Source organism: Anopheles moucheti, chromosome 3, assembly GCF_943734755.1.
Source record: "Anopheles moucheti chromosome 3, idAnoMoucSN_F20_07, whole genome shotgun sequence".
Lineage (NCBI taxonomy): Eukaryota > Metazoa > Arthropoda > Insecta > Diptera > Culicidae > Anopheles > Anopheles moucheti.
The window spans coordinates 3880929-4017199 of NC_069141.1; the positions used below are offsets into that span (position 1 = coordinate 3880929).

The following is a 136271-nucleotide window of genomic DNA, read 5'->3' on the forward strand; positions in this document are numbered from 1 at the left end:
ATAGCTGATTACTTAGAAATCGTTGCAAACTAACATTACACAGGCCACATCCTCCTGCAGCGCATATCTACCGAGTATTTTGGAGGTGTGTGTTTATGGTTGCAGTCATTGTTGATACTATTTGTTCATGTTAATTATTTTGGTTTCGTAAATCAGACTCTTGAGAGGCGGGAAATATGCTATCCTATAACAGGAGCAGTGTGAAATCAAGTGAACTGAAATCAACATTTTCCGTTTTGATGTAAAGATAATCGGCTTATCGACTACGATGACTACATAATGTTCCTCAGCCAGCGCTCATTCACTGGTTTGTAATGGAATCTGTAAATTACATCTCCATTGCAAGGAAGCTTACCATGAGTAATCCCAGAAAGAGCGTCTTTCTCGCGAGACGCTCTTTAACTAAAGTAAAACTATTCACTATTCCTCTCGCACAAAACTGGGAACTATGTACAGGATACAATAAATCCTACCCAATCATTTGCCCCATCACCAAATCGTCCATTTGCTCTGATCGTGCCTTGCGTGTCTCTACCCTCTATTTCTCTCTCTCTCTCTCTCTCTCTTTAAAGATTTTTGCTTGTTTCACACCGATTAGACACTCTCTAAAAACTTTCATTATCATCTTCTCCCGTATCGATGGGTTTAAGGACAAGCATGTCGAACTCCTTCGGATCGCCGCTCGCACTGTTTCTGCGCGACGAACGCAATCGTGGTTTGCGATGGCGCTGATCCCGCGCTCGACTGGGTCCGGCCATCGAACGGCTTCCGGACGGTTCACGCTGCTGTTGAGTGGTACGGAATTCCTGATTGCTTTCGGATTCGCTTTCGCGATGGTAGAAATTGCCCGCCTCAAAGTCGGCCGCCGTACAGGTGACGGCGGATTCGATCGAGTGGTACGAATCGTTCCGGACGTTCGTGCGCCCACTGCCGGAAGGGCCAGCGCTAGCGTTGCTCGTGCTCGCTCCACCACCACCTGCTTTGAGCAGCAGGAAGCTAAAATCGTTCCACTTATCGTTAAGATTGGCCAGCTTCTGATTGAAATTTTGCGCCAAAGACGCACTCAGTGCCATCTTGAGCCGACCGGTGGAACCACCGCCCGATCCCGCTGCTCGGTGGCCACCCCCGGCTGATGGCCGCTTCGGTGTCGTAGGTGGTGTAATGATCGATAGCGAGGAAGATGTGGAGAGACGATTCAGTTTCTTAGTCGTATCGTTGCCACTGCTGTTTGTGCTGTTCAGAAGCTGGTTCGTGTGCGTACGCGAACTGCTGGCCAAGGGGGAAGCGGATCGCGGAACGAGCGTAGCCGGATTTGCCGCGGATGAGCCAGAGTAAGAGCTACCAGCGCCCGATGAAGAAGGATAGTGAGGGTAGCAGAGTGTGTAGTTGTGCTGACTAGTACCGTAAGGGACGGCATGGCCAAAGTTGCTGTTGCTGTTGCCTGAAGGGTGAAGTATACCACCATCGCCACCAGCCGCGGCATCACTGTCGAGCATGACGAGTGCCGGAAAGGACTTGCTCGTCGTCGCTGCAGGATGTACTTGCTGCTGTTGCTGCTGCTGCTGGGGCACGTTTCTTAATCAATCCCGGTAGATGTAGCTGCAGTTCTTGGGGCTTTCCTGTGGGCTGGGACTGCTGGATGGAGGCGCAGGACTAGAGCTACTGTTGGACATGACTGGGGAAGATCCGGAGCTGGAATGGTGTGGACTGTCGGAACGATGTTGTGTTACTGAGAACACGAAAAGAAAGCAAAAAAGTTTTAGTTTTAAAATGACCACATATCACATTCAACACTTACCCATACCATGCCGGGGCGGCTGCCTTTTCATACGGCCGAGACTTCTGTTACGAGTGTTTGAATTAAGGACCTATATAGAAATGCTATTTTTTAATTATACTTTCACTACCCTTCAGCGGATCGATGGTGGTACGATATAAATACCGACCAAACCCATCGGTCAACCATTGCGAGATAGATATTTACCATATTTTGATTGATCAGTCCCTGGCTGGTCTCAGCCGCCCCGTTTCCGTCTCAAAGATATACCTGTAAAACAAACGACGAGAAAACACATTAGCAGCCGTACCACACAGCATTAAATATCGCTTAAGGGTAACCGTTCCCTGGCCACTGTATTATAGTCCAGCAGCGAATGAGTGATAGGATCGGTAGAAAAACAAATTTCATTTATGGGAATAGATGAAAAAGCGTTCTCAATTTAACGATTGGCGAGCAGAGTAATTGTGTAACGGACGGATAGTATACAAGCATAAAACACATAGAAGAAAAGCGAACATAGAAAACTATAACGATAGCGCTTACTGCAATGGGCTTTGTACAACGAAAACGCAATGACGATGACGTTGGGCGACTGATGCAGATGAATTGGTCGCAAAAGAACTCGACGAACCCAAAACGACAACCGGATGTAGTTCGAATTTCCCTTTATGATCTAGTAAATCGAGCTCGAATAATCTTTTTACAGATTAATGTGTGTAAAAAGATAATTATCAGTATAGAAATATCATTCAAAAACTGTTTTCTATCTTTTTTAAAATATTAAAATGAACAATCTATAGTACAATATTATATTAAACAGTGACATGTAAAACATTGAAGTGCATTAGCAAAATGAAGTGAGATATGTTGTTTTGTATTGCAGATCATGCAAAAAATTAATAAAAGAAATTAATTAAAAAAACATATTTTCCACAAACGAACGAGCGTTATTTCCATTCGTGAGAAGCGAAGCGAACGATCCGCAAGCTGAAAGGGATCATTTTTATTATCATTTTTTCACCCTCTCAACATGACACAAACAAACATGAAAAGGGCCACCTTTTTCGGCAAAGAAAATTAACGTCAGCCAACATTTCAAGCCCCTGCTCCAAATAGGCCAATACCAAACGAAAAATAGAACAGAGCACAAACACATTGGGCACGATGAAAGAAACAATCCAAGAAGGACGACGAATGAAACGAAATACTTCATATAATCAACGGCACAACACAATTAAAACCATACAATTTTTGCAAGAGATGAAAATTCGATTACGGACACTCTCCAATACGGTGCAATCAATGCTTGTTATGACGATTGGGTATAATCAAAAAAACAATTGGGGCTGTATTTTTGCGGTACTATACAAATGCAATACAAGAAAATGAAAAGTGAGCAAAAATCGGTGTGGGAACTAGTGAATGAAAATGTGATCAGTGAAAGCGCTTGATGATTTAATTTTGAAACGGCTTAATTCGGCATTGGTGTGGGAAAAGGAAATGTTGCGGCATGGATGGATTACAACAAAAAAAAAAACAACGGACAATGGAGGCGCCCAGTAGCGCCTTCCAACGAAGGTTCAGAGAGGAAAAAAACTTTTTGCCGAACATAACGTGTAGAAACCACTTATATGTGTGTATATTCCATCTTAAAGTTCCGCGTGGACGAACGGACAGTGGGTGGTTATGTGAGGTTGATTTAATTTAGGTTGATATTATTACAAAAGAAAAGGGCCGAGAACACTGCTTTTTTTATTCGGGACCTACTTTTTTGACACTTCTTGTCGTTGAAAATCCGTCACCGCGACGATAATTATCACCCTGTTGGAAATATGGTTCGCGAATGGGAAAGCGGAAAACCCAGGGAAAGAGAAAAAGAAAGAAGAGAGAGAGAGATTCAGTGAGTGAGATATAGAAAGACAGAGCGAGAAAATGAGAGATAACATAAATAATGAAAAGTTTAGGATAAGTTTAGCATCTACCAAAACGAGCAGATTTGTATGGTCTGGTTTGTCATGTGTGTTCGCTGTGAAATGGGTTGTTGTAAAGTGTTTTATCTATTACCATCTCGTTACTATTCTTCATATATATTGAACTTCTGTTTGAGAAATGGAAATTTATGTTCTTCTCGAACTTGGGTAGAAAGTGCAATAACAACCGGATTGTTAACAATAATAGCGCACACTAGCCGAATGTGAGAACTCGCGGTGCGCACAAGCTGCACGTGGCGCTGTTGCTAGCAAAAGCTGGCGAGGAGGCAATAAGCTTTACGGTTATTGCTTAGCTGCATTCAATCAGTCGCTTGCTGCTTGCATTATTCGTATGTAACACTTTTTGCAAATTTCAATCCCGTATGAGGAGAGTTAGGAATCATGACCGGTGGTTCTAAAATGAAACTCATCTCGACGCGCATAACGCACCCTCACCCTCGAGATGAGTCGACGTGTCGGGTAGAATTTACAGGCTTGGTTCTGAGATTACAAGCTAAATGTGCAACCTGTCAAGGTCTCTCCTTAACGTACCTGATGGGATCGTAGGGTGCCGAAGTTGTCTCGGCCTCGGTAATTGTCTCGAGCATTATTATAGTTGTCCGGTTGGAACTGCGAATGGTACACACAAAAGGGCAATCAAATATTGAACTATCAATCAGTAGTCCCAAGACACGAGCGACTTACCTGGAACAACGTTTCCGAGTTGACGCCATGGTGGTGACCCATCGGTTTCCTTAACGTATTTTTTGGCGAATGCTGCATCTTATTCTGACTAGACGGTTGAGGTAATAGTACAGGCTCGGCGTAGGTCACTTCTTCGACCTGCGGTAGTAGCTTCGGCTCGGCTTGTATCCTAACAATGAAAAAAACAAAAAGCAATGCATAATTATTATAGTGCCGTCCAAGGGTGTATAGCTTTCCCCCGTTAAACCCATAACTAACCGATTAACATTCTGACGCTGTTCGAAGTATTCATACTCGGTATCCGGATATGGTAGGTTGTCGTCCTCGTCCTTGTGACATCGACGACCGCAGAAGTAGCCGGTAATGAAACCGACCAGCAGAGCAAAGATTGCCCCTGCCAATACGGCCATGACTAGCGTCTCTACCGTGTATTGAGCGTTAATAAGATCGGGTGTAATCTGCGGTCCCTTGTCGTTGTAGTTCTCTGAGTTGAACTGAATCTTATCCGCCGGTTGATCTCGGAATGGCCGCTGTGGATCGTACTCAAGATCTGAAAGCAAAAGCAAACACCGAGATGTTATTTAGCCTTCTGTCTGTACCTTTTGTTCATTACAATATTGTAAATCGTTGTGGTGATTGTGATTACAAGGATTACTACTGACAATTACTAACACCGAAATCAATTATCGGAATAACCATTTCGTCGCCGAGGCTTGTGGCGCAGGTCTATCGCATACGGTAGTACTGTCGGACGTGGTGTTATTTTTACAACTGCTTGGCAGATTTCAAGTTAAACAATAAACAAACCGTTAAAATTTTTTTGATGATGATAACAGTGCTGCAAAATTGCAGGGCTTTTGATATTTTCAGGCACAGAAGAAACTGTTTTTGATTTTTTCCAACAAGAACTGGACTTGGCAGTGAAAGATCGCAAATTCTTCAAGATTTCTAGAATGAAAGCATTCCATTCACACATTTGCAATTGATCATTGCGTTTTTTTGCTAAAGTTTATTTATTTCATTGCACAAGAATTTCCGATTTTGCTCCAAAATTATTGCAAAAAAAATGCTGGTAATCAGGACAGTTTTGCTCTATTGGCACGTATGATTCCGTGAATACATGACATAATTTTTTCTCTCGCATCCAACTGTTCCTCTTCTGACATGGCATTGAGTGCTGGCACAAAACTTGCCATAAACAAGGTATTTGTTTTATGCTTCCCCAGCTTCTCTTTTTCTAAAGTCACAAGCTTTTGTAGCACAGGATCCACCATCTTCCCTTCTGAACTACTTGGTTGTTGTGTCACTGACTCGTTCCGGTATTTTATCGAATTTTCTACCACCGTTCCAGGTGTTGGACTATGGTCTTCCACGAACTCCTCGTTCAAAAATGTATCTGTGGATGTACATATTCGAATCATTTGCCGTTAATAATTGTTTGTCACTATTTTTGTCACCTGCCTCTTCGTTGAAGAAATTGGCAGAGATGTATCAAAATAGAATTCCGAACAGGCGCCCTGTGCAATGAGTACCAATTAGTTTCCTGGATGGCGTTCAACACTATGAAGAGTCACTAAGTTCAGCTTTGTTGCATATTGTCTAATGAGTGGTGTCGTTGATTGAATGTTTGGAACCGGCGGCGACCTTCAAAGTTTAGATACTTCACTGCTTAACATGCCGGCCATTACTATCCTACTCTGCAGTTCTTAACTTTTTAAACCACATTATTTGACCAATGAGATGGACATAAAAATGTTTGATGAAATATGATTATTATCGAGAACATTCAGTTATTTTCCAATATTTTCCCACTAACCTTTCTTACTTCGATAGTCCTTATACATAATGAGGTTGATTGAGATCCACTCAAACAAGTTTTTCATGCACGGACATTATTTAATTTTCTTCGTTAATTCGTGTAATGCGCATGAGCAAGCGATGGAACATTCGATTTAAAATTAAGGTAGAAAAATATTCTGAAATATCGAGCTTTGCAACTCTACTTGGTTACTTTTCAACTTTCATTTTGTCTGACAATCAGTGATACCTTTAGCGATTTACAGCCTTTTATATCATATTGATTTTATTACATTAGTGGAAAATGCAGCAAACACATATGACATGGAATGTCATGTCCAGATTTGTTAAAAAAACGGATGAACTAAATATAACTAGTGAAAATAATATTGAAGATGAAATATAAGCATTGTTGCATTCAGAATCCACACGACAAACAGTGTGACAAAAAAAATGATAAAAATATACACACTATACGAATTGTACTAATGTACAATCATAAACTCAATACGAAATTATTTCTTTTCGTTCTAGATTAATAGTGTGAATGAAACAATATGGATGGATTTAAATGAAATGTGGCTGCTATGCCCTATGTAAAACGGCTGTTAAACCCTAACAAGCATATGAGTTAGCATCAATCAGCCTTTCATGTTTCGTGGTCTCCATTAACTGGTTTACCCGTGTGCTACAACCACTAATCCAATTAAAGACACCGATGACAAGTTGCTCCCGATTCACGTTCACCTTGCTTCTATCGACCATACGTACCTCGGTATCCCTGTCGTTCGACGACGTTTGCATCCTTTGCCATCTTGCCAGATGGACATGCCGCGTGATCACCGGTGGCCACGCTCTGGTAAAATACATTCTCTTCAGACCACCGGGGGGCACCATGTGACCGACACTTGCCCACTATTTTATCCCAGGCACAGTACGGATCCTGCAGCGCTACACACTCACTATGGGGAGAGAACAAGAGCAATGATGAAAAAGAAAACATTTAGCCGAGGGAATGTTCAACGTTATGAGCAAATGGAAATTAAAATTGATCACAATGAAAGGGTTCGTTAGGAATGAGAAACTTTAAATTTATGACGGTAATGTTCCATGTGTACACGAGAGCTGTGATTGTAAGGATTTTGTTTTGCAAACGGAATTAAATCCGATTCTTTTCTTACTACAGCAAACAATGTCCTAAACCTCAACCGAATGGCGCAGCGTTACTAGCATTTAACTCCTATATACCAACGCAGCATAAACAAGACGATATATGCATGCGCTCGGATGCATTAATTACCTGCAGCTTGTTATCTTCTCACTGCTGCAGCGGTGCAATTTGATCGCCAGCACGGTCGTATCGGTGACTATAATTAATTTTCCATCATCGTAACTGCCATCCTTTGGTGTGTCTGCGGGTGTGAAGCGGGTTCGCAGCAAAGGCAGCCGTCCGTTTGTTTGGATTTGGTTCGTAACAGCATTGTTTTGCCAATGGTTTTGTTCGCCCGGGGGTGGGAAGTTGATTACAATCGAGCATTTGTTCGTTTGATCGCCGCGCGTTGTACGTTGCCGCAGGACATTGCACATTAATATGCGAACGTTGGTCGATGCACACAAGCGAGAATGGTTGGACGGCACGGATTGTATGTAAAGAAATTAAAACGAAACATAGATTAGTAGACAGCTATTATCAATGGCAAACGAGTGGGGGAAAAGATTGCTGTAAGGAAGGGAAGTAGGAAGAAAAGTGGTGTAATTGAATTTGATGCGTTTTAATGAACTGTTTGTTCAATTCACAAGGGTCCTATGTGTTTGCTCTAATTCAATTTGTTAACCGATGACAATCTCCTTATCGTTTTCTGCATGTTTTCTCCATTTTCAAACGAAATCACAGTTTGCACATTTCCTATTCAATTTTACCACGAAGTTTTTTCCGTATATATATTCGCGAAAAAAGCGACGATGCTTCCTTTTTAATACAACTCACAACACACGGAAGATTCTCATGCACAAAACTTTTATAATGAGCACTAGTCGTAATCTTGTGCTTCGCTGACTAAACACATACACACACCCATAAGAACTTTCACCAGTAGACCAACAGCGAAAGAAACAGGCAACATCGCATAACATGTTCGTACCTATCTGACGGTGTTTCGCTTCACAACTTTACTCCAATTACTGCCTAATTATGAGTTCGCTTCGCACAGGTCGACATGCTTCTCCCATCGACCCGGGAGATACACACCTATCCCAGGATATCGAATGACGCTAAAGAGAAGGATGTGTCTTTTAGAAGCTGAAAAGTCGCTTCTTTTTGTCGGCGATACTTCCCTTTTCAGCAATGGAGAACAAACTGTCAGAACTGAAAATGGAGAGGGGAACCAACAGTGACTCTTTCTTTACCGATGCAGCACTTTGTCTTTCGGCAACATGATCGTTTGCGAGCGTGGCAGACGTCCTTGGGGAGGCATTCTTCCGAACCGGTTCCTTTTTCCGCGTTTTCTTCAGTAAACATCAATTAAATTATAAACTGAAGTTTTGTTTGACCAGCCGGGTAATTGGAAGGCTGTGTGCATGATGTGCGCCAAGGATACTGAACAGATCTTGCAGTTGAAAAGTAGTGCTGCAAGAGTTTATATGTCACTATAGTCAGGATTTTGTTGATACAATCAAGGTATCTCATACGTGGGAATGATTAATTTATGCTAATGAGTTAACGAAATGAGAAAAATTATATGCTAATGGTAACATTAAACGAATAACTCCCGACTAACGACCTACTCGTTCATACTTATTAAGGATAAGCTTCGAATAGACTTGAGACTTGATGTACCAGGGCGCAATTACATTTGAGGCCTCTAATTTTAAAAAAACTATGAAGGAGGGGGACAATGGGGGCTTTTAGCATTTGAAAACTAAAATGCTAGGTCAAGTTGTGGTGTTGAAAGAGTTCTGTTGCGTAGCCCTGTTACCGTTTGTATGCGCTAAGGAGAACCATAACGCCACTACTTGGATCACATTTTCTACGATTTACGTACATTTCTTCTTCGATAACAATCAACGAAATTTCTTAGAAACCTGTTTCGCTCATGTTGATGTTTTAGGCGATGAACAGAAAAAACGGTTGATTTCTGTGGTGAGCTTTTACTTACTGAACTTTTTTTTAAGTTTTAAAGTTTTAAGTTTTGTTCTACCATTTACGAAACGATTGCACTATTACCAAGAGCAGCAAATCATTGTCAAACACGATAACAATAACTCAATTTTGCTAATCCTGGTTTTCTCCTGATCCGCTGAACGGAACCATAATTATGGGCTATAACGCGGAAAATCGATAAAGCCCTAAAAACCTAGCAGGACATCAAGCCAACGCTTAGCGAACGAGCTGGCCAGTTGCCATGTTATGTACGTATTTTTTCTCCACAGAGCAATCAGTGGCACCAATCTATGCGGATGCTACCGGACGACACTGCGTCACTGTCAATCGGTGGTCATCAAGCGTGACGTCCGGGGAACAGACACACCCCGGTGCCGATCATTAGTCCGTGCATCGAGCACACTAAGGCAGGCACGAGGCCTGGATGAGCATTAGAAAAAGGCTTGCTTTATCGTCCTGATCTGGATCTAAAATGCCGACCGGGGCTGTCATCGTATCTTTTCTACCTATCGATTTCCTCAATTTGCTTTAGCTCACGTTAGCTCGGGCTTATCTATACACCGTTTGCCACCAAACCCCGGGACCGATCGATTGTTTCTCGATTTAATAAAACCTTTTGCTGGCAGGAAAATGTACACGCGGGATGGGTGCAGGCGGAGTAGAGAATGGCAAATTCTTATCCTCGGTTGTTACTTTTTGAGGCGGATTGAAATTCCCACCGGACCCCGTTGAGCCTTTTTCTTTTTTTTTTTGAAGAGGTTTGAACGACAACGATAATCATACCCTGCCCGCTTAGTAGCACCAACCGTTATAGAGGGACTTGCACATTGCTACTCTCCACGTCACTCCACTTAATGTATCGGAGGGATACAAAGAATAACGATGATGATCATGTCGATGATGACGATGATGAGGACGGAAACCGGACGATGTGTCTGAATTTTACCGGAAACAATTTTCCAATGTGTAGACTCGGGCACGCTTTCCTTCCCGATTACCTCACCAACTGATTTTCTTTTATTTTCTGGGACAAACGTGCAAACGAAACAAAACCGAATTGTGCCACGATTCGGGAGCGCTCTGTGTGGCCTTTTGCGGCCGACGAGCACACATTTCACCAAAACTGTATGAGTACGAGGGTGTGTAAATAAGGTGGCTGTGTGTGCATGGCGCGGTGGGTGGGTAATGTGGCCACACCGTGGCTGTTGTGTGCAAAACGATCGGAACGTCCAGTTTTATTTTTACCGCCCACTTCGTTTGGAACTGCGGAATTTGCTTTGTGCCCTCATCATACCAGCTCTGTCCACCATTTTGCTTTTGTTTGCGAAACTCTGCCACAGTTTTTCGTAGGACGCGATTCCCTAGCATCGATTGAAATTGAATTAACAACCGGCAGAGTAAAAGCGAGAGAGAGAGAGAGAAAGAGAAATAAAATTCGCTTTGAGAAAACAGTCGGAGCAGCACTAGGACACACCGTAGCGCTTTTCCACCAAAAGCTTCGATTCCAAAAACTGACCCACTTCGGCGGGAGCCTGGGATGTATTTATCCTGCCTTTCTTCCGGCCGATCGGGCTCAAAACTCAGTCGCCACGTTCGGTCGTTTGAACAGTCCCGTGCGAACGTGTAAAAGGTTAGCACAGCGTGAAAATTTCAATTCAACATAACACACCCAAATATACGGCTGAACAGTGTGCGCCTCACGTGGAAAAACAATCCGGCCGGCACTGGATGAAGAAAGCCCTAGAAATCGCCCACCATTTCTCTTCGCTTCGACGAAACGAAGGGGAAAATAAATTGGAAAAATGCAAATAGGCTTCACCGTTGGGGCCGTTTTGTGAGCGATGAGTTTATCCAGCTGCTGCGAGAAGAACTGTGTTGTCCACCCGGTGGTCCGTGTATCTACCATTCGATTTGGACGATGTTTTTCTTCTGACCAAAAACTGGCACGCTCTCCGTTCCATAGCATTCCGAACATCAAACGTGGAAGCGTTAAAGCAAGGACGCAAGCTTCTTTTTTTCCCCGGTGGTACCACCACGGGGAAAAGCTTTTCTCACGGATAAACACAAAGGGAACGAAGGTACTATAGGGTGGAAGTGGGTTTTTACTATTTCTACACTTCTTTCCTTTTTGCTTACCGTACTGTGTTGTGCGAACGATTTCCAGCGTCCGAATAGGTTCGTTCGTTTGAAGTGCATCGATTTCCTCGATCACCACCGAGGTTACCTTCTTGTTTGAGTCGGCCGATTCGGCGTTAACCGTTTTGAGGATTTTACCGTGATCTGCAAAAGAATGCAAGCAACGAATGATTAAAGTGTTTTTGATTGAACGCAACTGTGGTAACGGGATAAGGAAAGCGATTTATTTCTTGGGATGCAATAACAAATTTAAACGAAAACAACAATATTTTGTTCTGTAAATTGACAATTTAACAATATATAACAGCACTGTTTACATGAATAACCAAAATTTAAGGATATCATTGCTGTAAATTGACAATAACATCATAACATTCTTCAGATGATATCGTAACTTACCTGTACCAACAAAGATAACATCGTATGTCTTTCCACCGGGCGTTTTTATTTGTGGATCTACGGCAATTGCAGTGAACCGATACCTGTAAATATTCAAATAAATCATTATTGAAGCCATATGCTTTAATCATATCAAACTTAAAAAACCATTCTTAGTTTGAAGTTCTTCGAAGTACTTATAAATGTTACAGAGTAACAAACAAAATTGCCAAAACCATCCTTGTCGAATAAACAAAATATTACCTAAAGTAGCTATCAGTTATTTAGAAAATTCTGATAAATAGTTCAATAACTCCTAAGTTCTATGGTTCATAACCTTGATAGAAAATGTAAAACATACCACAAAAGGTGATCATGGTGCAAGTTTAGCGTAACTTCCAATTAAAAGGAATGACAGGAATTTAAGTCTTGTTGTTTTGTTTTGCTCCAACCATTGTGCATTGCATTTAAAATAACATAATTACCAACATCATGTACAATTATTTGCTGCACCACATTTCTCGTGATGTAAAATGTACACAAATATGCTGCATGCAAAGCGCCCTATAAAATCTAAACATCGCATCCACAAAACATTGCCTCCGACAGCAAAAAGGTTTTATGCGGTTAATCCTTCCACATCCTGGCCACCTGTCTGCATGTCTATCTTTGCCCCGTAGAAGCATTAATGCAAAACTGTTTCAAACTGTTTTTCTGTCCACTGATATGGTATCAACACTTTCCGCAGACACACATACACACATACACACTTACATCGTGCTGACGCGCGTTAGGATGGGAGAGCCGAAAAATGCGGGCACGGTTTCGTCCATCAGCGAATGAGTCTTTTTGAAGTTGAGCGTCAGATCGGGCAGGGTGCGAGAATCGTTATGGCACGAACCGGGCCGTGGATCAGGAACCTAAACCAGCAACGCGAAGATGAAACCGGAAACGAGAGAAATGGATGAAATTCAGTAAAGCGAAATAAAATGGCACACTGCACACTGCGCGGCAACACATCTCGACTGAAGGTATGCAGCAGACATCCGTGTCTCGACGTGGTCGCACGCCAACAAAATTGACAGGATAAACAAGCGACACATAGTCCAGCATTAGCCAGTACCAGCAGTAGCAACAGCACCAACAGCAACACGGTTCACGTTTGGTTTTATTTTAATTAGCGGGCATAAGCACACGTTTGCACTAATTAGTTTGCAGTTCTCGGCGCTTGATCCGCCATCCGTTCTGCTGTCCTGCTGTCCTGCTGTATCTATCCATCTGGGAGGGGGCGAAATGGACCGTACTTTGATGGTGGTGAAACATTTACATCGCGCTGCTTTGATCCAATTAGCGGTAAATTTTGCTTCTTATCTAAGGGATGCGGGATATGTGGTAAATGAGCAATCCCGTCGCTGTACTGCTTCGCTTGCAGGGGAGTAGTTCTACCCCGGCGGTTGATTGCACTCTTGTCGCACACACTAATCAGATTACTATTGAAAGCAATTATCGCTAGATCGGGAACCAGTTACTAACGCAAAGCCATATTTAGTGGTTAAAAGAAGTGAACTTTTTCTCTCTCTGCCTTGCATAAAGTGCATCGGATTATGTTTTCGAGCTGGATAAGGAAATATGCACACGTGTTTATCCATGCTTAAAAGGATCCACTTACGTTCATCGGGTTTACTGGCAACCAGTTCGAGTTAAGTCCACTTTGCTCCTTGAAGTTACCCTCGAACGTGTCCGAAATTTCCTAAAACGAAAGAAGTGGCGAAGAAATGTGTTACTATCGTTTATCAAGTAAATTACATTTTAATGCGATTTATCTTCAATATGCTCGCTCTTCTAGGCTGCCGTATGCTGAAAAATGAAAATTATCTCCAAAAGCTCCTCTATATATATTGTGCACGTGATGGTGATGATGATTATATTACAAAACACCCTCGTAAAATAGGAGGGCAAGCGACCAACCACAACCCGCGTTCGCTGGACACGTTTCTGTTGCCACGCAAAATAGGTCAACGGGAAACGGGCAAAACGATAGAGAAAAACCCTCATTTTGAGTGCGGTTTGGCAATTTCGCGAAGTAATGTCAATGGGATTGGGATGAAATGTGGGAACTGCGAGTGGTTTGGGTGGCTTAATGGTATTAATTTCGGTCTGCAATGAGTTTGAGGAAAATTCCTTCACAACTCGCGCAACTCTCAAATGCGAACGCTGAAAATTGAAAAGGTGGAGCGATGAAAAATGATTCATGGTCGCAAAATATCAAATGGAAACAACTGCGTTGGCGTACGAATCTTTAGCTACACGTGAAACAGTAGCACAAAAAAAGCTAGCTAAATCGCTACAGTCACCTGTTTCAACATATTTATACAATTCAAGCGATTGATGGCACCAGGACGAGATTAACCATTATTATAGCAATCGGATCAATTAGTGGCTTCTTATTGACACAACCACTGACCAACTGCGGAGTCTCTTTTCATCTGTTCATGTTATCAAAAAAGGAAGATTCAAAAGATCACTCAATTCTGTGGGAGATTGTTCAATAGCAAAGCATAATTAATAGCCATCGCGCGGTAGTAAAGCGGTTAACTTTTACTTTACGCTGTCAGTTGAATGGAAATGGCTTCCAAACTGAAACCCAATCCTACTGCCGGAAGTGCAAACAACCTTCAAGAAGACCCACAGTTCTGCACATACCGCCAAGTACGTTGGATTGAATATTCTATGAAATGAAATTTTAAATCCCGTCCATCAATCGTCTAACGAGCGACAGGTCATTAGCGAGCGAGATGGTTACCTTCACTTTGGGCTTTCACTGCCGGTTTTGAGCAAGAGTCCTTTCGCCGGGGAAATGAGAACCCCGCGCGAACTGCAATGAAAAGACATTGCTGGGGCTTTTTTCGTTCCTTTATGTGGTGTCCCCTGATCGAAACCGGCGATCAAAATCAATCATCTTTGATAATGTTCAAAAGTGATGCGAGAACTACGGAATAGCACCCGGTAAGCACCTTTAATAAGATGCTTTTCGAGTTTTTTTTTCTATTTTGTTTGTTTTGCAAAAGGTTAATGGTGTGCGTGGACAGTTTCGGTGAACGGAGAGTAATAATAATTATGATTGAAATGGCGTGGTTGAAAAGCAACAGGATTATATTTTTGTAGCTGCAGTCAGTACGTATATTGAGATATTACACGAAAAAACACAGCTAATAACATTCAAACATAGAGCAAAAATCTTAATACCGGTAATTTAGTACGCATCTACGCAATTAGGCCATTTAAAATGAATATCGATCAGTTGTTCCCGGAACTGGCCCCGGCACTGTATCGTTTAAGCAACGCATCCGTTTTAATTAGTGAACATTTCATCCGTTGCCCAATTTGGCTAATGGAATAAAATTTCATCAAATGCACAGCACCGTTCGCAAAAGGTACAGCAGATGCAAATGTTTACTCCGAATTCTTTACAGCCCCTACGAACGGTATACTCCATCAATGCGGTGCGATTGATCGATGATGGCTAAAAACGTCTGGCTGCAGCATGAGAGCGTATGATGTAGCACGATGAATATGCTTTTTTGTTTATTCTGCTTATTGTTGCATACATCAAAATTGTGCACCTTTGGGTTAGTTGTTCGATGCCCCTTTGCTGATGCGTTGCATGTACCGAAACCTGGCCGGCATGGAAAACATTTTATGAATGAAACGAAATCAGCAGCCTTTCGTAAATTGTATTATTCACCATGAACCACCATCAACGTTTTGCTGGAATTTTGAACTGATTTTACTATGGATTGTTGGATACGATCGTTTGAATATTGGTTCATGCACTATACTTTTCAATTATACATTTCCTCAAAACAAAGCACAGGATCGCATGTCTAGAACTTTGCATGTGTGTTTTTATAATATGCAACATTTAACACGCTACAGTTCATTGTTTCCAGTTTAAATATTCTTAAAAGGAATGTATATCAGCATCAACTTACCTGTAGCGAAAATGCACATATTGCTGATCCTGCAATTGCGTTTGGTGCCGTAGAGAATACACCGTAGATGAGCTTCGAATTAGCATGACCATATCGGCCTTCGACGAGATTACTGGTAGATTCTGTAAACAAAGGGAAGATCAGATTAGTTATAATGGAACATGATTCTATTCATAAACTACAAAAATCTAAGTAAAAATAGATAGATGCCCAAACGTTCAATAAAACCATTTACCCCCACAATGTATATCAAATCACAAATCACACATGACAAGAAAATCTTTTAAACTATCAATACATCCGGTAATTCATAATTTGTATTTGTTTCAAATGAAAACAAACAAATATACTTGATTTAATCTTCAATGCGTTTACGGGCAACCGTTTTGCCAAGCTGCTGCCGGTAGAAAAAGGTCAATCCAATGAAAAAGCACATCCGCAAGGTGCTCGTGCCAAACGCACGAGAAGCAAACACAACTTCACAACTCCATTGCAGAACTAACAGCAGCAGCAACAGCAGCAAGAGCAAACAACATAAATGAGTTTCGATAGAAACAAGACATCGAATGGAAGAAGGATTTGAAAACTTTTTTCACCTTTTCTTCCTCGCCAGCACAAGTGTTCGTTTAGAACACTGCAATTTCGCCTTCCCCCCTTTGATGCAGTATCTCCCGGTGGACCGTTTTGCTCTAGCAGCGGTGCAAGAAGTTGCACCGAAGTTGCGAATTGATGACGCTGCTGTCCGACACACACCCACACATCCCCTCTTCGTCCTGCCACAAACAACGCGAACCCTGACGATGCGGTGATGGTGTTCAATTTTTCCTACCACAACGCTCCTGCCGCACACCACCAGCAGCGCAGGGATGATGCGGCAAGATCTTTCTCTACACACCCGCACACTGTACGGTCGTTCCTGCTTTGGCACCATGAGCTGACTTTTCAATATTTTCCTAGCTAACTATTTTTCAACTGCTGTTGATTCAATTTCATTTCCTGTCCGCCAGCAAACCGGAACCCACACACTTCTCGCCCGGTTTTGCACCATTGTTTAGATGCAATCATCAGCTCCCCGGAATCGGTTCTTTTTGCAGTGAAGTTTGAAGTGTGCAAGCTCTACTCGTTCACCGGTTGCACATATTGCTGCTCGCAGGGTTACGCGAAGGTACGGAACCGTAGATACGTCTTATTCTACGTCCGCTTTTGGTGGATGCTAAACTTTTCCCTCGCACGTTTCGGAGACGTGTCCCGCGGATACGGTAGATGCGAAACAGCGCAAAAAATAGACCAAAAGCCCAAATTAAAGAATATAAAATTACCTTACGGTGTCTAGTGTCTAGGTTGAAGGTGGCGCACAGAAACGTGAATAAGCTTTCTTTTTCACTTCTCAAATAGAGGAACTTTAAAAGAAGGAGTGATACTCGCAATAGATAAACCACATTAAAGTTCTGCTTAAAATAAATATCATTGTGTAACGGTGTATGAGACGAATGCCAAATGGATATCATAGCATTTTCCACCATTTTCAACACTGAATTACGTTAGTTGTTCACACATAATACTCGTTAAACCCATTCAGTCAACTACCGATTTCAAACAGGACAAAAAGATAATAGAGGTGCTCTATACTTTCAACTCATTTTAACATCCACAGAGAAGCAATTAATTATTCCGATTCGAGCGAAAACTAACGATGCTATCATTGAACCATCGAGCCTCGCCTTCGGTATTTTCTGCCGATTTTTCATATCCCTCAGCCACGAATGGAATTGTTCCTGTATCGTGACATTCCTTAGGATTTGTAAAGACTCACCCAAAAAAAAAAAAATAGCGCTAATATTTGATAATTTACCAATTTCCCTTTAAATGCCTTCCAGATACTTACGTATTTCGTCGAAATAGAATGGAAAATCGCCCGGCATGGAGCAGTTTAGGCGAGATTTCAAGTAAGACGTCCAGCGGTTCTTTAGTCGATTCGGACCACCCTTATCCCATTTGCACACACGCGCAACACGGCTGAAGATAGCCTAAAAAGAAAGAGATGACAACAAATTAGTGTTGGTTAGAAAATAGAATTAAAATAATGCAACAGATATAACATAAAAAGAGCAACCCTTCCTTAGTATCAAGGATATGGAACAGCACACCCGATGTGCAATGAAGCTTTGACAACGCGGAAATGTCGGTAATGAAATTATTTTCCTCAACCTAGTTAAGACGTGAGGACACACAAAAGCAGAGCAGACTACCCTTTTTTGCAGCTTTTCATCTTCTTCGCGGCATAAAACGTTCAAGGAGGAAAAACTTTAGTAATATGAATGCGGCATGGGTGAAAAACTATGTCCAAAGGGTGTACACAATACGGGGGAAGAAAGAAAGAGATGTGATAATCAACGCAACGGAAGCAGGGAAAGAGAAGTGACAAGAACATCATAACGATTTCTTACCAGAAGGTAAAGAAAATAAAGGCAAAAAATCGGCCTCGTACACGTATCTTTCAAACAAGGGGAAGTAGTTGAAGTGGACAAGCAAAACAAAAAACAAACTAGGACGTGAGAAAACAAGTAGTGAAAACAAGCGAAGAAAAGCACTTTAATTAAAGTTATTTCATTATCGTTCGACATGCCCAGTCTCGACAGGCTAATGGCGACGACAACGACGACAGGGTCGACTTCTAGTGAATGGGAGAAATTGTCTGTGAAATGAAACACAAGCAACTACTACCATGCTGGAGACCCTAGCCGACGACCATTTATGACGTTCGCCAGCACGTTCACTGCCGCAACTAAGAAGGCACAAACCAAACTCCCTCGGCTTACCTTGCCACAGTTGATGAATTCGACGGCCGTCTCGCGGAAGAAGAAGTACACGAAGTCACCCTGCGTGAAGGATCCGACAAAGTTGGGCGCTGAAATATTTATGAAAGCGATAATGATCAATTTACACCTTTGACCGGTTAAGGAGCGCTGAAATGGAGGGGTTTTGTGGAGGAGGATAGAAAAGGTGCGATTAATTATTCATTTTAATGCACGACAACTATTTGCCTACCAGATGGCATACGATATCTCGCGAGCTTTGGAATCCATTCGGGAACCAATACACCGAAAGCGATCGTATAACGATGCTTCAACAGCGCACCGAAGGTATGCTATTATTGGAATAATTATTTAGATAGTTTAGCTGCCGGCGTTGGTTGGTAGGAGCAGAAGCTTGTGAGCACGGGTAAATAATTCAGCTACAAACGAACCGAGGATTATCGAAGCATAATGTGAGTGGGTTTTGGGCACGCTCAGTTGTCCTTTGCAATTAGCGTTGATCGAATTGCAGTATGTGTTATACATTTCCGACGGATGAAAGTAATTTTCCATGCGCAACACAGCATGGCAGATTACGTGGAACTAATGTGTCACCGGGCTAAATCTAGTTGGGGCTCGAAACACAAAGAGCACTTCGCATCCGTTTTGTCCAGTGTGCGCGTTGAGTGATAGAACTTAATTTAAACAGCTCATTCTTTTTCTGGCTAAACAATGCCCAGTGGTGTTTTCCTTTGTTCTCGTGCAATATCGCTGCTCTGTTGTGGTAGGCAAATTGCGTTACTATTCATTTTGGGACGGGAAAGTTATGGTTGGTGTTGAAATGGAATGTTGTTCTGTTTAATCCTGCTTTACCGTTCAAGCTGAGGCTGTCGTATTGTTCGGTTTGTAGATGCTCGCGATAGATAATGGGATCCAGTCCGCTGAAATCAGCCACAGTGCCCGAATAAAGTTCGTTATCTAAAAAAAAACAAACAAGAGAAAAAATATCATATAAATACACGAATTTTAGGGAAACAAATTAAATATCTGAGGTAGCACTAAAAATTTAAAGAATATCACTTGATAAATAAATGAAAGAAAACAACAAAAGTAAGGAAAACTTCAGAGTTAACAATGTCTTTAAATTTGCCCGCAATTTCTCACGAAACAAAATCGCATAAAATTACCCCAATGCACCACACAATCTCACCTGAATTGCGTACGGTTTCAGCACAACTTGAGTGTATTTTATTTATGACGTTTCATCGAACAGTTTGATCCTTGGTTCGTTCTTCGTCATCGTTCTATTGCGATTTGTAATGAAATATACTTTGCGCTACACGCACAATCAGCAACTTGAATCTAATCTGAAACGTTATGAGTGTGTTCACGTTCGTTTATTGCTTGCCCTGGACCGCTCCACAGCAACTCCATGCAACCAGCCAAAATTGCTGGGCGGTTCCCGCCGGTAGACAGAGAGAATTACTTTTTTCCGCTGCGCCACACAACACCACACAACATCAAACGAAAATGATGCGATAAAGATGGAGGCAGCCTGTAAGGTTTTATGAAAATCCATCGCTCCTCTTCCCACCCTCGTTGATTGCATCTTCTTCTGGCAAACCGTCGACGGGACTTTGGAACCGGTTCGAAGCATCAAGATCCATCGCTCGGATGGATAATGATCGGCAACCGATTGAACGGGTGGGGAAGGAAAAAAAAACCCTTCGCCGGAAGGATATCTAATACGGGGAGAACTCAACCTTGAACGAGATTATAGCAACCCGTAAGCGCGGTTTAAGCGCGGATGGATGTAATGCACTCTCTTTTTTCTCTCTCCCTCTCTACGTGTTTTCCCATTTTTCTTTTCCAACCGATCCTTCCAACCATCTCTCGCAAACGAAGAGTTCAAGTGTCGTAATTTCCAGCGTCATGGCGCTGATACGCTTGAGTTACCGATACTTCTCCCCTTATTTTATTTCATTTTGTGTTTTGATAGGTTGGAGTATGTGCATTTTTTTTTCTTCGTCCGTGCTTTCTCGAACACGGCTGCAATCAAAGGAAGAGGAAAATCAAACCGGTCGCCCCGCGTGTTGGCTGCGTATAATGAGATTCCTGCGGGAAACCGGCTAAACCACCCAAAACCCACCACCATCATCAGTGGCAGCAGCAGCAGCAGCATCGTCACCCCTGTGCCTTATCACAAAACCGTGCGACCGGGTTTGGCTGGAGAGGAGGGCGTTTGGCAAAGGGATTTGGTCGATACATTTGCAGACACGCCACCCGAATGGTTGGTTGCAAAATGGATGTTGGAAAACGATAACAAATTAAATTCATTCCGCTTTCAGCTTACGAGGAAGCTTTTCCCTTCCTATACTGGGGTGCTTTATTTTTTATTTTTGCAAAATAAATGGAAAAAAAACCAGCTTTACAAGTATGGAAGACTTTATGGTTTTTAAAGGCTACCCTCAACATTCCACTTCCATATGGCAAATTGAGCACGTAAATAAGTAATAAATCCTTGTACAGTTTTGGACTGAGAAATGTTTTACGCGGAAGGTGGGATGGCAAGAGGCGAATGGGTCCCGGAAGGACACAAACAAGCATCCCTTTTTGCATTTTGTATTCATTGTTTCGGGTATGACCTGCTTTACAAGCTTTCGCTGCAGTATTTCGCCGACATAAAATTGACTCCATCCCGGGGTACGGAAATCCTTTTCAGTTTTTGGTCATGTCGCTCTTTTTTTCTGTTGGTGTTGTAGTAGATTTTTAGTAACTGCGCGGGTAAATAAACTGGCCGCACTGTCCTAAGCTAACAAGCTAACGGAAGAACGATAGAGATTCTCATCATATTGCTTCTTCGTGAGGAGGAGGGAAACACAGGATACAAACACTGGCGAGCACTAACGCGAGACTGCATTTCGGGTGCAATTTCAATGTAGACAAGAAATTCGCTGAGAATATATGATGAGGAATGTTGCCGCATGCTTCCAAACATAGCCAACCTGCTTTCGTCGTAGTTGGCCGTAAACCCAGCCTTTATCCTTTCGTTGCGCTTCCCAGCGATCTGAAGCGTCTGGTCAATTTTTCAGTGTCTATCTTGTGAAATATAAAACGCGTGATATTACTAACAACAAAAAGCTTACAGCAAAATCAGCTCAGTTAGAAAATAAAATGCACCACTACCATGTGCGATGTTGAGGGAACATTTTGCTGTGCCAAGAAAGGGACAATACTGGTTCTTCGCAACTGCTGATTATCTACTTACACTAAGCGCAGAAAGCATTTGTTTCGTTAGGGATAACATCCATTACGTTCGGGCAATAAACATGAGGTGAAGACAGCAACAGCGCGCTTCTTATTCATGTGCATGTTTATTTTACCGCACATGTCTTCGTCCATTTTCCTTGCCCGAAAAAAAAATCTACCCACATCCGGTCAGGTCATTACTCGTAAGCCAATTTATGTAGCCATGTTTCCGCTTCACGAAAAGAAACGGTTTACATTTTTTATTTTCCAGATACTCCCATGGTGCCCATGGGCCATAAGCCATAAACGCTCCCGGGATGTGTTGCACCGCGCGCCAAGCCAGGGCTTCTTCCGGGGCCCTAACCTGTTTTTCCACCATCGTTACGTAAACGGTTACGTGATTTCCGGTCTGTGACTAATGAAGGAGCAGTTCCACGAACAGCTGTGCTCTAACTGTGCCAGCATTGCGGGGAAAGGGGAGATGTGTTTTTTTTCCCACTCCTGTCCATATGGTATCACAACACCCTCACAAAGTCCTCGGAAGAACCGAAAAGCAAAATATGTTTCCTTTTCGGTAGATTTTTCGAAAGCCAAAATGGGTGGGGCGGAGAAGGACTTTTTTCTGTTACTGTCCTTTTCCGTGGTCATTTCGCAATTGTCGTTACCAGAAAGAATTCCGAAATTAAGGGAAAGAAAGTCACCACGACAACGACAGCAGTGGGAAAAAAAGGCTCTGGACGGTCCTATACCACCCCCGTCCGACGGTCCAGCGATTCGGAACCACCATCGGAATGTGGTGTCAGATGAGAGACGAATATTTGCAGGTAGGAAATACCCGCGGCGCGGCAAAGAATCCCTAGTCTTAGGTTTAAAACCGTGAACTTTGCGTGATTTACAGCAAGAAAAGCGGGAAAATGAGGACGAATGCAGGAAAAAAAAGACAAAACACATACACCAAACCCAGCCCAAACGCCAAACCCCGCGAAGAAAAGTTGTTCTGCCGTAGCGACCTGGCGGGCAGGAGGTACAGAACCAACCAAGACAAGACCGTCGGAGCATACCATAAACTTACTTCCCGCGTTTTCCATCCCTCGTTCGCAACTCCACGCTGCACCGTACACACATACACACGGGAAAGGCAAACATAAAAGCGCCCGTCAAGAAAGCGGCAGTTCAAGTGGAAAACTTGTCCTCTCCACGGTGGAAGGCAGGTGGCCGCTTACTCCGAAAGAAAAATAAGATGCATGAGAAAAAGTTTTGCCTTGTTTCGTTTTGCTGGCTTCGCACGGGTGCCTGGTTTGACGGTCCGGACCGCCAAGCAGAAACTTCAACGATGGTTGTGCAGAAATTGTATGCATATTTTTACTCCAACTTTATGAATTATCCTGTGAAAACACAGGCCCTTCTTCGAGCAGCACAATGTGTGTGTGTGTGTTGCCGCCTGATGGATGTGTTAGGATGTGGTGAAAGGAAAAGCTGCTGTGCTAGTAACCGATGTGGAGCCATTCATCTTTTTTGAGAAAGGGACACAGGCTGTTGACGTACTTGTTCAGCGAAACGGCTGGAATGCAGTTGCCACTTTGATTTTTATGTCGTGTCTCCACATGGACTACACCTATTTATGTTTTATGAAGAATTCGGCATGGTGGGGGAAAGGTGTTCTTGGGTTGAGAATTATGGGAAAAAATGAGATACATTTATAGCGTCCCGTCGCATATTTGTACATTGGATAAACTTTTATAGGTAAGAATTGAAAGCAAATCAAAATTGTGCATTGTTCTAAAGATCTGTCACCAAATTTTCCTTCAAATAAAAGACTCGTTCGCTCAGTAATTGCATTGATGGACGATCGTGTCGTTACTAAAACAAAGTGTTCAGTGAGTTTTATTTAGAACACTCTTCTCACGAACTCCGAAATTCCCCGCGAATGAAAGCAAGATGTGGAACAGCATTGAAAAGTTGATATATGAAACATAATTAACCCGAGCATGCCCGGAATAAGGCAAAAAGACAAGGAGGAAATGCCTTGAGAAATTTATACTCTTCTCAACCCTTATGCAGCCGACAATACAGCGAAGAGTCGTCATAATTATAATAAATAAATAGCCAACATAATGCTTCAAATAACCTAATTATTACAACTCAATTACCATTCATCTTCTTGTTTTGAGACACAGCAACCTCAAGAGATCTAGGTCTGCCATTTTATTAACCTGTAGCTAAATAGTCGGTCTTGCGTACGAGGAGCTTTGCCCCGACGGGGTTTTGGTCCGGTCCAGTCATGTGAGGACCGTGAATATATCAACGGAACGGGAAATTTAATTACCATTACCAGGGCCATATCAGTTATGATAAATATACATATAAAAAACATACATTTACAAGCTAAAAATATATACTTGCTCACAGAGAAATAAAAATAAAACAATTTTTACATTTTGCTTTCACTCCAACTAAAATTTGTATAGCGATCTTACTAATTCAACACTTACCTACGAACACAGCGGTGGAGTTGTGGGTTGGATCGTACGGGCACATTGCTTGACCAGGTTTCTCCGTCTCCATCGAGTAGTTGTTACCGTTGATGGAGTACGTTCGGCAAATCGGCCGAAATGCGTTCGTCCCGCAGCTCAGCAGCGATCCCTGCGCAGGGATTGCCATCACCCGGATATAGTTTTGGCAGAGATCCTGCGAAACCAAGCAAGTGAAATAACAAAGAAAAACGAGAAACAAGGGAATGATTAATTTTATCTCAATTCTCACCGGCTTTTTACACTCCCACCCCGGTATTATCGGAATCGAAATGAAAGACTAACAAACGGAGCATTCGACCATGTTCATGTTATTCCGTTTTGTGTGACACAAACGCGAAACTGAGTACGAAACATTGTAGAATATAGCAGCGCATAAGCGCAAACTCAATGAAATTATATGTTGTTTTTTTTTGTTTTTCCAGCTACAAACACTGCCCTGGACACCTTGGGGCATAAAAATCCATAAAATCACATTTTGAAACATTTGTTTCTATTTCTAGCTCAAACGTGCCTAACAAACAAGAATTTAATTGGTGTTGGTTCAAAGAAATGGAAATCAAACATATCACACTGGGCCTAACCCGCGGTTCTCTGAGAGAAAGGACACAGTTTCATCGTTTAGTTCCATGATTCCTAAAATTATGCTTACAATGCTTTGAATTCTCGGCTATTTACAGACCATAGTTGAATATGTATATGATTTATACAACAAAGAACAGTAGCGAAACCTCGATGAAAACCCTGAAATTGTTTGCATTTATCTCACCGAAGTGTTTAAGAATTAACACTGAAATGTACACACTAGCTGTTGTGCTCGGCTCCGGAATCATTGGCAGCCGTTTTACATTTAATTTTACTGAAAGCTATTCCACAATTAACGCTTTCATGTGTTTATTATACGAAAATTACACATTCTACATCCTTTGAAATAGCTAATGCACACCCTATTTGCTACCGTTCCCCTCAGAAATTGGTCAAAAGAAAACGGTCTTTGTCCGCGGGACAGATAGGATTTGTTTGCTTCTTCACGGAAAATCTCCGAGAATAAAAACACACACAGATGGTGTTACACACCCTTCTCGCTACAGCTTTCCATTGCTTTCGCTTGTAGTGCAGCTGGAATAATTTTAATTAAGTTGAATGGTGAGATAGAATATTTGGACAGTCATATCTTTTCTTCCCTCCGGACACCGATTGCCACTGTTCACCCCTCACCGTTATGGATTATTATTTTCGCAACTAGTATCATAAGCAAACAGAACGCGCCGAAATTGCTTTCGGTCACACAACACAGTACCGCCGTGTACCACGGGGCACACAAAGCCCGATGAGAGCATCGCGTGCAGAGGATGACGGGGAAACTGCTCCAATGGATGGTTGGAAAATCCCACACCAACACACCTTTCCCTTCGTACCCTTCGATTCGGTGGAGTTGGTGATCATTGTGAGCCGTACATGTTATCACAGGTCATTTGCATAACCAAATCGTTAGCAACAACTTTGGCGGCTGGTCTGCCCAAAACTTTGTTTATCCTTTGCATTTTCGTTTGGTAAAAAAAACCGAAACCGTCCTTCAACATGACAACCCGGTGGTACCGAAAACGTATACAGTGGCTGACCGAAAAATGAAAATGCCAGGAGGTCTGTTCGCTGAGCGATATTTTTTTCTATTCATAATGAACAAGAAAAAAAATAGATACACTAACTAACATGCTGGTATTCATAAAAGTGTGTAAAAATTTGTTGAAGCTAGTCAGAATTTTTATCTGTATATCCAATATAACAATCATGTGTCGAGAGACAAATAACCTAAACAGGACCGTTCAATTAACTTTTATCACAATTTTAATTATTATGAACGTTTGTGATACTTCAAGATATGATAAACCCCACAAATATTATCAGCCACATACGTTAAGTAGCCACTACCAGCATTGCGACTGGGCCACCCTATCATCTACCCTGTGTATATGTTTATGAGCGATTAGAGCGCACTGAAAAGGCTGATTATCGCCAAAACGAACCGAATCCGAAGGGAAAGAAGGAGGTAGGAAGCTACATTATGAAAATCGGCCACCCCACAGATAAGCCGGCCCTAATGAAAGTAAACCTTTCCAACCCAGACGCTACTGGCTGGAAGTTTTTCGCTCGGGTAAATGGAAATGGCCACACGAACGTACCTCATCCTTGCCCTTCACAATGCACATCTTGATGTCGTCGTCGGATGAATACCACGAGAGACGCGTCGTTTCTGCCAGATCGTAGATGCTGAGATTGTAGACGATGTTCCTGCATTGGAAAAAAAGAGAGAGAGAGACGGAGAGAGAAAAAAAGATAATATAAGATCATTAAATTACGCAAAAATGGGCACGACGATTAGGTGTGTAAGATATACCGCACATCACAGTTAGTTTACACAAGAACGACGCCGAACGGTTGGATAATGAAGCTTTATGGTACAATTTGTGGAAATTTTATCACGCAACGAAGGTGCCATTTCCCGCAACATTATGCAATTACTTTGGAACAAAATCTTAAACGTTTTTGGTTCTTTTTTTTTGCACTCCGAGTCGCTCGGTGTGCTTCACTGTGCTGTCTTTCATTAACATAACAAGAGCTTTAGAACTTTCTCTCGTTCAAATAAGCAAATGGAAAGCAAATGTCCTTTTGAACAAGAACTTGCCGTGGAACATAACTAGCTTTCCAAACAATCAACGACTCTCCAGCGTTTGAAAAAGCATCCTTACGGTGGTCGAAGTGAAAAGAAATGTGTCCCTCTGCATACTTCCAGCCGTAATGCATTCCGAATCCTTCGGAAAGCAGGCCAGTTTACAACACAAAAGCGACGGCACATATGGCAAAACCGTTCCACGTGCCAAGAGCTTCCGAGTGTCCGAGTGGCGGAAAATGTCTCTTCAAAGCGGTAATACCATCACTTATGCCTGGGGTGGTGGCAGCAGTTGTGTGTGTGTGGTAGTAGTGGACGATTTTATGCTTTAGTGTGTGATTTTCAACACCTGAAGGCGCGCTTGCAGTTTGAGACAGGCCATTTACCTTGCGGTGGAACAAACGGGGAAAACGGCTTGAATCACTTCTCATGCAGGCATATTAGTTACTTCAACGCATTGCGCACAGCAAGCTTGAAAATTAACCCGCACATTGTTTGTTGAATACAGCAAAAGGAGAAAGCAAAATATTTTTATTTAATTGAAAACTCATTTGTTATGTATCTGTTTTTTTATATTCGCGCAATATTTTAATTATTTTTTAATTAAGAATATTCCAGCAATTACAGATAAAACTGAAAATACGGCATTGCCGTCATAATGGAATTTAAATAAATACAGATAAAACTGTTCTAATATTAATAATCCGACAAAGTTATAGTCAAACACAATCCTAAAGACAACATCATTAACCGGGGAAGCGTAGCCTGTTACACATATTGCATCAATAAATTACACAGTAAATGTCTTGCTCATTAGACTTTGTACGATAGCATTTAAATAATGGTAGAAGCATCTATCCCAGTCCTGCTGATCCTTTTACACTGTGGGTTCGCCTTATCAACACTCATTTGACAGTGCGTCCTCGGAAGCGTCTTGAGCGATAAAAATACAAAGATACCTCTTTTCGTACATTACCATTATCTGAGCAGCAAAGAAACCGGGCAAAGCAGGCAACCATCCAGCAGTCCATTAAATGTTGCAAAAACCATCATCATAATGTCAAAAACCCACCCCGCACCTACACCACCACGTGAGCCTGTCAAACGCATCCCAGTGAACCACACCGTCGTGTCAACCACACAATCATCCCGAAGCTAAATATTTCGGGTAAAGCACGGGTAATATTCTACACAGCAGACAGCAATTAGGTGTCGTCATAAATTACGTTTATATTCATTACATCAATTTGTAACTGCCAGCCCAGGCCGGCAGCAGCATCAGCTGCCATCGGAGAAACGGGGCTCAAGTGTCGTCACACATATGCCCACCAGCACACGATACAATGCCGGGGGATGCTGCTGATGATCGTGATGGAATCTCAAATTTTCAACAAAAAAACACACGCGAAACTACCACGCACGTAGCAATGGGTGCCGAAGGTGAGGTATGTTCTGGGGAGGGTTTCCTCCATAAACCATACAGCAAAATTCCATTTAGATGCTCGAAAGAACTGTTCGGCCCATCCGGGCCCGTCGAATCGCACATCATTTTGACATGACGCCCTTGCGCTCTGTCAAAATCGTTCCCAGTGATGGGACATGCGTCGCTCAATTTAAATTAGTCAACCGTCGAAAAGAATGCGCCGTGGAGATGTCGAGCAATACATTCTTAGAACGATGCGTACGAAGCATCGAATTAATACCATTCCATACGCGTCCTCTATGGGATAAGCTAGACAAAACACCCACCGTATTCTACTATCGTTAACTCTGCCAGCAGATTCAGAAGATGCCTTGAAAACCCCCAACAGCCAATCAACACGCTCATGACACTAAGCGCAATAGTTTTGAAGACTTTAAACTTTCACAATTAATGCTAATTTATGAAGGCACCCGTGCCACATGTTTGCTACTGTATATGGCAGACTACTGGCGCACGCTGTTGACTTTGCATATAAATGTACACACAGAGTCGCGCGATGGGTGTTGGGTGTTGAACCGAAGCCCCTCATCGGCAGACATGAGAACGGAAGGTCACCATAAATCAATAAACAAACATCGTTCCCCAGCACATGTTTGCGCAGGCATTCGCGGACAACGGCTGAATAGAGAAAAAGGAGATTTTTGGGATGGTCAAGTGCATGTGTGTTTTATTGCATTCTTCATCCCAGCCCGAGCCCAGCAAGCCAGAGGTTAATTAAGAAACCGTGCATATTTGTCGGCCGCTGCTGTGAAATGCGCATCATCTGGATGAGTATACAGCGTACTTAAACGAAGTAATTAAATTAAAACCTATAAAACGTATTCTTAACCTAGATACAGGCAACGTATTTTAAGAACCAAGAGGACATCAAATAAAAAGTAAGGTCATAGAACATGTTGGACGATCTAATCAGTTTATTGAGAACACAAACAATTACATATGAGAATGAATTCTAGCTCTAAACTCGCCCACGACACTGACACTGAACGCAAACAGAATCTTTGTCCAATGCTTACCAGAACAACGGGCAACAGCAACGAATACAAACAACGCTTTGACACAGTGCTCCATCACTTGGGCGACATTATTCTCGATCGTACGAACCGGCTCGCATGTGCCGAAAACTAGCACCACATCTTGGCCCCGGCGGATGGACAAATGCCATGGCACTGTTGTTGAGGGGGGAAATGTCATAAAGCGTTTCAACCAGCAACCGTATTGCCAGCCACCATTGTGACAGTTCCACATTTTTTCCTCCCCCCCCCCCCCCCCCCCCCCACTGTGCGGGCGAAACCGTCTCGGTAATCATTTTTCATTCTGCTTCCACTGGCACATTTCACGAGTAAAAGCAAACTAATTTATCACACTGAATTACCACCGTAGGGCGCCTATCAACCGTCACCAGCTTCAGACTTCGTTGCGTTGGCTGCTTTTATGAGTCCATTACAACCCGTTACAACACGGCAACGCGGAGGAAGAAATTTCATTCTTCGTGAGCATGATTTTGCGAAGGTGCTGGGTACCATCACCGTCACTACAGCGAAGCGACAGCGTTGTGCTGTGTGCCTGTGTGGCTGCAGTTGGCTTTTCTTCCGGCCATTCTCAAGCATGCGTTTTGCTAGAGCTTCTCCAAACCGCCAAGTACTTGGGGGTACACTCAAACTTGGAACCCAACCCGAAAGCACCCATGCTCTTATGCAACCGATCTGGGCCGTGTCCTTGCTACCAACGGTCAATGGGTTGTTGGGATGACGATGGCAACGTTTACTTCTTCCTGTGCATGACTTTCGTCGCCTGTTTGTCCACTGCCCAGGAAATGTGCCCGGGTGCACATCCGGACCTGCACCACGCTCGGTACACACGTCGGTAAATAATCAATCACTTCACTTCAGTAAACCTCATGAAGCATCCAGAACCGACAGCGTTACACCACCACCCCCAAACACTGACGGGGCAACAAGTTTTTCCAAGCGTAGCTCGAACGGTTCGAGTTGTTCCGCTCCAGCAGAGGTGATCGCACACAATCGGGTATGCACGTGTACTTACGGTGCATTGAATTGTGCGGACGATGGTACTAGCCCTAGCCTTCACTTTGGGGGAGAACGAGGTTTTGGAGGTGCCCATGCTTCCGTCAACATTAAAGAGCATTGCTTGTTGGCAACGGTGGATTTAAAACTATTCAATTTGAATAAAAAGCATAAGGGCTTTTATGCAATCATTATTCAGGAAATTAAAAACAACATCCTATATTTGTAGTGTTATTTAGCATATCAGTGTAATAACGCAAGCCTTCCCGGGGTAAACTAAGCAGTGCAACTAACCATCTCCACTGTACTGTACAAGTGTCAAAAGTTGCCAGCAAAAGTTTAATTAAATTCGTACTCAAACAACCGGAACTCTGCATGCAGAGCTAACTCTGCGTAGCAGTGGCTGCAAGTAGCGTTACCGAGTTCAACGAGCATCGGAATAACATTCCCACATTCATACCACCGCTTGTTGAGGGACGAGAACTATCATCAACCGTGTATACAATAACTTTTAAACTTTTCCCACTTGATTTTCAGTTGGATATTACCACACCGTGCACACATCCAACGTTGCCCCGCTTGCAGTTGGGTTCGAGAATGATGCAATAAAAGTGCATCATAAGCATTTTTATTAATCCTTCTGCCGTCCACCGGTTGCAGATGCGTTGCATCCGGTGGTGAGCGCGATATCATCTCGCTGCATCGAACACACGTAAGCTTTTTTTTATGGTACATTATGTTTAATGTCACTTTACGGTATCTTCTCACCGTACCATCATAGCATGATGATGGAAGCGATGTAGTTTATCGTATCATCTCACTTCCCGACGGTGGGTTTCTTTAAGGAGAAGCACTGCTTCCGGCAGTACTTTACGAAGATCACGCTGAGGATCGTATTTTTATTGGGTTTTTTTCCCCCACTGTTGAGCTTCCGATGGGTCTCATCGTTCACAGACATATGCTTGCACGAAACGACTTTTTTTTCGTATTCCACACATTACACAAGCCATTTCTCAACAAGAAATTATCTTGTGTGCCATGCGAGGAAAATGGAGGCGCCCAGTCAACTGTGAAATGACACAAGTGAGTTATACCTGCTGACGATGCCAGTTTGAGCAAATATTTTCACAGCGATCGCAATATTTGATTGGCAATAAAATAAAAGAAAGCCGTGGAGTTTGAACACAATTTTGGGGTTTTAGTACACAAGTAATCGGAAACATTCCCTTTCTTAAACTTTACGATAGCTTATCGCTTGCTCTGGTACAGGTCGAAGAAAAACGTCCTCTGATCCAATGCAGAATTGGCTTAATGAGCACCCGCGTGGATAGTTCCTTTTCAGGACTTTTTGGATTTTTCCCTTTCCTCCCAATCAGCTCCCACGATATATTTTTTGACTTTGCTTCAATAAACTCATCATCACACCTACACCACTTCCAAGAGAAGCAAGATCCCGCTAGGAGCTTTTCGGTAACTAAAGCGTTAAAGCGGCAACTCCATGAAAGACCGATCCGGTGTGACTTCTGTCGCGCTCGGTTAGTAATTTATAGCAGCGTTCATTTAATTAACATAAGATGAAAGAGCATAAATCACGGGACGATAAATTACGCTTTCCTGAGAGAAATTCTTGCGCTGGTTGGTGCTTTGCTTTTCTCTAGCATGACTATAATTTAAGGGCAGCCTGTCTAGGGGGAAATGATTCGAGCAACTGCTCCGTGGCTAACGCACCCACCTAGGCCAAGGTTAATGGGTGGTAAACGTTCATCGCGGGGAAAGCATTGCGCTTTGGACCCAAAAAAAAGGATCCAACGTTACTTTGCATGAACCTGTCTTAGGCCGCTAGTTTCACCCCCTTCATTTAAACACTCGTCAATAGGATGTTTTACCCGCTAGCTTGTACCGAGGGCTCTTTTCGTTTCTTGTTCAACTTTTGAACCACGCCCGTCATCTTTGGCACACTCAGGAGCATGTTTTTGGCACGGCGGGGGTTTCAGCGCGTGGATGAGCAATTTTTACGTGCAAGTTAGTTTTGCCCGTTTCGAGCAGCACTAATGGTTTTCGTGTAATCGTGTCAAAAGTCAACCAGCTGGAAGCAGTTGAAATGTTCCTCGTAATGAGCAGTTCGCTACATTCGTGAAAAAGAAGCTATCTCTCACTATAGTTAATGAAGCACGGAACGCCACAGGATTCTTCGAACCCCCATTACCCAGGCCGCTGGATAACTAGAAATCATTTAGCAATCTACTGCATGAACACAGTTCCAGTGCTAAGCGGAATAATTTAGAAACCTTGAGCAATTACACGAAAGCTTCGCTTTAAGAATTCATTAAGATGACATATAATTCAGAGAAATCAACATTTCATAGATATAACGAAGAGCTATAAGCGATAATTAACGTTTTATTCATGTGCTGCCTAATAGCCCGTACCGACCAACGACATTAAATAGTTGAAGAGATAGGATTTTAAAGTATTCTTACAATAATTTTCGAAAATCATAGCTTAGAGATAAATGCATTTAAAACATAATTATTTGATTATTTGACCACACCAAAAATGCTTCAAAGCCAAGGTACAATAAACCTTCAACTAATTCAATAGAATTTGACCAAAATTCGCCACCAAGAGCAGAACGGACCAATTTCAAAAGGCACGCTCCTGGAACAGAACTTCCAGGCATAGCTTTACGTCTAATTAAATCTTCATCAAGCAATGCATAATCTCGTGGAAAGCAACAATTCTAACGCCTTCCAATTCGGGCTTAACAACCTACCTTCACAAAACAAATGCGGCCACACGGACAAATGAAAGGTTTAGCGCGCTCTTGCGTCATGCCCAACAACCGTGTTTCTTTCCCTAGGTTTTTTTTGTTAATCCCTTCACTTCAATCAAGATCCCGCCCGGTACCGACACCGAAGTTATTAAGGAGTTATTAAATTTATCGCAAAACTTTGCCCCCACCGTGACGTACCCTCCCTTGCCGGACGGTGCTCTATTTCATTCTCCCGCTGGAGCTCATACTAGGAATTTTTAGAAAATCCCTTGTTTTACTCGCTTTTGACGTCCCTTTTCCTTCGGCGAGGGTTTTCCGCTGCTTCCCAAATACGATTGCAAAGGGTAGGGTGGTTTCGTTTTTCATTCAGTCACGTTTTTTAATAGAGATATAAACAGCAGAAATTAATTAGTAACCGAACAAAGTTAAAACCATCGGAACGAACGGGCGTGGCTGACCGGAAGCAGCATCCGCGAAAGGAGACGGCGGCAAGAAGCGGCGCAGAAAGGTTGTTCTTTTCATATTCCACGATAATTAAGATCTTCGCAATTTGTTTCTATTTTCCTTCGACGCTGTGTTTTTTTTCGCCTTCTTGAGATGTTTGCTAACAAGCAGCGTAAGGCAATTGAGCAGGTTTTACTTTTAAAGCTGTTTTGAAGATGCCGTGAAAGTAAAAATCGAATTTATATGGGAATATTAAACTGTTCGTGAGTGAAAAGAAAATAATTCTTTAAATACAAATTTATTAAACATTTGCAATCAGTACGTCAGTTATGAGTTTCGAATTTATTTCGCTGAACTAATAGTCTCCAACAGGCATGTTGTTACCATGCAAAGGGTATTTCACAAAAAGGAACAGCCCGACAACGACGCATTTTTAAACACGGCCCACACTCGGTCCGAGTAACACCTCCGGAACACACTCATACGTTCATTAAGTGATTAATATTCCGTAAGCAAATTAAAGCCTGATTCAAATGTGTCAAAGCCCCCTCGAGAGTGGGTGTGGGCTATTTGATCAATAATTTAGTTGCATTATGTATGGACGTCTGGGCTGTCGGGCGTACCACCGAGCATTGAACGAAACGCAAAACCCACACATACGCGTAGCGTGAATCCTTTTGCAACGCAGCCTCTAGTGTGCGTTCCTGCACACGGCGTTGGCCCATGCCACACTCTCGCACGTCCGGCTGAATGGAGAATTTTGTTCATATTGATTTTCTACGGAACCGTCCCCGTAACAGTCACGTGTGGCCGAGACGAGCATATGCGTCGAACATCGTTGATTATGATGATCGACGGGAGCCTGATGGTTCGATGTTTCGCTGACTTGCATGTTCCGTGTCCAAGCACACAAGTTCGTGTACCGTATCACACGTTGCAAATGCAAATGGATTCCAAACGCCCCGATCCCCCAGCACGCCAGCAGCATTAAAATCTAATGATATGGAATTCTACAACGGTCGCGTGCGGAGGAACAGTGCAAGGAGGTGGCACACTGCCGTGTTGGAACATGAGATCCTTGCTAAAATTATCGATGACATCAGTGTATCAGGTACGGCACGGTGTTTCTGGTAGCAGTGAAGGAAAACTACCTACTGATGAGCGTGAACCTTGACAATAATAATTATTGATGTTCGTAATTACTTATTGATGTTTGCGTTCGCCATTCGGGTTTCATTGCATGATGATTATTTGCATTGAAATGCTTGTTTCGAAGAAATTTTTGGAAATGTAAACCAATCAGCTCATTATTTTTATTTTTTATGAAAAACGTGCCACATTTTTTTTCTGATAGTGTGCAGTTTTATTATGCTTATACTGCGTACACCAAAGCACAGAAATTATTTGTTCAATAAATGGAGTCATTTTCTGTTTCTGATTAAAAGGGTATTTTCACACTTTCCACGCAGATTAAATATCGGCTGATGATTGGACATCAATATTATCAGACGAATGTTTAAACAGATGTATTTTATTTCAAATGTAGATAATTTTCACTTCATACTGTATTCCAAGAAAACATACGCAATGTAATAGCATTCACATTTTCATGGATTTCGCTGGAACTCCCTACAAGTAATTAACAAATTTCCTTCCAGCAGCTATGAAATGTATCCAACAAACAAAATTTGAACGAGTCTTCAAACATGCACAAATTAAATTGTTTACATTTGGAACATAAAAATAATCATCTTCCGTTCGTTACCAGTTTGGCATTAGCTCGTGAGTTTATATTTCACTCGTTCAGTACCCAGCGCGAATCTACGAAGTTTCCTGGGGGCGCACAATAGATGTCAGAAAATCATATCGCACTAAATTGTTTGCATTGATTTACAACAAATAGTGAAAAACATGTAAAAAACAACAGGAAAAAAAGTTTATCAAACGATTATGTATGTTATTCATAAACTTTTTTAAATATGTTAAACCAATAACTCACAATCATTTCATGAAAAATACCATTTTTATTATAGCCCTTCCAACTCTTTTCGTTTGTGAGTTTCGTTGTTCAAATATACAACAAAAAACAACGTCAAATTCATAAAAAATACTCCAAAAACTGCCATGTTTACGGTCAACAACGGTAGGTGTTCAGTTATTCCTGTGCAAAGTGTTTGGAAAATCGATTATCCATATCGCACTCACGATTCTCAGTACGCACACCACAATATAAACAAACAGACAAACCATGCGTTAGTAATTTAATACACTTCAATACTAAACTGGAATCCATTATTCCTCCATGGTTGCAAACTAACATACCTTACGGCAAGGACGGAAATGGGTATTTGATTACGTATAGAATAATGGGAAATTAATTTCTTTGCAACGGCCGCTTATTATTATACATTTAGCCTACGGTTAACGCTGGTGTAGGTTTTCTGTTGAGGTTTTTTTTGCAATTTAATTTAACGTGCAATCGAATTAAGTTCAACCGAAGCGACCAACATGCAGAAGTATAACAAAGAGACCGCAACAAAAATGGCTGGAACAATTGCCGCTCGATTGACAATGATTTATCGAAATAGAAAGTTAGCCAACGGACCATTTGCGACGGAGTAAATGAGCTATAAATCAAGGGAGAATTTGAAACAACAAAAATAATCAATACCAACGCAAAACTGGATAAAATTTCCGATAATAAAGATAACAAATCATGTGTAAACTTATAACTTGTTATTAACGATACCCTCACAGCTGTTCCATTATTTTCCGATAAGACAATCTTTACGCAGAAAACCGTACACATCTGCTTGCAGAACGCGATTTGCTTACATATGGTGAACGATGCTATCGGGAGGGCATCCACATACCTAAAAATAAAATTGTCTCACGCGTTACTTCAAACCTTATATTACCCGCCAAATGGTAGCAGCTTCCCGGGTCGACAAAGCAGAAACACGAAATCGAATTATTGCCAACCATATCGAATCGAAGAACCGACATTACCCGATGGTATTTCATCAATGCTGTAGCTACCATCACCCCCTACGCTCGAGCTCGATGGTTTATCGATTTTTCACCACCATCTCAAAACATCCTAGTCACGCAAAAATCGATGTACTTTACCTTCCTGCTCTCGCACAAACATGCATGCTTTCCAACAAAAAAAACACCACTTGGTCTTATGTCACCCAACGGAAGCGGTACACGCACGGGACTGCTTAAAAATTCATCCCCAAGCTTTATGCTACCCTGGAGCAGGCAGAAAAAGGTAGACAAGGACAACGACCGATCGTACGTTATTTGTATGTTGTTGGTGTTTAAGTCCAAGAATTCAAGAGCTCAACTACACCAAATCCTCACCAGCTGCTTACGTAATCATTTCTGTTTTTTTGACACTTCCAGCAAATACAACAAAACGTGTTATACCTTATCTGGGTAGAAATTGTATTCCCAAACATACACACTCACACACATACAAAATGGGAGCAATTTTCAGACGCTATTCCTTCTTTAAATCCCTAAAGGTTGCAGATGGAACTGTTTGCCGTGGAAAATGGGCCGTAAGTGCTGTCGACTGCGCCAAGCGAATTTATCCAACATCACAAATAATGCAAAAAACCTCAGGCGGTGGCTTTGGATCCGAGTTTACGGGGAAGAGAGGGAAAGAGAGAAAAAGAGAAATACCAATCCAGCGGCTAACGAAGTACTTGGTTTATCTAACGACAACACACATGATTTAACTTTTGGCAGTATTTATACAGTGCACAAGTGCGATAAGGGATAAAAGATGTAGGACGATACCTCAAGAGCAAATGATACAATGAAGAAAGCAACGATGACAATAATATCCAAGTTTAATATTGCTCCAATCGATTTGTACGATGAATCGTTTATAGAGTTTTACACTATTTTTTAGAAAATTTTTGAGAAGTTTTATAACTCTCCAATGTTTTAGCGCAAACAAACAACCAAAAAAACTCACAAAAGGTAAACAAATGGAAAAATTTCCAATCAACGACAGTGAATTGAACTTCACACCGAGCAGCATACTTTTGCAATGTTGCCAATTAAACTAGGATTAAACTTCAATCAAACTATGAAGCGGGACGGAACATGCTCGCCTAACATGGCTCCCTCCTATATTACACCGAAGGCACATATTCACCGCCGTGAATTTGAATAACAGCAGCGATCCGCATGGGCCGCACAGGAATAAGCCACGATCGGAAGCGCATTAGCCGAAAGTTTGGTTATTAAAATCGACAGCTGCGTTGGCTGATTTCAATTCATACATTCTCTGGCCCATTTTCTCGCGTTCGTCCGTCTTCCCTTAAGGCAGCCGGTAAAGATGGGGTATGGTTGGGAAAAAGTCTCCATAAACCTGCCGTGCCGAGAGGAAAAGCATGTCGATAATTACAAATAATTCAATAGCATTTAACGAGAAAAGTTTCCCGCTTTTCCATCCAAACGGATGCTGGATCATGTTTACCGAACCGATGTTCACCGCATCCGGAACGTATGCAGAGGTTGTGACTTTTCCTTGTACTTTTCACGCACACACGTGCGTTTCCTTCCCGCCCGACTGCTGTACACACGAAGACTGTACTCCATAAACACGCGGCATGTTGATGACTCACTTACGGTGGTGCAACTTTTCCTTCAATAGTTCGGAGAAGAAGGAGGATAGAGAAGATAAGTCGACTCCCAGTGCTTTCTGCAAACTATCAGCGAATCATTCATTTCACCCTCGGTTTTTTGGTTTACTGTACACCACTACAGCGAGGGAAACACTTTCTATTACACTTACTCCTGCTGTGCGTATGTTAGTAGCAGTTCGTTAACTTTTCCATCAGAAAATTAAATACTCCTTATCAACAGCGCAAGAGCCTGATTTAAATTGATAAGCACTATCTTGATTATCGCTTCCAACCGATACTAAAAACAACCATCACATTCTTCCAACAAAGCGATCTAGGAGACAAAGACACAAGCTCCAGGGAATACTCCAACATTAGCAAGCAACATGGCAGTATAAGATGATCATCGAAGGGAACAAGAAAAAGCAAAACGAACGCGTAAACAAAAAAAAAGGAAACTCCATCAACACCATTCAGATAAACGCGAGACTAGCTGACAGCCTCATCAATCATGACGAGTGCTTGTTTTTCCTTCAGTTCATCGAAAAAAGCTTCTTTCTACGTGTATTTTTTCCTGTGCGCTCACCAAGCCCTGTGGCTTTGAAGTAAACGGTGCAATATTCTGGCCGAAAGGGGTCTCCGCACGCTGCAAAAGGAGCCGAAGAAGCTGGGTCAAAATCTTCTACGCCAAGAAGAGAATACAAAAACAAGCTTGCCTTGCCTTGCTAGCACTACTGCTAGCAGAGAACAAGGAAATCTGTTTCGTCGGCCAAATTCCCAAGTATATCGGGTGGAGCATCCCCCGGGGAAAGGCGTACCGGTGTTCGTCATTAGTCTTGCGCGATGATAGACAGTGAAGATAACGGGTAAGGACATTTGCCGCTTTTTTGTTGTGAAGCACAGCATAAAGATGCAGAAAAAGAGCAAACCCAACTTGAAAAGAAAACAGTCTACCAATATTGCAGAGCGTCTTCCGTTATCAAATGTAAAGTGCCATTGCTCAGCAAAGTTCGTGATAAATGTTGCAAATGATCTCTCGCTCGTTTGCTAACTGCGCCCGTGCTGAAATTGAAATTCACTGCAAATTGATGGCACGTTTAAACTAATTTGTCACCATCGATCATGACGATCTAGGGCGAGGGCGAAAAACCGTTAACAACTACGAGGGTTAATGGAGGTCGGAAAATGTTTGAAATCGTGATTCATTAACAGCCGACAGGCGATAGAATAAAATCAATCTTTTCATTGAAGATTTTCCTGCCTTCACAATCCTTCACGCTGCTGTATCCACTGTCTGTTGTCTGCACTAAGTGACACCAATAAGCGCGTTCCGGCCGGAAAGTTTCACACGCATGTGAGGTTCAAATTTGAATAGCTTTGCATTACTGACGTAACGTGGAAGAAAAACCATTTCGAACTAACGGATCACTACATCTGGTGCACCTTCATCATTTCAAGAAGCAATAATATTATCACCAGAAGCGGGGATCATCATCTGTTACGAGTGCTAAACGTAAGAAAGCATTATCCATCATCACACAAATACTGAGAAAAAAGTATTTTTCCTCCCAACAGCTCATGATGGCGTCACATTTCCCGAAACAAAATGGAAACCCTATTTGGAAAGAAAGGACCCAAAAACTAAACAAAAAAAAAAACGTTAGTCCGAAACACAGAACAACCCGAAATGCAAAAGAAAGGAATCGAAGAAGAACTGTTTGCCATTCGGTTGAACTAAAGTCGCTATTGGTCCTATACTGATCACACGTGATGCGTGATGCGAGACGACGCTGGGTTGTATTTATTTATTGGCAAAATTGATAGCATCTCCTGATGTTGCTACTTCTTGTCACGAGAACTATTCCACCCTATTTGATGGTTTTACTACCTTCCTTCCATCTTGTGACTTTTTCTGTTTATAAAACTGCATTTTGTGCCATATCGTCGCGTCAAAGCAAAATCTACTGCACAATCACCGTGTAGAAGATCCACATCCAGTCTCTGGTCCGTAAACCCTAGAGGCGATTGATGATGGTTTGCGATTAAATGTAGACGTAAACATATTTCATCCGAAACAGACAAATCATTAAAACGGGGAACAGTTCCATCTTTTATGGGAGAGATTTTAATTGCAATGCTTTTTAAGATGGACTCGAAATGTATAGTATCATTGAATTGAAATGGAAGGTATTTTATAACAGGTATTTTCCGTATTATTATCTCTTCGTGTCATGTCTCAACTACAACTACTCAATATTTACCAATATTATCGTAATGCTCCAAAGGTAACAGGTAACACCCAATTTATCTTACCTGGTACTCAAAAATTGCATTTGAACTTTGAAAATACTTTACTTAAAATCCCATTTCTTACCCCATTTCTCTCAGAAATAGTCAGCACCTGTGTCTATTAATTGCAAATTAATAGTCTGAACTCTACAGCATGATCCCGAACCATGCGAACATTCCCCAATGGGGGTCACCTCAGCGCTGCGAACAAATCTCTGCACGGTAAGCACATTCCACTTTCGGTGCTGCACACTTATCCACATTTCACTCTTCAAAATGGCTACTCCTGTGTCGTCGTCAACGGGTCAGCGGAGATTGGACAGCATCACCTGTCAAGTGCGACCGACCAATCCGATCCGAAACGCCTTTCCCTAGACGTTTGCTGCTCCACCGCATCAAAAGGCCCGAAGGAATTCCATTTTAATGTCGGCATGTTAGTGGCAACGACAGGACAAAGCGCCACCATCTCTCCCACCCCATCTCATGGCGGACGCTGATTTCAATTCAACTTTCCTTTGAGTGCGTGTCAGAAGCGAGTGCCTGATTGGGGATATCCGTACGTCCCGTTGCTTCCCCCATCTGCATGACGGGCCACACGGTCTGAAGAGTGGTTGGTTTTGGATTTTGATGAGTCTACCCTTCGATCCTGATGCGGACGGGCGAGAATCCCCCTGATACTGTGGCATTCCGATTGCACATTCCTTGTCCTGGCTCAGCACATGATGCAGATGCACGGACGCCGAAAAGTGCACCGGAATGCTACCTTTAACCACATTGCCCCGTCCTTTTACGGTCTTTAAAAGGATGCAATACCGCCCCGCAAACGAGTTTGCTCTCCGGGTGCGCTGGGAACGTACAAAAGCTCCCATAGCTACCGCCGTTCAAATGTGAAATAGTTAATGGTGCGAATCGAAACTACTGCTGCCGACTGCTTCGCTGCTGGCAGCCATCATATGCAAACATTAGTTATGCATAGTGCGTTTTGCATTGTGCAGTGTGTTGGACGGATTGTGGGTTTCATCATGGCGGTACCTCAGCAACGATATGATGAGCTTTCTTACCGCTGTACGACGGCTTTTGGACAAACTTGGGGAGATCTCACCGACTGAAGTAGACGTTTCATTCGTACTCATTTTATCGTCTTGCTTTCTTCTTCAATCATACATTTTTCACGACCTAATGCCACCAAACAATGGATACGCGCTATGAAATGAAGGTTCAAATGGGAAATTCATTTCAAATTTTTGATACAGCCTGACGTCGATTCCACATATTCTGCAAAAAGTTAAACTCAAACTGTGGCCCAAAGCAAATCTTATGCTAGTTTAACCCGGTTAAAGTGTGTTCGCAATCTCCTCTTCTTCGTTTTACTAAAACGTACGTCATGAAGTAAAAACACCAAACAATAAAAACTTGGCCCAACTTCCACGTAACAATCGCTAAACCACCAAACAAAGAACCAACTCCAACCAGTTAGTGTGAGAATGTATAACTTTTCCGCTTTCATCGATTGTTCTTAAGCTTTTCCGAAACTAGAAGCCAATCGAGTATGCAAACAATGTGAAACTGGAAGCAAATTGCATTATACTGGTGATCTGTCTTGGGAATGCAGGAACAGAAGATCCGCACTGGTAGCATTAGAACGTTTTTCCTCATCGCAAGTGTGTGCGTGCGTGTTGCAATCAGCAGCACGATGTCGCCCGTCTCGTGGCCGGAAACGTTCGCAAAGTAGCGGATGCACATCATCCTTGCAATCCAATCCAATCAGTCAGTTTCACCCTGCTGCACAAAAACATATGAAGCACGGTTTCCATATACGTTTGTGCTTATAATCAATAATGGGCCTGCTTGGGGGCGACTTGAAAGGTGAAAGAAGGGACGGGATAAACGAACTTTCAAAATCAATTTGCTTTATTAAATAGCCCAGAAATGTGTGGGCCTTTCACAATTCCTACTGCCGTAGCTATGGACATTCTCGGTACAGTTTGGATTATCAACCAGCAAACCATAATTAGATATGTTTATTTTATTAATATTTATTCCATATTTATCACTGGATTGCCTTAATTAACAAAAACAGACGAATCTTACAAAGAATGCTTAGCAAAAGTCATTCAATGAAAACCATCCTACCAACATTAAAGCCTAGAACTCAGGTGATTTAACTAAACGGTACTTCTTTTCCAGGAGGTTAAAGAACCTCTTCAAACGAGCTGAGCATCAAAACGGTTTGGGATCATCTTACGGGCATAACATTAAATTAAAACCGTTCTCAACTCATAAATCGAATCTCACTCGTTCGTTTCGATCGGCGAAAGCCGATAGCGCCCACACGCTGGCCTTACATCGTTAGAATCCAGCATCCTCCAATGGTATAACCCTTCTCGCTATCGCATTCTTCTTTTCCGTCCTGACATTCGAATGCAACGGGTGAAAGTGGAATACATAATGTGATCGTAAAACTGGCCCGCTACTTACCGTGCTCCCACTAGCAGATTGTTGCTGTTCGGATCACGCAGCACCAGCTTGAAATAATCGTTCGTCGATTCGTTGCCCTGGAACCTAAGGTACTCTTTGTCGGCTGGAAAAGAGACAGAAAAGACCCAAAAATGAATTAATTAACATTCACTGTTGCTTAATCGATAAAAAAAGGTTGAGTTAGAAACAGGGAAAAAAAGATCAAACTTCAAAATTTTGCTTCAGTCAGCGCCAGATTTTATTAAACCTGTTCGTTAAATGTGATTAATAGTTCTATTGTTCCGATATTATTCCCTATAATAATAACTATAAATGAATCCCAAATTTGCATCCTCTATAAAAGTTCTTTTCTTTTCTCGGAAGGAACAACATTTGAAAAGCACAACATCAATCAGCTTCCCGACAGTGGCATTGGCAAAAAATAAACTGTTTATAACCAAAACTGAACCAAGAAGCTAGCTACAGCAAAAAACAAGACGAAGCCAAAAAAACAATCACGACACACATGGTCAAGCGTGGCGAAAAACATCAAACCATTTTTCATCCCACATCGCAAAGCGAGCGTTCAATAGTTACGAAACATCGCACCGGATGCCATTTTCATCCTTTCGACGTTGTTCTGGTTTAATGGGAATGGCAGTCCTTCTGGTGGGACGGAACAAGACAACGGATAATACCGTCCTCTTTGCGCCAATTTTCCGCTTGCCCGACAGCCATGCACACATATACAGCTGCTTTTAAACTGGGACATCAAAGGCGAAAGGAAAGCTGGAAGCGAAAACTTTCCGAGCAGCATTCCTGCACCAAACGGAACCGAGACGTCGTACTGCCGGTGACCCTGTCTAGTCGGAGTTCCGTTCTGCAGCACGGGACGAAGTGTGTTTGTGTACAGCCGATAAATCTTTGACATCGATTCTACTCTTAGTTTCTACTGTGTCCTCTACACGCGACCTCCGCTCCAATCCATCGCATCCTGTTGGCAACTGTACCCCGAACCCAACAGAACTAACCGATTACAGAATGCAAACAGCGTTCAAAGTGGTAAACGATCGGTAATTTATCAGTCAAATCCGGACGAACGAAAATCGACATGTTTGTTTTATTAACTCCGGGGTCCTTCCACCGGTAAAGGTTTACACGCGCGGGAGGCAAATTTGGAGCGAAAATGCAAACAACCGCAAATAACAACATGGGCACAGCCCAGAATGGCAACCATTCACACACAGTAACAGCACGTAAGGAGTTGCTTGTGGAGTATTTTTTTCCACTTGCAATCAGGATGATAGATTTTGGCTTGTGGCGCACAGTTTAACATCAATATCGTACCGGTTCCGGACGGGATGTTGTGACGCAGTTAAAGCGATCCTTACACCGCCAGGCTGAAGTTTTCCTTTGACGCGTCGGAACATTTGGCAGGAATGCTATGACTCGTAGACGACAGAACAAACATCAACAACTTAATCTAATGCATGCCATAACCACTGCAGACGGGTGATTTATTATAGTTTCCAAAAAATAGAAGCTTGGTAGGCAAAGCTCAAACAGCTCGCCCAAAGCTTCAACACACGTTAAACATTTTACTGAACTAAATTTACAAAGCATATGCCGAAACACGATAGCATAATAATATAATAGCGGAAGCGTAGCGGTTCTGAACACAAATTTCAATACACGACAACAAAAGTTTTCTTCGCACAGATATCATTAAGGTTGATGAGGATTCTTTATCTTCCAGCTTCTAACCCTTTCTAACTTGGCGGCAACTTCACCAATTAACGGCGTGCAATTTAGTCAAATTCACGAACAAATTAATGATCCATGAAATCGAATCGATTGTGCTACGATTTCAACAGCACACCGGATTCCACCTGATCAAACCCAAAACATTATTCAACAATTCTTCGGTCTAGCAATCACAACCATCGAACCATTACAATGCAATATACATTTTTTGTAAACCATCGGTATCATAATTAATCGAATGAGGTATTCCTATTCCGCAATATCGATCGATTTCATCTCATGATTAGTGTATTGAAACGAAGCAAATTAAGAAGCAAATTGATATATGTTTTGTTCAATGTTCAATGTGAAATATTTCATCACACCTAGGTAACGCAAACGCAAATATAAAACGCCTAAATGACTCAACTTTCTAAAATTAAATGCCTTCCAGTTCACCTGGAATCAGGTGAGTTTAAGTCAAATACAACCCTTGTTCACACTATTGGAAACTACAGTACCATCTTCTAAGTGTAATTCTTGCTAACACGTTATGCAAACCCAAACGAACGCTGTTTCAACACGAACAACCGGATATGAAGATCGATCGCACATACACAGTGCCCATTACGCATGCATAACGACAACGCGATAAACTTCGGTCGGCACTCGACCGATGCTCGGCTATGATTCGACACCATCTTGCGGACAACTGCGCCGGTAGAGCTAATTGCAAGACACCGGAGCATATAATGTGTCAAAACCATTATTAATCCCCTTTACATCACTATCGTAGCGGAAGGAGTCGAACAGCAAAATCGATCCGTAAAATCGAGCGCATAGCCCGAGTGGGCTGGGCTTATCTGGTGGATTGTTGCGGGAACAGCATAATTTGTGATTTATGATGAACAGAATGAGTAATTGAATACGTTACTCAAATTAATGGTACCGGTAACCACACGGATGTGCGAGTATAGTAAAACACGATTAGTGGTTAGAATTTATGATCTCAAGCGAATAAAAACGCTATATTAGAGCAACCATTTTTGTGACCGTAACGTTGATTGCACCCTGCATCATTATTACGCATTTAAACTTTCAAATGTATAGAATAGGATACGAAAAAGTGAGCACCTTATAAACACGGAAGTCTTTAAGAAAATGAGGTCAACGACCGACGCTCAAGGTCGTTAAGGAAAAGCATTGCGCATAACAAAAATCCCACATGAATCATCGAAGTCACTGACCTAAATTCTCCCGACAAATGCACCACCACACAACAACCACAGAGGAGGAAACCATCTTGGGAAAAGAAACCAACACATTCACCTGAAACCATGTGCGTTTCTTTGCGCTTCGCGTTTGGTATATTTTTTTACAGTAAATTACCTCACCGAAAGGCACGTCCAGATAAGATAACCGACACACGCAACTTTTCTATGGAGACCATTGGTGGATACAGACCCTTCATAGAAACAGGCCCTTAAGAAACCGCTAAGGGGGTGTTAATGTATAGGTAACACCAGGCAAGTTCACGGACATGCGTATCGTCGAGCAGACAAGTGTAAGTGGCTTTGTGATCGCGTCGACGGTACGTCGCGATTCCACGTTTCGCGATTCCTCTTTGTCTGCAGAACATTCACACGGGCGCACACCTATGTAAGCCTAGTGCGTGAAACAGTCAAGACGTTTTATTATCACAATTTCTTGAAACGGTGTATAAGATTATTGAAACTTAAATATAATAGCAAATAGCAACATTCTAAGCTTAATAATGAGTTTTTTTGTTGTTTCTGATCAAAACATAAGCTTGTGGCTATTACATTCGTAAAGAAAAGACTACGAAAATTGATCTCAGGTTATAAAATAACTTAATTTTTATTTTCGAAATACTTCCCGATCATGATCATGATCATGGTATATGTTAAGAACGAAGGACCTAGCTTGCATTTAACATTTCTATCGAGGACTGTTTACTTCAAATATATGATACCGATGACAACATTCGATAATCAATAAAGAACATACAAAATACAATACATTACTTAACAATATGTTAAAAAAAACTTCAATGTATTCGGAATGCGTTAGTATATAACATATAAATAAATGACGAGAAACTGTAGACTGCAGACTTATCCATACGCCCACCACTGTAGCTAAGCCGGTTTGCACAATTCAGCATAAAACCTGCCTCAGTGTGTGTGTGTGTGTGTCTTTGGCTCACCTTAGCCTACGAAGCAACCCGCGAACATCTCGTCCGGCATTACATTGGAAGTCGTTGTTGGACATGGACCAGAAGGTAAGAATCGTGCACCGTAAGCTTTGAATCACGTTTAACCCTGTTCCGTTTCATCAATGTTTGTGCGTGGAACAAAGCGATATTCCGCAAACGGGAAGATATTTCGCGATCGTACCGTGCCACCCATGCTCATTGAGTACACGATTAAGTGCGGCTGAGTAGACTAGTGAATGCCTCGGAGGCAATGAGTGCAACAATACAAAAGTTTGAAAGAAACTACTGAACTACTGCAAGTGCATGACGACGGTGACTAATGTTGTTTCTTGTGTCGTTTGCTTTGTGTCGTTCATTTCAAACTCCCCCAGAACTGCGACTGCGAGCCTGTGGACGTGAATGACCAGTCAAATTTGCTGACTGCGCCAACCGCCCGATGCAGAAGGTGCTGTGGCCCTAGCGACGAAATTGCCAGCACGCCCGGCTGAGAACGGGAGAAAACAAAAGTATCACGCCATCTTCATCACACCGTCACCAATACCATCAAAAGCGGAAATACGAAATTTGACACACTCAACATGGCTCTCCCGGTTGTCGTAATAAACCTGATGCGAAGGATGTGCTGCGATCTTGGAGGGTTGCTGGAGATCATACGATATATATGGAGTTGCATTTGGCAAGAGCTCCTTCTGCAGTTTCGAACCGACATTGGTCACGGAACAAACGGAGGAGAGGGATCCAACATAGCCGGATTGTGCCTTCTGTGAATGCAGTTACCATCCCTGCCAGCGTCAACTATCTCCCATGCTAAATAGCATCTAATACACAAATTCGATGTATATTCATTGTAAAACAAACAACATAAGTGCGCTTGGTTCGCTACGTGCGAAAGTGAAACACATAATCGGACGTTTAATACAAAGGATGATGCAATAGTTTAGTTGAGTATTATGAAATAAACATACATTGATATCAGAGCGATAAAATTAAGTAATACGCAATAATTTGATCCAAAGTCGTAAGACAAACGATGACAAGGTGATAATCCTGGTGCGATAAAGCCATGGACGCATTTTATCTATCATACATTTGCTTATCCAGAACAATCAGCTCCTTTGGTAGGCGTAGGAAATTCACAACTTACAACTGATAATGGTTTGTTCAAGAAATTTGATACGAAATATTGTTACACGTGTTACAGGCTTCTATAACAGAAAAAATGAGAAATGCCTCGAGGAAAAAATGAGAAATGCCTCGAGGAAAAAAAATCTCTGCCAACGTATGACGTGGGACACGTCACGAACAGGTTTTCAAAACTATCAATGTAGATGCCATGAGAGGGGATAAGACAGAAGCTAACCGGGTGAAACATATTAACATAAGCGGAATGACGTCTAGACTCCATCTTTTCCTTCTTTCTCTCTGATTTCTTTTACACTTCTGGCTTCTTCCTCCAAAAAGTACATGACAGAAAGTTTTTTTTATTTCCTTTTCCGATTTTTTGCTTGAATTATCGTTGTTACCTTGGCATGTCTATTGGTTGGGTTAACTGACGTATATTAAATAATCATGTGAAGGGGTAAAGTTTTGCATATAGAAGGCTTGGTCTAATTAAAATTTTATATCAGGCCTCTAGAAGAACTGTAACCATAAATTCATTTCCTAGAAATGTTACCCCCGAATAGTTTTGGATTGCCATTATGCAATTAAATTTAGTTAGATCATTATCGTAGAAGTAAGCTCAAAATAAAAAACACACACAATTTCTTCTGGCAAATTCTCAAGTAACATGTACATGATGGTATAATTGCTTTCATAACACGTACGAAGGGTTAATATGGTGAATCTTACGCCGACGAACTTCAAACGTAGCGACAGCCACAGGGAAAGGACAAATTCGTTTTAAGCTTCTTAGTCGGTTAATCCTCGCAACGCATCTTTCCTAGAACATGATTGCAGAAGCACTGGAAGCAGTGACACTTGAGGCGCTAGATCCCAAACCCGAGTCCACACGCCTAGAGCTCGCGTTCTGCTCACTACTTTCTGCTGTACCGAACGCGCCACAACGAATGATTCTAATCGAATAAATTTGAATAAAATTAATTAAACCCCGAACATAATCATTGCGAAACAATGGTCCTAAAAATTACCACCATTTCTCATGGACCCGTTCGTCCACCTTTCCATCCCTTCCATGCTCTTCGTTCACTTCCGCGTGCCCCCAGTTGTGGCGAAACGCGAGTGAAAGTGACGATGATGGTGATGATGACGATGATAGGAAAATACGCGTTCACATTCGTATACGTTCGCGAATGAATTTCACTGTCGGTTCTAACGGAAGTAAATACGGTCGATTGCAACGGGGAACCCAACACATAAAAGGAACGAACCCGGAACACGCCAGCAACGGTCGATGCCTCGCAGACAAAGCGTTTGAGAACGGATGATGATTATGATTATGGGATGCCGGGGTCGTCGTCCCCGGTGGACCCAGGGGTTCAGCGGTACAGGCGCACGTCGCGAATTTCCCTTACCAGCTCCGACTCCACTCCCGAAAAGGAAGTCCCTCGGGCGGGTTGAATAAGAGATAAAACTGATGATTATGTCCTGACAGTGCCGTGACAGGGCTCACGGGCACACCGGAGCCCTGATCATCCTCGCTCGTCTCGTTTGCTCGTTACTAATGGTTGGATGATCAACGCGTCCCGTCCCGTCCGGTGCGCGTTCCACCCTCGCTTTCCACCCGGGACACAAAACTTCAGTTGCAATCGGCGGCTTTGCGCTGACGTTGACCGCCGCGTGGGATTAACGGGTTTAAAATATTCATCACCGACTGCATTCATCGTATCGCGATACGGTAAAAGGATGCACGAGAAGGCAAGGGTTTGCCTGCACTTTAAGCTAAAGCGAAGGCCATTAGAATTTTCCCCCGTGGGAGAAAATATTAATGTTCGAAAAAAACAAATCAAAAGATAACAATGCGAAGCACCTCGTGAAAACAAATGTTTGCAACACAATTCAAATGATGTGTAGTAGAAACAAAGGAAGCACTATCATTAATTGCCACTATTTTATATCTTCTACATCAATTCTTAGTCAATTTATTTGTCTTCTAAATGATGGACTCTTCCGGATATTGGGATTGGACTTGAAGAAGCTCGGACAACATCAGAATCTTATTTTAACCAGAGTGATTACATTTCATTACTATAAAAGATGCCTTATTCTGAATCATGATTGTAGAATAGATTAAATAGTATCAAATACTGTGAGATCGCAGCAAATTATGGTTACAGACACACAAAATCTGCATGCGATGATGTTCCAACACATGACATTTAACAAACAGTTCATCTGCACGAACGCTAACCATAAAGAAACGCCACCAACTGGAAGTCGGGGATTTCCAACATCTCAAACCAAATGACTCACACTCATGCTCGGTTGTATGATGCTGGGCATGTAAATTGCTCGCTTAAGCCGTTCAAAGAACATAGGGGAATATCCGTTCATTTTCTCTCCCCCTCTCTCTCTTTCTCTTTATGCCCTTCGGTGTGGTGCAGGGTGAATGGCCTCTGTTTTGGAAAATGCACAATAAAAGTGATAGGGGAATATGTTTACCCGGAGGGAAAATTAAACCCCCTACCCCGAAAACCTTTCCGCCTGAATGTAACGCCCGCAGGACAACAGCAAACAGAAATGTCCTCCGAAAGAAGAATAATATTCCACTTTCCAATTCCAGCCTAATTGATTAGAACGCGCTGCACCCGGGTGGACCAATTTGAGCGAGTAACTTGCTAAGGGAGCGCAAAAGGTGTTACTTCGTACATTTATCGGTTTGTCATGTAGTGCCTGGCCACTTAATACAACGCAATTTCGACAGCTCGTACTGCTGCCATTTTTGCTCCCTTTTACCCTTCAATGCTGTTTACCATGCTGCTGCCATTCCATTACCGTGAAATGGAGTGTTGAAAGCTAGCCTCGGGATAGAGGATTGGAGATGCCTGGAAACATGGTCAGCAAAACACGACAAACTAGTTTGGCGCACTGTCGAAACTTTTTCTCCGCTAACAAGTCGTCAGTTGGATGATGGCTGAAGCGAGGGATACAAACAGAAGTAACTTCTCTAGTTTCACACCAGCACGTAAAAAAACCGAACTGCAGCTGGCAATTCTTTGGCATTTGATTTTGCCTCTGCCGGAGAACAAACTACACTCACCTTCAAGCTCTCTCGGTGGTGTGCTAACCATAACGGGATTAGTCTGGCAAACTTGCTACACCACAAGGACTTTTATGAAGAGTTTTCAAACCTCTGTGCGCCAGAGTGTTCGCAGAACGCCCGAACGAGGGGGAAAAATCTGTCACAGCAAAACGCGCGCGTTGCATCGATTCGCGGTGGGCAACAAACCGAACAAGGATTATCCGTAAGCCATGGTGAGAAGAATAGTAGAATGTTTTCAAATAGTGAAAACGCTTGGGCAAAATTAGAACCCGTGAATCAAGCAGATTGTGAAAAACAAAAACGTCATAAAATAAATAAAATACACAAATTCTGCCTAAGGTTTGGCAATGGAATGATGAAACGAGGGAAATGTCGAATTGATGGCGCTTGCCTAAAGGCTGAGAAAATCGTCCTCCGAGTACCATCTGTTCCAATATGTGTTACGGTCTGGAAACGGTTGCAGCAGCGCGAGAGTTAACCAATGTTCGCATTCTTCGGTTGGAAAGCACCACAAAGCGAGGTGTTCTAGTAGTTCTGTGTTGGTTTTTTACACAAAAAAACGTCAACCCCTATGTCAAACGCACAAACGAAACAAGAAACATGGGGAGGTGTAGATATTTTACGAAATTACATTAATTACCCCTATATTTTTGGCGGTACAGTAACCGGAATTATAGAAAGTCTAACAAGAGTATTGTATTGTTTATGTTCTGCTATACAGAATTATAAGACAGAACAGGTGCGCTAGACCTGATACACGTGCAACTGACTTGGCTCAAGTTCGCAACAGGAGACGATAGGCAATTGAATGTTCGGTAAAGAATCGTTGAGTGTTTTATATGGGGGACTCTGTCCTACATTGACATAACGCACGGTTCTATTTCGCCCGCAGATAATTAGGGTATATCCTAATAAAAGCGTAGCATTGGTAGTAGAGCTGGGAAAATCGCACATCACACGTTGCAAGTACGTTAAAATACGGTTTATATAACCATACCATTAAGAAGAATAAACAAACAGTTTACCTCACATGTTGTGAATTTTCAAAATTATAAAAAGAATCTTAAATTATCCTTCAGTGTTCCAGCTTTCGTGGTGTGTTTGGGTTAACTTCATTTAAAATATACTTTTCGCTTAAGTTTTCGTATGCAACAGATTAATCCATGTTTCGAAAGCAATTCTCCTTTATGTCGAATGCATACGCTTTTCTCATGACAGGCCATTTCGAGGTGAACTCTTCCACAATACCACACACACACACACGCGGCTGGCCAAGGAGCGAAAAGCTACCGGGATGTGTAGTAGTGTAGGATGGTTTGATTGCCGGTTTGATTGATATCTCCGGCTGCACGTGTATGCTGAATGCAAAAGATGTTTTGTATCTCCCTTTGCAAAGCGCGGCCATAATGGAACGCCCATTGAGGGACCGGGAATCAATCGAACGATACATGAAAGGATTCGATATGGCTCACCGGTGCCTCTCCTTCCTGCGTGTCCATCCTACCCCTGGCACATGGGTGTGCTCCCATTGACCTCTGACCTATTTTCTCGTATTCTAAACGGACACCAGACACAAACTAGCCCTGCATTAAGCGTGTGCATCGAGCTGTGTGCAGATTGTTCTGCCTGCACACACAACGGCACATCCTGCGAAATACCTACACACATACATACGGTGCGCAATTGAATTGTTGCATAATTTCATTTCCAACTCGAAACCTCCGTACGGTGAAATGCAATTTGAGTGCTTTATTGGTTTCAGCCATGTGATTATCGGGACCCGGGATTGCGTTTCGCATTGACAAGAAGGATTCAAACCGCATCGAGCTGCTTCCTTACAGCGCACTCCCCCAACTGCCGGTCCGTCGCGCACAGTTGTCTTCCAGCCAGACTATGCAGTTGGCAATGCAATTAGAGCAAACCGGCCCCGTTCAAAGAACAACAGGCATTCGGGGTGATGATGAAATGAAATCGAGAACCAGGTCCGGTGCATCGTTATTTATGTGTCCTCCGTACGGTGGTGCTAGATGCACGGGAAAGCAGAATCGATGCATGCTGCACGGCCGTGAGTGCACGGCCACAAATTAATGATCGAATCGAGGATGCACTGGCTGGAGATGATTCAGCCCAGACAGGGGATATTACTCGTTTTGTTCGATAAATGGATGGTGCAAAGAACAATTCGCTATTTATGCGAGACAAAACCTTATCTAAAATAGCTGGTTTTAAAAAACAAATGGTTTTAAAAATTTAACGACATAAAAAAACCTTTAAACAATTATGCAAGTAATGAATTTTAAAGAAAAACACGTTTTTATTAGACATTATAGTTTTTAATTTACACATTTGTACATTTAAATATTACACTGTTCAATTAAACACCTGTAAAACATATGTTAATTTCTTGCCAGTAATTGCTTTTTAGTTTCTCTATTCTTTCTTTTCGAACATCAGTAGACAGGCCCAAAATACTAGTTTTAATTAGTAAGCCGCTAACATGATTCCGAGATCTCTATTTAGAAGGTAATTGGGTCATCATGTGCGATAAGCCTTCGCCTCATCCCAACGTCCCAACCACCGTTTGTTACGCAAGCAATGAAAGGTACACCTTAGCACGGTCTCAACAACACGGCAAGTCTTAACTATGGTTAGAAATTATTTATTCTCGGCAGGTTCATACATTTCACGCATGAACGCTGTCTCCTTTTGCCGCGCACCGTTCACGACCGATTGCTCCCGTAGCGCCATAGTTCCTCGCGAGCGGGATACCAAAAACGTGGCCAAAATCGGTGGGACCGCCTTAGCACAGACTGCTTGATTAGCTCTTGCAGGCAGCTAATTTAATCAGATCACTCCATCACGAGCTAGTTCAACTATCCTACGGCAAGGGAAACCGTTCGCCCCTTTTCTTATAAAACTCACATACACACACACACGCACACATACAGCGAGAAAATGATGGAAGAGAAGCTTTTCGAACAGGCGGATATTTGAGCCCTATTTTCCCTTCCCTAGAGAAGTGAACCTTTGTTCCGAGCGAAATGATACATCGCACTACCAGCCACATCCGGCCGGTTTCCTGAGGTGGGGCAGCTTCCGATATCCGATGCCTTCGGGCGTGCCCGAAACCCGATTCCCAAGGACCCAACAGGCAGGCAGGCAGCGTGTCAACATTGACTAGTTGGAGCAAAATTGATGCCTGTAATTACGGAAAATTACCACAAGTAATTAACATCGCCGTGGAAAAAGGGATGAAACTGGCACACTACTCCCGGGGCACACGAGAGCAAGAACATGCCAGTGACAATGTTCGAAGAAAGAAGAAGGGCAACAGCAAACGGCAAAAAATCGCCACCTCCCCGGACAAATGTAACGCACCCACTGCCAAAGTCGTGCACCCAAGCCTTAGGCATCTCATTATCTCCACCGAGTAGACGAGATACCGGCGCGGTACCCATTTGCTGCGGTAATATTGATTGAGCTTTCACCATTAGAATGAACACGCGGGGGTTAGATACGCGCCGCCTATGGTTTCCCGCGGTTTGATCGACACGTACTGATATGCGATCTGCTGTCTAGGGTAGATGCGGTAGCCGTGCAGAATGTATCGGAAATGTAATTATTGACTTCCTGAAAGCACTAGCACCAGCGCTTTCTGGGGCAGCGGCCCGTACATCTAATTGGGCATGAGAAGTTTCGCTGATAACATTTTAATTTGTAGCTAAATTGCGCGCTATAAGAAAGAAAACCCATAAAGAAACATGAAACAAAGCTGTTCTTGAATGACATTCAATGAAACACTGACTGACTCAAGGGTTTCATGATTTAATAGCAGATAAAACATTAATTTATAATAATATTAGATCATTTACATGAACATTCGCAATAATAACTTCAGGGCAAATCAGACTACGACTTGACAGTAAGTTATTGATTGAATAGGAAAAAAAATCTCACATGTATTCTACAATCTATTTTGCCACCAAAAACATGTGTGACTTATAAGAATAAGCACATAAATCAATTCCGTTAAGGCGTTAAGGCGGAATGAGATAACCATGTCAATCAGTCAAAACAACAGCTATCAGAAAAAAAACCATGCGATCGAAATGGGTTTAATTTTTGGCGAATTTAGATTGCACAATTTGAGTTAAGCCACAGACAGGCGAAATCGTTTAATCTTTCATATATCTGTGCAATCACGCCACTCCAACCTGACCAATGCTGGGAGATTACACAATTGCGGCTATCAATTTGATAAGAAACGTAAAGTATATTTCTTCATATGCTGAAAGAGCAATGGAACATTGTTTACCCCTATAAAATCTTCACCTTCGCTTCTTCCATGGACAAAATCAAATATAATTAATCCAATTCCACGTAATAAACTATATTCACATAATTAATAACCACCAATGTGTGAAACTTATTCGAATGCCATTTTGTTTAGAGTCGAATGTTGCGCAAATGAATACATCTTAGAGCAAAGTGAATGTTTTCTGCAATTTAAAATAAAAACCATAACTTTAGAGAGTATTGTTCTTTTGCACCAAAGAGTAAGGGAAATAAACAAACCCTGGTTACAAGCATACGCAAAACCTGCAAATAACCAGAACCTCGAACTTATTTCCACTCATGCGACGTTGCTAATCGTATGAATAATTTGCGACAAAGTTTTGTGCTATGTACAGCATTCGTGCTTTCGCCTCTTATCAAATCCCTACAGAATTATCTTTTCAAAAGTCTTCAAGACAGAGATATGAAAAATATAAATGAGTATCATTGTGCTATCCTGTACTTCTCTGCACTTTAACGAGTCATTGTATAGTGACTTCTTGCTCCTTTTCGAGTTCTAATACACCACATAAGAGCTCCCGTTTGTCCGTAGAGTTGTCTATGTTTCCTGTGTCCTCATGTTGTGAAATAAGCGTCAAAACGTTTAAGTTTAACATTCTTATGGCTTATAAAACATGCAATTCGCGTAATAAAAAAAACGCAGCACGGGACAAACACTGGCGACGAAATGCACCAAAAGCTTTCTCTTTTTTTCTTTGCTCTAACACAATAAAACAATTCGACACGTTTGTCGCACCAGCAGGACGAATGGGTATGATTTAGATGACGCATGCGCATTTTCCAGTACATACGCAAACCTCTATTTCCACACCAAATTGGGCTGAATTCCGTCCAGGCCAAAAAAAAGTGACAATGTTAAGGTCTGGCCACTAAAAAAATGTCATGAGGACTTGGTAACGGATACTCTACAGATTTTAAAAATTATAACAATATCCAGGGATATTTAAATATGGTATTCATTTAAAGTTATATAAATCATCAAAAAACACTGTATATAAAAGACGGAACAGGTACTTTGCCATTTTTGAACCAACAAATCAATTTTTGACAACCAAACAATAACTTCCCCTCATCCAATATCATATGCATGCAAAACATTATCGCAAACCCGAATATTTAAAACAGCTTGTGAAATCTCTTTAATTTTCCCTCCTTCAGCAAAAGTTCCACCACACGAACGGTACAAAAAAGTAAATTATCACTCACCCACGTCAAGCCACGTCAGATCGTTAGTCAATCAGCTGTCGCTTTGGTTCGTTTCCAATCGAAAACTCTACGTTAACGCTACATGCCACACTAAATACGGCAACACATGCACTTTCTCGCCTTCGATTTCGGCCACATTCCCGTTTGGTTTCGTTCGTAGGGGTCTTGCAGAGCATTCCTTCGAATAAAAGCATTTCCTTCGGCATGATAGAGCACAGCAAAGGAGTACACATCGAGAACCACCTCCAAAAGAGTGGTAATTCTCGGCTCTTTTTTCACAAAAGGAAGGAACTTCTCGTTGCCCCCCAAACGAACTCACCGGTTCACTCGGTTAGGGGAAGAAATCTAATCAATCATGCTCGACTCGGTACGGGCAAGTGTTCGATTCGTCCGAGTGGCGTGATTTCGTATTCAAAACGAATGACAATTCCTACATTTCAACGACGCCACGTTCAAAATTATCCTCGCGGCACTCGACGCCGCTTACGGTGGCTAGAACTTTTTCCAAAGAACGTAGGAAGTGAAATCCTTTTTGTGTGGGCGAATCGTGCAAGCGAATTAAAATAACAATTCGTTCTGTCGTACCCGAGGTGAACAAAAAAAAAAAACGCTCACATTTGCCATAAAAATCTTCAACCTTCTCCGTTCACGAGTCGATTCTGCTTCGTCCTGGTGCAGAACAAACACACACACACACGCGACACCACCGGATCGGAAAAAGGGGGATGTTCCGGAAAATGGTAAACTTTCACGACTTTTCCCCCGCATGTCTTTCTGAGAAATATTGAACCAGGAAAAGATTTTCCATGTCCGCTCTGGCCGCTTTTAATTCCACTAGCAAAACGAAAACTTTCCATAATGTCCTTCAAATGAATGGCAACCGACGACGTACTGGGTGCGGTATGACATTCAGCCCCATCGTCGTCTGTGTGCATGTGCCATTGGGTTCATTCTACTTATTTATTTTGTACCACTTCCACCTACGTGTCGTTCTGTGGAAAAACATTATTTTCATGATAATGGAACATTTTGCCGCCAGCATGGAACCGAACCGGCGGAACGATTTTGGTCACCAAACGATTCCAAATCCTGGCCACATCTCCCCCGGTTGAACAATGGGCAAAATCGAATCAACCGAAACGTGGCACCATTGCTAAGAAGAAATCGCCAGCGCTTCTCCGTTGTCTAACAGGACCGCACAAGCAGCAACAGCACCATTAGTTCCCAACAGAATGATATCTACCACGAGTGAATCGTTAAGTTTTAATCCTACTCAATGTGACCGTACAACACCGAATTCAAGGAAGCTGCATCCAACACGGATCGAGGGGGTGGAGAAACGAAAAGAAAAAATCACAAAACAATATTAAAGAAACGCAATCAGCAATGCACAGCGTCAGTCACGTTTTGCTTCGGATGCGACGAATAACGACGCTGCGCCGGGGAATATAAAGCTCACAAATCCAGCGTTCTGAATGCAGTTCGATCGATCGTATAAATTCTTCGAATTTTCGTTCACAGCACTTCGCCAAGGTGGTTCTACTGTCCACTAATATACGCAGCTCAACTGATGAATGTGTACTACATTCTGTCCGTGATGTATTACAGTGTGTACCTCCGCGACAAATGCACTTTAATAGTATTATTTTGGCCACGGTCCGTAAAATAGATGTGGACGAAAATAGTTAGTACAGCGCTTTAACACTAAACGGATTATTGGAATATTATAATCGAATTTTGGTCAGCTTCGCATATCCTTAAAGCACGCACTGTGTCATTTTTGTTTCAAAGCTGCTCCTAACATCCTCTGCAGCAACCACATAACCAAACCAAATGGCTCATACCATTTTTTGGCTTCACAAAACTTCGTTTTCCAGCTGCCACTCTCAATTCCCACTGGCGAGAGATTCGGTACGGCACACCGGCCAGCGCCAGGGTTTGTCGGATTCGTTCGGATATGGAAAAATGACATGCAGGAATACCAAACCCCTTTCCCTTTCCCGACCGTGGCAGATGTCCGCCCAGCTTCCGTGGAAGGTTTACCCACTTTCCTCTCAATAATGGCTGCAAAATACCGGGTTCTAATACCGAAGTGTGATCAAGACAGCGGAGCGCTTGGGAGCACAAGGAGTAGAAAATGATAAACGAGGATACACGGGATGTAATGTTGTTTTGTGTGGCTAAAAAGCGGACCAGTGTATGTGTGCGCAGGATAGGGGGGATCGCTAACGAAAACAAGAAGGACACTTGTATATATTTGTTTTTGCATGTTATCGCTGACAGTATAACCGGGGTTGTACGGGAAACGACATCGAGTCGCGATGCTCTTCCTACCTTTCCTTTGCAGTTGCTTACGGCCCGTTGCATAAGCACGGAGAATTGGTTCGCGTAAAACAAAAGACAGGAAACAAAACAAAAACACAATAACGCTCCAGCTGACGGAGGGCGAGAAACATGGAGCCGTCCAGCGTGCTGACACAAAATGGAAACACATACAGGCGGTGGGAAGGCAACGCGCAAGAGGGAAAACCCCGAACCAAATCCATTATCAAGATAAATGAACAACACAACCGAACCCCAGCCAAATCTCGGTGGAATGTGACTAATGGAAACCGGGTCGAAAGCAAAACTGCAACGCTAGGACGACACAAAAACCAGGACGCAAGCCAGGACGGCCTTGGTAGCATCGACCGAAAACAAAATAAAAACAACAGCAAGGGAAAAACAATTTTGCCTATATTTCACTCAATTACGCTAGTCATTTGAGGGCCTGTACATTGACTGCCGACTGCTGCAAAGGACAGTACTAGATTAGTGTCCGCTCTGTCCGTATCTGTCCGCTCCTTGAAAGACCATAGTTCTCGAGCGATCTCGCTGCTATTGATACTAATTTACTTTCGGCCCAATTGCGGACCGGAAGAAACGATTTACCGAATGCACGCTAAGGACACTGGACACGGAACGCTCGTAACGATGTACAATCCATCTTTGCGTAATTGCCGTTGGTGTGGCGCAAATACATACCTAAAACGGGAAAAAATAGAAAAGAAAAAACATGAGAAATCAATATCGATGTAGGTTTGACTTAGAATAGCATGACATAGTAATATTTCATACATTCCTTAGTGTAACGGAATATTTAAAAACCAACGTTCCCTTTTCAATCAGAGTAATTGAACAAAATGTTATGCAAATCCTCTGATCAAGTTTATTATTAATTCCATTACATTAATTCAACTCACTGCTTTGCACACGCTTCACTTTGGGAAAATGCAAACAAATTTCTTGGTGAAATCGATGAAACCAATTATGTACGCGTTATAATGATTCCGATCTAAATTTTTGGAGGTTATGTGAATAAAGAACCAGAATAGAAATTCCACGAATCTGCAGGGATCTGAAGCGCACATTGATGAAGCAAGAAAATTAATTAAAATTTACTTTTGTGGAATTTCTTACTGAAAGATTTCCGACTTCATACTTTATAATTTAGCCTTCATAATACCGTTGTTTAGATTGTTTTTCGTCGTCATTCCATCAATGGCTGGTCCGAACATATTGGACAAGTTAGCAGCAACACTAAATTATGTTCATAACAGTGGAAACAAAATGGAAGCTCACTCATCTCTAGTATGCTGTAACCATCACATATCATCGTTCAGTTCTTACGATCGTCCCTGCAACGATAATTAAAGCACTCAAATGCTCGTGCCTCAAACGCTCGTGCCAGCTTCTGCCTCCAATGGAAAACAAAAATCGGTTTGATGAACATTTTGAACCATCATCCGGGGAAAGTCCATTTTCCCGACGAAAGCGTGCGAATCGTGCTCGTATTGAAATTCAATGAATATTCCTTTTGATATTGTGACACACTCTCGCACTTAAGGGATTAGTATCGGATCAAAAGTCCGCAAACCGATGCGATCTGGTGTCACATCTTCCTCGTGTGTGCCTCCGTGCGGTGGTGTGCCTGTACGGCGGCCAGTGTGGCTGAGACACGCGCCAATGCACGTATTGGTACGACGCTGGTGTCCGCACAGTGTCCAGCAAGCAGACCAGAAGCTAAAACCCCGGTCTTCCGGTATTTGATGAGCAAAGAGGGAAAAAGTTAATTCCAACCAATCCGCCGGCCATTCAGGGGCACACACATACCGGGGATGCTTTCGGAAGCATAGCTCGTCAAAAAGACTTCCGCAACAGAACCAGGGTACACATGATGTACGGAATTCTTCTCGCCTTCAGTGTGCCACACAAAAGCATCCTTTTTAGCGCACTTTTTTTTTCCCCTTTCTTCCTTCTCGCCAACATCAGTCACTTTATTCAATCATCAGCGTTATCACATCGTGCTGGAATGGCACTAAAGTGACAGCATTCCGGTGTCCGGGGATGCTATCAAAATGCGAGACGGCAAACAAAATGAAACAAACAACAGCGACGGGAGTGCGGATCAATGCCAACGTCTAGGTATTAAATAGAATGATTTATTGTTGGATTGAAGTGCACACGGTTCCAGCGTATCCGTGTCCATCTATTTCTCGCCCGGTGACACTTAGAACTATTTAACAGCGAATTCCACTTCGGTAATGGTTCGATCAAGTGGAAATATTCGTTGGGAATGAATTATACACGAAATTTATTTCCATATACTAATATATTATTTCCTTGTTATTGATAGAAGGATTTCTGTTTTCTTTTCGACTTGAAGTGGCAAATAGAGTCGAATCAAGCGGTATCCTTCCTCCATTCTCTCACCTTTGCAGCCCAACATTGATTTTATTCGAAGAGTTCTCAACTCAACTTTCCAACTGGACGGCAGTGTTAATTGAGCACACACCACATCTCTTCTGCAATTTCCACTCAAGTTAAGCTTCAACTTGTGAAGAATTCAGAAAAGTCACGTCTTAATTATTATTAAGACGCTCTCCTACAAACTTATGTGCAAACCCATAAACTCTTTAAAATGTCTGCTTAACTACAGAAGTATAGCCCAGATCGGAGAAAAACAAAATTGTGAAATTCATAAATGCGCTTGCGTCTATTGCACATTACCTTCACCATCTATGAAATGCCTTTAGATGGACCGATAACTGAACCCCGAACCTAGGAACCACACAACTCTAAATTTCACACAAAGAAATTCATGAACAATTTAACGGCTCTTCTTGTTCCCTCCAAACGTATCGCATCTCTCGGGGCAAAATCTGAAAACGTCCAGCTACCCCCACAACGACGTGCATTACTCATCGCATTGGATCACATAATGACGAGGGGTTAGCTCTCAATTGCCCACGTGCCACAGCTCGATGCACGAGGGGAGATTATTGACATTGCCGATTGATTGGCTTTTATTGGCTTATGGTAGCCCTCAGAATCGCGCGGTAGCATTATGTCGCATCTACCAAGCACGGCACGGCCAGCATACGTGTAGGTTCGATATACCGCTCCCGCATTGCGCGGGTGCAATCTCCCCTAGCGAAACGTGTACAAGTGACGACGCACGGAAGAAATTGACAGTGCTAAGGGAATGCTGCTGTACTGCAACTTCAAACTCGCACAGCCAGTGAACGAGGGTCGGATACCAGACCGCACCGTGATGCTGTCGTGTAGCGTTGTATTGAGAAGATGATTTATTTGAGCGACATTATCGACGTCCAATCTACGCTGCGCTTATGAGCCGCTACCGATGATGTTGTTTGCGGATATGCTTAAACGTAGCATGAAAGCTAGCGGATCTTGCCAGCCCATCATTATGACGTCCTTTTCCTGCTGACGTCTCTCTCTCACTGCTATCCCTATGCGGCCTGTCTCACAATCGACACAAAAAACTAACCCAATATGCTACCGCTGCTGCTACAATCAAGGACCAATCGAAATGTGACCAAGTGCAGTACAAACACTACCCTTGCGGGCCAACACTTGCGACATCAGATGCGGTTCAGCTACATCAACTGAACAATCCGGAAATAAATATCGTAAGTCCAATCATAAATGCAATAAAATCTTACATGACAATATCGACCCAAAAATATAAATTGCGGTGCAAATTCCATTATATTTAACAGATTTCAATAAGGTATCTCGTCCAGTTCCAGGAAGTCTTATAGATGGATCCACAATCTTCTTTTTGCTTCTTTACCAGCATTACAACCTCATAAATTATATGCCTATCAATTCTAACTTCATTTGATCTCATAGCCATAGCCATAGCTAAAGAGGCAGTCCTGCATCGCTACTAAATCGCTACTACAACCGAACCACCCGAAGAAGTAACCACAATATGCACTAATTAAACTGTGAAGTACCATCACCACGACATGTTACATTCTTTACAAAACCATATTGATTCTAATAACAGCATATAACATGAAAGTCATTAGCACAGCGTTCATAATAATTTATTCTACCTCAGAAAACATAAGATCATTCTCTGGTTCTGTGTTTGCAACATTCATAGAGTCAAACGCAGGAAGAAACGAATGGAAGCACATTGTTATACTTTCAAATACATTGTGACGCAGGAATCAAATTGCACAGACAAAAACACAGACACGCCAAGCCGTGGTCGTAGTCTGTTCTGCACAATCGCCCGAACACGTAAAAAAGTTCTGAAAAGGTAGTACGACTTTTTTGCGCCCTGCTTTTAATTTCATTTCCAACGTTTAAACGACTGTCGATTTAACTGGTTGCAATTTTTATTTTATTTTCTACCGCCACATATTAAAGCTAACCAGTGCACTGAGAACGGTGGAAAGATACCATCGATAGCGTTTTACCTTCTTTTTATGGCATAAAAATAAAAGGATTGATTAAATTTGCAATAGAAGCTACGGTAGAACACTCATGCCAAAGCACACCTGCAAACCGAGGAACAGGATGGTTTTTTTTTTTTGGCCGAGGAGCGCTTTTCACCGCTGGTAGTCTTCATACGCGATAACGTGATTTTGAAAAAAAAGGTGAGCTGTTGGCTTCCATACGCTGTATAAGAGAATTTAAAAGGAACAGCGAGAACCGAAAATAAAACCAAAACGCAACATGGCACATAGAAATAAATGCAATGAAAGAATACGATGGCAATATCACAATTTTCGCTGACGGTAAAGTTTCGATGCCCTGTACGCTTGGCTGGAATTTTGGTGGCCGCCAGCAAAAATGAACAATGAACGACAGGCTAAAAAAATACAAAACTTCACTCGCACTCTTGGAATATAAAAAAAAGGCAAACCTCCCTTCCGCTAGAACGCATCGCGCCGTCACTGAAGCACCCCGAAAAAATGGCACACCATCATGCATTATATTGTTGCAATTTTTGCTGCCAGGCTCACCGGCCTGGTTTGATATTATGGGATGTGTTGGGAGCGTTCGCTGATGATGGCTTTATGGTCACAATTTTGAAGTGGAAAAAGCTTGCCCCCTTAACAAAAAAAAAAGACAATGTGCGTAGTGGTGTGGCCTCCTGCACAAATTCGATCCACAGATATAGCGGATTTTCCACGTTTGCACTGCGTTCACGAACGCGTTTTCCTCGAGCACAGTGCACGAGCGCATCAAAAATGCACCACCACCACCACGAGCGCCATTGTGTGCACATGCGAGATGCATTCGGGTTTGCAACATTTTGACGACGGATGGTAACCATAAACCAATTGAGTTAATACTGTGCGTAAACGTACACGGATTTCCAAGCGGGCACTTGCAGTAGCGCAAGAATGCCAATTTTAGTGCATGCACGTGATGTAACGATAAATATGATTAATACCGCCGCGAGTCATTTGCATTTTCCATTCGGCCAATTGCCAGTTTGCGATGACTTTTTTTTAAGCTTCTTGTTTTATTTTAGCAGCCAGTTCAGAGCAATACCTCTGTAAAAAACCAGCCCTTTGGGGGTTTTCTCCCAACATTCATTTCCATTTGAAAATAAATTACGTTTCATTAGAATAAAAGACTGATTATGCGGAATCCTAATCCTAATAATGGATTTGATTTAACAACTTTCATCTTTCGATATAAATGTCGACAGTTGTTTATTTGTATAGTGGGTGCATTAAGATGGTGGAAAGGAAGGAAGGTTGGACATACACAAAGAGTTATATTTTACATTTACCAAGGAGTCTCTGTTACGTTCTACCTTCTGAGGCTTACGAAGTGGTTAACCTATGGTAATCTATGTATGCTTCATCAAATCTAGCACTTTCCTGCGCATATCGACTGCTGCCTGATCAGACTTCTAAATGGCGGGCTGACATTCCGCTGACATTCCAAAATCCATAATTGCAGTGCTCCTGCTTGCATTCTACACATATGCGACGAGTTGACATTAATTTAAATCGTATCTTATTTTTACAAGAACCAATCCTAAATGAATGCATTATCCTTCACAGCGTCGTAATGTTATCGCAAGCGTTTCTTCCAATGACCAACCACCGCGTGTGGTTTACTCCGACAGCACGTGATCCTTTTCCACTGTTTACCGCACGCTAGCCACCTGTTCCTATCACCCTATCTAAACAAAATACAAAACTCACCAGTTCTTAGTCATTGTTTCGTCAATTTTTATCTCCATCTGCCTGAAACTGAAAAGCTTCAAGAGACGGTTCCACACACCACAAGGATGCTTCTCTCCTCCGTTAGTTTATTACCTATTGAGCGGCGTTGCCGAATGAAACCGAAAGGCTGCGACAAACACAACTCGGCGAACTGGTCCGCGTTCGTTGAATAAAAAATTCCATGCATAAATTTTCATTCTTAATCAACCGTGTCCGGAAGGATGAAAGTTAAGCTGTAATGGTGACGGAGGCACGGACAACTCACCGGACTGCTGATGGGATGTCCCGATGACGATGATGATAGCGCCCGGTAAACGGCGAGGACGACAAGAAAAGAAAGAAAGAAAAGGTGTCGTTCCCGTTTTCGACCATGGAACCGATTCTTATCTAGCTGTCAAATTATGCTGCTGTCGACAGTAACCCACAATGCCAACGCTGGGGCTCATTATTACGCAAGCAAAGGATGATGTGGATGATGGCAGCGGTAAAGGTGTGCTTGTGTTCGCTACTCATTATCCGACCGAGGCCATCCGCAGGTTCGCTTTGGTCACACTTCCACAGCACGGTTTTCCTGCTCACGTAGCATGTTTATGGTGGTTCCGTTTTGCTTCACTTCCTTTGCATTTGCAAGTTCGGGTTTAGTGCGCTTTCGTAACACCACGATTAAGATTCATTTTATTATGAGGAAGTGATACAAATTGGAAAAGTTTCCGAGCATTACAACGTTCAAACCGCTTTAAACCAGTAGTTCATTCCAAATTTATGCTATTGTTTAATAAACTAAATCAAATAGATTATCGATGGGTGTAGTTAACGTTAGATATCGGCTCCTAAACGATACAAGGCGTATAATGAACAAGCCAATGGGAATACATAAGACATCACAATAAATCTTTAAATGCTATCCAAACCAATTCATCCGCGTTCCAGCGATGCATTGAACACTCCACTGAAAAAGTGTCTATCTTTATGTACCAAATGTAACACCCTTACAGTGATTCTACAAACCTGGCCCAAACGAAAATCCTCTCGAAAGATTATACATTAAAACCTCGTCGCGATAGGGCACACTTTCGATGGATCAAAAAATGGAATTATAATACAATGCTAAATCATCTCGGGATGCTGCTTTCGTCTTTAACAAAAAAAAAAAAAACCGCTGTACCAAACGCAACGGAAAATCGTGAAAAACGCGCCCCACAACCGCTCAACCACTGACCGGAGGCGAAGTAAGTCGCACAAGTGATTTACTCTCCCGGTCAACCGTGGCAGCTTAACAGTCATTAGAGAAAATTTCATTTGCATCACTGATGTACGGTGAAGAGACCCCGTCATCGTTCGTGAGTGGTGCTAAACGCACAGGGAAACATCGTTCGTTCGCCAAGGCTTCTTCCATTTGGCCCCTGGCGCATGGTGTGTTGCGTAAGAATATACTAACTAGAAGCGGTTGCCGGTGTCCTTCGATCACCGAAGCAAGCGTTCCGGTGTGAGACGAGAACTTGCCCATTTTCTTCCACAACTTCGCGCGTCAAACTTGGTGTAGTTAATTTACCTAACAACTTTTCAACAAGCTCCTCGTCTCGTCGATCTCGCCTTCCACCGGGGTGTTTAGTACACATTACAGCCGAGCACTCGTAGGCAGCACTAGCGGAAAAAGCTGGACAAAAAATCTCATAACAAGGTACGGAAAGGGCCATCTTTTTCAACGACACGCACCCTGCAACCAGGACAACGCACGTTCGGAACACCTCGATGCGGCTCGTTACTGTCGGGCCCGTTCCAGATCACAACGAGATGATACTTCAAACCGGCCCACCGCTCCCCACATTCGGGCCCCAGCGCACATTCTCATAATCTATGCAGCAACTGCCGATAAGTGCGCGCCCACGGAAACGTGCCGTGTCTCATTGAGAACTTCCGAAAAAACAGACTCGTCGCGTCTTACGTGCTCCGTTGGAGCGGGGAGGCCCTCATCCCGAGATGTGCCGATTTTCGCAACGAAACCAAAACCAAACCCAACCAACCACGCGCTTGTTGGCAAGATTCGTTTTGCGAGTCGGTTCCACCGCCTCTCTACCGCCCAAGGGTGAATGAATGTCATTCACTTTTTGTGCACGATTTAATGTGCCAGCGAGAGAAAAGAAGCCACTTCCCTGTCGACCGGAAGCGAACCGGTGCGTAACGACGGAAGTGATAAATTTATTAATTTCTTTAATTTGAAAGCAACGAAAAACGAATCTTCTTGCTGTCCTCTGGCTCAATCCGCTACTACGGTTCATAGTGGTGACGACTTTTTTTTTGTTTCACCCTCTTCAACAATGTCTTTTAGTTTCCTGTAGTTAGCCGTTCTGGACATTCTTCAAGCCACCAACCATGAAGCCCAGCCCCGCAAATCGCTTGCCAAAAAAAAACGGCTAGAAATCGGAAACTTTTTAAAAGACTAGAATAAAAAAACACTGTTGCACGTGCCCTATCTCGATAGCACTGCGTTCAGGACCGCCACCGAAATGATTCATTGCCCGGTGCAGCGAGCAAAGCCAAATGACGACCTCGGAACAGGAAACGACGAGAGAACATTATTTACGAGACTTTCAGGATACATTGATTTTCTTTATGGAAATCGTTAAACTTTCCGGTGGCACAAAGCGAATCCTCTGCACGGCCAAGAGGATGAAGTGTATTTCGGCATCCGGGCCAATGGTTTATTGGAGTGGCAAAGGAGCAAACCTTCACGATTCATGAAATTAATACTCATTTCTCTAGGTAGTAACATATGCCGGCATGGTACAGTGTTCATCTAAATATGTCGTTTTTCGCAAAGTGCCTAGGTTATAAACCAACAGTTGATGGCACTTGATAAAATCAAATGTCGGATCGAAGTTTAGTGTAATCCATTATGTATACCCATTGGGAAGAACATAAGATTCGACCTTGAAAACAAAATAAAGACGAAAATACATAAAACATTACACTTCATGCATAAAATATAGCAAACATATTGGATGCACACTCCTTATCTGATAAAAATAAACTCAATCCTCGGTTCCAACATATTTATATTTTGTTGGTACTCGAAGCGTACAGCAATATAATTATAAGAATCATTTAGCTCTCTTCTATACGCAAATAAACCAACTCCCAATCCGCATTCGCAAAACTTCAATGGGTAAAAGTTGGATCGCGAACAGCAACTCTCATTCGCCAATTACACTTTCGGCAAGAAGGCTTTTCGACAACGAAAAGAAACTCATTGCAAAGTCATCAGCATTTTGTTCCTGCGTCCCCTCGAGGGTTTGGTCGCTGGATGCTTAAGCGTGTAGAGAAACCGTTCATGCCATTCCAGGAAAGAACACGTACACAAAAAGCAAACCAGGACGACGTCTGCTACAAGATAGATCATTTCATTATGACGCTGAGCCTAAAACTGGACGACCAGAGTACTGAGGCACGAGGAGAAACGAGATTGGTGGCACTGCTCCGAAGGGAATAGCGGCAACAAATCCGATTTCTGGCACGGAAGAATCCAATCCCGTTCTAGGTGAGTCAGAATGCGGCCCGTAATAGTGCTGGTAACGTTTTGCTGGTTAAGCAAACCTAAGTCGGTAAGCCTGGTGAGGTTGAAGATTTCGGGCAAACGTTTGCTACATCTCCGTACCGGGCCCGCACATCCCAGGAGTCGTTACGCAATCATATGTAAACACACGCCCACACGGTAGAGCCTGGCAAGGCATTTATATGATGTTTTGAATGAAATTTAATTTTGAAATAGTTATTAGTCCATAAATAAGTAGATTATGCAAGAGGTTTAGCCGATGTACGAACCGTTTCCGGCACGATGCACACCCCGAAAATTGCAAGTCTTCCCTGAGGCCCGCTCGGGGCACACTTTGCAATTAAGATGGAGAAACGTGGGAAAGCGTCTAGGAAAAGTTCCAAACTGATCTTGGTTCATAAAAATGGCATTTTATCGTAATGCCCGCCAGCATAAAGTTGATGCGAAACTGGTTTTACCAAGGAACTCTCTTGGGACAATCATAACACCATGCATTTCTTCCGGCAAAGCAATTTTAAACATGGATATAGGACAAGGTACGTTCAATTAGTTTAATATATTCGAGGAATTGTATTAGTATTCATATAACCGTATCATTAATCATTTTACTGTATAACAATATTTCCCGTCAAACGAACAATGTAGATATTTACAGTATTGCAAGATTATTCATCTTAATTCTGCAATTCTTCGAAGCACATTTATTCCCCGCAAATTATCATCAATAATCATGGAGAAATCCGCTGTCAGGTTTCATATTGATAATTCCGATGTCATAGGGATTGTCCGGAATTGTGTGGTATACCCAGAACAATGCAAGCTTTGAGAATTGTGAGCTTTCGATGATATTGTCTCGCATTTCGAGCGGAAAGTACTGAATAACTAGACACAATGCCGAACAGTTCATTGTAATCTATTTCTATGCCAATAACACGAATAGACCCATCATCCAAACAGTTCATAATGCTGTCAAGTTGACTGCCATGGTTGGTTTCTATTGGTTAAGAGCGTAATATGCTAAAACCACAGTAAAATCTTCCATAAAAAAGGTTCTACGTGGACTCTTTTTCAATGAAACACAACTCCGACTTAAAGCAGTAGAACTAGTTTGGAAATTACGGCACAAATTTTTTTCTTTCAAATCAAATCGAAATCCATAACAAACAATTCACGTTAACAGAAGCACGTTCAATATCGTCGAACCAGCGGCACCAGATTGGGCCACATTCTCTCACACTTTTCATTACTAAACACAACCCGAAACCGCTCTTGGCTTTGTTTTAGCTACTAACATCAGATTGAATTTTCACAGTTCAAACCAACCCTTGACTATCAGGCAAACAACTTAGCCAGCATTATTGTTTCGATTCCCACTCGCCACGGCATCCTCACACGACACACGATGGCGTACCGAAATGAAGTACACCGTAAAAAAAATCCCAATTTTTGTTCCATCGTTACTTCGTAAAACAGTGCCCACACACACGCACACACTCACACACACTAATCGAAGAGTATCATCGAAGAATTCCTTGATTAAAATGCTACTCCCACTTGCACCTTCTCGACCTGCCCTATACTAAAATCTACTCGATGTGCTACCGCTCTCGAATGTAGCGAGGAAAAAGCTATGCACTGCAAATTTTCCTTTTAAAAATAAAGCACCCCGAAAAAAAAAATCGAGCAGTCACGGCAGCTTGTAAAGCTGCCGATATGAAGGTACCACCGGGCAGATGGAACAAAATTAGAAACTATTCCGTTCGCCCCCGAATTTGGCTGAATTTTGGAAGCAGCCAGGGAACCAAATCACATGCAGCATACGAATGAGCTTATACAGCGCACGTTGCAAGAAAGGGAACACATCGCCTCAGCTAACAAGCTACGAACACGAACACTTTATCGCTTCGCACTTCACGACCAAACGGATATTTGAAGCTTTGCAACAGAACAGCCCAAACAAGCTCCTCGCGAAGGGCACTTGCAAATCCGACTCATTCGAGGGATGCAAATTAAATGTTTCAAAAAAAAAACCTCCAAACATGCGAACGCTCTAATTGCGCAGCGGTGGGCGCTAGTGCGAAAAACAAAACAAAAACGAACTGAATTCGACCATTTTTAAACGATTCCACAAAATTTAAACTCTTTCTTTTCGACGAAACGACACTGAAACATGTTCGATTAAGTTGGAAACGGAAATGAGTTTCTAGACACTTTTTTCTCTATCTTTCCGTGTATCCAACTAAGCAACGATTTCCGAACGCGGCGCGAAATCGTGCTGCCCCGGAATGGTTGTAAAATATAAATGAAACGAATTGAAAAATAACGATCGCGCGAGGTGAAGCCGAGCCATTAGCGGAAATAAAACGAAACAGCCGAGCCGCGAATGAGTGCTCACCCCGGTTCTCCCCGGGTCCAAGGGAACGGGGCTGGTGCCATCATCGTCCGCAAGCTAGAAACCAATACTGACTCGGATGGGAAAAGAAACAGTGGCGCGCAAAAAAAAAATTCGCCCTGACGAGCGTAAAATGTAGCGTGTAAATGATGTAGCGAACACAGGGTGAAGAAAGAAAATCATTATGGCACCATTACTGGTACTACTGCTGGCGGAAGATTTCTTCGTATTAAACTTAAACGAGAGCGGACGTCAACCGTCAAGTCGACGGGGACACGGAATCAAATGGCTTCCGCAAACGATGCACACGAAGCATGGTTGACTTTTCCTTTTCCACATCCTTCCAGTTCCAGCTTAGGGTAAGAGTGTCGGTCGCACTTGGTAAATGTAAAAGGACACTTATTAAAGGAAACAGTCTAACGTGCGCCCTCCCGTACACGCTAGCAAATTATAGCCTTTCGCATGCGCATATGGGTTGAAATTACTAGAACAAAAACTCAACGTCACTAAAAACTCACAATTTATAATAAAACACAAACATTGCTGACCCAGTTTCATTTATTCGGCTGAAGCACACATTAAATATTTAATTGATAATTCACATTGATTGAACAATTGATTGCGGACTTAAATATCAAATAAGATTTGATTAAATAAACTACAGTTGCCTTTCATTATTGTTGTCGCACATATTTCATAATTTTACGGGTCTAAATTTTCCTCTTTTTAAACTCTTTCTCTCTTGAGGGTCAAGAATTCGTTTTTTCGGACGAGAAACTATTTGTGCTGTAGTCACCACATGATGTGCAACATGGTCAGGCGTAGACTTTGGGACTCCATTCCTGAATCCAATATCTCACGCATCCCAAATGCAATTTTCGATTCAAGTTCAGCATCTGAGCGTATATATTAAGCGTATATTAAGCGTCGTAGAATTAGAATAGTCTAGTTTAACACTCTGTAAAATATAGAACACTATAATCTATCGCTCTGTGAAAAGTAAGAATCCTAAACTCTGAAAGTGCTTTCCTAATTCCAGTCAGAAATCCTACCGCTTCGCAACCAGCGCCGCCACCAAGAAAAAGGGATCAAAACTCGTACTTAATAGCATGCAAATCTGTTCATTTATTTATTCAGTGAGTATTTTCAGCTGTTCGGGCGAAACCGTCGAATTGTTTTCTCTGCTCACTATTGTCTGCACAACCAGTGTCCACAGTCGCACACAGTCGAGTGCCGACGGAGGTGGACAGGTTTTATAAAACACTGTTTCCAGTTGCTTAGAAAGAACACTTCAACGTTTGTTCCCTTCCCTGTAGCCTGTTTCGAGCCGTGCTTAAGCAAACAACTGCTTCAAACGCTCGGTAAACTACTTGCAGCTATCTTTCGAGCGACGCAACATCCGGGCGTGAGTGCGAATCGGACCGGTTCCGGGGTGTGGTTTTGTCGAGTTTTTCACGGTCGTTTGCCTCGATACCACCATCCGTAGCAATATGTCTCGACGCTGAAAACAACCGAACCACCGTTCGACAAGGGTGGGGCAAATGAGAGAGGAAAAGCCCGCACTGCTGCGGCAGAGGAACCATAAATACACATAAAACATTACGCCACTGCCGGAACTCACCGGAAACACCGACAGAACCGGGGCACTTCAAGAAAGCACCTCCTGTCATCTAAACGCACACTCACACGCATACAAACGAAAGCACACATACAGCGAAGAGACACACTTCATCGCCATCTGGCTACGCACCGGATGCAGACGTGCTCTCGGGAGACAGCACAGGATGGCCACCGGAAGCTGTGCATTATTTAAATCACATTCTTCGTTCACTTCCATTCACCAGGGGAAAACTCCACACGGCCAGCCGTGATGAGCGCGACATTTCGTCGCGGGTTTAGGTAAAGCATATATATATATACATACACACACACACACACAGTCGAATAGCAAGAATGACCCGCATCGTCTAAATTAACGATGGATGGGTTTTGTTTTCCATGCGGGATTTTAACTATCGTCTGGGATAGTTCCGTTCGATCGGAATCATTTTCCATTCGGATAGTCCGATGCGTTTCGTACATTTTGTTTTACCGATTATTGTTTTACATTATTTTATCATTGTGTACAACGTTGCTAATGCAAAGCATAAAAATACTTTCCTATTCTTGTACTATTTACGGAATACCAGGCGCCTCCATCCTTCTCAAATTAGCCAACGTCCATCAGAGTATGTTGGAAACTATGTTACTGCAGCATTATTTACGAGCAGTCCCATAACTCACATTATTTACTCACACTAAATGAACGTTCCCTGCTAGTGCAAGTTAAACCCCGCAAACAAGTACCGCACAGGAATTCCAACCATTCAAGTAATTAAGTTCCAACTAGAAACGCCATCGAAACACCTCCCCGAGAGGTTACACATCTCTGGTACTGCGGGTATCAAACACCCAACAGCAACGCCTCGCTCCAACCCATGCAAGCGGTCAAGTCACCAGGCGCAACACAAAGCCCTGCCACATCCACCTAAAAGGCCGGGATCCTTTCAACGCGCGACTTCACATCCGCTAAACTGTAAGCGAACCCCTTTGGAAAAGGGAATGCAAATGGCACCACCAACATGGTGTCAAAGGAAATTCTCTGCAGCGGCCAACTATCAATGTCCCTGCTCGAAGGGGGGAAGGCAGAAAGCACACGATGAATAACCGCTATGATGGAATGCGTTTTCGCGCAAATGCAGAATGTCTAGTACGCAGCAAAATTAAGTTTTACCGTACAAAACCGTAAATTGCTCATCTATTCTACCGCAAAAACGGGCAAGCAAATGGCCACACGGTGCGGAATGTTTTCACAACCGAAGTGAACAGACCCGGGTGGATGAATTAGTGCGGACGATTGACGGATGAGAGTATATATTGAGTGTGTACTTACTGAAGAGGGAATGAATTGTGCGTTGCTAATATAGATTTTCTTACCTGTAATTAGAGAATAAAAAAGGAATTAATTAGTGCTTTTATGACGAGCAAAATAAATACTATAAATATCATCTCCACTATATCGTCCATTAACGTCCAACGGTTTTATTCTTCTGAATTCTTGAGAATTCAGGGAACACACTTCTTGTCCAGCATTATGTCAAGTAGTACACTAACGAGAATTCGCATTGTTCTCTATTTTAATTACTTTATTCAAGCTCCGAATGTTACAGTAAAATAATATAAAAATGCTGATTGAAAATATCTAAGAAACGAATTTTCATCGTCCATCTCGCCTCTATCTTGTTGTTTTTGTCGCAACTAAAAGCGAGACTTTGCAACAGACACCCATCATATCATACCAACAGTCAGCTTCGGAGACAGAGCCTCGGTATAGACTTTGTCACTAGTGTCTGCTAAAAAAAACAAGGACCAAACAAAAACCAGGCCGCCTATTTGGTGCTTTACATCTATATGGACCTGACATGACGAAGCACACTGTTAATAAAAAATGGAAATAAAACAAAAAGAGGCGACAGTCCGAAAAAAAACCATCACGAGATCCAACGATACACCAAAATGTCAGCGGCATATCTTTGTTTCCGTATTCGTATTCGTTGCCTTTTTTTTGCGTCCTCGAGCCATTCTGAGTTTTTTGTCTTTACTTAAGGTCGTCGTGGATATTTTTAACTCTCGCTTTCTAAAGCTGTCATGGCCGTGCTCGGTACAGTGTGATAGACGCGCAGGTGGATCCTCGCAAAGAAAGGACATCCTTTTCCAATCCTTTTTTTTTCTTTTGGTTGTTGCTTAACTCCCTCTGTCCGGAAGGGCATTCGGCCAAAGTGTCTCGCGCTTTTGTACCACTCAAATTAACTTTATCCTTTCATCGTGCTGATCCTTTTCATCCAGCATTTTCTATCTGGCACTTTGGCAAACGATATCTACAGAGCGAAAGAATCTACGCTGGGAAGGATTAACATCGGCAAACAGCGGCAAGAAAGGAATATACGCACAACACTCGTCGCTTGCAGCACCGAAGAGGTTAGGGCTTCTAGTGTTTGAGGTTGAAGCCGATCGTCCAGTGTCTGAATAGCTCCCAGGGTGTTTCATTGCTATGAAAAAGACTTTCACGTTTTAAATAATTCGACGTTCATCGTTATGTGAGCGTCGTAGTGGAATTTCCACCGAGTTGGATATTTTCCTTTATGTCGGTATAGACACAAAGTTCATACAAATATAACGAATGCTTTTAAAATACCTACATAAAAGGTAAAGCAACCAATAGGAATAATGCTACGTATCAATCGCTATGCAAGAGCGCAGGATGAGTTATGAGAAACGTTTTATTATTTTCCCAAAACCATTTCACCCAAAATTGGTAGTTATTCGTCGACTTTCGGCACACCTTCTAGATTTGTTTAGCGTTCGGAAAAGCAGTTTTTCTGTATACAAACGAACGATACAGGTGCACTCACACATTTCAAAAAGGTACGTATTAACCACCTCGCCTTTGTCTGGGGTTCGTGACCGAAAGCGGGCGAGGGACATCCGAAAAATAAAAATTATTTATTTTTCATATCCTTTTAGATCCATTCAGTTTGTGTGTGTGTGTGTGTGTGTGTGTGTGTGTGTGTGAAAAAAAAAAAGAATTCCAATTGCGTTCGAGAATTCCAATTGCACTGCCCGAACGTGATGCATCATGATGAAAATTTGGATAAGCTACTAAAGCTCATCGATCTTGCTGCTATCAAGAGGTGTGGTAGCAAACAAGAAAACTGTCACTTTTTATGTATTGTTTTATTTGCGATTTTGTTGTCTAAACTGCAAAAAAAACTATTAAAACACCTACTCGACTGATGTTGAGGAAATAAATTCAATTTAAAAATAAAAAAATTAATCAGCATCCCCATCAAATTAATAGTGTTTTAAAATTGAAACACTATTTCATAAATTAAATTACATTTGAAATTAGTCAAGCAATTTCGTAATAAAACAAAAAAACAAAGCAGATTTGTTTAAAAGAAAATGTGATTTATGACCCAACGAAATAAAATACTATGCCGGCCCCTGACATTGGCATTCGAATAGCTACGCGGGACTACACGATGTTACTTTCTCATTGCATTGTTTAGAAAATAAAAGAAAATTAGACCGAGAAAAATGCGAACATGAAGACGAAAAAAACACACACACACAATCTCAAGAAGAAAACCCACTCCCTCTCGTTCAGATATCATTCGTAACTATACTCCCTAACGAAGCGCAAAGGACCTTGCTCCGAAAAGGACAAAGCACGGACCAAACAGCAATGAAATTAAAAACGCTCATCACTGCGCAGAAAGTTTTTCCTTGCTTTGCACTTTTTGTACCCAACGTGGGGGTATTTTGGAATGGAGTTTTGCATTATTTTGTGCACCAGAAGAGCTTTGCAGGTGAAACGGGGAACAGGTGCCGTTAAATCCCTCGCTCGGCAAAGAAGAACCGCTTGTATATGATTCGCTCTGGCCAAAACCCCACACCAGCCCGGTGATAGTCTGGCACCGTTGTCACTTTTCTTATCCACGGCCGTCCACAGCCCATACATAAGTGGATTGAGAAAGTTTCAGACGACGAAATAGCGTACACCGCACTCCGTTCTGGAAAATAAAACACCTTGAAGGAAAAAGACTTCACCGGCCAATGTGCAACTGGTTTCTGCTGGCTGCATCACCGTTTTGCCTTTTCACAGCGGGAGCAGGTTCGGGAGATTTTATTTGCGAATGGGAAAAATGGGTTTCCGAGACAGAATCAAATCGTGTCGCAAGCGTGAAGCAACCGACGTCTCAAACACCGTACCACAACCCCCGGAGCGTAAAGAGGTGCAATTTTCAAATGCGAACGGGGCAAGGCTTACGGTGTGGTTCCGTCTTTCAATTCCTTGGGGCAATTGTCCCGGACAGCAGCAAAACGTCTCAGTACATAACTCATTTCGTATGCATCTTTCGTTTGGTCCCTGTGCAACTATATACATACACAAATAGCTGCTTAAGAAGTTTGGTGCATTTTTTCTCGCTTTCTCGCCTTTTTCATGTCGGCTATGGCCTGACAAAGGGGATTGTAGAACTCCTTTTTTCCTTCACGACACCGAACGGTCATTTCAAAAGTTTTGCCTGAGTTGCCGGGCAAAGACGTTCTTCACACCCAATCTGAGCTCTAAAGATGACAGAAAAGTTATAAAATGGTGAACAAAAAATCGAACAAACTCCGAACAAATAGATTATAAATAAAACTACAAATAAACAAACATCAAGCAGCCATTTTGTTGTAATTTACATCTATAAATGTTCTACATTGTTGGAGAATGTATCTTTTAACAGTTGCCGAATAGCATTGCACCTTGTGTCGAGGTTACAAGGAGGCATAATCTACGTACTGCCTAGTGTCACCTCGATTGTTACGAAAAATAAAACCTTTGCTCGCTACATCTTGAACCGCCGGGGTTCAGCAACGATGCACAACGACAAGATAAAACAAAAACCGTATTAGCCAGTCAAATGCTTACGGAAAGCGAGACGCAACCATACACAACTGCTTTCCCTTGTTGCTGTACTACAGAATAAGTGCAGACATGTACAACTACACTTACACTTTTACACTTTTCGCAGCTAAATTCAATTTCATGTTTACAGCAAAAAGCTTTCACCACTATTCCCTCTAGCTGGCAGCTAACATTGTCCACTGAAGAAGCAGTGCGATCCGCCAGTGCCCCCTGCAGGCGAAGTATCGTTCTGCTCGGAAGACGAATTCTAAGATGAGACTAAAAGCAGACGATGCTTGCTTAATTCTCAACACTCTGCCCGTGAATGAAATATTCGTGCATTGCCTGCAACAATAAGCGCAAAACCGACAGCTTTCCAAGGACAAAACAAGGGCACAACATACAAAATGTAGACAATTTCCATCATGGTACGACGAGCAGAGAAGAAGAATTGTTCGACCATGTTAACTCTAAACCCCAAAATGAGTTGAAAAGATACACAATTTCTTCTAATTGTCATTATGAATTTTATAAAGAGAAGTCTTCAAAAAAACTTTAAATAGTAGAGCTACATGCATACGAGATATTGCATAGATAAAGTAATTTAATGTCCTTTCGCTATACATTTTGTATCGTAAAAAAGATTCTAAATCAACAGAAGGTTCTATGTTCGATGCTTGGAACTCGTCGAACTTTAATCATCAAAGCACTGTTGACGATCACTAGGGCGAATCTTACGGAATTGCGTAGTACTGCGTGACGTTTCGATTCGACTGTGATTGCTCGCAACAGCATTCGTTTATCCATTCATCCATTTTTAAACTTGGTTTTAAACGAATTTTATTCTACTTCCTCAAAATAATACAGACGCAATAATGCATTGAGAGCCAAACAATAGCATATTAAAACACAGCATCAATTATAATGTCTTATGTTGAAATCTCTTCCTGGAGTATGTTCATCCATTTTACTCCAAACAAGATGATGTTTCTTCTTCTTCTAAAATCATTAATTAATCCAGGTTGTAAAATCCACAAAACAAGGAAAGATTCATCCTATCGCTAAGAATTTCCCGGAACAAAAATTAATCAATTCTTTGAATTTACCTTTCCTGAAGATCAGATCTGATCATTTTACTTGCCAAGCATTATTCCTTTAATTTTTTTTCTGTTGTATCAGAGCAACATTATCTCCATTTATCCTCTTCGCCAGAATCACATGACTTTTGCTATAGTTAACCAACTGATGGTAGATTATGCCCATCATTATTTTAAATGCTCCTGTCCCAAAGGCAACAAGAAGTTGCTAGCTAGGTCTTTGTCTAGAAGAAAATCAACCCTTACATGTAGCTAATATTCTAGCTACATTGTTACAATGCGGTGCTTCACGGTCCTTTACGTTCTTGATTGGGAACCTTTCGGGAGCTTTGCCGGATTAAATCCTTGAGATGCTGTACCGTGGATACAAGTAGCGTACCGAGCAATGTTCCAGTAAACCTCTCCTCGGTAGGAACAATGATCCCCTCGGTATGATACTTCAACCGACGGAGATTTAACCAATCACACACGCGAATATGTACACGTTCGTTTCCTACCTCTCCTGACAATCACCTTTTTCCTTCGTACCCTTCGCCAAAACACATGCAGAAAGCCGATATCGGAATTGCACGATTCTCAATCTAGCGAAATTAAAATTTCCATTATTAATTCCCAATCTCGGCGGGCCGAGATCGAAACCGGACGGAACGTTGGCCTCCAATATACACCACCCGACCCAACCTCCAGCCATGTCACGTTACGCATCTGATCCTAGACCGCACACACACACACATACACGCATGGATCTATGGACCGTTTTAATTATTAAGTCACGAGCCACGAACGTTTCACCACGACGGACACAAAGTTTCGAGCATAAAGCCAGCTTTGGAATATCGTGCAAAATCGCTTCCGAGCGCAGATCGGTAAGGAAATTCACATATTAATCTTTCCCCGTACTACTCCCAGCTGCTTCGCCGTGCACGTGAAGTGTTGCATTCCCAAAAGCCTCCCTGATGTGCTAGCGCGTCGTACCTAAACACAAACGCCATTTCCGATAGCACCGAAATGTTGGGCCGGAAGAGCAGTCTACCCACAATGCGTCCAATTTTCTGTTTTGTCTGAGTTCGGGGTTGCTGATGGGGCTTTACAGTGCTTCATATATGGCTGCCCTCCACGGACAGCTCTCTAGCCAGCAATCGATAATCTTTACGGCAAACATAAGCGACGGCCCCGGACGCTTTTGGTACCATCGTTGCATTCGTATATCGTTTCTGATTAGGTTTTGTGATAATGTTATGCTGAACCATTTTTCGTTTACTGCCTGGTAGGTGAACGCCTAAAAGTTCCCATCCTCCCCCGGGTCGCGATGACACACGGCACACAACAATCGCTGGAATGCAATCTTTTGGGTACGATTCCGGACACACAAGGGTCCTGTGCGGTGGGCCGCTCTTAAAACCGAGAACGGTATGTAATTTTCACTCCCGAAAAAGAAACACCCAGTACCACCGTCCGCTAAAGGACACCGATTGGGGTTCCGGTTGGATCCCGGCTCCCTTCGCACAACCGGAACAATCGGAACAAACGCGTGGACATGGACATGTGGCATGAAAGAGGGGGAAAATCTGAATCGGTGTACCGCATTTGGCTTCGGCGTAGATAAGCCGATGGATTTCGGATTTCATCCGCTTATCAACCGGTGCGCAGCCCGGCACAGAAGGATGCACATGCGATAGGCGTGCGTTACGGGGTAGCTTTGATACATGCAGGCACCACAAACACTCACGATGCTCGCTTACTTGTCGGTTGTATATGCGAAACGACCAGTACCCATCCATTCGTGGTACTCCCAGTTCCACCGGGAATGGGGATATTTCATGGCTACATGCACAACTCCGTACGTATAACAAGCCACTCCAAAAACCCACACGAGTGCGGGCAAAACGTATTCCCGTCCAGCATTCGATCACGATACCGCCCCGTGTTGTGTTGCGCTGCGTGAGGAGGGGTTGAAAAGGAACCGAGTTTCAAGCGAAAACACTCACCGAACAATGGTGCCGGGGTGTTCGGCAAACCGGTATCTGTTCATCTAAATAGGTGCATCAGCAAATTTCACGTTACTTGTCACCGTCGTTTTGATATTCGGACGAGTCATTCTTGCCCCAGTGCAGCGAGCGGAAGTCGCCGCCTTACGACAAGAGCTGGAGAGCACTTGCCGGTGGAGGATATCGATGCTGGTACAACACAATGGATATAGTTTGTCCAGTGTCATTTGTTTTACTCTACCCAAGGATGCCTAACGGTCCATTTTACCAGAGTAAATTAGGTTTTAAAATGAAGTACTACATTTGTCGTGTCCTGATGCGATCTTTGTGGACATATCCATTTTAATGAGCTATAGAAATTATATTGAATTGCAAGTTGTAACTGGATGTAAATGAAGGGTAGGGATAAAATTTACTTCAGGACATCGGGGTAAACATCAGGAATACAAATCTATGCCATGTACATATTGGGAAATTCTATGTAAAATGACGTCTATTTTTGCCATTCTAGTAACTCACTTTAGAATTTATTCAGCACATGAGATCAAGTTTTCATTTTCAGCTTCAAGTATCTCTGTTGTTTTCCTAATTCTTTCTTTGTTTTCCATTTCTTCAACAATTCTTACTGTTGATTAAAAGATTATGTCTTCTTTCAATTGTCAAAGATCCATTGCGCATCTTTGAGTGGATTACTCATTTTAGAAACCAATAAGTAAAAACTATGCAGGATACACCAAACGAAACTCACCAACAACTCGGACATGCGAAAATCAAACTCAGAGGACACCAGCACAAAAAAGGTAGTGAGACACACTATGGAATGCTTCTTTAGCAACAGTAAGAAGGAAAACGTGTCCATAGCCATTCTGCAACCGACAGACAAACTAACAAGCAGGGGTGATAAACGCGAGCGCACGAAAAGCAAGCGAAAAAGAGGAAGAAAAAAAGCACTTACGCCACTAAACTAGGCCACCTTCGAAGGGCGACGACCTCTTTTCCTCGAATGAAATATGCATTACAGCTTCCTCAGTGCCACAGGACCTCCCGTCAGCCCAGCGGAACTCGTTATGATATTTTTTTTTGCCCCATCTCCCTCATTCGTGTCGTTAATGAGAAACTTTTCCTATCTCACTAGCTGGTGCCTGGCAGCTGCAGTAGCCTGGCTGCCGTTACCCCCACCAACGGGGGGAAAAAAGCCCAGGTTTTGCCGGATATGCCGTTGGTCGTTGAATGGGTTGGTCGAGGTGTTTTTCCCACCAGCACCCCCCGGGTTCTGATTCGACCATTTGAGCGAACACTTCAACCCAAGTGGAAACGAGCGTACATGATCTACGGCCGTCAAGACAACATATTGCACACACCAAAGCGGCAACAAACCAGCAGCAGAAGACTCGCCATCCTTTCCCGACAATCGCGAATCGCATTTTCCGGGTCGATAGCTTTGATAACACACGAGGCGCAGAGCGTAAATAGAACTGTGGTGCGCTTGACAGGTCGTCGCGACGGGCCAACGAATTGCTTTTCGATTTCTTTCCTCCACGAAGCGTGTGTGTTTGTTCGGACGAGCAGTTCACCACGTTGAAACCGTTTTTTTTTCTGTGCTCCCATCACGAAACGCAACATACGAGATGCTGCGGCGCACATAGAGCTACCGTGTGCCATCGTGGCAGGACAACGAAACAGATGCTTCGGAGATGGTAATCTCCGTACACTCGACTAACCCGGAATGTGTTTTTCCTGCAGCTAACGCAACGATCCGGAGGACGGTTGTATACCGTCTGCTCACGCTGTACCGCAACTAGGCTTCGCCATTCAGCAGGAAAATGCACAGTCGAAGCATTGCCGCAGCAATCGAACAGATAAAGCCGACCCACATTAAAGGGAGCATTCAACCACCACCGATCGATTAGTATGCGTCCTTAACCACCATACAACCCTTTAAAGCTAGCGAGTGAGAAGAATCGAAAGGAAAGAGATTGCCATAAACGAAGATCGGGAAAACCCCATTAATGAAATTAACCTTCATTTATCATCTTTTCACAAATGTCTCACACTTTCCACCCCTGCACCACGTCTTTGCCGGTATTCTTTTTTGCGTAAAATATACGGCAGAAAAGCGGAGAACGTGATGCTGCTAATTCTGGAAGTGACCCATCATCATCGTCTTCATCATAGTAGTGGGGCGGAAGATCGATATAAAAATAGAAAGCATTACATTGCAACTTTTCCCAAAAAGAATATCTGGAAGCACTATTTGAAAGTTCTTCAGTATCGTAAATCGTGAAGAAATTATAAAATAAAATTTGTTTTAAAAACTTTGTTCATATATTGCAGAAGAAATATGAAAAAGTAAGAATTTACAAATTTTCAATGTATTATAACAGATTTTAAAATACTTTTCTAATCCGATTCCAACTAAACCAATAACAAACAACGAAACAACGGTGAACATATTTATTTACCTCGTTTTCAATTGATTTCCATTGGAAACCCATCATCCCATCACCGGTAACCTTGCCAAACGTGCATCATCAAATCGGGAAGCATTGAATTCCGCGTCACACCTTGAACTCCTCACACAAACCGAGCAGCAACAAAAAAAAAACACACAGAAAAATTGTGCAAATAAACAAACGCATCATTTCCTTCAAACACACCAGCTGGGACGACCAATTTCACCCGGTGCCGTATCCCATTAAGCTGACACAACTGCGCTTTCGGAATGCTGGCATCGGTACCACTCCTTCACCATTCAAAAAACGATATCGTAAACCCAGAACAACCCATCCATCCGGCACCAGATTTCCCACTCGAAATGTCGACTCTCGTCAACCATTTACATTTTCCTTCCATGCCCCGCACCACGCGGCGTTGCTTCTAAAACAACACCCCGGGTGATCATTGGCTCCGTTGGTCGAAGGGCGACAGACCGAGAAGAGCGACGGGGTGGTTCAAAATGTTGTAATTTAACTTTCGTCCAATGTTGTCCCGCCCTGCTAGCCTACTGATGGGGCAAGTTTTATCCGAGATCCGCAGTTATTGATCCACCCAACCCGGTTTTTCGAAGGGTGGGGACGGCACACAGGCTCGCTAAAATAAACCTCACGAACTCAGCAAAAGTTCGTCATGCGGCAGCAAAAGTCAGCAGTACTCTCCTCCCCCCAACTCTGGATAGCTTCCATTGTGGGCGATCAATGGGCAAGCCAAACACTGCCGAAAAACTAAGTGTCTCAACTCTCCACCCGTACACACGTACTACTTCCCAGGCTTCCCTGTTCTGCTTTAGGTAACTTCCTCCTCGTACTTGGCTCGAAAACGGGCGATGAGAATTTTATTGCCCTTCTGCGTTTGCCTAAAACAGCCATGCGGGGAGTTGGCCAGTGTGTATGCTGCCTGGAAGTATGCTTTTTTATCAACTCCCAACCATCAGCTTTCCCGCCATGGGAAAGTTTTATCAGCTCGTGCAAGCTCTCCCGAACGAAAAGCGTACGAATGAATGGGAGCTTTCTCACACGACACCGGCAAAATAAATCGTTTCCTTTTTTTCTACCATTTTGCAGCGGTTCATGTGCTTTCATTTTCCTTCCTATGTTGCATCCTTCTGTTGGGAGGGGGGGGGGGGGGGGGGAGCACCACCCCGATTTCAGTTTACAACCACTAACCCTTTGCACCCCTTATTCGGAATGGTCGTCCAATTCTGGGAATGATAACGACTTTTTGACCGGCAAAGGAGGCGCCTTACGGTTCTTGATTTTTTTTTTTCAGATGAAACAGCTTTTCTCCCGATGGTAGTCAAATTAAATGATCGAATGAAACATTTCAGTCTGTCTACCATTTCATCAATTTAGTTCATTCCTCCTGCATTGCGCAGTGAAAATGAAAGTTCGATACAAGCACGAAGACTATAACATTTTAAACATGAAATAAGAGAGTTCGATCTAACATTAAATCACTTTATCCAAAACCTTTCAGTTCCCTTATATATTTCCCCGTACATAATATCAGAAATTAAGCTCTTCCAATTGTCACTAAAAAATGAAAGCTTACCGCTGTTCCGCAAATCACAATCACCGTACGGGAGATGCAAATTGCAAAGCTAAAATAACATGATCCACACTTTTCCGCATAAAATCAAATTACTAAAACCCATCTGCAAATAATGGGCGGTGAATTATTTTTCCTGCCCCAAAAACAAAAAGCAAAACAAAACACAAAGCCATAAACATACTCAACAAATCCCAGCACCAGTACCAGATTCGGATGACACAAACACCGTTTGGCCACATATTCATCACGCACTTAAGCACACGCGCACGCACATGCCTCCCACCCCCTGTTCCCACCCCCACGGGAAGTGTGCGAATGTGATCAAGCGTTTAGCACATTAATCCTGTGAAAAAGTCATTTTATGCACCTGCAGCATTAGCAGCGACGCCGCGGCTACCATTCACCATCATTCATCTTTTCCTATCTCGTTGACCATATGGAACGCGAATGGGGTCGATTTGGCATACGATCATAAATCACGGGGCCATAAATTCTGACCAAACGACGACACAGCACAAAATGTGATGCGATTTGCTGAATATCGCACCTTCAAACGTGGACTATTTAGTTGTACCAGTACAAACGCTTCGGTACAGATCAGTTGCGCAAAGGAAGCTTCACCAGCTGTAAAAACCCCGGGGAATTATTGATGAAACGCACGCTGGTATAATTGTAAAGATCTGGGACATAAAGCATATCCACAATTACTCAGAACAAACAATATAACGCTTCTAACAATGACAACATTACAATGTCTATCTACGTTATAGGTCACGATAAGGGAAAATTCTTCTTCAATATTTTCTTTATGTTATTTTTAATATAAACACACCATTAACAAAACGGAGACAATGTGTTCCTACCAAGTGTCATTTGCATAATACAACATCTATAAACAACACCAAACCACAATGACATCTTATTCCATGCTTCCGACACTTCCAACGAAAATGAATCCTTCCATCTAAATGCGAAGTACATTTTTCGGCCACATGTGGCCAACAACCACAGCAAATGGTTATTTCATGACTTATATGAGTACGCTTCATATCCACATGGTCGGAACGTTGCGTTCGTGTTGGCCCGCCTGTGAGAAGGGGCGCTTCATTACGAAGCACAGGCACCACTCTCAAAGGAGGAGCTGACGCGGTCTGGAAGGAGGTACATAACAAAATCGATCCAATACAAATAAATTCATACGATTTATTATCATTTATATTTATTGAAATGCTTTTTCGAGTGCTAAAAGCGTAAGAATGTCGGGCAGATCGTGCGAAAAAAAGACGCCGCCACGAGCGTTCGCCATCTTGAATAACGCCTAGAAAGCCTACGGAGCATCTACATCGCCCCCTCGAAGGGGTGAAATGATAAGGAAAAGCGAGAAAAATATTCCATTTAATCTTTCGCACACATACTACGCACGAACACAGCCAATAACAGAGTGACTGTCTGTGTTTCCCGCTTTCTAGTCCTTTTCCCTTACAACAATATCTTCAACGAAATCCATAATTCGAGTATCGTTTCATCCTTTCCAAAGTCCGACCGTCGTCCGTGGACGACAAAGCTGTGCTCTTTATGGATAGTCAATCTAGCAAAAAGCATGCCAGACGCTCATATAAACACATTAATTTAATTCGTTTCCCTTCTTATAGAAGTGAAATCAGAGAAGAAACATTATCACTGACCATAACTTTTCTTGCTTAGAAAGTTGGAAAATGACGTACAATGCACGATAACTTACTGTAAAGTAGATGTAGCATAATTAAGCTAGGTTACATATTACTTAAAGTAAATATAACCGCAATATCCAGAGTATTAAACCTGCTATTTCTGGCTTTGACTTTATTCGCCCGTAACCGGATAGTTAGTCCGGCAGGATTGGTCTTCGTATGGCATTATGGACCGTGTGTGTTACCATCTTGTGAAGACGGGCCGGGAGATTTATTTTAGAAGAGTCATTTATATGTATCTTTACTAATTGATTCCTATTTTCGATTAAAAATAACAATTCAAACAAACCTTTAATCTCATTCATTTAAGAAGAGATTAATAAATCTTTGCGGATTCTCTGAGGACCCAACCATCATAAAACTGAATCAGATTCACTCAACACTATATTAAATACACCTCAGGGTGTAAACACAGCATGTAATATGTGTCATTTGTCATTTCATAAAATGGATCTGAAAAGCACACACAACCGAGAACGGACCAGATAACTCAAGAGGAAGCTTAATTGGGCTCACTAAACGTACATAACAACCATCTGAGCATCCTTTCATGAAAGAAAACTGCACCCAAAGGAAATCGTTCTTGACAAACTATTACCAGGGACTGGACGGTAAATGGTCTATTAGATGTTTTCTAAATGGATCGAAAATTGACTTATAATCATGCAAGCACACATGAAACAATGTGCTTAGGATACAAGTACAGAAGGCTTTGAACAGCACAAAACAACCAATTTTTTGTTCAGAAATACATATGTTTGTTGAATGTTCTTGAAAACTTTTGCATATAAATAGACATATTTGGAACTTCTATTTATTGTGTCATTGTTAAGAGGACCAACCATCAGGAAAAGCTCACACAAAGAATATAAATTAACCAAACATTATGAAGAAAGTCTATTCAAGTACAACTTCCAACTAAGATGCTTGAATGTATAGCTCAAATAAGTTTATATCATCACCTTTTTTGTTCTACATAAATTGTGTTCATTCTTTAAGCACAGCTCAACCAGGATACTTTAATAAAAACGAAAGAGTAACACAAGCCCTCAACAAGAAATATTGTACAAACATGAAGAAGCTACGCAACAGAACAGCAAAGCATTCATCCAACTGCCGCATCATTACACTCCCACCTCCGTCAAGGCCTTACGACACTAAACCTCCTCTCTTACCACCGAAAACTCCACCACATCTGCGCCTGTTGCACTTACCTGGAAGTGCAGGAAAATGTGTACCATCCGCCATCGAGCCCCGACGAAGCAATCCAATATTTTCCTCGTGCGGCACGTTTTGCCAATCACACAATGAATCCCTCCACACCAGGAGCGCATTATACGATTGGCTTTCGATGGTGGAGATGAAAAAGCTGCAAAATGACGAAAGTCAGCAGAAGAAAAACGAGGGCCCACTTTGCTTCCACACAAAAACACGTGCCGCAATGTTGCCAACGCAGTGGGAAACGAATGCAATTGATTCCACGTCTCGTTGCGGTGAAGCTTAACCGAGGATCGATGTATGTGTGTGTGTGTGTGTACGCCGTTTACCACCACTCCACTTGGCTGTTCAGCATTTTTTTTGGAAAATTCTTTATAACTAAGAACCTGAACCTGAATTCGTTTGAGTTGATGGCTTTCGTAACCGAAGCTGAACGAAACAAAAAAAACAACCTTTTATTCTCCGGAAAAAGCGTCCTTCTCTTTGTCTGCCTAGTGATTGGATTTTTCCTCGTAACTCAACACGTGCTATCGTTGCATTGGGGTTGATAATACAACAGCAACAAAACAGAATGCAATACGCAAAGCACACAGCAACTGTACCGCATTGAACCGGGTCACAGACAATCGGGCTGCACAGCATAAATTGTAAGTGACGCTCCAGCAACGCTCACGCAACGCTAAAACAATGACTTTCTCCGCTGCGAACGACGAGGAAGATTCTATTCATCGGATAAAGATTTTCCTACCGACAAACCAATAGCATTTTGCAAGCAGATACTGCACAAACCGCGCAAACCCGGTGGTAACATTCCAAAACGCCAAGCGTCATCATCCTTCGGTGTGTTTTTCATGACTTCCATCGCTTACCTGTAATAAAACAATACGAAATGATTGTTAATATTGGCATATCTGTGGCTTTTATTGTTGATTCGGTGGGGGGAGGGGCGAGCGGGGGTTTGGGTTTGCCTCAAGGATTAATTAAAACCATCATCCGACTACCAACAACCAGGCGTCTCCATGAGAGTAAGTGTGCGCCTCCAGTGAGCGGGATTTAAGTAAGCTACGGTGAGTAAGTTATTTTGCAAATTCCGATTTGTTGGTAAAACGGTAACCTCCAGTACCAGTGTGCCAAATGCTTTAATTTCAATACAAAGTGCTCTATCCAGCGTAACAAATTGTGGCATTCCGGACGAAGGAAATGCCTACGCTCAACGAAGCATGGAAATATTGGATTTACATTCATCGGACGAAGAATGAAACCCACAAATATTTCTCAACCCACCTGAGATGAAGTATTTTAGATTACTTTATTGCCCTTTCGCTCGAAGGAATGATTCCAAATTTCTACGCGCACCCTGAATATCGACCTCGCGAAATCTACCCACCCGGTATATTATTGCCCATTTCTGTCCGCCACAGGCTGAATATGCTTGCCGGCTAATAACGAGCTCCACAAAAATCACCATGAATTCGTTCGTTTTGTCAATCGTTGGGAAATTAATTTCAATTGCCAGGCGACTTCAGTGAGTGGATGAATTCACATTCACAACGAAAGGTATTACGCGAACCGTATGACCCCTGTGCGCTGGCAACGGTAAACCTCCATCAATTTTCCGCTCACATGCTGCGTTCGATCATGGGCAGCACCCAAACGGGGGTTAACTTATTTGATCTTGGCCAGAGTCAACCGTCCAATCCACATTTGACTTGTTGCAAGGGTGACCAGCTTCAAACGTAGAGTACTAAATTAGAAAAGCTAGCGGCTGGCCAACATTAAATTTTCGACTTAAAGTATGCAAGCATTTCATTAACAAATTAATTCTAGTTTGTCTACAATTGTCTTTAGTTTCTATTTTCTTTTTGTTTCGGTGAGAACGATGTTCAGTGAGAGACTTTTATTTCCATCAAGAGTACAAAAACTCCTCACTAACGTACGTTGGTGCTATTTCCACTCACGCAAAGCCACCAGAAGATTCTTAAGCCATAAGTTTCAGGATAACACTCAAGCAAACTTTAACGACTGCACACCGACCGACACAACGAAACATGACAAACAGCACACAGCCAAAGAACAAAAAAACGCATACACACCATTAAGACGATTTGGGGCCATGTTTTCATACCATTAGCGAATGCGAAGCAGCCGCAATAGCCTCCAGTTTACTGAAGGCACATCATTACGTGTATTTTACCCCCTCAACGATGCAGAAAGCTCGGTCGAGTTCCCGTACAAGTACGACTGTCGTTGCTGTGTTGTTTTCCCATCCTTTAGTCAGCTTTGCTTCTTTCTGTTATGGAGGTTTTTTTTGTTACTTTCTAACCAAAATAAAGCACTAGCCGCTGCAGTATGTGGAGCAAACAGGGTGAAGAAAACGTAAAACCTAAGCTTAAGACAAATGTGTGCTTTCCTCATCCACGTTCGCTCGGCTAGTGGAGATCCAGCATGGTACTTTCCCGTTGAAAGTATAAGAAATTACTCAGAGTATAGTGCCGTTTATAATGCTCCTTGCTGATGACCGGGTTCTTGGTGGGGAAATGGCGAACGACGAGTGTGTAATCAACTGTCATTTAGCAGTAAACCCAAGAGAAAATGTTTTTAACTGCAGAAATAAAGAGAGGAACTTTTTCCACTAAAAAAAATCATTAGCATTAAAAGCTTAACTGTTTTTCTAGCTGCACAGCGAATAAAACAAAATCACGAAATATCATCGAACACCCTTTAAAAGCCATTAAAAAGATACCCAAAACTATCTTAAAGTGTAACCACATTCTTGCACAGGCAACCCAGCAACTTCGCTGAACAACGATTAATGATGCTGTCCTGAGGATGCCTTCATACACCCACACAAACACACTCTCGTGCAAGTACCGCGCAGAAGACATTCCGAGGCGCTACGCAAGACAAATCGCCATCCTCACTGAGCGTCATTTTTCTACATCGTTCCTCGACCAGAGAGCTGTGCATGTGCATTTCATTCGATAGCACTTCACGAAACGATGGCTGCGCGAGATTGTTGCTGCACACTCCAAAACAACAATCAACCACTAATGAAGCCCAACAGGCGAGGAAGAAGAAGGGAGGTTAAAAAAAATGCAACCAACAGGAATAAAAAACACGCTAAAACATTCTTCACTGTAGCACCGAGAACAGGAAAGAAATCACTCCACACACACAATGGAAGAGAGAGGGGGCCTGATTGAGAATAGTATCCTCCATTTTGAAGATGAAAATGTTAGCCACCGCTACCACTTCCCATTCGCCGATTCGCCGTCGATAGTAACGACTGCAACTTTCCTGCATGATGAATATTTTATGACAGATTACGGGGCCATCCGTTTCCAGAACCTGCCCCGGGGCGGGGGTTTCTCGCATGTTGCATCCGAACTTTGCCCGAACTTCTGACAAACGCCATCTGTTCCGTAGGCGAGCACAGTCTGTACCCGTATCTCGAACAGTGTGCTAAACATTCCAACCTCCATCCCTACGAGCACTATTTATATTTACATCTCTCTGTTTTCGGAAGCACAGCATTCCAATTGTGTGGAGTTTCTCTGATTTACGGACAGCTGCTCTGTCTCAAAAACCATTTAGACATGTTTCATTTTTTTTCATATTAAACATCTCTGTTAACCGACAGTACTAAATGTGACATATTGGTACAGTGAGAAATTCATCATTTTCTCGTCACTACCAACAACGGCCAAAAAAATAAAACACACTCTCCCACACACGGGAAGAATGTTTAAATGGATTCCAATTCCAATATTGTAAAAACTTCCTCCATCGTTCATAACACATACAACTCCTCGGCACATGAGAACTTTAATCCATTTTTAACGAAATGTCCAACAATCAACCACCCCGAAGGACCTTAACACGTACGGGTCATCTGGCATTTTGCCATTTTGGTGCCCCCTATGAACACTAGTTCATACACACGTTCGTACAACTCTCCAAGCATCTAACTGCTTCCCTTCCAGCAGCAAAATAAAAGGGTCGTCCCGAAAAACTTTCCCCAAATAAAAACACCCGACCAAGGTATCGATCCTCGTGCGATGCGAGCACCGGCACCACACACGCTTGCCTGGGCGTGCGAAAGTTCCTAACTTCTAAGTCCTCCCGGGGGAACGTGCCCCAGAATATGGCATCATCAGCCCCGGCAATGGTTCACCTCCTCAGCGCGCTGCTGGAAGAGGTTTGGCAAATTTACTTACGAAAATTATACATACACACGTCAGGACGGAAATTTATACTCTTCCCGCATGCGGACGAAACAAACGACCGGTACGGATAAGGGTCCGTGTGCTGCGTTTCGTAGATACCGGAAGGGTGTGTGACCGGTCCCACAAAGCGGCATGGCTGGAACGTTTTCGAGTTTGATGATGTCTAGGAATTTCTAGACATTTGCAATCCCTCCCAGTGACACCTTCAGATTTTGCAAAGGCAAACGTCGCTCTGATGGGCGACGCTGTGCGTGTGGATGTAGACGGACATTCTTCCACCTGGCAGGAATTTGAGTCTGACAGCCTTTTACTAAGTCACACCAGCAGGACCAGCTGGGTGGGGATAATACCGCATCAGATCTGATCCCCCCGAAGCGGCCGAGGTCAGGTGCGCCAATTGGTATTTTCATTAGAGGTGATACCCTGTATGCGTGTACCCCGAGTTGGAATCTGGGTGATAAAATTGGACTACAAACGTAGACCTTCTTTTTGAAGATTTACATAGAGCTTCCGCTTTCTGTGACGATTTGTTTTCCCTTTTTTTTATTCAGCAACGGATGGATAGGAATTATACGCTGCAATATTTACCATACCGCATACTTTCTTCATAGTCACGAATTTCCCTCGACAACTGTTTGTATGCGAAACGGTCGGAAACGGCTCATCGCTTCCGGAACTATGGATCTGTGAAATGAACGTTCCCGCATCCGCACAACACACAGCATCATCAAGAGAACACCAGAGGCGAGGGAGTCATACACCGAGCAAGCACCAGCAAAATAAGAACCAATGTGCACACGGACGCATGCATTCGGGCGATAATGACTAAAGGAAGCTGGATCATGTTACCGAGCGATAAAGCGCACTTTCCGACGGCCCCATACACCAACGCCAAACCCGAGCCAAGGAGCCAAGTTTTTCACTGCGAGCATAACGGGGCTGGCACGATAAGGTCTCGAGCGGTACAAGTAGCACCCTCGAGCGGAGTGCTGTGTGTTGCTGTCTGTATCTCAATTCGGAGACCGAAGACCCCACACACACCCATGCGGACAATATCTTCTCAAGGCTTAGGCCTAATGTTCCCCGGAGCGTACAGCTTCTAGCCTTTGCCAACATCCACCACCCGGTTGTCTTTCAGCGAGGCACTGAACTTTCAACAACTCACTTCTTCCTGTGCGATGTTCGCCTGCATGGCACCGAAAACCGTCTCGACCACACACTCTAATGGAAACACCGTCCCGGAAAGTTGGCGTATAAAAACGGAAAATGGATATTTAACGTCCGAGCAGGAGGCGATGTACAGGCAAATCGGTATCTCGTATTTGCGCAGTCACTTCGCTGCCAGTGCCCGTAAACGAACCTTGGTGGGATGCATTAGAAATTCCTCTCCAGCGCTTTTGAGGAAGACAGTTTCCACTTTCAAGCCTGCAGTCAACCGTCCAATGAGTCATCTCATATATTGCGGATTATATGATGCCGGAATGAGGCAGGCATATGGAACCATTTCCTCCGAGATAGGGCCGCTAAACTTTGCAAGCGTGACACCCATTACACTGTGCGAATAAATAAATGCCAGGTTAGGTTGTTTGTGCACCAACACGTTGAGCAAAAATGCGATAATTTATTTTAAAAATTATACGGGGTAAATACATTGCTATACAAATTAAGGTGCCAACTTCAAACTTTATGTCTCATTTCTCTCAATATCTCTAAGCTTAAACAAAGCTCGCACATCAATTATGAGCAACCAAGGTACATGAGGAATCTTGTTTTCAACCCTCGGTCCCATTCCACTATTTTAACTATTCTTTTAAAATAATTTGGATAATTTTGTGGATAATGGATAAATTGTTTAGATAATTTTAATGAATATTGGATGAATAATAATTGATTGTCTAGCACTGTAAATAAGCAACACCAGATCAACCAATTTCCTAAAAAAAGTAGAACGTAAATAAAACAATAGTAATATGCAAAAATTTTCATTTGTATTGTAATACATCACATAATAAAAAATCGTCGCCGTAAATAATCGCAGCCATAATGGTAAACGTATCGCACGGTAAGCGTTCGTTCAATGCCACATTCAAAGAACGAATTCAATTGTTGTACCGATTTCGTTATTGAACAGAACTTTGCATGGCTTCCAATGTAATGAATGCGCAAATAAAATATAAGAGAAATATCTCAACGTCACCGCCGTGTTTTCCTTTCTTCCATGCTCTCTCTTTCTCTCTGTCTACACATTACACATTCCTGCTAAAAACAACTTCACTCGCATCCGCTTGCCAGGCAGGAAAGAAACTTGCCGCCTATTTTTGTGCAATTTCCGCCGTACATCAAAGCGGAAGGAAACGGATAGCTAACGGTGCGCTAGGTACGTCTAGTGCGAGGTGGAAGCAGGGCAACCAGAATCCCAAATCGATTCCACATGCTTCCGGGATGGGATGCCGCTGCTCGCTTAAATACATTACGTGCCCCTTCCAGAAAAACCTCAACGTTTTGCGTTGCGATGTCGCCCAGGTGTAGGCTCATTCATTCTTGTGTATTCCCTTTTTCGCAAGCGAATGCGTTGTTTGTTTTGCGATTGCACCACGGCAGTAAATCTTTGCTGCGTCATATCCATCATCGCTGGGTATGGGGCTTTTCAACGGTGTCGTACCACACCGAACGCATCTCGCGCTCGTCGAATCCTTTTGAAACTGACAACGCAAAAATCGGAAAGGTGAATCGACTACAACAATAAACAAATACGCACATGTATTGCTCCACCAGTCACCAGGCCTAAGGGCGGATACAACAAACCCCACGCATCAACCGTTGCTTCCGATGATGGCAAAAGGAGTTCCGTAGGCTCGTGCAGTGAATAAATTGACACCCGATCGAGAAACACCGATGACAACACGGACGACGGATCGCCTTTTTCGGTAGCACCCGTCACCGGCATATTATTTCCTATTTCGGTACGAAAGGAAGCAACTCCCGTAATGGTTACATAATGCAATGAATTTGATTAAATTTCCCTTCAATCTACCTACCTCGGCTGTACCACAGCACCGCCAGATTGCATCAAACGTCTCCACAAAACAACAACAGAATCATCAGACGATTCCAAAGTTCCGACTGCTGATAGTGTGACAATGGTCACCGTCTGATACAGCCATACACCGAACCATCGCTGCTGCCGTCGAGGGGTCGGTCGTGTCTCCCTCGGCCCAAATATGCAACATTGCCACGGAACGCATCGCCATACCCGTAGCCCCGGTTCCGATGACGTTTAAAACGTTAGCTTAATTGAATTTCATGTCGGGCGCATCCATGCCGCGACCGAATAGTGTCAAGAGTGTAGCCATCCGGCATCAGCGATATGAACGATCACAGGTTAGGGTCTGAGTTCTAACCAAACAAACCTTTCCAGGTTTTGGGAGTAGATCGTTGTATTGCAATAGAACGGAGCTATTGCCAACGCTACTCGAACTGATACTTGATGGCAACAAGAGAATCAACGAACTAATTAATTTTTATATTAAGTTGTAGATAAAAGAATATTGTTGCGTATATAAAGAATATTAAAATAACAATTGTTGTCAACTAACTGTTCCCACAATTGTTATGCGAGAGAAGCTCTATTTGCGATGCAGGAAAACTGCCTGTAAATTCTCGATCTTACAAATAACTAAATTGCGTTAATTTTAACAAAAATCGTCAATTTCGATCTTAAAAAATAATCAATTGACCGATATTAATTTCCACCTTCATCGCCACCTTGCGAATTTGTGGAAGAAGATGGAAAACATTTCAATTTCTGAATGTCCTGAACATCAAAAGTTGCTTTTATGTTACAACAATGGTTGACGCAGATGTTTTGAGAAGCTGCAGCAATAACACTCAATTAGGCTGCTTTGCCATTCGCAACACGAAAGGATCGTCTTTACAGCGATCTTTCCTTTGTACGTACATTGCAACAGAAATCGCTCCAGGCAACGGAGAAGCGTTACTTTCATTCCTTGTTTGAATTTACGGCAAGTGCAGAAGGCCGTCGTCGTCGGTTAGAAAAACTTCGCCACTAGTTCTGAGGTTTCGCCACCCTTGCCGTCTATCTATGGGCGTGCTATTCAACACAAATAACCATGTCGATAGCAACCAGCTTTGAAAGGCCCGATCAACGACTGCACAGGATAATGCGACAGTGATCCGTCTCCCGTCCGTAGTTTGCTTTGCCTGTGCTTCGATCGGAGGAAAAATCTCCACCATGTTTTTCTTCTACTCTTGCAAAAAATCAAAAACCAAAAGGATAAGCGTTCGAAGGGAATCGAGTAAAAGGCAGAAACGATTTTAACTCCTTTTCGCACGCAAACCTCAACACTACCCTTTGCTTTTGAGTTCCATCGACCGGAATCTTTGCACTACAAACTAACAACCCACTCCCCTGCTATGCCTGCTTCCTTTGGGCAGCACTTCTTCTCAGATGCAGTACGATTTTTTTTTCGCTCCCCCGTTCTAAACACAACGGAAAGAATTTAACGACAAAAGAAAACACATTTATCGGAACAACCATGGCAACGTCCGGAAGCCGGATAGTTAGCAGCGTGATGTGACAGTGTGCAGCGGGAGAATCCGTTTCTTAGGAGACTCATCAGGCAGCGCCTTCCAGTTGCCAGTTGCTACAGTTTTCAACTTGTGCCCCGTTTCTTACACCGCTACCAGATAAGACGATACAAAAGCGAAACTGAAACCTTTTTTTGCCAATGCAAAAGAAAACTGCATACGAAACAAGGAAAAGGATCGCCGTGCAGTGCGAGGGAAGCGAACAAAATGAAAACCTTTGAATTATATCGTGTTTCATGCTTCATTCATTGATGGGCGCCACGACGCCAACGGCATCGATCGGGTGTTCCTAGCATCCATATCACACACATCCATCCAGTCCCTCGCCCTCGCCGGAGAACCTCAATCCTTTTATGCATCGACAGCTGCCACCCATTCACTAACTTTTCACACCCCCCTTGCCCGTGGCCACCCTCACTGCACCGCATCCCTACCACGAACTCTATCGTTTTCCAATTGTCCTGTATACCGCCGTCATGGCATCATCATCTCACTATCATCTTCACCTTAGCGTCTTCAGCGCACCGTGGCCTAACTGCAGGCACTTCTCCGACACACCGACACAAAGACTTCCTACCTCGCTTCAATTACTGCCACCCCTGCCCGGCCCAATGCCGCCACTGTGAAGCTAACCTTTCCTGGCTTTGTGTTGACGAATCGACAAAGACGACGACGACGGGTGGTATTAAATATCAACCCGACGGCGGAGACTGCCAGCTTCCGGCACGAAAGCACCGGAACTGAACTGAACCCCATCGCCCACCACCCCACCACGTCCACCAGAACCGTCCGCCGTTCGAACCAAACTCGAAGACAAAACATACTGTCATGCGGAATGAACCAAAGCTTCGGAAGGAAAGTTCACTATCGCTTTTGGTTCTTCCGCCAGCAGGTCAGAAGAAGGTGCTCCTGCACAAAGTACACGGCACTACTGTAGCTGCACCATTCCCATTGGGAAAGTTGAAATGTTGTGGCCACGTTAAAGAATGTGAGATTTTTTTGCATCTTGCACAGATATTTGAAGTGTGAAAAGCCAATCCACCATCATGTATTTGTGAAATGCTGAAGGGTACGACGCGAAGGCGTATTCAATCTCGAAGACACACGCTCGCCATACGATCGTTTATGAAACCGTGATGCAAAATTTACACCGAAACGGATTCATTTGCGTTATAGAGATAGTGTTCTTTTTTCCCGATTTTTCTTACTATTTTGTGTAGCTTGTAACCTTTTGTAAACGATTAAGTAATGTTTGAAAGCATAATCGCAACGCATCTTTTTTCAAAAGTTTAAAGGGGAATATAATAATTTTACAAACCATTAACCATTCTATACCGTGCCAGGTGAATGTTAGCTTCAAGCCACACGCAAACACACTACTTAACGAAGCACCAAAGCAGTACAATAACTTCATTCAATTAACCACTGCTTAGTATGTTTGTCGTGTCTAACCGCCCGGGCGCATCTTTCTAAGCTCAGCAGAGCCCACAACAACACGGGACGTCGCAATAGTGGCATTCACTTCACGTCTACGGAAACATTCTGATTTTGGTTTGCCATACGCAAAAGCTCGCCGATCGAATCAGCACGAACCAACCCCCCGACAAGCTGTCCAACCGAGGCGGAGTGGGATTTTTGAACAAACGGTTTGCACGAAGTATTAGCTATCCGTTATTACGAACCAGCCACCACTCGGTGGAATTACTTCGTCAAGAAGAACACTAACCCGGTGCGCTTTGAAGCCGAGAACCAACCGTAACCACCGAACCTAGCAAAACCGACACAAACACAAACCACCACACACAGCCTCGCCCGCAAGTTGGGAAGTTCATTCGATTGAGAAACCGTACCGAACCGTTTATTAAATTATGCAAGTTATATTATTCACATTCAAAGCATTGGCCCGATCCGAAACGAGCTATGCTCGGAGGGGGGGGGGCCTTCAAACAGAGCTGCTTCCGGTGGTGTGGTTTCGGTGGTTCTCGATTCTCGAAACTGTACGCACTCCGCAACATCGGCTACGTCCTGCTGTACACCACCCTCATGGACACAGGCTGTTCACTTATTCACGCACCTTCTTTAAGTATTTATCACAGGACGGTCGTAGGTGCTCAGGAATTTACAGCCGAACCGGTCGCAAATGCAAATCAAACCAAAACCAATCGAACCGACCGGGCAGGTGCCTACTATCGCAGAGCGACCGGGCGGTTCCGGACCGCCTGTAGAACGATATGTAAAATTCACATACATACCAGAGTGGGCATACTTAACTTATTGCAACACAAACAACGTGTAGGTTTCATCGGTACGAACTTCTTACCTTGCGAATCGTTTCACGTACAGGTACTATTTGGCATTGCGAAATAAATTGAGTTGAGTTGAAGTTTTTTCTTTAAAACATATAACTTTAATTCTACGATGTACGTTCGCTTGCTCCCTTTCTTTACTATTTACCGAAAATTGTCAGTTTAGAGAATAAACAATAGTTTAATATATTTATTTTTCTTTATAAAATATATTATTATTTCTTTATAAAATAAATTATACATCTAGAGTCATTGCTATATTTTATGTAAACTATTTTGCAAATTAAAGGCTATATAAATAAAAGCTGAGATGTTTCATAATGTGTCAGCAGAAGCAGCACATAAAAACTCCTAGCCCAAACACCCCAAAAGGCCCAATCTCCGAAAGCGGCCTCTACCAACAAGCAATTCACAAAAATGCCCACATTTTTTCCCATTTTTTCCTCAACTCAATTCCAACCAACGCTCCCTCCAACAATTTCTCCCTCCCAGTTTCACGTCGGGTTAAAAGTTACGAATGAGCGGTCATAGCTTCTATTCCCATTTGGAATGGTTCATGTTCCGAACCGGAGAGCATGTTCGGCTATAACAAATCCAACGTTAAGACAACCCCACTGCAGTGCCCGATGCACAGAGACATGCTGGAGAATGAAAAAAAAGGTTCATTTGCTTACGGCGAGGAAATTGCCAGTGGTGGACTAAACCTTTGTTTCTGTTTGCTTCCAAACCATCCACACCTTCGGCGTGCTGTGCCCACTGGAAACCCGATACCATAATACGGAAGTGTTAATGATGGAACGGTTTCAAAAATGAATTAATCCATCGGGACACCGACGGTGCGGGGTTCGGGCGTTTTTTTGCTTCGGGCCAACACTTGGGAAATGGGGACGGAGCGTGGGTTCAGCACAGTGGAACGGAAATTATTTTCATAACGGCTTTGGCTAACCGTACCGTCCAATGACTCAAGCGGTCAATGATTTATTTCCCTTTAAAGGAAACGGAGCTGGCAAACAGAGACTTTTAATAAAATAGTAAAACTAAAACGGTGAAATGAATCCGGTAAGATTTTCCAAAGAAATATCATGGATCAGTGCAATTCCACCAAAAGCTAATTGATATACATGAAATAATCATTCCAATAAGACACGAAGCTTAAGCTTAATTTGACAGACAAACCTTTTCCTTACCAAACTGCATGGAACAGTAGATGCGTTTAAGCCTCCGCCAACTTCAAAATGCATACAAAAATATACTAGTTGAAGGTAACATATACCTCAGGAACGCAGAAGAGAGACTACATTAGAATACGTTATTTCGTTTTTTTAGTAATCACTTAAAAGGCTAAAGAAGATTCAAGTTTCCCACTCAATGTAACGCTACGGGTGATTCGTTTTATTATTCTCCGCACGTAATCGCATACCTAAGCCAATCGTAGAATTATTTCGCAGCATCAAAACGCATTGAACTAGAAATATTTACGACACAACACTCATGGCTCGCACACACGTTGGGGCCGCTCCACGCAGGAAGACCTTCCTTGCTATTAAGGATTCATATCTTTCGCTTTCCTTTTTTTACACACTCATCTTCAGATGGAAAATGACCAAAGGCTGCATACGGAGCAACAAAAAGGGGGCACACTACATAAAAACGAGTTACAACAAATCGATCCACCAGCTGGCGCTGTGAGAGCTTATGAAGCCGTGACCCGTGGCGGAGTAAAAAATCGTCCACGGTCTGACGGATTCATTGATCTGTCAAAGGACGGCGCCCGGTCACAGCGTGCTGTGTCATATCGATGCAGATGTGCTTTACGAGAGACTGCTTTGCTGAGCAGTCAAAAAAATGATCACAAGCTGACACAAACGGTAGCTGCTGGGACCATTACACCGGCATGTGTGAGCAACAAAAAAGCTCCGCTACAAAATAACAAAAGCAAAACACACACACACACACACACACTATCGAATCGTATCGAATTTCGAGACAAGCCAACATATCCACTTCAACCCAACCAAATGCAACACACTTTCAACAAAAGCGCAGAAATGTAACGGAGAAAAACGAGAACGAGCAACGGCTTTGCGGTACAATGAAAAGGAAAAACCAAAAAAGGAGTGTTTGCCAACCAAGGAAAAAAAACAGAGACAGACGGCATGGCAGAAAGCTCCAAGAAGAAAGCCACCCAACAGCAAGCGCCATCTTCCTGCGCCCCGTTCGTGTGGATGGAAAATGTAAATTGAGTTTGGAAACTCATAACATAAATTTCGTTTTCGGAATCATATTTTTCCTCCAACAGCTTAACCTGAACCAGGGAACCACGGGGAAAAAAAGGACGAAACAGAGCACGAAAACGAATCCTACTGAAAGCCGAGAACATATCACTGCCTTGTTCGAAAAAAAAACACACTACCGGCACAGACACACGACGCGAGCGCGCAGGCACAACGACATAAATAAATAAAAATACAATACAGTATTTTTCTCCGGACTGCTGCACCACCAGACCGTGTAGCAACCTCTTTAGTAGTTCGACATGTGCCAATGTGAATCTTGACTTGCCAGCCGGATGGCCACAACAGCAGCGTCGTAGCAATGGGAAAGTTACAGAAGAAAAAAGAAAAACCAATCCGGGTGGGAAAAAAGCACCAACGGACCAACTGAAGAGTTCAATGAAACAACAAACTACACACAACCCAAACCCACGCAGCCAGACTGGTAAGGCACAGAACGTACGTTCGGGTGCGCGATTGCTCGGGATCCTTTTCACATTACACGAGCCGCAAGTGGAAGAGAGTTTTCCTTTTGCAACCGATTGCAATGGAGTGTGTTTCTTTGATTTTATTGCCGAACTTTTTAATAAACTTTTGCGCGAGTGCCCACCCAAACAACGCCACACAGCAGCAGCAGCAGCAGCATGGTGAATATGCACCGGGTGTTTCGGTGGCAAAGCGAGCAAAAGCATTAGCATTTCCGCGTGTTCAGCAGTCGATGAAGAGTGCATATTTCAGGGCACAATACGCGGGCAAGGTACGCATTCGGTCGGCAAACGCCACTTGCCGGGGGGCTTTATTTATTGAATGCATTGAATACGGGAAAAATTATGCAGCAAAAGGAAATTGCACGGAGGACGTGCCGGAGAAGTACAAATTTGTCATCGGTCTAGTATTATTTCCATTGCCTCGATGAGTTGGGTGGTTTTCACAATGTCAATAAAATGACTGATTCTTATGGAAGACGCACGAAACCAGGCAGATATCGAATTAATTAAAAGTACAAATATTTAACGGCTTAGTTTATTTAGCTCGACGTCATTAGATGAATTTGAGGTTTTAGCTACTGAATCGCAATTACTATTTTTTTGGAATATAAACGATTAGAGATAGACAACATCTCCAGGAACTCCAATTCTAAACATAGTTTAAACACAAAGTTGAGTTGCTCAATTTGTTACAACAACAAACTCTTATTAATAAAACATTGATAAGACCTATTTTTGTATTCAATTAATCCTTCCAATAAATCAAGAATTACTATTGAACTGGACATAAAATTCAAAACGTCGTTAAATGATTCGAACCTAACGGAGCAATAACGTCTAATACTCTTTTTATTTACGCTTCATATAACCCTTACGCATATGCTATTATGCCTTACGCATTAGCTACCTTTCGATACACGCACACACCATATACTTCGAACATCAAATAAAATCTAAGCTTCTCCACCTAGAGAGAAATAAAACAGCACGCGTTTCATGCCACTGTCGAATGGAATTCCACACGAAACGAGAATAATTTATATATTGCATATGTTTACACGCTGCCTTCGTTACCTTCCATGCTGGTGCGTGGTGGTGTACCTTTCCCATTACTACGGACAGATATTCTAATAAAAATAAATAACCAACCCAACCAACCAACCAAACCATGCAAACACCCAACGCCGAACGCATTTATCGGACGGAAGTTACCATAAAACAGCCGGAATGATAAGCTTGTCTATTGTGTCCGTGGACGCGAGCGCTTTAGCTCAACAATAAAAAAAAAGAAGAGACCGATTTTCTGGTTGGTTCCTCCTTGACCCGGAAGCGATTGTTTCCTTTCGCTACCGGGCACAATTATTGACAGATACTATAAAAACCGCGTTCAGATTTCAAGCTCGCACAAGGTGAACGGAAAAGCTGCCGTTTTCGTTCCTTCCTGTCCTTACCGATGAAGGAAAACGGCAAACCTCCACTTTGTGGCTCAAACGAGGGAAGTCGCGCCTGAAGACGATCTCGTTCCGAGTTTACACAACATTTCGCCTCTTGGTCTCCGTTGTATTTAACAGAAAAAAAAACAATAATAATCTCACAGCTTTTCCCGCACCTTATTTCAAAGGACCGGCGTCAAGCAACAGGATAACAGGGAAACACGCAGCACCACACACAAAGGACAAACTTTTCTGAAACCAATCATTAACGAACGATACAGCCAGGTATTGATAAACAAAGCGCAACGGACTGGAAAAGAAAGTGAAGTAAAACAAGCCCTGGGTCTTCTACCTCGTCCAAACCAAATACTCGTCGCAAAACGATGCTCCGGGCACGCGTGTGTTGGTGCCCCGGTATGGAATGAAATATTGCTATAAGCGAGAATTAATGTTCCCATGGGTAATTTTCCTAGCGCCTAACACCACAATAATGGTGTTAATTTCGATACTTTTATCGTTTCGCAACGGAAGCAAGGTTTTTCTTTCCCTTACAGTGGGCCAACCCACAAACGGTGCTTCACCCAAATCCTGCACCGCCAGGACGGTGTGGTGAAGATGACAGGAAAGGAAACACGTCCGGAGCGAATAAATTTGTCCAACCGACGGTACACAGATAAACGTTATCCTTCCCCAAGGAACTCTACAATACACCCACAAACACATACACACCTTGGCAAAGAAAATGTCGAAGAGAAATGTATCGTGAAAAATCCCCAACGGTGTAGATGTGCTTCTCTTATCGCGGACGCTTTCCATCTCGGGGACCTACATAGATATAAATCGGCTTTTCAAAAAGTTCGACGAATAATTGATTCCAATTCCAAGTCGTGGGAAGGAAGTTCCCAGCCGAAAGGAGGATAAATGAGGAAGGAAAAGGAATAACAACTTTTTAAGGGTAACAGCATAACAGCAACCCCCCGAAAAAATGCCCCCAAGGCTTTATTTCACTGTTGTCTATTTTGCTGAGTTTGTAGGAAGGAAATTTGCGATAGAAACATAAACAACGGCAGTAAGTTTGCGGAAAGATGAAAGTTTTGGTTTCATGTTTTTGGGAACGATTCGATTGCAATTATGTGTCTGTGCAATCTGTGTTTTAAATTAAATTTACTTATGTATTATGCTAGTTGTTTTCTTTTTTACACAAGTAATAATTGCATAGTTGTACGCTACATGAATCTTTCGAGAAGATTCATTGATTTTAATCTTCAGTGAAGAGTCGTTCAAAACAGGACATGATTCTCAAAATAATCATAAATCCTCAAAGAATTAAGCATCCTCAAATATTGGTGAACTCCGGAACCATTGAGGATTCATGCCTCTGTGGGAATTCCTCAATCTTTGGTGATTCAAAAATCTGTGAGGATACATTAATCTTTGAGAATGCATGAATCTTGTAAGACCTCAAGGATTTTGAATCCTTAAAGATTCATGAATCTTCGGAATGCGGATTCAGATTCATTCATTAAAAGACTCATTGAGGCTACTGAAAATGGATCAGCAAACAGTGTTATACGCTATTGAAGACTTCATTTTTATCAATTAAACATTGATTACACAAAAACGACACTCCTCACCCAAAAACATTTGTTTCCTTTAGAATTCTTCTACATCACAAAACCCCAAAACGACTTCGGTGGTGTCTGCATGTAGCTTCGAACCACACGTTTAAACACCATTCATGTCCTTCTCAAAACTCCCACAGCAGCACACAAATGCACAGAAAGCAAATTATGCACAGACCACATTGAGAAGATTAATTCTAATCACTTCACTGCGCACATCACACACCCTCCCGCGTCGAGTGGGAAGAAAATGTTGGTGCGATAAACAATCATTCTGGATGAGACCGGTGATGGCACTTATTTGACATTTCGGAAGCGCACGTCAAAGTAGCAGTGGTAGCAGTGTAGAGCTTGACGCAATGATCGACAATGCTCATATGCGTACTGCGAGACGTCAGGCGAACCGGTAGAATAGACACAAGGGGCCACAACGGTTGCTTTCTCACGAATTAAATCACAATCGCGACTAGGCGGGTACGACGGTATGAAGGTGAAAATTGGGAGGAAACCTCATCCTACAACCTCCTAAGCGTAACGGAATTGAATAGTGGGTACTATACCTCATAGTTAGCATATTTCTGGCAACGTTCCATTTCCAGCTTTACCTCACCGCCCGGAAGACAGTGCCAAGCAGCGCACATCCGTTTTCTTCAATCGACGGCATAAAGTATGCATTTGTTTATGCACCAGTGCACACGGAACTACCCCACTACATACCCCTCACCTCACCTCCATCCTTCAAGCTATGCATATTTATGACGATCCTTTTGTGGCACTTTTCCCACTTTAGACTCTTGCCGGGTACATATTCTTTATTCCATTTTTTGCTTCCCACACTGTTCGGTTCGACTGTGACTGGAGCACACACAGCGTCTCTCTTTCGGTTCTGGGGCACCACATTTAGAACCGTACATCACCACACATCTAATCTGCTCCCCACCCACTCCAACTGTGGCAAGCTGCAGCATAACCTGCAATGCCAATATCGAAAGCAAAGTAGGAATTTTGCAAATCAAAACGGACCCATACCTTCAACCTGTCTAGGAGCGGTGTGTGAAAAAGTGATAGTGGATTTTTCACTCTCTTCTGCTTTGTGCGGAAAATGTGGTATGATCTCTCTTTCTCTCTTTATATTTCTCCAACTGCATTGCATTCTAAAGTTGTGGGAGATGAGGTTTTAGCTAAGTATGCACATCGTTTAACATGAAAAGCAGTACATAACCAACCAGATGCATGCGCGTGGGTCTGCATACGTTTAGCGTACACAACAGACAAGTCAAGATTATATGGTACACGGAAGAGTCCATCAATGCACAGAAGAACGGCAATGGGGAGGGAAATTCGGTCAAACCCAACAACTTTCTGATTGAAATTAACACACACGAAACACATGAAAAAAGGTTAAAAATAGTTGTAAATACAAAGCGGGAATTCGTAATTAAAAATGCACTAAACTGTGCAATAGAATAAAATGCAAATTTTCAATAAATTTGCAAACAAAATATGAACTCAAATCAAACAACGTTATGCAAACAATTAGCAGAAGCACAGCATATTTATGTGCCACCATAACAAACCTGTCATAAACTAAGCGGGGCAACAAAACAAAAAGTTTCAAAACACACCAAACACGAAACGTCCCGCGTGTAGCGATGACGTTGAAACATCCTGTCCAGAATGTACCAACTTTTATGTTCAAACACCACCACTACCACCACCACCCACCGTCAAACACCGATGGAGACTCACAACGGCGTAACGTGCGTAAAACCAGCGTCCGATTAAATCGGGCGTAACATTTTAATGAAACAATTAATTTACTGCACTGTACACCACACCGACACCTATTCACGGGGCTACGGCACCGGTTGCCGGGTGGGTTTCGTACTGTTTGCCATTAGTTTCCACCTTGCCAGTCAGCGAAGGAACTTTTGAAGTGCACGGTGCCAGCTAGAAGACCCCCAACCCAACCCAATGCAACCATTACTATCGTTCAACGGAGGAACAGCAACAATCATCGAATGCATTCGCCGCACGTCCCCTGCCGCCAGCGGTAGATTTAATTTGTCGTGCATAAAACGGTGCACGGTAATTAAAGGGAAGAATAAAACAGCTTACCGATAGCCCGAACGTGGTGAAGCATTGTGAAAACGTTCTTCATTTTTTGTTACGGAAAAACTTCCCCAAGCAATCGATGAATGGCAGTGGTGTGAACCCATCAAGCCAGCTATCGGATTTGTCCATTTCAACTGGAGCTTGAATTTTAAATGGCAAGCTAAGGTGACGTTGTTGGAAAGAACTACCATACTGCTGATGTCTTTCAATTATCATAATGATTGATGGATCTATTCTAAAGGGCTATTCGAACGATTATTTGAAGAAAAACTTGACAAGTAGATCTTACTCCTCTTCTTTTGGAGTACAACAACCTTAGAGGTCTGCTATTTCCAGCATTCTTTGACTTTAATCACCCATAGCTGAATGAGTATCCTGCGTTCTAGTAATGAGTCCTGATGGGAACCGGTTCTGTTATGTGAAACCAGCGCAAGTAGATCTTAGTGTTCATTCTAATTTGTTATAGCATTATAATTCTCCAATGTTCTATGTTTTTGGAATAGTCATGACATTATCGAGTTCTTCATCGTTCATTTATCATCGTCCCCAAACTACCGAGTATCGATCCTATTCGGATGACTGACGATTGACGATCATGTACGTATCGCCACATCTTATCAACAAAAAATCAACAAAAAAATTCGTATCAACAAAAAAGAAGCAAAATGAAATCTATATAAATCTCGGTACTGTAAATATATAAAACGAATATCTTTATTGGGAATGACAGAGTCTCGTTCAAGGATTGGACTAAAAGTGACCAGATCTGATCTGACCACCAGGAAGTGATCAGATCTGATCTCAGAAATCAGCCACCTCCGATATGGAAGTTTAGACGACATGTCTGTTAAAGTCCAAAATATTAATCGACAAGATACTTAAAATCAAAAAAGGTAACTCGGGATTGGCTTAAAGATAGGGCAATAAGTTTTGGAAAGAAATAAATTAAAAATTTCCGACATTATTCCACAAACAACTTCACCGAATTCAATCACCGGAATGAAGGCGAATCAGCACTTAATGCCAACCCGACAGCTATCAGTTAGCAGTAGAGTTTCCGAAAACAGGTTATAGCATTTGTGTTCGAGCACCTTCCCATAAGCATAAAGAATTCAACTTCAAATGCCTGTAAAACGCTAATGGTGCTTCATTTTCCTTCGAAAATACTGCCACATCTCCAGTTACAGCCAAGTGTAGCAAAAAGTGCTACATTCCTTACCGTAGCACCTACAACAACACACCGAACATTCACCGGGAATCACCACCGCCGGGATCGATGTACGCATCAAAATATGCACAACAATTCGAAGAAACAATTTCCCAAAAATTGTTTCCCATCATTGCTAAGGCCAGAGACTTCTTAATCTCCCTGCAGAAAGTACTCGGGACATACACACACACACACACCACCGCCCATACTGAACGAGTGGCGAAGACGTCTGTGCACGTTTTACAAACACTCTCACCGGCATATCCTTTTACCATCGTGCCCCGGGAGCAGTGCGCTTGAACGTGGCAGAAAAAAGCACCTGTTTTCAGCAAGAAGCATGGGCCCCTCCAGGTAACGTTGCTCTCGACTTCAGTCTTTGCGCGAACGTAAATAATTTCACGCCCGTCTAACTTCTGCTGGCCGGAACCGGCATTCGAACCAGTCCAGACCCAGCCGAGCGAAGCAGAGTAGTTGGTAGTTTCGAAGCGGGTATCCTATCCTATACCCACTTCCGTTCACTCGCCCAGGCGAAATGAAAATGAATTCTTAAAGCTGGCAGCTCCATTCGGCCCATCTCCGGTAAGCTTCAATTTCCCACCAAATAAGACTCCACAACAAAATAATTGCAGGCAAAACAAATGAGCAATCCAGGCACGAACCCAGTTGCTCCTCCGGTGGGGCAAACAAAAAAGGCATCACACGACGTAAAAAATTGCTAAAATATTACCATTTACGGCTTACATGCCGCAGACAATATGCTATCCTTCGTTCCGCCACACGTGCGCTCTCATCGTGAAAAAAAAACCCCGGGTGACAAGGAGCCGAAATAACGCCGGAAAAGTGAGTTTCTAATAAACGACTCCATGTCTGAGAAATTGAAACATTTCTCCCTCAATGTGCCTCAGCATTTGACGTCGAGAATGAAAGCTTACACGAAATAAGGTACAATTTCTGGAGCTACAAATCCTGAGCAGCACACAGCGGAAAACCATCCACACTGCGTAGTGCCAACGAAAAAAAAGTATTACTCATGAAAAAGTACCACAGATATACCCCGTGCCCGTGTGTACCGTAGGGAGCAGCTATAGCTTCTTCCTTCACCAAGAAAACACAATGCAATAAAACCGAGAAAATTATCACAAGATGGCTCCTTTCCCTGCCCGGGCACACTACACACAAAGCACTAAACCTCTCTGAACCGTGAAGGCATAAAAAAGCCACACGTCAGCAAACGAAAGCCTAGAAGTAATGCGGTCCCCCCAGCCGCACGGTTATACCTCCTTCGCGTGGATCGTAAAATACCCCCGTGTCACCGAAGTGAGACGAGCAGCAGCGGCGGCCTACGCACGACTTGAAATACTTCGAGAGATTTGTGGTGGAAAAGCCGTTGTTCCTCACGGCTTCTGGTGCGTGGAAAGTGGTTTGCTTTCCACCTCTCACTCTCTCCCCTTCTTTCCCTCTGCCACATCCTGGGCTCCCCAACATTTCCACGCGTAAGAAAATGTCACTGATAACGGAGCACACGCACAAAACAAAGCGCAGCTGAGGTTTCAAAGCGTTTTCTTCTGCAGTACCGTTGAACCGGTAGTGGAATTTTCTTTATCACTCAACAGAAAAAAAGCAATGGGAAGAAAGTCGGAGCCGGAAAGCCGTTATCTGCGTCAGATAGGCCCCCCCAACGAGAGTGTATGAATTAAAATTAAACACAACCAAAAAATGTTAAACGCATCGTAAAAGTCCCGAAACGAAGGAAAACTGTGTCGTCCACACGTACCACACAAGCGCCCTTCCCAAAAAAAAAAATATCCCTATTACTCCTTTCGAACATCAGCCAGCCACCAACAGACCCACCACTCCCACCACCTGAGGTTGAACGTTTTTGGCGATGCTACTAAAAACCCAACGCGCCCCCTACAAATGGTGGAGGGTTTGCATAAGGCAGCATTAAAGTTGTTTGCCGTCGGTTAGCGCCCGAGCGAGACAGGAAGCTAAATAAAATTGTTTGCTTAATGTGCTCTGATTACATGCTGATAGCGTTAATGAGAAATACCAAAATTAATTTATTGCTTGTCCAGTTAAGCTTCCCCCTCGTGCCTCGTTCGGTCTCTGCGAGGACCAACCAGCTCGGTGGTGTTGTTAGCGGTTCCAATCCTTGAGGAATACTAACCGACCTAACTGAGTTACTGACAGCCAGCGCACACGACCCAGCGACGCATTCGAATTTGGTGACAGTTTTGAGCAGCAGCAGCAGTAGCGTGGTTCATGAAATGTCCCAGCCCAGGAAGTGCCGGGCGTACCGTCGCGACAAATTGAGGTTAGGTTGGTTTTATGGTTTACGATGCAAAGTCAGGCAATACATCTCGTCCATGGTGTCACTGGTGATGTACAGCAATAATAAGCGAAATGGTCATTGTACCAGCAGATAAGAGGCAGGTTGAGTAGACCACATAAAGTACATGTAGAGATTATTTGCTTTATAAACCTTTTTTTATTCTTTTATTAGCTAATGAATTTATTAAACCAAACTGTAACGGTAGTAATTGCGATATAATGTGCAATAAATCCATAAGAAGTGTACATAGAAGATGTCTTTCATATGCAAATAACATCGAGCATACTAAGGGAGAGGAATAGCATCGCGCTTCAACTTTTGGTCAGTGACTTCATATTAATCCAAGCCGCACTTAGCAAAGGGTAGAAAAACTACAAGATAAAAATCAGTAAATCATGATATCTCCGTCATGGACTAATCGTAATTCCCAGATGCTTTATACGGCATAACGACGCCCAACAATAACCGGATATGAATCAAATATTCATTACAAAAATCCTACCTTTCTAAATTAACCTACGCGCGAGATCTATCTCGTACATCGCTTCTGCAGATGCGTAAATCCAACAGCGTAAAAAAATGCAACATTAAAGTGCAAATGAGCTCGTTTGACTTAGCAGTTGGTATAATAGTACCACCCGTATTGGAGCGATAACCTAGCCAAGTTGTCTTTCTATATTAAGAGAGATAAAACACTAGCGCTTAGGATTGAGCGATATAAGCTTCAATTTATTGCATCGACTTAACACGCCCTACACGCGTTCGAAAGAGCTAACCGAACGCCGAAGATGTCGTGTCCGTGGTCGTCGTTATATACGACTGTCAGTATATTTCATCGGATAAGATTAACGCACATGTATGGCTCGTATTTAGCATTTATCATAAATTATGTCTGATGTTTGGTTTCTATGTATAAGATTTCAAGTTGAAACTTCGATAATACAAAACAAGGTAAAAAATCCGTATTCTGGCAAAACATTGATGAAGTTCACAAAATCAAATGTGCAGCATATAAATAGAAAATTTTTGAATGACTTAAAACTCAAATTGTTCATCGGAACCCATGAAAAAAACATTGAAAATGGGAGAACAATATTTGGAATTAAGCTATTTTATTGTTTAGGATTGATGGCCAATAGCGTGTTTAATAATATGACAAATAAGATATTTATTCAACCTACCAAGTAAACAAACGGTAAAGTTTGAAAAACGGTTACAAACTGTTAATTTCTCATTCAACCATATGTCCGCGAGCCACGCAACGAAAATTACCATCGTTCTCCTGCGCACACCCAGTGGCATAAGTCATGTAGCACTATGTTTGGAACTGCATCGTGCACACAAAGAAACGATTATGTCTTCAGGTTCCCAAGTACAAAAAAAACACAAAACCTACTCCCAAAAGCAAAGATGTGCATGTCAGTTTTCACTCCGGAGCGAACCGGTGGCCGCTGCCAGCCCTTCATTCCATCTTCATCTCCCTTTGCTCCTACCAATTCTACCTATCCGGCCGGTTTTATTTCTCCTTCTTTAATTCGAAGGCCCAGGCAAACATTTGCGACAGTTATACCAACACCCGGACCCAGAGACTCGAAACGGTTTTTAATAAGCGGCAATATGTTACATGTTACAAGTGCTGTCTCATTGTTGTTTACATTTACCCTACTCAGGAGAAAGCGAGAGACGAATGAACCGCACCATGCCCGACTCCAATGCACCTTTTTGCTATGCCCCTAAACAAACAGCCAAGAAGAGGTAGAAACCAGGAGCACAGACAACGGCCATGGCCGTGGAGAAGTGTCCTCCACAGACAGTACCACTGCACGGGGCGAAGACGGTGCAGGCACCCGCAAGTTTTACCGAGTTTAATTTTATGCTCTATCTCTCATCGGTGCAGACGATGCGGCGGACACACCACGGGTCCACATTGGCCACCAAATAACCCCCTGCGCGCTTCATTCATCATCCATTGCGTCCGATCTATTTAAAGTTTCGTCCGCTCTACTACGCCCGTCACATACTACCGCCGGGCCTCGGGTCCCGGGTCACACACTTTTTCCACAGCAAGCAGAACCCATTTCCGTTCGCGTCGAGAGACGAGCGTATGAGTGTGTGGACATAAAAATAATTACGCTTTCCATATGTTGTTTGCACAGACGGCACCCAACGGTGGCAGAAGCGTTCCCGAAGCACCAAAACATATGTGCAAGAACACAAACCCCCCCTCAACTTACGTGCACTTGGGTCGCTGATCGTTGTTGAAACTTTACTTAAATTTCATATTGAATATTCCTCAAACCTTAAATGGCCTTAGCAAAAACAAGGAACACAAACCAGTAGTTGGACCTCATCATCATAGTACAGCAAATATGATCAAAACGGAATGTAAAGTCGTCTTATACTTTTAACTTCAATTTAATGAACGTTATTGCATAAACTACCATGTTTCTCAGAATCATGACCATGTCTATGTTTCTCAGAAATTGCACAAAAACATCATGGCTCCGAAATACACACATCACACTTGGATAGACATTCGTCTCGTTAGTGGTACCCAAAATTAGACTTCTGCTGTTCCTGTTCCTGTTGTACTGCTGTGAAATACAAGACACAGCTACGATCCACCAGATAGAGCAGGCAATAAAGTTTAATGGCACTTGGCCGGATATTGAGACTGGAAATAGCGTTGTCGAGGGTAATGATGATGGTTTCAGCAGCCACGATGTCTCGATTGTTCCACGGTACAGTTTTGCGAGTTTAGTCGCATGCGAACTTACCTAGCGTGACGTAGAGCTTGGGTCGAACGTTCTCCTGCCAGGCACAAAGGTTACCAATGACGAATACCGTCGTCAGGAGGTAGCCGACCAGCAGCAGGCCTCCGCGGGAAACAAATGCGTCCGAACGTCCGTGTGAGGACGATCGTATCGATTCGGCTGACATCTTGCTGCTGCAATAACTTCCTTCTCTCTATTCGTATATATCACACCTTTGCCACTTTGCAACACTTCAACACACAATTTATCACCCACCCTCACTGCCACATTCACCTCGGACCGGTGGAACTTCGCACAATAAAGATTTTTCTAGCCACAGATGAAAATAAAACTATCGCTTTTCTCTCCTCTTTTACAGTGGAATGTGGCACGAATTGAAATTTTCACCCACCAAATACACTAGTTTTGCGCACTAGACGACCGCGTCGACCACTCACCAAGACCCGTGACGGTGCAGCAAGAAGACTTGATCGATCCATACAGCTCCGGAGCACGTGAGCACTGCTTTTAACCACATTTCAACGCACTTCACTGCCGTAAGTAACAGCGATAACCCTTCGCCGCCGCACAACGTGCACAATTCGCGATCAACACACCACAACAAACGCCACGTGATACCTAAAAAAATAATAATAATACACTCGATAAGATTGGTCTCACTTCTAATTCAAGAACTGCTAAACACAATGCCCTTTGCATAATTTGTCTTGCGCCAGCGGCACCAAATTATCGGTTGCTTTCATTTCTGTTAAATGTCTCCGAAGGTACGATAATCAAATCGATAGGCATTCACTATTTTCACCCGGCCAAAGGGCCATCCGCCGCATCATCGGATCTCGTAAGTTATTTATTTGTTTACATTAATTCATCACGAAGGAGCGATCCCAGGCCCGGTCCCGTTCGCCGCCGTATTGTTTGCGTTTTCGTCATAAATAATAGATACTGGAGCACGCGTCCGTAATGCCACCAAACCAAGGGGCGATCTATTTTGCTTTATTTAGAGCTGGTACACTGCGCAGCCATAACAAATCCCACCCGGATTTGAAACTCACAAGCGTTACAAACTTTCTATTCGATGAATATGATGATGATGATCTGCAAAAAAAGAAGCAAAACGATATTGGTTAGTTAAACGACCAATAGAAGAAGGACAAAACAGTACAAAGCATAGCGAACATTCATAATCTAAACAGGGCCTATGGCAATACGGTGCGTGGATGGTGTGTATTTATTTATTTACAGGTTTTGTTATGGTTATAAATGTTAAACAAATAAATACGCCCTTGGTGGTTTCTTCTGAAAGCGAAATTTGAATGGCTAACGAGAGCATTTGACTTGAGGAGCAATCAAATAATTTTGTAATAAAATCAAACTGCTAAACATTGCCTTTAATCGCTCAATGATATTATTATAATTTGCAATTAGATATAAACTTATAAACAGTTCAAAAATTACACAAACAAACCATTCGTTTAGCAATCGAAAGGTATACATCATAGTCGCTGACAAGTGAAATTAGTACGCGCAATGTTGTTTGTGTACAAACACTGCAATAATATTTTTAAAGTTGATTTTTGAAAAACATCGTAAAAACGTCGTAAAAAGAAAACTAAACATGAAACTAAACAATGAACCAAGAACATGACAAAAACAGTAATCAAAATAAAAAAACATAGCAAACAACATAAAAATAAACTAAAAAGGAGACTGTAGCAAAGGAAATAATCAAACAACCCAAGAAGTAAACAAAGAATAAACCTATCAAATGATTATGAAAAAGAAAATATCTATTTTCATTAATTACATTACTAAACAGAATTTTAAAAAAGATCGTGCTTCATCGTGTTTTCAAAACAATAATACGAAGGCAATTTAAATCAATTCTACAATATCCCACAACATTTAAACCTTCAGACTCTAATGCTTTTGCCATATTATTTTCTCTGTAGCATAGCTCGCATCTCGCCCCAATGACGCAAACAAAGATGCCCACCAAACCATCGGAGTTATTTAATTTAGCCCACCCACTACCGACAGTAGCGCAAGTGAATTCTCATCACCAGGCACCAGCTCATCCTCTATTGGTCCGAAATCAGTATTAAAAAGGGATCTTTGCAAGTATAACCTACCGACAATAAATAGACAGCACAAGAAACAACACGCTCCTAACTAGACATTCCAAGAAACCAACGAGACAACATAGAATCACGTGCACGAGGAGCCAGAAGGGCAGAGAAGGTGTTTATGTTATATCCGCCCGTCGGTAAACCTTGATTTACGATCGGCATATTTGGACGACATTTCAAGTAATAAATTCATACACACCCCGCCGTCCATACAGTACCCCCAAAAGTGTGTTCCAACCCCGTTTGTAGGGTTAGTTCAGTCAAAAGGAACAACGAAGAATGAAAAAATAGACCAGATCCTGCTGCTCGATCGAAACCAAATACCAAGGTGAAACATAGACCACAATGACTTTTCGAAGCCGGTCTGTGGAATACTGACCCCATTCCCAAGGTTTTCCTTTTTATCCTTGCCCGTTGCATCTTACCTGCGGTGGGCGCAGGGGCGTAATATCAGGAGAGATATTTTCTAGTGTTTCATTTAACGAGGAAAAATTGTCAACGGAAACCTGGCGGCTTTGCTGCTGGGCCAGTCGACTAGAGCACACTTGTACGTTGGATTATTGAAACCACACGCCTGACAAGCTGGGCAGGCAAGAAGCCAAGGCAAACCGTCCGTATCCTCTCCCTTCGATACGTTCTGTACAGCTTGCGGTAGTAGGTGAATTGATATATTGGCAAGAAACAACACTACAAACGAGAATTAATATTTCACCAGTATGGTCTCGGGTGGAAAAAGCGTTTCAATTTGTTTTGCCAGTTTCGATTCCGCAACACGCAAACAAATGACAGGACGTCCGTTGCGTGCCGTTCTACGTGTAGCACACGGTGAATAGACGGCAAATGGTTGTGTTTAACCTTTTCGTCATTATTTTCGGATTAACATACAAGAACATTCCACACAGCAAGGACATTAGACACCAATCGATCGATCCGGATAAGGATGAGCAGCACGCACTTGAACAAAAAGTGAGCAATGTCACCCGTGTTCGCATGACACGACAAGTGCACAGCGGATGCAATGACGATGGTGACGGGCATAGCGACGCACGAAAGGAATTTGCAATTTAACATTGCCTGCAATTATTTCCCTATCAAATTACCCCGTGAGAGTGTGAATGCCAATCGAAACGGGACTCATTTACGGGCAGAGAGAGAGAAAAAAAAACGTACCCCCACCAAAGGAACAAAGCCTGCACGCATGCAACTGCAGGGCAGTGAAGTGCATTGAACCTTTCGCCGGGTAGCTGGTGATGCAATACAAAATGCTGCTACAACGCTGAGGGAGGAGGACCTTCGGGGAAGCTTCAAAGAGAAATTGAATCCCTTTGATGCTGAAGTGTCTGGGAAGCTTCGTCACTGGAAGCTGTTGCCACTTGACAGGGATCAGGCCTTACGGAAGATATTTCCTTCAACACACCCCCGCCGAGAGCGTCGTGATACACCGGGACGGGATTCCAATCGATACGAATGCTAAACACGTGGTTTTCCACCCAGAGAAAGAGGCTTTGATTTCTCTCTTCGGAATGGTAGAAATATTTCCGAAGCTCTTCGAGAGACTCACGCTTAATCTGCCTGTCTACCAAACGCCGAAAAGCGGCACCTACAGCTACATTCTTTCACGCGTCTTTAACGAACATTTGCATGCAACGCTCGGAAGAGCTTTCATTCTTTACATATTTATGAAATCCAAGCATTACCGTCTACGGTTAGCGCCGATTGCCACTCTAATCACAACCTAAAACACCCTCACCAACGGGTGCGAGCACTGGGCTTCAAAATAACGCAAATTTTTATTTCCATCATCAACCACCACCACCGAGATTGAACGATTGGACTCTCCAGCTCGGGTTGCCTTTGTTTCCAAACCTTAAGCGCTGCTGTACCACAAATCTCCCCCGCATTGCCACGCCGCAGGCGAGAAGGAGAGACCGTGTCAGGATGTCCTTATTTCATGCCATGTCTGTCCATAACAAACCCACAATCCAGCCCGAAACCGAAAAAAAAGGAAAACAAAGAGCGAAAAGCCGGAAAAGTGCCTCCTTCCTCCTGGACACAAAAAAATAAAGGATTCGGTTTAACGTCCTGTGCCCCCCATAGGACATTCCGACTGATTGCGATTTCTGTTTCGTGGTGTGCATTTTTCAACTCACTCTCTCTCTCTCTCTCTCTCGGAGGGCTCTCGTTTTAGGAACAATGGGGGAAAACCCCATATCTACTGTACTATTGTGGGATACTACCATGCGCTCTTTCTCTCTCGAATTTACTCTCTCCTGTCACTAACGTATCCTTTTTGCTCACCGTGCACTACCAATTTCCCGAATTTTCTCACTTTCTCGTCGGGTTTTGCTCCAAAAAAGGATACGTGGTTCGAACGAAACGCACACATAAACTCACCGCGGCACCACAGCAGCACTGCGGAATCGGATTCGGCACATTTATTCCTCCGCGCCGAACCTTCCATCCCGAACCACCCAATAACCCCCAAAAAATCAACCCTCTGCATCCACTTTTCGCCGTCGTCTCCACTCAACAATAACACAGCGGTACCCCCCGGTTTCAGTTTCGGTTTTAGGTTCTTTATTTGATTTTCTTTGCTACTGCGCATATCCTTATGCCACATGATCCCCCTCCACGATGCTTCCGTGTGCTTCCCTCCGCTCCCGCAGTGCTCTTGTTTCATTTGCCATCGAAAACGGTCCACCAAAAAAACAAGAAACGCACACCGACCGAGGAACGTCAAAACAGGGAACCAACAGCGCCGAAAAGAGCACAACAAATGATGCTGCTAGCGAGACCGGGCCAATGCCGGCAGCGACTTCAAATGTGTTCAAACATGCGTTCCATTGCACAGGCAATCGGGGGAGGGTTCGGCTAAAAGCTACATACGCACGCACGTACTCGGTAGCGTCTAGCGTGAAGGCGGAAGGTTTGACGTCTTACCGGCCAACTCAATCTCGCAAGCATCGCCTTCCGAAACAGAGCCACCGTTTAGTTGCCGGTTGCGAAACCAACTCAAACTCAACCAGCGTCGGAAGATAAGACCGGGGTGCTTTTTTGCTCGTGCCTTTGTCTTAAAGGCTTGCGCTCTGCTGCCGAAATTATGTTTGCCCGGAGCATTTCATTTCCCATTTGCGTACTTTTCCATTTGCCCAAGCGCGCACACGGTCGTCGGTCATGACGAGAGTGAGTCGATTTCGCTCGGCTTCATACTTGAAGAATAAGTGTATCCCCTTCCCAGTCCCGGGGTCACCCTCTCCTTCAGCTATTATGCTGGCTTGCAAACCACCAAAGCACCAAATCCTTTCATTCAAACGGGACCACCATCCGAATTACCGTTTGGCACACTCGAACTGGTATCCCGGCGGTGGTTCTCATCGAAACGAAATAGCTTGCCACCCCACACCACACGGATAAAGATACTCGCGCACGAGGGTGAAGATTAAGACGCACACAATTATGAGGTTTTCTGCGTGAGTGTGTGTGATCGTTTGCGTCCTTTCGAGAAGCCACCTTAGCCACACAGCAATTGCTTTGGCAATAAAGCGAAGGTGATAGGCATTGCGAGATGACAATTTTTGCAGAAAGCTTAGACGAATGGCAATGGCTTAAAATTTTGAGCACTGAAAAGATTGTTTTCATTCACGTCATGACTCTCTAATGGCATCAAATATTTGCTTTGAAGAAATTGGTTATACCTAAGGGAGGGCGCTTTGTATTCAATAGTCGTCGTGTTTACTAAAGAAGTTCCAGTTTTTAATTAATTTTACATTGATTTTAAAACTGTATTAAACTTATTTTATTAAGCTACACGCATTATAACAATATCTGAAGCAGAATGCACAACTTTACCGGAGTTAGAGTTAGTTGTTCATACAAAATTTCTGTTTGATAAATTGTTGATAAAATTGTTGAGATTTGTTGATAAAAGTCAGCATCAAAAAATATGTCTTTACTTTATTTGTTTAGTGCTTGAGAGCTGTTTTTGCCATATCTTGCTAGTTGCAAGGCATTCCTCCTATACATCCCCAAGAAAGTATAGGAATTTTGAGATGAAAAGGGTAAAGATTCACTCACTGCTCGATTCTTTTCAGTTTGAATTAAAATATGTGCACATTATGGAAGTTTTTCAAAATTAAATCGGTGCTAAGTCAAGTTTCCTCACATGGCACAGAAGTCGGTAGAGACAGCTTTGACCAGAATCCATTTCACTTTGAACAAGTTCCAGAAAATAGAATTCAAAACTCGTTGCTATGAACATTCGGTTGGCAAATAGTTGTTTTAGGGTGCAGAATACAAAGTTTACTGAACATCAAACAAATACCATATTAGCACTAACAAGATGGAGCATGTTTTAAAACTATGTAAAAAATCACATCCTTCTTCCTTCCATATTTCCAAGCGATCTGTTAAAAAGCCTTTCCCTCAAACGCATGACAGCTTTTCTTGCGCTACTCATAAATTGTACCACACCACAACGGAGCACCATTTACAACCATCAAACGGAGCGAATATGCGTCTAATGGTTTTTCACGTGCATTACCGCTCCTCGCGCGCCCTAATGTCGTCTATTTTCCCAAATGGATAAATTCCACCCGATGCGGCCCCATTAAAACGTGCCACGCGTGTACGAAATAAGTTAGTAAATTACGCTCTTCCTCTTACGTTCGCTAATCAAGGGCGAGGTTTTGCGCGGTTCGCTTGTCGGGCCCCTTCCCAGTCCCGGCTCTGTACGCTCGCCATCGACCGAGATGTGTTGCATGTTTCACCCAAATTAACCCAATTAAAAAGCGAGCGCGTCAAATTTGGGCCCCGTGTGTGCCGTCGCTTCGCAGCAAGTGAGCAAACCCGAATGGCACTAAAATAAAACACAACTAAGCTAGCGAACGGTGGAAAAACGCATTTATCAAGTTCGTTTCCGCGGCTCGTACATTTGCTCCTTCCACCTTTCCGATGACAAGAAACACGAGTTGCGGTGAACATTTCCCCCCACCGGGACACGATCGTGGTAGATCAAAATTGTTGCTCCTGTAAGTCGATAATGCCGTCGTGTGTGAGTGAAACAGGCACAAAAAAAAAACAAAAAAAAAAGGCGAACGTAAAATAACACAATCCATTCGATATCGTCAGCACCATCAAAACGCGCTGCACGCCATTAAAATCCTCATTAATTTCGTGTCAAATAAAACGAATTCCCCACCCCACCGACCAGTCTCGACTAGCTCCAAATCGGGAAACGACGCTCACACATCCAGCTCGGGAAGGGTGAAAAATAATAAACTGCATCCTAAAACGGTAGCCAGTGCCCGGGGTTTCTGCGGCATGCAAAAGCCTGCCCGACCAAACCCGCTTCCGAAAGCAACAGTATTTTAATCACTTCAGCATAAATAAATTCCTCAGACTCGTTCGCAGGGTGTTGTCACGAAACAGAAACCAAAAAACAAAGCACGCACGCAACTTGTCGGTGCAATTTCTTCTCGCGCAAACATGCAAACACATATGGCCTAATATAAGGCCATGGGGCTAGCAGTCTTCTTTTTCTGCCCTGCCCTGTTCTGGAGTGCTCCGTGCTGAAGTGCATCACCGTAAGCTATCGAGAACCCTATCCGAGGTCTCAAGGGTGGATGTGAAAGTCACCAGCGACCAGGGTTGTGTATGTGGTCCAAATCATATCCGAACCGATTCCTCGGAACAACCATAAATTCTAATTTATGTCACAGAACATGTTGATCTGGCCGTTTCATACGCGACTACTAGCAATTTAAAGTCTTGTTTGACGCTCCTGACTATCGCAGACAAGCTTTCTTAAGCATTATCAGTAAAGAACTGAAAGAAAAACAAACAATAACGCATCTGAAAGAAGGCTGTTGGAACATAGGGTTATCAGTGTAATAAATGAACGGCCACGTCCATGAATTGAGAGCAAACGATTTCGGTGAATAAGACCAGCCCGGTAATCATCAGTCAAATGAGATAAATGTCAATTTAAGTGATTTGACCATGGCAACATTTATCGCAATGAACGAAATGCCTTCAATCAGTAATACCAGTGTCTGTAAGCAAAAGAGACAATAACCGATCTGAAACATCAATCAAAATAACAGAAAACTAACCAACTATAAGAAGCATTTATGTAGTGTCGAGCAAAAACAATCGTACATAACATACAATAATTATGTCAATGAAAGAAGAAATTTCGCATATAAAATCACATCGGAGAGCACACCAACAAGAGCTAGAAGGGGAAATTTGCAATAAAAACTTCACCCTCAAAATAAAAACTCCAGCAACTGGAGCAAAAACACATCAACCAAATAGAATTCGATCGTCCAAATGAATCGTGGTACGTACTTGCGGCGCACAGCTGGCTCACTCGGCACACTCGCTGCCAGGCACGAATTGGGCGGTAATATGTTGCCCTTGCGGCTTGTGGCCACCCAACAATACCAGCCCCGAACCCGGTCTCCTCGCGAAGCGCACACGACATTCCGCCACTGGCCAATCCGCGGGCCTTCGGACGCGCCGGGCGGAATCCAATTAAAATTAAACAACCAGAACACGAAACTATGGCCATAAATAAGTTCGCTAAATGAACGGCGGCTGCATGCGTTCTCACGCGCGCGCGTACTGCCGGTTGCCACGGGGATGCCATTTGGCCGTGGCAGCAGAACACCAGAGCATGTGGTGTTTGCATCCAGCCCTGGAGATCGTTTCTTTTTCCGTTCCGGCTTTTGTACAGTTCACTTCATTTAACCGAGTCCACCCCCTCCAGGAACGTTTGCACCGGCGGCAAACGGGGACGACAGATAAAAAGTGCCAACGCGGACAATGAGTAACACCAAATTGGTCGTGCTTAGGTGGCCGCGCATTGTAAATTTGCTGACAGTGGTGATATTTTGTTGGTGTATTGCGGGAACATCCTTCCGGGACTCCATGTTCCTATTTTTCGGGTGTGTTGCGTAGTTCTTACGTGTCCTGGATGTCGCTGATTTAACAAGAACAGGGACAGGGATTTTAAGTACGCATGGCTTTCGGCATGGCTTTCCTCATTATTTTCTAACGTTAAAATATGTTTTTGTGACATTAACATTTTAAAGTTGTTAAACTTATCATATTTCAAAAAAGAATTCTCAACCCCTCAGTATAGTGACAGGTCAACTTTGATTTTTTTGTACACATTTTCCCCTTCATGGAACATTATCAACAGCAGCTCAAGTGATTTTCACGTGCTCTCCGGAATAGTCCGGTGGCCACTTTCCGTCAGTTATAAAAATACACTCTCACACATTCAGCAGTAGCAGCAGTGGTGTAGTACTCGGGCAACAATAAAGAAAACCCATACAAGAGATCCAATATGGGTTCCACTTCGCGACAACACCCACCAACCTTTGTGTCTCCCGCGATCCGATTGAAGTTGTGACCAAAAACTACGCGAAAGCTTCGTGAACCAGGGCGAGCTTTCGTCCTTGCGAAGAGTCCTTGGTCCATTCGCATTCCCTGTGGTCGTAATATTCGCGCACACAGTCTCGCTGTGTGTGATTCTTGATTTTTTCCCTATTTGTTTGCTTTAATGGTGGGTTTTGGTTTCCACTAAGGACATTACTCTTGGTCGTTTTCCTCGTAAGCTTGCAGTTTATTCGCTTTGCAGTTATTCTCAGTGGTTTTTTTTCCTTTAGCCGCTACTAACAAGAGAAACTGTTTCCATTCCCGCGCCAAGCACGCTCGGAGTGCAATACATAACGATGTTCCTGAACATCAGTGGGGTCAGTGTTATTTATCGTTCAGCCACAATCCGAAAAAAGCATCACCAGAAGCACACTGCTTTTGATTGTTGGAATATTGCAAGTAAACAAAAACTTGTTCGCGTATATGAGTAAACATGATTGGCAACATCAAAATTATTGATGTTGATTGTAGATGGTTATGAATTTCTACCAATCTGATAACTTTACGGTTAATTAACTTAAATTAATTACTTGCTTGCAATCTTCAATCTTCACAAGAAAAGAAGAAGACATTGTTTCAGTTAAGTCGTAAGATGGAGGACATTCCCGCTATCAAGTTCCAAATATTACTTTGCACAGTAGTTTAATAACTAAACAAGTCTATCATCAGGAAAATGTCAACCTGTTTTAAAATTTCAACGTTAAGAAGTGGAAACTTGTCTCGCGTTCTTTGATGAATATTATTTAGATCCGGATGGGAATTGGTACATATCTTGTAGTGTGAAAAACCAGCTGAACTGCCAGTACACTCTCAGGCCGCTAGGTCATTTAAGTACAAAAAGTTCTACTGGTTCTACTGGTAATAACTGCTTACGATCAGCGTTAATTTTAAAGTTTTCCATTGCCCTAATTAACAAACAAATGTCCATTTACCATGGAATGAAAAATAACCTACACATTGCATATTATATTGATGCTCATCTTTCCAATTTTGTTCCAACAAATAATTTCTATGTTCGTCATACCTTTCCACTCCCACACATAAAAAACACAACTAAAAATCGTACAAGAACCCGTGAACCGTGATCTACGACTATTTATAGCAGCGCAACTATCTTTCGACGTAGGTAGAACGTTAACCTTCCCCATTTGCTTTCATTTCCTATCATTAGAGACGGAAAAATGCTGTTGATGGAGTAGTTGCGAAGTTTGCACCCAACGCTTCTGTACAGCTCCCCCGCCGGGTTTTCCTTTTAAAGTATCATATTTCACCAAACCACAACGGGAACCACGGAGAGAAGACGGCAGAAGCTTTCTATCAACTGCAGCATTGTGCTTGCGCTGCCCCCAGTGTTGGGTGGAGATCTATTCATAATGGTGTGCTAAGCATTCGGGGGCACACCCTTTTACAATTTATGTGCATTTGCTCCAGAACAATATATGTGTTATGTAGCGCCATTAGGATGCCAAAAAAAGGTTGTGAAATAAACAGCAAACTTTGTGCCGATATTTTATTGCCTACGCGCATGTTCGTAGTGTTCGAAACCATCAAATGATAGCGTAAAACTAAACCTTTGTATTAGAAATTTTACTCTCGAATCTTAACTGCTGCATCGGCAACTTCGGGGAATTCGAGATTGCCAACAGGACACGCAAAAGCAGCAATTCGAAACGATACATCGTTCTCTAATGAACTCGCACAACGTATGGCCATACCATATTCTACCGAACCACCATGCGACCCACGATCGATCGCCCAACCACAACTATCAAGCCGTGAAAGCTCAGTTGTCGACCAGGAATGCTGGACCGAATCTCCTGCGCGATTCCGAAACTGCCCATCCGCATCGAGGCTAGAAATTAATTCCAACAGCACACAACACGCGGTGGACTACTTTGCTAACTTTTCAATCACACCTTTGGGGGTTTTTCGACTTCATCCTACGGTACTACCCGCACGCGAGCGAAACACCTGTACCAATCGTACCGACACAACCGATGCAATCGAAAATCCTCTTGCAGAAGAAGGAAGGTGAACAAGCGCATCTCTGCATTCAAAAGCCACACCCCACGTGGCCATTAATCTTCATCACACCTGAGGAAAATTGTTTGCACTCTCGAACGAACGAGAACGTGTCGGCTTCCTAGAAATGTTTCATGCGAAAGCTTACCACAACAGTATGTACATTTGGGGAAAACATCTGCCACTGTTGATGTACTTTTCCTCATTAAGACGGCACATTCGTTGTGTTCAGTGTTCGGTGAGTGATGAACGAATCTGAATGAATCATTGAATCAAATAAATGCATCTTTTACCTCCAGCTTCATGAACCCCGTTCGTCAGTTTCCAAAAAAGGAGGCAACTCCTCCTTTGATGATTCATGAATCTTTCGCGAGTCGATTTCTGAATGACTCTCAACTGAAGATTTCATTTGAATGACTCCTCACTAAATACTCATGACTCTTCTCAAAAGATTCATTAAAGACAACACCAGCTGTGTCTCTTTGCAATATAGATCAGCTATAGTAGAGCTATATAGCATCTGTGTACTGAATTTATAAAAGTATTCCAAATAGATTAATTGCCTAATACTACCATTCTCGCTTAAGCCATCTGCAATCTTCCGCAACTCTCCACTAACCAAGCCCATCACAGCCCCCGTACGGCTGCAGTAAAACCACCGACCAGGTGTGTTGTGTAATCCCGAAAAAAGTTATCTCATCAATAATTGATCATCGACACCATTCCGAAAATGTGTCCATCACACATCGTACGCATTTCAAACAGTTTCCACCGTTACACGTGCAAGTACACAGCGTGAGCGTGTGGGAGGATAGAGGGATGAGGACAAAAACCCAACTCCCAACTCAAACGAGCTGCGAACGAGCTGTGGGCGATCCACATTCCCGGAACGCCGTAAGTGAGACATTCAATTACTTCCTTGCCATCCCCAACGACCGAAAACTCCTAACCACCATGGCCGTCCGCCGTCGATTGGACGGAACTCGAGGAAACCGAAAGCAAAATTGATCGAATTGGGCGCGAAACTTGCACGCGCACATACACACAGTGTACCGTGCGCGAATTGAAAGGACCTCCCCGATTGATGAGCCATCGTCATTCGACTTCCTTTTTGGTCACATATTTTTGCTTCTTTCGTTTTCCCCCTTTTTTTTTTTGAAACACACTCGTGAATGGAGGACGAAACAGCAGCACCTCCCGATGTAACCTCTGCACTCGAAGGACTTCAAGTTTAGGTGACGCACCCATGATCCTTCGCTTTCGACGAAAACGAGCTTTCGCATGCATGGTATACACGAGGATGGATCGCGCAGCACGAGAAAAGCAGCATCTCGACAGCATAGCAACATCATACCTCGTTACTGGCAATCGGCGCCCATCGTACGACTACCAAAGCGTCTAACACCATCGCCCATCACACATAAGAGAGCTTTTCCACAGGAATACTTCAAATTCCCGCCAGATATCGATTTCACGTTCCACAACCGGGGCCAGGTGATGTAATTAAATTGTGATTGAAATGTTCATTGTGTCCTCTCTCTTGTGCCGGGGACGACGACGACAACGATGACAAGGACTGAAACTTCTATTTTCCTTTTTGGCCCTAGGACAAGCCCTACGATTGTTAAGGTTAGTGAACTATGCCACCGAAGACATTGGCAACGAATTGCGAAACATTAGAAGAATTTTCCCCAGCGTTCGTCAGCAGAGTTGACCATTCCTTTTGCTTCACATTTCTTAGCTACTTTCATAATCTACGGTCCAACGCATAGTTCAACAACTTTTGCCGATTATTCCACGAAAAACAGAAGCCCCCAAATGGCAACTTTTTTGACGAGACTACAGACTTTTGAAAACATCTGCGTCGTTTGGTTCATCATTTTTGCATGGCGTAACTAAAAGTTAGCTGCAGAATGAGAAGAACAGAACTGCTCAATGTTTCTGCTGGTTCAGTGCTTTTCCCTGCTGGGTGCTACAAAAAAATACCTTTATTTCAAAACCGCACAGATCAATTACTTTCGATGGTGAATCTTTGTTTCATATGGATTTAAAGCAGACACTCAAACTCGAGAAGCTCACTAAAGATTTTTGATTTATTTAATTATTATATTGCTGTAAATTTTGGTAAACAATATAGGTGATGATTTGCAATGCTACGATGAACTAAAAAAGGAACCCCATAAATTGAACGCACAATAAGCAGCCGAACATTTGGAAGAGCCCAATCAAAAGAGAGCTTTTGAATAAAATTTGAATGACACCCTTTTTGCCGTATATAGGTACGGCCGTCAACTTCTTCAATACATCATATACATCAATTCTCTTCCACCTCCCAGTATCCTCCAACGAGCTAGACGACTTTGCCCTTTGCATTGAAATTTATGCTCTCTTTCCATCAAGATTTCTTCTTCCTCCGTTCTTTTCAAGCTAAACTTTTCAAAACGCCAGCTCCCAGCCAGCCAGTTTAGCCAATTTCCCTACCGCCTAACGACGAACGCACCAAAGCCACACTCCATCCGAGTGGGCGCACAAATAATAAGCTGCTTAGCATGGCGGAGTCTATATGTCTCCCCGAAGAAACCAGACCAAGACCGTTCACATCTGTCCCAATGCGCGGAGTCGCGTACGAGTGTGAGATTTATTTTGGAACCTATTTTGTCCAATTCATTTGAGCATCAAATAAACAAACACCTACTGGCAAAAATTTCAATTTTGGAGTTATATTAGATTTCCAGGCCCGCGTATTCACGCGACCGTGCTTTGTGTGTTTGCGGTTGTGTGTTTGATGGTTGATGCGGTTGAAGATGGTTTATCCACGCAAACACACTCAACACAGGCGACACAACGGTAAGTAATTCAAGTTTACGCGGTTTTATATTTTTTGAGCTTCACCTCGCTTCGGTAAATGTTTCAACCGCAGCAGTATCAACTGTTGGTACGCCAATGGTATCGGCTACACAGAAGCTCGCAAAAATAAAATAAATCCTCCAATGTCCTTGGTTTGACATTAAAACTTGGCAGAAATTGACATTGCTCTCGTGCGAAGGAACAATGGAACCAACTGCCCCAACACCCCCACAGCATTGTGTTTCAAACCAGTGCTGAAGTGAAGAAGCACCAGAAACACACAAAGCACACAGCACTGTGCGCGAGATAGCGAAGCGTTAAACGGACATCGGTAAGCTGTGCCCTTTTTCAGCGTTCTTCTTTTCTTCTCCATTTCAACCAACGTCCTTAATGCTTACATTAATCCACAAACATTAGTGAAACCCACGTCATTTGAAAGTCGATCCCACGGCATGCCTTCACTCTGGCGCTTCTTCGGCTCCTACGCGGCTGGAGCCATAGCGAAAGGATACGGATTTACAGCCAAAGGATAGCGCGCGGTCCCTTCAGATACGCAGAATGGCCCTAATGTACGTACGCAAGACCCGTCCTGCCACTTTGGGACGCCACCTTACATAACAGAGAAACAAACAAACCAAAAAAAGGTGAACGGAATGCTTTAACTGTCGTCCTATTCCATATCCGAATCGAAAGCATTGTTTCATGCCCCTTTTGCACAGGTGAGGGAGTGAGATACGCCGGGTGACGTTGATCACGTGGGTCATGCATTTAGCATTAACCCCACCCCACCGTCCCCCTCCATCCCTTCAAAATGACGATCCTTCCCATCCTTCTCGGGGGGCAACCCGTAAGAAATGAAACCAATGTAGCGCTTCTTCATGGTGGCTAATGTATAGCCTTTTATGTTGCAGGCTATCAAACCCACCACTCAAAGTGGGAATGTGTTATTTCACCGGCATGATCTTGCCGGGGTTTTTGTGTCTCGAGGTTGTCTCGGACAAACAACAAAACCCACCCACCATTAAGTTGGTGATGAGTAGCAATGGAGCAACGATGGACTCCATCCGGGTGACTGGGAGATAATTCTCCAACCCAGAGCAAAACCGGACAGCTTCATGGGGAAAATTAAAATCCCAACTAGCACGCAGCAGCTACTATTGACGTTTTGGTTTAGCGGGAACGTGATTCTCACGCACCGGGTTAGGATTTGGAATGATTTTGCCGCTCCGTTTTAAAACAGATTTTCTGTGACAATATCTTCAGGACGCAGAGTGTATTCGTTCGTGTGTTTAAGATTTTTTGGGTTAAGTTTGCAAGAAATCTTTGGTTCAAGAAGTAGCTACTAGGAAATACTTTTGAAATCAAGTGATACCACGTATCCAATAGTAAAACGCATCGCTTTATGTTAGTTCCAATCACGATACTAAAAGGCAAGCCTTATTACTGTAGGACTGTATTGCTACAGGTCCTTTCCGATACGGCTCCAAATATCGCTCCTTTGAACGGCGCTCCGAATTCCGTTCTTTTCAACGACGCTTCAAATTTTTGGCGTGTAATGTAAACATATTAGCAAATCCAATCTCTTAAGCTAAAGCTATATTAAATCAATAGCAACCCTGCACAACAATATCTATATCTGTCACGAGGAAACATAATGAAATTCTTATCTCTCACTGCTCTACTGACCCTACTGATAACCGTTTATAACATTTCGTTGCCAATATTTTTTTCCGTGGGTAAATATCTCGCCAGCACCTTCACACATCGGTGCACAAATAATGATGATTACTTGTCAGTTTTTGTGCGTTGCGAAACGCGAACAAACAATAGCACAACACACCGATAAGCACTATCGACAGAGCCTTAGTCACGTTGCCGGATACGAAGACTCCATCATCCGCAATAAATGTATCCCTGCACCCATAAAATCATTCCCTTTGGCCCAATAGCAATCAGCATTCAGAGCCCAAACAAAGATAGTGCCGCTTGTGAGGAAGAAAGCGAGCGAATGACATAATTTATGAATAGAAGAAGTAAACGACTTTTCCACTGATATCAGCAAAGAGTGTAGATATGGGTATGTGTGTATATTCTTGCAAGGCAGATTAATACTGAATTATGCTCATCCACAACCACTTAACTGAGCACGCAATATACGGTGTAGAGGAGTTCGTGGGGATTTGAAAAAAAAAACGTCATACAAAATGTCACATTTTCTTCCCAACCTCAGTGCCCATGAACCCAGTACAAGCTCCTTTCGCAAACCGAGCGTTCCCAAGCGACGGTGCACTACTAGTTGGCCATTGCCGAAAAACCCTTACCGATCGAAAGAAAGCATCCAAAGGGATCAGGAACCCACACACACAGCGCGGCAAGCACGATGATAATGAAAATTTAATCACATCCATATCCGCGCGCCACTACCGAAACGCGATACAGCGCACCAGCGTGGATGAAGTTGCCATCATCCTCGGGAAAGTATGCATGTTCTCGAAAAAGCTGTTCCAGCTAACGAACGGTTGAAATGGGTTTAGTGGTGCAAGTTGAACGAAAAAAAAAACAGATCAAGAACAGCCCTTTTCTAACAGTATCATCCGTTCTATTTCTTCGCTACTTGCGGGGCGACGAAGTCACATAAGACGAGATACGCCGAACGTGGAAAGGTAAGGCCCTACGAAACTACATCATCGCTCGGAGCAGCATATTAACCGGAATGGAAACACCCGCATCCACTGTGCGCATTAATCCAACTTTAAAATTTATCATAACCCATTAGTGCGATAGATGGAGGAAGGATACAGGTCCCTTCCAGCGAGCGCACGATGTGATGGAAACATTATGAAAAATTAACTTAATATATATCTTCAGTTAAGGGCACCCGGGATAACTCGACCTTGTGAGGGTTTCGCAACGATGGCAGCGAATAAAAAGCATTCCCTTATCAAGTTGCGCATATTACGAAAGTGGTTTAAGTCTCATTTCCAACCCCGTTAGCAAAACTCCATCACGTTGCGGGTTAGTTCAGCGACAGGTGGGTATTATCAGCTTCATGGCTGCCATAAGAAATACATATCGATGAATCACATCCGGTACATTGCTGTATTATAGATAAGTTAAAAGCAAGATATACGAATAGGAAAATAAATGTGAGACGATTGATTTTGCCAGTCTTCTTATAGAAAGGAGTGGCTGCATTGAAGTGCACTTCAATATGAGAATATTCTGGAGGATATTTTGTATAACTTCCACATCCACAAACAGGCTCTTTTAAATGCAATTTTCCCTCTCTTTCTCTTCCATTAATGATCCAATAATCATTGGAATTTGTTTCTAAACGTCACGAGGCACATCTGTCACACTCAGTGTACGAATTTGTGGCAATAAGGCACACAAGCACAGAAATAGACATCTTCCACTCGTGTAGTACGTGCTAAGAATTGCATTCTTTTCCGTAACGCAAACGTAATGGAATTTATGCCGCTCATTGTCGGAATGAACACTTCCTTCCGTTTTCAACACTGGACAAATATACGTCAGACATCGATGACAAAAAAATACCTGCACTCACTTAAGACCAGCCGGAAAAATGGCACTTCAATAAGAACTTGCGGAAGGTGTTAAGTTGTGTTCAAGTGGTGTCCAGTGACGTCTATGTCGACTTGTAGTGTCGGGGCAGCAAAATGTCCAACGTACGTTTACCGACCCCTCCTCAAACCACTATCTGGTTGCGCTTTTTTGAAGATGTTCCTGCGAATTGTGTTTCTTTTCTTAAACCGCACACAATCGTGTCCACTCCGATGTTTCGGATTCGAAACATAACGCGCGAGGCGACTTATGGCGTGAGGATGTACAGCAAATGCCGCAAGTATTACATCAAAGAGCCACTTTTGAAGGATAATCCAAACACAGCGCGTCACACAGAGATATACGTCTCGAAATGCTATTATAGAGAAATGTTTTGATATAGCAAGATCTTGTATGTTCACCCCTGTGTTCGACACAGGCAAGGCTATGTGGTCTGTTATGTATTTAACTAAAAGTTACTAAAATTACTGATCAACCAATGTGCATTAATAATTATTTATGTCCAAAAAAGTAGAGAACAGTAAACCTAAAGATTTAAGTCAGGTTTGATTGGCTTTCATACCATGGCCCTGTTATCAGTTCTGCGTATGAAGGCATGCCTGAAGCTAAAGTTCATCTAATAAATCTATCTTTCTGGCGCAGTAATTTTATTGTGTATTTTTCAAGTCATCACCATACACGTTCAAAATATGTTAACGGTTTCATCTCCATCCATCATCTGCGGTTGATAAATCGGTGATTACAAGAAATTTCTTACATTCGGACCACATTTCCCAAACGAAGCGTTCGAACCATTTAATCGTTTAATTGAGCGTGAAACCCTTAAACCCACCATTAGGCTTTAATAAAACAAAAAGCAGATAGACCTGCTGGTTTGATAATGTACACACGTCCGGAAAGTGACCCAGCAAAAGAAACAAAACCCCCTAACAGTTGAGCAAGCATTTTTTTGGGAACCAACAACAAAAAAACAGCTCCCAAATTATGACAAACCTATAAAACGGACCTTCACACGCAACTACATCGGGTCATGGTTCGTTCGTGTGTGTGTGTGTGCGTTTTTAGGAAAAAAAAAACCCGTAGACGATGGTTTTTCGGACGGTTTTGCCTCGTCTTATCTTTTGTCCTATCATCTAGCCGTATGTAGCCCCATTGGAAACCTATTGCGTACCGGTCAATTGGCGAACCTTTTTCCCCCTCTATACCACAGGGTAAGTGGAAACCGAGGAATGCGCAACCGTGGCGGTCGTGGTCGAAATTGCTTCGGGAAGGAATGGTAAAACCACACAAGAATTCTTATCACTAGCTGCGTTACCGCGGCCGACTAGTACGTAACTCGGGGAAAAGTACAAGAAATACCAATCCCATACATCACTTGATTGACAATCTGGGTGGATGGCTGACCACACATAGTTGGGCCTGCTTATCGTATGCAAATAAATTTGGTGATTCCGGGTTCGAAAGAGCACAGAGCACATTGCGACAAGATGTCGGTACATCGGTCAACATCACAAACCTTATCTGGTGCTTCTAGTCCCCTTCGGAGTAACCTTCAACAACAGAAAATGTTAAAAACGGTCAAGATCTTCGGAATATTCCGATGAGACTGTGCCCCCATCGATTTTCAAAACAGGATTTTGAGATCTATTCGTTCTTCCCTCCAGCTTTCTTTCTTTCTTTCCAACTGATGGCCAGTCTGAACTTTCTTCCATTCCAACTGATGGCCGGTCACAACCGTTGCCATCTGGAAGAACCATTTGTGTCGCTTGCTTTTATTCCAACACGCCTATCGAAAGGCAGCGCCTACTAAGATGGGGTGTTTCGTGATCGTTTTGATCGTTTTTATCACCCAAATGATCGACCCCCACCGTTTGGCTTGGTCGTTGCTTTTCCTACTCTTAGTAGGCGTATGTAGTTTGCTGTCAGCCAGTTATGTTTGGATGGCTTTATTTACATTTTCTAATCTTGATCGCTTTTATTGCTTTTCCGGAGCAAAAGAAAAAGGAATACAGAATTCCCGATTTCTGGAAGAATTGGGGGAAAGTAGAACTCCTCTTCACGTGGTAACACTCGGGAATAGCCAAAAGTACAGTAGGCAATGTACAATTTAACAATTCGATCAAGTTCTGAATTAATATATCAACTGGACAGTGTTTCCTCCGTTGGAATAGCTATTCGTCCAAGATGATTTCAAGTCAATATGAGACAATTCTTGATATTGCCGGAATAATAAACCAACACTCGATAAGTTTCTTACACGCGTGCACAACTTCAATCTTCAGAAGGTCGTCTTTTGTGGCACACACACAGAACATGCAAAAGACTTGAAAGAACAACAGAACACACAAAAAGAAACACTTTTTCAAACAACATTTACAAAGTTTCACATTCACCCAATATTGCTCACCGATCTGGAGATGAAATAGCGGAGAAAAAGAACAAGAACTTGAGAAATGCTCTGCTCAATCTTGCAACTGGCTCCTTGGATGCTGTGTGTGTTTTTGATTTAGATCGATAATTTTTTTGTTATCGATTTTGACATTTCGCCGCACAGCTTTTCTTTGCGTTCTTCTCAGCACACACACTCGCCCGGAAAGGACATTAGCAATCTCTCATCTTGCGTCGAGCGGCAGGACTAAACCACCAAAAAACTCCCTGGGAATTATGCGTTTGTTTTCATCGACATATGCAACCCCGTGAATGGGTGTCTGTGTATGAGTCTCTATGTTTGCATAACGGCGTAATTGCATTTTGATTCTTGTGGAATGGTTTGGGACTGTTTCACCTGCACGGTACACTGCACAACCACCAACTGCCGGAAGATTTAGTTTAGCCGTTTATCTATCACAAACTCACAGCAATCACAAATAGGCGATCCAAATGGTGCATTTCAACTATCTTCACGCACTTCACACGGTAGATTCTGTTTTGGATCTCTCACCCACTAGCAGCATTGCACGCAACGGTTGTTACAGTGGTTGCGTGAGGCACAACATCGCACACAAACATTACGAAAAAATTCACCCATTCGTGAAGCTAATCGTGAAACACATTACGGATTATGTGGGGGATTCCTGACGACGCATTGACCGAAAAAGGATCATACACACACGCACACACTGCCGTACCGCACCGCACTAAGGATAATCTAACGCCGAACACTGCCGGAGCGAAACAAGGACGAAACACGAGCCGCTGCTGGTCTTGCTCTTTTGTACGTAGCCAACATACAAACAAAACACGCTCTCTCACACACACACACAATCGACATCATGGCTCGCTCATGCTCCTTTTCGACATTCGTTCGATCGATGTTGTACACTGTTACACGCACACCACACTATCAACATCATCATCATCATCACCACCACCCGACGAAATCAAGGCATGCTTGATGTTGAGCAAAATAACATAAATTATGCTTCACTGGGGACATTTGCCCAACTACAGGGTACATGTAGCGGATCCTTCGCATTTGCTTCTGGACATTAAAACGCCCAAAATCGACACCAGACTGTGGGCAACATTTTTTGGCTACACTGTTAGATAAATGCATCGATTGAGGCGATGTTTGTGTGCGTATCTGGCGTAACAACGACGGCACACGCTTCTTTTCCAAGTTGCTGCAGTTGGCTAGAACTGGCTGCGGGTAACTGGCGATGTAGTGGTACAACTCGGAAGATATGCATTTAGAACACACAACATAAGCGATGCAGCATAGAACCGCGATGTTATTATGCAGATGAGTTGCTTTCCTCGCTCGCGGACACTTGCGCCCTTTTTTGCCCTATCAAACACACCCAAGCCACGGAACCATCACTACGCTACGCAACGCAACGCAGCGGAGAGATTTCATACAGATAATATTCACAATCGATTTATGAACATCCTCTTTCGCTGCTTCTTATTCGCTCGTGCGCACACAACACAACACACCAAACACACTTTGCTGCATCGCATCAAACATAAATCATATGAATACACACCACGCGAACACGCATTGTTCGCACGCCAAATAGAAGCTCTTGAAACTATGTTATCTCTTATCACCTGGTGTTTGCTTTGGTTTATTACATTACAGCAGTTGCTTTTGCACACAATCACCGTTTGATATTGGATAAAAGGACTTGTTTTCATTCATTACCTTTCTTAAACCCGTTTCACTGGCGGACCGGAACCGAACACAACGACGACCGACAACCGCACGCGTTAAGGGTTCCTTCTTTTTTGCACGCCTGTTGTGCGATCACCCCGAACGACGAAAGTGCGTTCTCTACGGTGGTTGATACACTACTGACGTTACAAGTCGGTTCCAATTTAATGTTGAGCAAAACAACACAATTTTGACGATAACGCCACAAATTGTTCATCGAAAAGGTGATTTATTGGATGGCATACTTGAAAAGGGTTTTTTCAATACAGCTATTTACTCGTAATTATCAAACATGATGAAATATCACATAATTTTCTGCTTCCAAGGTAACAATTATTGCAGACAAACTGTTCGGAGTGTATCACCTACCACACATGCGTTACGACTTCGTGTTTGCTTCGTTTGTCCGAAACGTCAGTGACTGACATTTCACGCCCGGTGAAAATGCTGCTCCAATGACCAGCTAACACATCATTTAATTTCTGCATTCAATAGAAATCAGGTTTTTTCTTTGCTTATTTATTTTCAAGCATGGAATGTATTGGGGCAATTATTTGTGGTAATTATGAGCTATATGATTTAAGTTTCCATCTATGAAGTGAAC

The 136271-nt window shown here is 42.9% G+C and overlaps 1 protein-coding gene across 1 annotated transcript; it reads right to left on the reverse strand.

Moving 5' to 3' along the window:
* Positions 1-1580: 1580 nt before the first annotated feature.
* Positions 1581-113613, reverse strand: LOC128304996 (semaphorin-1A). Its single transcript, XM_053042264.1, has 20 exons — positions 113495-113613; positions 43302-43404; positions 26677-26785; positions 24455-24650; positions 19587-19691; positions 18738-18826; positions 17804-17945; positions 15919-16040; positions 13596-13676; positions 12701-12846; positions 11948-12030; positions 11549-11692; positions 7553-7664; positions 7015-7214; positions 4714-5005; positions 4456-4624; positions 4303-4380; positions 3548-3601; positions 1799-1868; positions 1581-1729 (listed from the first exon to the last, which is right to left on the reverse strand). The coding sequence occupies exons 3-20, from the start codon at positions 26701-26703 to the stop codon at positions 1581-1583; spliced, it is 2259 nt and encodes a 752-aa protein (XP_052898224.1). The 5' UTR covers positions 26704-26785; positions 43302-43404; positions 113495-113613.
* Between the last annotated feature and the right edge of the window lie 22658 nt (positions 113614-136271).

Bases quoted from the DNA above. Each gene is read 5' to 3' on its own strand.
- LOC128304996 (XM_053042264.1), bottom strand. From the start codon at position 26,703: ATGTGCATTGTGAAGGGCAAGGATGAG. The intron at 19,692-24,454 runs GTAAGTGTTGAA...GTTTTTTTTTAG, and splicing joins CTCCACCGCTGTGTTCGTAG to ATAACGAACTTTATTCGGGC. The intron at 3,602-4,302 runs GTACGTTAAGGA...TATTTCCAACAG, and splicing joins GCACCCTACGATCCCATCAG to GGTGATAATTATCGTCGCGG.